Raw genomic sequence first — 139,475 nt, forward strand, 5'->3', positions numbered from 1 at the left:
TCTGTCTGGAGCGCGAGGCGTGGGACTCACCTGAGAAGTCGATGGTGCAGCAGTTGTTCCCGCGACGAAGGTTTTGCTGGTTCCTCACACACTGGGCTTTTATACACCTCACCCCGTGTCTCCCCCCCGTGTCTCCCCCTCCCCCCCATGTCTCCCCCTCCTCCCTGTGTCTCCCCCGCCTCCCCCCATGTCTCCCGGCCCTCCGTCCAGACGAGCAGCATGAGCTCACTCTCTCCTCCGCCGCTGAAAAATAAAGACGATGCCAACAGGCGAGAAAAACAAGTGAAAAATGTGCCGTGAAAACAAGCGTCTGCCAGCAGGAGGCGCCACTTCAGACACGGAATAGAAGGGTCAAACTGACCCACGGGGTCACGTGATCGACTCTCGACGATCTGAGGTCAACCCGAGCTCGATCATCTTGGAGAGACTCGGAAAGAAGCGGCATCTTGTCTCAGTGCTGAGCTGTTCAGAGCATATTTGACTGGGTGGAGGCCTCGGGTCAGACCCAGGACACTGAGAACCCTTGTGATAGTGTTGTGACAGGTATATATGTGTAGTATTGTCCAGTACTTGACTCTGGCGTTGTGATAGTGTAGTAACAAGTATATATGTGTAGTATTGTCCAGTACTTGACTCTGGTGTTGTGATAGTGTAGTAACAAGTATATATGTGTAGTATTGTCCAGTACTTGACTCTGGTGTTGTGATAGTGTAGTAACAAGTATGTATGTGTAGTATTGTCCAGTACCTGACTCTGGTGTTGTGATAGTGTAGTAACAAGTATATATGTGTAGTATTGTCCAGTACTTGACTCTGGTGTTGTGATAGTGTAGTAACAAGAATATATGTGTAGTATTGTCCAGTACTTGACTCTGGTGTTGTGATAGTGTAGTAACAAGTATATATGTGTAGTATTGTCCAGTACTTGACTCTGGTGTTGTGATAGTGTAGTAACAAGTATGTATGTGTAGTATTGTCCAGTACCTGACTCTGGTGTTGTGATAGTGTAGTAACAAGTATATATGTGTAGTATTGTCCAGTACTTGACTCTGGTGTTGTGATAGTGTAGTAACAAGAATATATGTGTAGTATTGTCCAGTACTTGACTCTGGTGTTGTGATAGTGTAGTAACAAGTATATATGTGTTGTATTGTCCAGTACTTGACTCTGGTGTTGTGATAGTGTAGTAACAAGAATATATGTGTAGTATTGTCCAGTACTTGACTCTGGTGTTGTGATAGTGTAGTAACAAGTATATATGTGTTGTATTGTCCAGTACTTGACTATGGTGTTGTGATAGTGTAGTAACAAGTATATATGTGTAGTATTGTCCAGTACTTGACTCTGGTGTTGTGATAGTGTAGTAACAAGTATATATGTGTTGTATTGTCCAGTACTTGACTCTGGTGTTGTGATAGTGTAGTAACAAGTATATATGTGTAGTATTGTCCAGTACTTGACTCTGGTGTCGTGATAGTGTAGTAACAAGTATATATGTGTAGTATTGTCCAGTACTTGACTCTGGTGTTGTGATAGTGTAGTAACAAGTATATATGTGTAGTATTGTCCAGTACTTGACTCTGGTGTTGTGATAGTGTAGTAACAAGTATATATGTGTAGTATTGTCCAGTACTTGACTCTGGTGTTGTGATAGTGTAGTAACAAGTATATATGTGTAGTATTGTCCAGTACTTGACTCTGGTGTCGTGATAGTGTAGTAACAAGTATATATGTGTAGTATTGTCCAGTACTTGACTCTGGTGTTGTGATAGTGTAGTAACAAGTATATATGTGTAGTATTGTCCAGTACTTGACTCTGGTGTTGTGATAGTATAGTAACAAGTATGTATGTGTAGTATTGTCCAGTACTTGACTCTGGTGTAGTAGTATTTACAGACCACATGACTCAAAAAGCTTCTGGACTCACTGTATCCTCTCATCCTCAGTCATCATTCCTACTTAAGCTGTGGAGGACGTAACGACTGCTGCCATCTAGAGGCCGGAAGCTTATTTGCAACAAAAACTTGAACAACTAGCATTAGCTCTCACGTTCCTAACAAAGTTGTTGGTGAACTATTTATTTATCATCAACCACCTCAGGAGGTCACAGAGGTTTTCTCTCAAGTGTTCAAACCGACGCCCCCTGCTGTCAGGAGTGACTGCTGCGTCCCACAATCCTTTGCTGCTGCTGAATAGAAGCAGTCAGTACCCGCAGGCCCGACTTGTCGGAACTGCAGTTATTTAGTCTCCAAACACGTTCTGGATCAGCGGCGCTGGTTCAGATCTAGAGTGCGAGTGTTCAGCAGCCAGAGTGGCGTCTGAACAGAACCGGGTCTGTGCTGGTATCTGATGTTGCGTAACTCAGCACCAGAACACTGCGGCGCTGTCGGGCCACCAAAACCAGCCCAGTCAGCACAGGCCGGACCCGATCCAGAGATAAACAGCCTGGAGGGGACATGCGGGTCAGGTTAGCTCCCCCTGCAGGTGAGACGGATCATTACACTAGTGATTCATGATAGAAGTGAAGGATTATGGGAGTTTATTATGATGAGGAAACAAGATTTACACTCACAGAGGATAATAATGATGATGAAAGATGGTGAAGAAGATGATGATGAAGAAGATGATGAAGAAGATGATGATGGAGATGATGAAGATGAAGAAGATGATGAAGAAGATGATGATGAAGAAGATGATGAAGAAGATGATGATGGAGATGATGAAGATGAAGAAGATGAAGATGAAGAAGATGATAAAGAAGATGATGATGAAGAAGATAAAGATGATGATGATGAAGATGATGATGAAGTTGATGATGAAGAAGATGATGATGAAGAAGATGATGAAGATGAAGAAGATGAAGAAGATGAAGGTGATGAAGATGAGGATGAAGATGAAGATGAAGATGATGATGATGATGATGAAGATGATGAAGATGAAGAAGATGAAGAAGATGATGATGATGATGAAGATGAAGATGAAGATGAAGATGAAGATGATGATGAAGATGAAGATGAAGATGATGAAGAAGATGATGATGATGATGATGAAGATGATGATGATGATGATGATGATGATGATGATGATGATGAAGATGAAGATGAAGATGATGATGATGATGATGATGATGAAGATGATGATGAAGATGATGATGATGAAGATGAAGATGAAGATGAAGATGATGATGAAGATGAAGATGAAGATGAAGATGAAGATGAAGATGTAATTCTTCAGCTTTTTGACCGAGACAGAAGCTGGAGGAGCTGAAGATGTTCTCAAACAGAGTTCTCCTGTGATGTTCCCTCAGTCGGAGCAGGTTCCTCGTCAGCCTCTGATCCACGTGAGGAACAATTGGAAACATCACGTCTGCTGGACTCTCTTGAGTCGGGCGTGTGTGTGAAGTCTTGTTGACGCGACCTCGACAGAATTCACATCAGAGTCTCGGCAGCCTTGACTCATGTCTCTGGCTGAGACCCACACACTCCCACTGACTCACGCCTCTGAGTGACAGCCCTACACTCTTCAGAACAAAACAGCTTCTCAAGCTCAGAGAGGTCGAAGTTCGAAGTTAGCTTCCATGCTAACACAGGAAGTATTGATGGTATTAATACTGATGTTGACCAGTAGAGCTGAGAGAAGATGTGATACTTAAACATTGATCTGTTTGAACAAAATATATATTTTATTATTTTTTTCTTTTAAAAAATTGTATTTGTTTGATGGTTTAAACTGCAATAACGTTTGTATACATTTTTAAATTTCAATTTTCAACAAATATTAAAGGAATGTTTGTGTTGCAGTTAAACCTCCGGCCTCTAGATGGCAGCAGTCAATACGTCCTCTCAGCTCTACTGGTCAACATCAGTATTAATACCATCAATACTTCCTGTGTTAGCATGGAAGCTAGCTTTGAACTTCGACCTCTCTGAGCTTGAGAAGCTGTTTTTAGATGGCAGCAGTCGTTACGTCCTCCGCAGCTAAAGGAAGAATGATGACTGAGGACGAGAGGATACAGTGAGTCCAGCAGCTTTTAAAGTTGATGTTTGGACATAACAAGGACAATTCTACACAAATATACTTACTACACTAACACTATATATGGTTGTACTGTGATACGTGTCGTTCCTCCAGGACCTCGACGACACAAACTACTCACAGGTTGAAGATTAGATCCATTGTGTGATTAGAAAAGAGAGAAGATCAAAGATTTCATCTCAGCAGCAAAACATCCGGTCATGAATCAGATCTTTCATGTGTGTTGTGTCTGAACATGATGAGTGTGTGTGTGTGTGTGTGTCTGCACATGATGAGTGTGTGTGTGTGTGTGTGTGTGTCTGAACATGATGAGTGTGTGTGTGTGTGTGTGTCTGCACATGATGAGTGTGTTTGTGTGTGTGTGCGTGTGTGTGTCTGCACATGATGAGTGTGTGTGTGTGTGTGTGTCTGCACATGATGAGTGTGTGTGTGTGTGTGTGTCTGAACATGATGAGTGTGTGTGTGTGTGTGTGTGTGTCTGAACATGATGAGTGTGTGTGTGTGTGTGTGTCTGCACATGATGAGTGTGTGTGTGTGTGTGTCTGAACATGATGAGTGTGTGTGTGTGTGTGTGTGTCTGCACATGATGAGTGTGTTTGTGTGTGTGTGCGTGTGTGTGTCTGCACATGATGAGTGTGTGTGTGTGTGTGTGTGTCTGCACATGATGAGTGTGTTTGTGTGTGTGTGCGTGTGTGTGTGTGTGTGTCTGAACATGATGAGTGTGTGTGTGTGTGTGTCTGAACATGATGAGTGTGTGTGTGTGTGTCTGAACATGATGAGTGTGTGTGTGTGTGTCTGAACATGATGAGTGAGTGTGTGTGTGCGTGTGTGTGTCTGAACATGATGAGTGTGTGTGTGTGTGTGTGTGTGTCTGCACATGATGAGTGTGTGTGTCTGCACATGATGAGTGAGTGTGTGTGTGTGTGCGTGTGCGTGTCTGAACATGATGAGTGTGTGTGTGAGTGTGTGTGTGTGTGTGTGTGTGTGTGTCTGCACATGATGAGTGTGTGTGTGTGTGCGTGTGTGTGTCTGCACATGATGAGTGAGTGTGTGTGTGCGTGTGTGTGTCTGCACATGATGAGTGAGTGTGTGTGTGTCTGCACATGATGAGTGTGTGTGTGTGTGTGTGTGTGAGTGTGTGTGTGTGTGTCTGCACATGATGAGTGTGTGTGTGTGTGTCTGCACATGATGAGTGTGTGTGTGTGTGTCTGCACATGATGAGTGTGTGTGTGTGTGTGTGTGTGTGTCTGCACATGATGAGTGTGTGTGTGTGTGTGTCTGCACATGATGAGTGTGTGTGTGTGTGTGTGTCTGCACATGATGAGTGTGTGTGTGTGTGTCTGCACATGATGAGTGTGTGTGTGTGTGTGTGTGTGTGTCTGCACATGATGAGTGTGTGTGTGTGTGTGTGTGTGCGAGAGATTCCTGAGCGAGTAGGAGGCGGCTGGTGGTGTCCCTGCAGGTCGGTGGACCCTCAGGGGCCCAGGACTCACAACAGGGTTTAGATTGCGGTCCTGGATTAACCCCAGTCATCAACACGCTGAAGTCACTCCGGAACAATCCTCGTGTGGCGGGACGTTAACGACGTCACTCTGAGGAACATTCCTGCTGGAGACACGAGCCTGACGCAGGATCTCACGCCAGACTCTAGACCGGCTTCTGATAATCCAGAGACGTCCACGCCCGACTGGCCCGGTTCATCATGAAGCTCCAGGAGGGGGCGCCGGAGAGCGAAGGTGGATGACACGAGGGTCACATGACCGTCCAGCGGCTCCTTCCTCGACCCCCGACTGACCCCGAAGGCGCAAACGTGCCGAGGGTTGTTGACAAGCAGCAGAACTAGACCTTTGGTTTCGGGGGTTGCTGGACCCGGACCACCGGCACCTCGGTGCGGCCCAGGCCCGCCAGAGTGTCGGGTAAACACTGTGGGAATGTGACGTGGACGTGGTCTTGGCAGAGTCTGGACGCACCTTCAGGGAACATGAAGGAGAAGGTTTGATACTTCAGATGTTTCCAGGACCAGAGCCAGGAGGGGGGGGGTCTTGAGAGGGTTCAGAGGGAGGGGTGGGGGGGGGGGTCTTGAGAGGGTTCAGAGGGAGGGGTGGGGGGGGGGTCTTGAGAGGGTTCAGAGGGAGGGGTGGGGGGGGGGTCTTGAGAGGGTTCAGATGGAGGGGGGGGGGGGTCTTGAGAGGGTTCAGATGGAGGGGGGGGGGGTCTTGAGAGGGTTCAAAGGGGGGGGGGGGTCTTGAGAGGGTTCAAAGGGGGGGGGATGATGGGTCACTTTCAACTTCCCTGGACGCTCCTGCTCTGACTTAACAACTGATGAGCTCAGTTCTGCCCCCTACAGGACAACACAGGTAGAACCCCAGATGTATTTAAAATGTAACTTTATAATAAAAATACAGATAAACATTCATTAAACCAACGTTGATCTTCAATATTGAAACGTATTTTAAGAAAAACCAGAAAGAATAAAGTGGTTAAATAAGAATGATTTAAAAATAAACAAAATAAAGTAAAATAAACTAGACAATTGATATTTTAAAATACATAAATCAGATCTAGAGATGACTTTTTTTTTCACACTACTGTATCAATTTTCTTTTTAATAAAAAAAACAAACAAACAACGTTTTTGAAATTATATATATTTTTATATATATGTTTATTTAGTTTATGGTTTAGTTTCAATAAAGTGTGTGTAAAATAAAAGAATATAATCTTTAACAATAACAAGCTAATATTCACAGCAGCTTTGTGTTGCGCTAGAGGACTGAGGATGAGAGGATACAGTGGACTCCAGCAGCCGTTAGAGCTGACGTTTGGATTTGTGTTTTCAGTTCTAATAATTCAACAAAAGAGACTTGAACAATCACAGTATTACACATAAAAGCATCTCAAAAAAATATTCAAGAGTATGAAAATATACATGGAATTGTATGGTGGGATTAGTGTATTAGCTACAGCTCTAGGAAGTACTGCTGTGAGTAACGAGTAACCACAACCAGACCAGTCTCCGACTGATGCTAGCTGCTAGATGCTAGCTGCTAGATGTTAGCTGCTAGATGCTAGCTGCTAGATGCTAGCTGCTAGATGCTAGCTGCTAGCTGGAGCTAACATCTTCAACGTCCACAACACAAACTGGCCAGCAGGGGTTGGATGACTCTGTATCGACCAATCAGAGTCCAGTTTTTAAAAGACGATTACAATGAGCCGACCAATGAGGGTCAGCGACGGCCGGGTAGCATCACTGTGCTAATGGCTACGCTCCGGTGACATATTCCAAGTGAAGGAGATGTTTAAAAAGGTTTTAACGTGGGAAGAGTTTGCGAACTTTGTCGTTGCCGCCAAGGTAACTGCGACCTTTCGCAATAATGGTAACACAATTGTCTGCAGCTGGTCGCACTCACGCACACCTTCGTCTGTGAGAGACTCGAGCTTCACTACACACTCAACCGGCGCTTCACTGCGAGATGGAAACAAGGACCAGCCGCAGGACACACACACACACACACACACAATTGCATTAATGAGAACAGACGCACACATTCTTGTGGTTGTGTGGTCGACGCTTTAAACGTGTTGTGTTGTCATGTTGTGCGCAGCTGGAAGGAAGCTGAGCTAAAAATAGGCGTTTTCTCCATTAAACGCCGACGCAGCAGGAATACAAACGCACAACACAACAGGAAGTCAGGATGGTGGTCTCTCGACAATCGGGGTCCGCGGATCCAGGAGAAGGTGAGAGAAACCGAGCCGATCCTCGGGGTCCCGCAGAAACCACGAGCCCAAGTCCAGACCCCGCGTGAGTGTCGCCTGTGTCAGGCGTTCAGACTTAGCAACATCCCATTAGCCTCTTCCTCCGTGAAGACCGGCGCTGATCCCATCAATCCAGCAAGGGTCATCTTCCACCGCCGGCCAAAGCTCTAAAGCCCAGATTACAGCTGCGCTCCAGCGCCTCCCGTGGTCACGCCCGGAACCGCCTCTGGGGTCTGGGACCCAGCAGGGACCCAGAGTCGTGGAACCTGCCAACGCTGACCAGTTTGACCAGGTGTGGTGAGTCGGCGGCTGCTCACGGCTTAGTGGTCGGATCAGTCCAGACCATCCTGGACATTCTTCTGTGACCTCTGGCAGCTCCGAGGTACAGTATTTTAAGAAGTGGACGTTCACACCATCACTTACAGAACTGCTGGGTCAGCAGTCTGACCTTCAACCCTTCGTCCAAGATCCTGGATCTTGACACGTTTCTGACGAGCACACAAACATAGAGCAGATTCACCTGCAGCACAGCCACTCCTGAACCGACACTGAGATTTCATCAACTTCTCGAGGTAGAAAACAAGGATGTCTGACCGTTAAAATATTAGGAAGCACACATGAGTTCACTGAGAGGGAGTGAGACGAAGAGAGGACAGGGATTTCATCTTAGTTTAAGGGTTTATTTAAGTCTCACTGTTTAAGTATCAAAGTCCAAGAGAGAGAGAGTCTGTTACGAGGTCCAGATGTTCTGAGGTTGTTGTTACACAGTAAACATTTTGATAAACCAGCTGAAGTACATTCACAAGATATTTATAAGATACGAAACCGTGACAAATATTTCCAATTGAAATACAATTAAAATACAAAGACATTATTGTTCCTTTAAGATGCTGGCATTATTAAGAGCTTATTTAAGAACTTACTTGTTTAAGAACTTCCTTGTTTAAGAACCTCCTTGCTTAAGAACTTCTTGTTTAAGAACTTCTTGTTTAAGAACTTCTTGTTTAAGAACTTCCTTGTTTAAGAACCTCCTTGTTTAAGAACTTCTTGTTTAAGAACCTCCTTGTTTAAGAACTTCTTGTTTAAGAACTTCTTGTTTAAGAACTTCCTTGTTTAAGAACCTCCTTGTTTAAGAACTTCTTGTTTAAGAACCTCCTTGTTTAAGAACTTCTTGTTTAAGAACCTCCTTGTTTAAGAACTTCTTGTTTAAGAACTTCTTGTTTAAGAACGTCCTTGTTTAAGAACCTCCTTGTTTAAGAACTTCCTTGTTTAAGAACCTCCTTGTTTAAGAACTTATTGTTTAAGAACCTCCTTGTTTAAGAACTTCTTGTTTAAGAACGTCCTTGTTTAAGAACTTCCTTGTTTAAGAACCTCCTTGTTTAAGAACTTCCTTGTTTAAGAACCTCCTTGTTTAAGAACTTCTTGTTTAAGAACCTCCTTGTTTAAGAACTTCTTGTTTAAGAACGTCCTTGTTTAAGAACTTCCTTGTTTAAGAACCTCCTTGTTTAAGAACTTCCTTGTTTAAGAACCTCCTTGTTTAAGAACTTCTTGTTTAAGAACCTCCTTGTTTAAGAACTTCTTGTTTAAGAACGTCCTTGTTTAAGAACTTCCTTGTTTAAGAACCTCCTTGTTTAAGAACTTCCTTGTTTAAGAACCTCCTTGTTTAAGAACTTCTTGTTTAAGAACCTCCTTGTTTAAGAACTTCTTGTTTAAGAACTTCTTGTTTAAGAACTTCCTTGTTTAAGAACGTCCTTGTTTAAGAACTTCCTTGTTTAAGAACCTCCTTGTTTAAGAACTTCCTTGTTTAAGAACGTCCTTGTTTAAGAACGTCCTTGTTTAAGAACTTCCTTGTTTAAGAACCTCCTTGTTTAAGAACCTCCTTGTTTAAGAACCTTCTTGTTTAAGAACCTTCTTGTTTAAGAACCTGCTTGTTTAAGAACGTCCTTGTTTAAGAACCTCCTTGTTTAAGAACCTTCTTGTTTAAGAACCTGCTTGTTTAAGAACGTCCTTGTTTAAGAACTTATAGTTTAAGAACGTCCTTGTTTAAGAACGTCCTTGTTTAAGAACTTCCTTGTTTAAGAACTTCCTTGTTTAAGAACGTCCTTGTTTAAGAACCTGCTTGTTTAAGAACTTATTGTTTAAGAACGTCCTTGTTTAAGAACCTCCTTGTTTAAGAACCTGCTTGTTTAAAAACCTCCTTGTTTAAGAACCTCCTTGTTTAAGAATGTCCTTATTTAAGAACATCCTTGTTTAAGAACTTCTTGTTTAAGAACCTCCTTGTGTAAGAACCTCCTTGTTTAAGAACCTCCTTGTTTAAGAGCTTCTTCTTTAAGAACCTCCTTGTTAAAGAACCTCCTTGTCTAAGAACTTCCTTGTTTAAGAACCTCTTGTTTAAAAACGTCCTTGTTTAAGAACCTGCTTGTTTAAGAACTTCTTGTTTAAGAACCTCCTTGTTTAAGAGCTTCTTCTTTAAGAACCTCCTTTTTAAAGAACCTCCTTGTTTAAAAACGTCCTTGTTTAAGAACCTCCTTGTTTTAGAACCTCCTTGTTTAAGAACTTCTAGTTTAAGAATTTCTTGTTTAAGAACCTCCTTGTTTAAGAACTTCTAGTTTAAGAATTTCTTGTTTAAAAACGTCCTTGTTTAAGAACCTCCTTGTTTAAAAACGTCCTTGTTTAAGAACCTGCTTGTTTAAGAACGTCCTTGTTTAAGAACTTCTAGTTTAAGAATTTCTTGTTTAAGAACTTCTTGTTTAAGAACCTCCTTGTTTAAGAACCTCCTTGTTTAAGAACTTCTAGTTTAAGAATTTCTTGTTTAAGAACCTGCTTGTTTAAGAACTTAAGAACATTCTTGGAATGAGACGAAGCTACACTCCTAGCTTTAATAATAACGGAGTAGTTAGCACACGATACTTCGTGGACGAATAAGGCGAAGGAAAGAAGGAAAGAATAAAAGGAGTAAAAGGAGGAAAAGTAAGAAAAAGAGGAAAAGGAGGAAAAGGAGGAAAAGGAGGGTGAAAGTAAAAACCATCTCAGACAGACCAGTTCATGGAGGTCATGTTGGCTCAGTGTCTTCACAGATATAGAAGATAACTGATATTGCGAAGAAAAACACAAGATCTCAGACTCAACACATTCCTCAACAACTCTGCAGCTATAAAGTCCAAAATAAATGAAAAATAAACAGGTGACTGTATTTAATTTTAGCACTGAGAGGGTTCAGATCTCAAAGTAGTCTGTGGTCCGTCGGGAGACCAGCTTACACAACAGCAGCCTCAGGACTACTTTGATTGTTCAGACTCTCTGCTCCGTGTTTGGGTTCCTTCTGCCAGACCCTTAAAATAGTGGACGTGGTAAAGAATCCGTTACTGCGTGAGAATCGACTTCACGAGCAACACTCTCTACGGCGCTCATGTAGACGGACAAGTGGAAGTCTGTTGTCCGCAGCGGTCAGTACCTATCAAGAGTGTGACCAGAGGTATCTTGGGACTGAGGTTTTGTCTGGGAAGTTTGTCTGCAGAGTTTGGTTTTGCAAGCGAGAAAAATGCACTTTAACTAGTACGCGGGCGCGACTTCAGAAACACCTAAATATACAACCATAAACGTATACAATACGAATCAAACAAAGTATTAATCGTCAGGGACAAAGGGAAGGTTGCGTTGAAGATTTTTTTCGTACAATTGTGTCGCCAAGAATCTGTTGAAACGATACAGGACTGACGATACGATATATAGTATGTAAGTCTGCACGATATTGGAAATAAGTGCGATATTCCATATTGCTGTCTTGAATTGTAAAACGTTCAAAACAGGAGTCCGTTCCGGTCGCTCCAACGTCACTTCCTGTTCCGGTTCTTAATGCTTCGCTTCGTGGAGAAAGATGGTCAATTATTGAGAGAGTGTAACGGGTCGTTTATTCGCCGCTTCAAGTCAAAAAAAATACAAGCTTCACGAACGATCGGACGCACTTTCTCCCGGCGACTGTACAGGTCAATAGTCCCGGGAGAAAAGGTCCCGAACTGTAGAAACATCACTATATTTAAGGCAAATTTCCCGTCCGGGAGGTCGTCCCTTTCCGGCCAAATGTTTTTTTCAAGTTCCCTGTGCCAACGATCCCCCATTGAGAGACATCCTGATGTGTTTTCTTGTAATCGAATCATTAAAATCTTCTCTTCTGTCTTTAGCCCCCCTTTCCCGGGTTGTGCTTCGTTCTTTGATCCACGATTTAAGGTGTGATTTGCAGATAAACAGATGTTTTAAATAAGGTGTCGTATCTAATTCTGATCCAAGCTTGTCTTGAACCAGTGAGTCAGTCTGAGTGGAATGTTGATGGTGAATGTGAAGTCAAACGAGTAATTTATATTTTATATTTTGATTATCTTTTAGCATTAATTTAAGTATGTCGTGTACGTATATAATAATTTTTAATCTAACAATTGCGATGTCAATATTTGCAATATTTATTTCCTTTTTACCCCACAAACTAGCCGCGTGCACGAGCAGCCGTGGATACACTGAGCCAAGTCAGTGCCTGCAAGACGCGTCGCCATAGCAACCGAGCCTAGCGACCTGCGCCGCACAGCTCGCAGACGGACGGAGACGTAAACGACAACTAAACATAGAAGTAGAAAATCACAAAAGAACGTGACACTGATCGATCGAAGTGCACATTTAAGAAATGCTTGATTTAAACAATAAAATATGATAAATTATCACATATTTTTCATATGCACATGGAAGGTGCTAATACTGCAATATTTTTTTTACATATCGTGCAGCCCTCATAGTGGTATATAGTGACATTGTAGGAACAAGTATGTATTTTCAGTATTCTTAAGTACTTGAGGAACCAAAATATCTCCAAAAATCAGCTTCAAAAAAGCTGCTGGAGTCACTGTATCCTCTTGTCCTCAGTCATCGCCAGGGCCTCTTACTTCAGATGAGTGCTGCCATCTAGAGGCTGGAAGTTTAATTACAACACAAGAATGAACAAACGCAGTGAATATTTGCATGTTAATCGTAGATACATTTTTTTATTTTATTTCATACACAATTCATTGAAATATAAACCCTTAAACGACTATGATTAAAAAAAAAATTATGATTTAAAAATAATATTTATATTTGAGTATTTTTTTAATGGATACAGATCTGTATTGAATAGTATATTGACATTACTTTATACACCACAACAATACACACAGTAGGCCTGATAAACTTTTTTTTTTTTAAATAATTAGACAAACGCCGTCACGTGACCTCCTTGGCAGGGGTGATGACAGCGCGGCGGTCTGAAGACGGTGAAAGTGTTTTCCACGAAGACAGCGACGTCACGGAGGTCATGTGATCACAGGCGAGCGGAAGCGAGCGCGAGCCTGACGACGCTAAGCTTCCGTGATGAGATTCGGGTCAATCTAGCTTCGGAGAAACAAGTAGATCAACCTCAGACTCTTACGCAACAGCGGCAGGAGAAACACAGCGTCAAGAGTTCCCTGAAGATCCAGAGATGTTTCGATCACATGACCCTCACCTGCCCCACGACACCGGACCAGAAGTCCACGCCGCCCTCGAGAGGTCACGGCGTCTGGGCCGGGATCAGGAGCGTCTGAGACCCCCGCGCCTCAGACGACGTCAGACGGCCCGAGACGACCTCGTGTTTTCGGAAGAAACACATCTTCTCTAGTAAACCCCGAGCGTCACTGCAGCCTCTTTGCTGCCTGAAGATGAAAAAAACCCACTTTGTTTAATTGCTGTTGATGTCGTTCGCAGGCCGGGCGGCTTAACGGCTTTTTATGGCCGGAGTTTTGGTCTCTTTTGCCGAGAAGAACCCGGTGCAGACGAGGACTTGGGTGCAGGATCTTGAAGATCTTGAAGTCTCGCACACACACCCGTCCATCCCAGCAGCTCCTGAAACATTGAGTCGAACACGACTCCGTGAGGTGAAGCCTTCATACCACGAATACTTGCTGTGGTCGAGTGTTGACACGACGACACAAACGCACACTCTCGACAAACAACAACAATACACAACCCGGATCGACTCGTCCTCCTTCAGTGAGGTTTGCACTGTGAAGGACCCGCATTAGCCACAGCAAGTACACAACTGGTTGTACTGACGTACACAACAGCGCTGGTACACGCAACTCTTGTGTCACCGACTGAAATACTTCAGTAGTACCGAGTATCAAGTTTACGCCATTTTATTTTCTTAGAATTGATCTTGAAAACTAGGTTTTTACCTGAAGTATGGTATCGAAGTGAAGGTATCAGTATTGACGTTTACACATTGAACTATTACTACACAATCATGTCTGCTGCAGGTACAACACGACCAGGTAATACTTGTAATTATCGAAGTGTTGTGTCTCAAGGAAGTATTACCATCGTCGCTGCTCTTTGAGATGATTGTTTCATAAAGTTGTGTACTTGACAGTGAAGAGTTGTATCGTAGTATTAAAAAGGTATCAAACGATCTCATATATGTACTGGAGTTTACTACACAACTGTGGAAATCATGACAAGATACTTCCACAATAAAGTGAACAATGAAGCAGTTCCTGTAGTATGTTTGAAAGTACTTGTTTAGGTTGTACTATGAAAACCTACATCGTGGTATATTGTTGTCGTGATACAACACACATACTATAGACACAAACAAATGCACAGCGATACACAAACATGCTAATACTAGCACGATCTACACACTCAAACACACGACTGGATCATCTTGTGACCTTTAACCTCTGATGTAAACAACAAGATGCTCCATCTTTAATGAGGTTCTGAGGAACCTTCTTCCTGGGCTTGTCGTCACGTCACACACTCACCGCCGCAGATGTGTGTCGTCACACACTCACCGCCGCAGATGTGTGTCGTCAGGAGGGAAGATGGACGAGCTGTCGCTCAGTTGACAGGACGTCAGAAGCTCTGGTCTCAGAGTTAATCTGATCAGCATGAGCGACACACTGACACACACTCCAGGACTGACCCGGCACTCGCTCCTGGTGTCGCACGGATCACTTCAACCCCATGTTCTCGTAATGAGGTCGACCGGTTCCGACCCAAAGCCCAGATACCAGCAAAGAAGCTTAATCACAGGAACGTGCTAATGTGGGATCATCATGTTCCGAGTGAGACTCACCAGTGACAAACATGGATCTTGCAAAGATTAATACAATCCAACAATTTTCAACTGAAATCAAACAATTTTCAACTATAATCAAACAATTTTCAACTATAATCAAACAATTTTCAACTGTAATCAAACAATTTTTAACTATAATCAAACAATTTTCAACTATAATCAAACAATTTTCAACTATAATCAAACAATTTTCAACTATAATCAAACAATTTTTAACTATAATCAAACAATTTTCAACTTTAATCAAACAATTTTCAACTATAATCAAACAATTTTCAACTATAATCAAACAATTTTCAACTTTAATCAAACAATTTTCAACTTTAATCAAACAATTTTCAACTTTAATCAAACAATTTTCAACTTAAATCAAACAATTTTCAACTTTAATCAAACAATTTTCAACTTTAATCTAACAATTTTCAACTATAATCAAACAATTTTCAACTTTAATCAAACAATTTTCAACTGTAATCAAACAATTTTCAACTATAATCAAACAATTTTCAACTATAATCAAACAATTTTCAACTTTAATCAAACAATTTTCAACTTTAATCTAACAATTTTCAACTATAATCAAACAATTTTCAACTTTAATCAAACAATTTTCAACTGTAATCTAACAATTTTCATCTATAATCAAACAATTTTCAACTATAATCAAACAATTTTCAACTATAATCAAACAATTTTCAACTTTAATCAAACAATTTTCAACTATAATCAAACAATTTTCAACTATAATCAAACAATTTTCAACTTTAATCAAACAATTTTCAACTTTAATCAAACAATTTTCAACTTAAATCAAACAATTTTCAACTTTAATCAAACAATTTTCAACTTTAATCTAACAATTTTCAACTATAATCAAACAATTTTCAACTTTAATCAAACAATTTTCAACTTTAATCAAACAATTTTCAACTATAATCAAACAATTTTCAACTATAATCAAACAATTTTCAACTATAATCAAACAATTTTTAACTATAATCAAACAATTTTCAACTTTAATCAAACAATTTTCAACTATAATCAAACAATTTTCAACTATAATCAAACAATTTTCAACTTTAATCAAACAATTTTCAACTTTAATCAAACATTTTCAACTTTAATCAAACAATTTTCAACTTAAATCAAACAATTTTCAACTATAATCAAACAATTTTCAACTATAATCAAACAATTTTCAACTGTAATCAAACAATTTTTAACTATAATCAAACAATTTTCAACTATAATCAAACAATTTTCAACTATAATCAAACAATTTTCAACTATAATCAAACAATTTTTAACTATAATCAAACAATTTTCAACTTTAATCAAACAATTTTCAACTATAATCAAACAATTTTCAACTATAATCAAACAATTTTCAACTTTAATCAAACAATTTTCAACTTTAATCAAACAATTTTCAACTTTAATCAAACAATTTTCAACTTTAATCAAACAATTTTCAACTTAAATCAAACAATTTTCAACTTTAATCAAACAATTTTCAACTTTAATCTAACAATTTTCAACTATAATCAAACAATTTTTAACTATAATCAAACAATTTTCAACTTTAATCAAACAATTTTCAACTATAATCAAACAATTTTCAACTATAATCAAACAATTTTCAACTTTAATCAAACAATTTTCAACTTTAATCAAACAATTTTCAACTTTAATCAAACAATTTTCAACTTTAATCTAACAATTTTCAACTATAATCAAACAATTTTCAACTTTAATCAAACAATTTTCAACTTTAATCAAACAATTTTCAACTTTAATCAAACAATTTTCAACTTTAATCAAACAATTTTCAACTGTAATCAAACAATTTTCAACTAGAATCAAACAATTTTCAACTATAATCAAACAATTTTCAACTATAATCAAACAATTTTCAACTATAATCAAACAATTTTCAACTATAATCCAACAATTTTCAACTGTAATCAAACAATTTTCAACTATAATCCAACAATTTTCAACTATAATCAAACAATTTTCAACTATAATCAAACAATTTTCAACTATAATCTAACAATTTTCAACTATAATCAAACAATTTTCAACTATAATCCAACAATTTTCAACTATAATCAAACAATTTTTAACTATAATCTAACAATTTTCAACTATAATCAAACAATTTTCAACTATAATCACACAATTTTCAACTATAATCAAACAATTTTAAAATATTATCAAACAATTTTCAACTATAATCTCCAAAGTGATGCACAGCTATTAAAGAAGGCGAAGAAGAAACTGCAAGCAGGGTGGAATGTTTTAGATGAGGCTGGAGAAGTGTGGAGACCACTCTGGAGGTCAGAAGGTCACGTGAAGGACAAAGAAAGGAACCACAATACATCACATGGACCACAAACGCGACACGTTGTCGCACTTGAGCCACGGATTGACAGCGCGCTGCAGATTAGCAGGTTAATCCAGATAACGTCTTTCCAGAAGGATCTCTGACTCGGTCTACCTCGGAGGATCTGGTCTTATCCTCCTGCCGGGCTGGTAAAACAAAGAGCGAAGGAGGGAGGGGGGGTAGCTGACCTCCTTCGGGGACCATGTGACTGGAAATCAGAGGTTGAGACGATTAGAGCGGGGGGGTATAAAGGCCCGATCCTGGATCTGGATCACAGATCCAACAGGAGGAGGACCAGGGAGCCGGGACGAGAGCCACTCACCAGGGACATCTGTGAGCACAGGTGAGGACTGGGACTGTCGGGGGGTAGTTCAGAAGGAAGTTCACCATGAGATGCTAGACCTGTTGATGGACGACTGGCTTGAGGTACATGACGCGACTAGTGGATCCAAACTGACTCGGAACATTTAGTTCAGGAACTTCTGGGTTCAGGGTTTAAAGGCGACGGTAGAACTGGAGCAGGTGCCAGGAAAGAGGATTGTCTCCTCAGCAGATGGTTGATAAGTTGCTCTAGTTAAGATCGACCGACAGCCACTGACTCGTTCAACGGTTAACGGCACTTTCACCCGCGCACACCATCACACTCTGATGGCAGTAGGCCGCAACGCAACATCTCAACCATCAGGAACACAATCTGGAGCCGGGATTGAACTCACAGCCTCCGACCGTCGGAGCGATGACGTCCTCGGTGACATCCGGTCTCCAAGGCGACTATCATCTCGGTGGGATTAGAGCTGAGCTAAAGTGATGCGGGACACGAGGACTAACCGGATCAGAGCCGGGATGACGACTAATCTGGCCATTTACACGCCGCGCTAATCCTGCCCCGGGTCCAGGTGGACGCAGCGATGTCTGACGGTTGACGCTCTTCTTCCAGAGACCCTCGCAGGCATGAACGCCAACCCCCCCGCCGGGAGCGCTCTGTCCAACACCGGAGTCAACGGGCCCACCACGCCCAAGAAGGGTCCGCCCAAGTTCAAGCAGAGGCAGACCCGTACCTTCAAGAGCAAGGCCCCCAAGCCCGGCCAGAAGGGGTACGGAGAGTAGACCCTGCCGCTGACCGGTAGTAACCGGTTCACTCACTCGTCCTTGTCTCCCCCCACAGGTTCGGCGACGACATCCCGGGCATGGAGGGTCTCGGCACCGACATCACGGTGGTCTGCCCGTGGGAGGCCTTCGGGGACATGGAGCTCAGCGACTTGGCCAAATACGGCATCATCTAGACGTCGTCCCGTCCTGCCTTCTCCTGCTCCTCGCCGTGGCCCGCCGAGATAAGACTGGCCACGCCCCCTAACACCCCTAAAGACCCCTAAGACCCCTAAAGACCCCCTCGTCGCACTACCTCGTCTCCACCGCGTGGATGAATCATGTCTTAATTTATTATCATATTATTATCATATCTTCTATATTATACGCTTGAAAATGACGAGACTCCTCCCCCCTCACCCGTCTCACCCGTCTCACCCGTCTCTCACCTGTCTCACCCGTCTCTTACCCGTCTCACCCGTCTCTCGCCCCCCCCCCCCCCCGCCCGCGGCAACTTTAGCTTCGCTTCTAGCTGTCGTGTAAAGTGTAAATACTTCTTTTTTTTCCTTTTTTTTACTCCGGCTCTGTAACGGCTGCTCCGGTCCACGAGTCGACGTCTGCTGCGACTCGGGTCGACGGAGGACGATCGTCCTGAAGTGTCTCTAGTGCTGCGTCGCTGGTAGAGGCCGAGCTGCAGCTACTCTGCACTCGCAGCTGCTTCTTCCTCTTTAGCTGCAATAAAACCTCTTGATTTTATCTTCCGTCGTCTCGTTCTTTCATAGACGACTTCGTGTTTGGATTCAAGTGTCAATAAAGGTTTGACGCGTCAACGTTCGTGCAAACAATGATTAGATGTCAAGTTAAATATATCGAGACTAACCAGTTCGACATGTTACACACACACACACACACACATGCACACAACCACACACAACCACACACACATGCGCACACACACACACACGTGCACACACAGACACACACACACACAGACAAACACACACACACAGACACGCAAACACACACACATGCACACTCACACACACGTGCACACACACACACACACACATGCGCACACACACACACACCACACATGCGCACATACACACACGCACACACACACACCACACATGCGCTCACACACACACACACCCCCACACACACAGACATAGACACGCAAACACACACACATGCACACTCACACACATGTGCACACACACACACACACGCACACATGTGTGCACACACACACACACGCACGCGTACACACACACACATGCACACAGACACACAACACACACAGACACACACACACACACAGACAAACACACACACACAGACACGCAAACACACACACATGCACACTCACACACACGTGCACACACACACACACACCACACACGCGTACACACACACACACAGACACGCAAACACACACACATGCACACTCACACACACATGCACACACACACACATGTGTGCACACACACACACACCACACATGCGTACACACACACACGTGCACACACACACACATGTGTGCACACACACACACCACACATGCGTACACACACACACATGCACACAGACACACAACACACACGTAACACACAAACTCACACACACGCGCAAACACACACAGAAACACACACACACACACATACCACACACGCGCACACACACACCCCCACACACCACAAACACACACACACACAGATATAAGATTCAATCTGATGTTCCAAACCCTTATGCCATCAGCTAATAAATCATACTTTATAAATAGTGAATCTAGAGCATCTGAAAACATCTTAAAACATCTGAAAACATCTGAAAACGTCCTTAAAGATCACTTCCTCCTTCACCTGTCAATCATCACGCCTGGCTTCTGAAGTCACAAACGTGAGCTCACACCGCCCCCTATAGGTGGAGGTTAGAAGCTCAGACGCCAAAACTTACGGTGCAATAACGTTAAACAGCGCCCTCTGGAGGTTGTGTTGACGAGTTCGCTTGTCTTGTCCCAGTGTTGTGAAGGTAAACTCTTTATTATAACGTTTGGAGTTTTTAGTCAAAATAAAAAAAAAACATTAAAAAAAGTTCAATAAAAGAAACAAAAACTTTTAGTTTTCTAAAAAACCGATATAAAATCCTTTTACACTTTTTTTTCTGATTGAAAATATTGGATGGAAATATATATATGTATATATATATATTTTTAAAACAACTTATTTGTCGGGAAATATTTTTTTCTTTTCAAGCAACTTTAAAAAATTGAAAATATCTTGTGAATAAAATAATTTAAGAAAATTGATATACTAAAATCGCAATAATATCAAATACCACAATTATTTATATATATAAATGTACATGTATTATTGAATATTCAAGGATTTTGTTCATTTTTGTGTTGCAATTTAACTTACAGCCGCTAGTCATGATGTCCTACACAACTAAAGACACAATCAAACCCTGCAAGATCGTGCTGACGACTGAGGACAGGAGGATACAGTTGACTCTGATGCTTGGACATAGTTTAAATAACTTTTTTGGGATGGAAAATATATTTTTGTGATTGAAGCAACTTCTTTCTACAGAATAATAAAGAAAGTTCAGCTTGTTGTGCAGTAAGTAAGTAAGTAAGTAAGTAATTTTTATTTGTATAGATCTTTTCCAGACCAGGGTCACAAAGCGCTTAAACAATCAAAACAATATTCAATAAAGTATATATTTTAAAGATCAAGATAAAACTGATAACACAACAGGAGTTCCAGAAAATCAAGGAAAAGCCTGAACAAATAAAAACGTCTTAAGGTGTTTCTTAAAGGAGTCAGTAGATCATCAAGAGCAAAGAGAGAGAAGATCGTTCCAAAGCTTAGGAGCAACAGTCTGGAAGGATTTCTCTCCTCTGGTCCTGAACCGTGTGCGTGGAACCATAAGTAGATTCTGATCCACAGACCTCAGAGCCCGAGCTGGGGTGTAAGGCTGGATCAGATCAGTGATGTAAGGAGGAGCCTGACCATGAATAGATCTGAAAGTAAGAACCAGAATTTTGAAGTTGATCCTTAAAGCAACTGGAAGCCAGTGAAGAGTTTTATGGATCGGAGAAATGTGAGTTCTTCTACTAGAGCGGCTCAGAATTCTCGCTGCAGAGTTTTGTATCAACTGCAGGCGAGACGATCCTTCTTGTTAAGACATGAAAACAAACTGTTACAATATAAGCATGGATTATAAGATCCAGATCATGTTGTGACAACATTTTACAATTTTAGAGATTTTTCTCAGTTGAAGGAAACAGTTTCTGGTCAGTTTTCTACAGTGTTGAACATGACATGTCTTTATCAAATACAACACCCAGGTTCCTCAGGCTCAGTTTGACAGACTGACCTAAGTCACCCAGGTACTGACTCAACCCTGGAATCTTATCATCATCATCAATCAGAGTTTCAGTTTTGTCCACATTTAGCTGCAAAGCGTTTTCACGCATTGTTTGATTTCTAGCAAACAATTGACTAAGTTCAGCCTTTGGGGCTCAGTTGGATCAACAGAGCAGTAGAGCTGGATGTCATCAGCAAAAATGTGATAAGAAACATCAGGAAATCTCTGAATGATTTTACCGAGGGGAATCAAGTACAGCAAAAACAATAAAGGACCCAGAACAGAACCTTGAGGGACTCCACACAACAGATCTGCCGATTCAGAATCATTTGATTGGCAGATACACTAAAACTGCGCCCAGAAAGGTAAAATGAGAACCCTTCTAACACAGACCCAGACAGTCTTCATCCCTCAGTCTACTTAGCAGGATCTGGTGATCAACTGTGTCAAAGGCTGAGGACAGATCCAAGAAACCAGAACAGTGAATTTACCAGAGTCAGCCGACGTCATGATGTCACTGGACACTTTCAATAAAGCTGTCTCCGTAGAGTGATGTTTACGGAAGCCAGACTGAAACTTCTAATGGATGTCGCTCTGATCCAGGAACAGCTGCTCAGACACAACCTTCTCCAAGATCTTGGACAAGAAGGGAAGCTTAGAAATAGGCCTGAAATTACTGAGGTCAGTTGGGTCTAAGCCTGTTTTTTTGAGCAGAGGCTCCACAATGGCATGTTCACCATATTCGTAACCCAGGGGCCAATTACATCAAGTACTTTGATAAAAAGCTTACAAAGAAGGACGTCATCTGAGCAGGAGGAGGGTTTCATCTTGTTCACTAGTGCTGAAATACCACCGAAAGATACAGCAGTGAAGGAGGACCAAGAGGAGGAGAGGGGCTCAGAGACAGTAGGGGTTCCAAACAAAGGGGGAGAGATTTTCTCTTTGATCAATTTAATTTTGTCAATGAAACATCTCAACAATGCATTGCTGTCAGCTTCACAGAAGACAGGCGTGATTTGAGGAGCAGGAGACATGAGTGAATTAATTGTGTCAAACAACGTTTTTCTTATTTGGCGCTACCAGTTTTCTGATGTAATCAGATCTATCAGTTTCTACCATCTCATTGTAAGAAGACATCAGATCCCTGAGGTGAAGTCAAGTTGTGCACCTCAAGTTTAGTGGACTTCCAGAGACGCTCAGTCTTTCGACAAAGTCTCTTCAGACTCAGGAGATCTTCATTTGTCCAAGGGCACCGTTTTTTATGAATTTTCAAGTTCAATTTAACAGGTGCCACTTGATCCAGTATTTCAACACAATGATCAGTGAAACAGTGAATCAAACTGTCCACGTCTGGGCAGTCATCAAAGGAAAGAGCGTCCAGGTTAAACAAGACAAGAGAATGATCACTCAGATGGACATCATGTACAGATCCATTAGAAATGTCCAGGCCAAGTGTCTCCTGCTCCTATTGTGTGTGTGCAGAGTGCCGTGGGTGTGTGTAGCTCCAGTTCCGAGCGGGATGTTGAATCCACGTTGTGCTAACAAACTCACATGCTGCACCTTCTAACACAGAGCGATCACGAGTGTGTGTCGTAACGGTCAGACACACACACACACACCCTGATGAACCGGTACACACTGTGACGTGTCGCGTCAGGTAAGAGTAGCGAGTCGGGGCTCAGGTGTCAACAAATCGTCGCACAAAACTTCCTGAATCAGTGAAACGATCGACTCCACGATTGTGTGTTTGTGTTCATCAACGTGTGTGTGTGTGTTTGATGACACGCCCGTACGGCCTGTACAGACACGAGTGGATGTGTCGCGCAGGAACTTGCTCAACACACAGAACCACTGTTATGATTTTAACGGTCGCCATGGCAACCTGTATAACAGGGTCGGTTCCCCTCGCCCCGGAATCCTCTCCCGGCGACAGGCGCGGCGTGCGACACACCGTTGAGTCCGCCTGACGCTCGTGTCGTCTGGGAATTCAACTTTCGCTGGAAAAGGGAGGAGAGCAGGGAGTGTGTTCTGGATGTATCATCAGCCTCAGGTGTGTGTGAGCCTCACCCACACACACACACAGGTGTTGACTTCCAGACAGTCTCAAAGTTTCCTGACAGCGACATGGATCGTCGTGTGGAGCCGCCGAGGACTTGACGACTCCGGAGCGCGACGACGGGTGAGAGCTCGCAGTGTGCGTCGTTGAAATGATTGTGTGCGTCAGTACAGTTGTGTTGTGATGAAAGAACAGACACAAGATGATACACAAGAGCAACGTTTGCTACAACAGCGTAGAGACTCTTTCCTGAAGCTGTGGTCAGGGTTGAGTACGAGAACTTGAGAACCTCGTCTTCTATTCAGACTCTGGAGGTTCTCAGGTACCCATCTTCCTCCCAGACTCTGGAGGTTCTCAGGGTCTCGTCTTCTACTCAGACTCTGGAGGTTCTCAAGGTCTCGTCTTCCTATCAGACCCTGGAGGGTCTCAGGGTCTCGTCTTCTACTCAGACTCTGGAGGTTCTCAGGGTCCCGTCTTCCTCTCAGACTCTGAAGGTTCTTTAAGGTCTCGTCTCCCTCTCAGACTCTGGAGGTTCTTTAAGGTCTCGTCTTCTTGTCAGACCCTGGAGGTTCTCAGGGCTTCGTCTTCCTCTCAGACCCTGGAGGTTGTCAGGGTCCCGTCTTCCTCTCAGACCCTGGAGGTTCTTTAAGGTCCCGTCTTCCTCTCAGACTCTGGAGGTTCTTTAAGGTCTCGTCTTCTTGTCAGACCCTGGAGGTTCACAGGGTCTCGTCTTCCTCTCAGACTCTGGTTCTCCCGCACGTGTGCAGAACCATGATTCAGAAGTCACGTTTGAGGAGCAACAGTAATTACTGTGGCAAGCTCGGCACAGGGCGAGGTGTGGATCGCCCGGATTAACTTTAAGTCGTGGGACACGCCTAGAGTGGATTTTCAAGAAACTTGTGATCACGTGAAGACGTGGAAATGATTCTCCAACGACCGAACCGTTGTTAACCCATGACACTCCCTGGAGACACTCGCTGGTGTGACTCATCACTGGAACTGAACCAGAGAAGTGACTCAAAAATATCTTCGATGACCTCGTCTTGACCCACATTTTGATGAACTACAAAATCATCTGAACATCTTCACCAATAATCAAAGACACAGCAAGTTATCTGCAAAATATAATGACTCACAATTCTGTCGCACACAATTTATCCCCAGAACAAAACTAGTTCAGAAACATATTCTTGGTGTAGTTTGTCGAAATTTTATAAAACGTAATTTTTGAAAGTAAAAGCAACCACAATAATTATTTGTACTATTACCTTTTGTACAAGTTTTGTGTATTTTTTTTTCTATTTCTTCAACAGAGCTTGACAGTTGAATACAGATCGTCTTCTGACTAGAGATTCTGACACTTTCAAGACTCTCAGTCTGGTGGACTTAAGGTCCTGGATATGAGGTCCTGGACTGGTCGAGATCTGCGGCCACATGTGGATCTTTGACTCCATGTTTGTGATGCTTGTAAAAACCACAGATTTCCGATATCAATTTACAATTTGATGCACGACTTTCCTTTTTTGACAAGGACTTTCTATTTCAGATGAAAGTTGTTCAGGTTAGGTTTGTCCCTGAAACAATAATATATATTCATTTTAATGTGTCTAAACGTGATCTGGTCTCAGTGTTGCTTCATGACTGGCATGTTTGTGTCTCTGCTGTGTTTTGATGGAGACAAAAGCTTCCGTCATGTCGTCTCCACTAATCCTCTGACGTTATTATCTTGTTCGGACACGTCTGCTCTTGTGCTGCGTCTAAATCTCATGAATGTGTTTCAGGAGAAACTTCACTGAACCTCTGACTGGACCCCAAGAGGGAGGACTTGTGGACCACCACCATGGCCGTCTTCCCTTTGCTCCTGGTCCTCTTGGCCCCCCTGAGCTGCCTCGGTCGGTCAACGAACGTCAGCTCGACAAACACTTCCTCGAACGCCTCCTCGCTGAGGGTGCCGGGCTGCGGCAGGAACTTGGATCCCATCTACAGGTACCTGTGCGACCGCAGGGCCGTCTGGGGGATCGTGCTGGAGACTCTGGCCACCTCGGGGTTCCTCTTCAGCATGGTCCTCCTCCTGGGCCTGCTGGTCTGGTCGCTCCTGCGGTGCGTCTCCTCCAAGCGCCAGCGCAGCGGCATCGGCGGGACCGTGGCGTCCATGTGCATGTTCTTGTTCGCCACCGCCGGGATATTCGCCATCACCTTCGCCTTCATCGTGCGCCTCACGCCGCAGACCTGCCCCACCAGACTCTTCCTCTTCGGGGTCTTGTTCTCGCTGGCCTTCTCCTGCCTGCTGGCCCGCTGCCTGGCGCTGCTGGGGTTCGCCGCCGCCCGAGGCTGGGGGGAGCCGGCCGTGGCGCTGGGACTGTTCGTGGTGCAGGTGATCATCGGCGTGGAGTGGCTGATGCTGGTGCTGCTCCGGGACAAGAAGCCCTGCTCGTACACCCCGGAGGAGTTCGTCATGCTGCAGATCTACGTGATGTGTCTCCTGGCGGTGGGTCTGGTCCTGTCGCTCCACTTCTGCCGCCGCGCCTGCTGCACCTACAGCTACAGCTACAACGGCAACACGCACCAGCAGAGCCGGCAGCAGGCGGGGCTGCTGTTCCTCACCCTCTTCCTGTCCGTCTGCGTCTGGGTGGTCTGGATCACCATGATGACCTGGGGCAACCCCGAGGTGCGACGACGCCCGCAGTGGGACGACCCCGTTCTCGGCGTCGCCCTGGTGGCCAACGGCTGGGTGCTGCTGCTGGGCCACGGGCTGATCCAGGTCGCCTTCCTCTGCAGGGGCGAGGCCAACGCCAAAGACGTCCCCCTCAGCTTCGCCGGGTGGACCAGTCCCAGCGCAGACGTCTCTGGACTGGAGAGTCCTAGAGAGGGCAAGGAGAACGGAAGCTTCGAGAACGAGGGTGAAAACTTGAGAAGTGAGATGGAGTTTACGATGATGTCTCAAAACTTTATTGACAACCCTGCTGATGGACAAACGATAACTTGTTTTGTCAAGAGTTTGGGGATAAAATCTGTATCACAACATATTGTGATATATAGCAATAGTGTAGTAACAAGTATATATGTGTAGTATTGTCCAGTACTTGACTCTGGTGTTGTGATTGTGTAGTAACAAGTATATATGTGTAGTATTGTCCAGTACTTGACTCTGGTGTTGTGATAGTGTAGTAACAAGTATATATGTGTAGTATTGTCCAGTACTTGACTCTGGTGTTGTGATAGTGTAGTAACAAGTATATATGTGTAGTATTGTCCAGTACTTGACTCTGGTGTTGTGATAGTGTAGTAACAAGTATATATGTGTAGTATTGTCCAGTACTTGACTCTGGTGTTGTGATAGTGTAGTAACAAGTATATATGTGTAGTATTGTCCAGTACTTGACTCTCTTGTTGTGATAGTGTAGTAACAAGTATATATGTGTAGTATTGTCCAGTACTTGACTCTGGTGTTGTGATAGTGTAGTATTGTCCAGTACTTGACTCTGGTGTTTTGATAGTGTAGTAACAAGTATATATGTGTAGTATTGTCCAGTACTTGACTCTCTTGTTGTGATAGTTTAGTAACAAGTACATATCTGTAGTATTTACAGACCACATGACTCTTGACGAAGTCGTAACTGCTTTCATTTGTTTTCAAACCAAAATATGTCCAAACATCAGCTTTAAAAGCTTCTGGACTCACTGTATCCTCTTGTCCTCAGTCATCATTCTCCCTTTAGCTGTGGAGGATATAACGTACTGCCATCTAAAGTTTACAAATTCATTGTAAATAAAATTTAATAAAATTAAATTAAATAATTTAAACAAAAAATCTCTACATTTTAGTTGAATACAGATACAGTATTGTGAAAATATTGGTCCTGATCTTCAGGTGTATCGATATCTTCTTACACACCTAACGATAAGTGTCTTCTCTCAGGCCGAGGACCCGAGCAGTCGTTGAGGTCTCCATACGAGCCTGGACTCTCCATGACAGTGAGTAAGGACATTATTCATCTTCTCCCCTCAGTCTCCGCTGCTTCTGGTGCTGGAATAACTGATTGTGTTGCAGGAGCTTGACCCCGACAGGGACTACACCATCCCCCGACCCCAGACCACCAACTACCGAGAGCCTTACGACGACTACTACGGACCAATTTAAGAACCACGTCCCAGATTTCAAACACGTCCTGATGACATCAGAACCAACTTGAATTCAGGCCAAAGGTTCATCGAACACGGAGCTGATGCCAAAACTTCTCTTCTGTCTGGACTGTCGGACACTTTTTCTTCGGTCGGGACGTTTTCTTTCACCTTTTTTCAGAATCGAGAACAAAAGAGCAAAAATTCACAAACACTTAATGAGAGAACAGCAGGAAAGAGTGAGCAAGTGCAACAAAGAAGGCGAGAGACAAGTAGGCAAAAGAGACAAAGTGAGGGTTTAAGAAAGGGAGAGAAACCTGGAAACTATGTGGAGCTAGAGACGGTAGACTGAGTGTCTATGACAGGTTGAGCGTGCAGTTGTACAACAATTGAGGCACACTCGCTTACACCGGTGGCAGTAATATCACTCCATAGACGTCCGCCATGACGTGACGCGGCCGTTAATCCCACCCCGTGATGACGCAATGCTGTAACGGCGTGTTGGCTCAGTCGGAGTCATGAAAGTGTTTGTAAACAAGTCACCCACCAGGTAATGTTCATATATAAGGCGCTCCGGATTATAAGGCGCACTGTCGTTTTTTTGAGAAATTTAAAGGCTTTTAGGTGCGCCTTATAGTGCGGAAAATACGGTGGGCAAAAGAGATAAAGGGAGGGTTTGAAAAAGGGAGAGATAAGAGGAAAATAAGTGGAGCTAGAGACGTTAAGCTAAAGAGAAGAGGACAGAGCAAGAGTCGAAGCAGATTTGAATACTCAGATGTCCCAAACACTGAGCCTTGTGGAACTCCCCGTGACTCAACCACCTCCTGGGACTTGTAGCGATGTCTGTCACCATCCAAAGACTTTTTTTAAAGCAAGCCGAAGAAAAAAAAAAGAAACGCATTAACTGTTCGATAATTTGATCTTCATCGTAAAAAACGACACTATTTAACTACAGGGAAGCAGAGGATTCCGAGGAAAACTGTCCAAACTATCGTTTACATTTCACTTCAATAGTCAAAACTAATCATATCTCAATGTGTTTTTGTATGTATCTTTTCATTAAATCTCATTAAAAGTACGCGTCAGTAGAATATTAAGGCTTTTTTTTATGTTTTTGTTTTTAGACCAAACAGGTCATTTAAACGTACTTTTCAATATCAAAATCAGAACGTATTCCCATCAACAGTCGAGCTCAGTTGGAGTCAAGACAGTTTTTTATCCAGGAAAAACACGAAGATTAAGTTTTCGTTCGAGGTTCAACTGTGGTGTGGATGGATTATAAATGAATGAAATAAAATAGTTACTTGCTAATTAAAGATGGCGGATTTTTTTAAATTTATAATTAAATAAAGAATGAAAATGAAATCATTACATGAACAAAGTTTTTAAGATCCGGATTTTAATAGGTTTATTCATAAACTTGAAAGTGAAAAGTTGTCAATGTGCGGAAGGAAACCCAGGAGCAGAAAGTGTCTGATCGTCAAACCTGACAGATTTATTATGAGCAGGCAGAGGATCGTCACAGTAGTCCAGGAATAAACAGCAAACAGGTACGATAACTGAAAAAGAACACAAGACAGGTGAAGACAATAACTAATCAGCAGGAGAACACAAGACATGTGAAGACAATAACTAATCAGCAGGAGAACACAAGACAGGTGAAGACAATAACAATCAGCAGGAGAACACAAGACAGGTGAAGACAATAACTAATCAGCAGGAGAACACAAGACAGGTGAAGACAATAACAATCAGCAGGAGAACACAAGACAGGTGAAGACAATAACTAATCAGCAGGAGAACACAAGACAGGTGAAGACAATAACCAATCAGCAGGAGAACACAAGACAGGTGAAGACAATAACCAATCAGCAGGAGAACACAAGACAGGTGAAGACAATAACTAATCAGCAGGAGAACACAAGACAGGTGAAGACAATAACAATCAGCAGGAGAACACAAGACAGGTGAAGACAATAACTAATCAGCAGGAGAACACATGACAGGTGAAGACAATAACAATCAGCAGGAGAACACAAGACAGGTGAAGACAATAACTAATCAGCAGGAGAACACAAGACAGGTAAAGACAATAACAATCAGCAGGAGAACACAAGACAGGTGAAGACAATAACTAATCAGCAGGAGAACACAAGACAGGTGAAGACAATAACAATCAGCAGGAGAACACAAGACAGGTGAAGACAATAACTAATCAGCAGGAGAACACAAGACAGGTGAAGACAATAACAATCAGCAGGACAACACAAGACAGGTGAAGACAATAACTAATCAGCAGGAGAACACAAGACAGGTGAAGACAATAACAATCAGCAGGAGAACACAAGACAGGTGAAGACAATAACAATCAGCAGGAGAACACAAGACAGGTGAAGACAATAACTAATCAGCAGGAGAACACAAGACAGGTAAAGACAATAACAATCAGCAGGAGAACACAAGACAGGTGAAGACAATAACTAATCAGCAGGAGAACACAAGACAGGTGAAGACAATAACAATCAGCAGGAGAACACAAGACAGGTGAAGACAATAACTAATCAGCAGGAGAACACAAGACAGGTAAAGACAATAACAATCAGCAGGAGAACACAAGACAGGTGAAGACATTAACTAATCAGCAGGTTAAGGGACCAGAAAGGAAACTCACAGACACAGAAGGGAGCAGGTTTCAAAATAAAGACAGGAAACACCAAGAAAGACACACGAGACATAACAAATGTCATCGACATTAATAACAATTTTATTTTTATTTTTTTTAATCCGACGTAAAGGAAAACCTCATTTATGTGAACATGTATTGAAATAAACATTTAACCCATTATTATTATTGCCTTCATAGGTCATAGTTAAGCGATTACCTCAATCAGACAGTAGGTGGCAGAGACAGTAACGCCTACAACTCACTGTAGATGCAGTTATTTTGAATTTGAAGACTCAGATGAGTCAGAGGTCAACTGTGAACACTCATGACGACCACTGTCCACTGCGCTCGCTCGACTCTCTCCTCCTCCTTATAATCCGGCTTCATTAGTCCTGCCGTCATCAGATCCACAACGAGCCTCTGGTGAAGGATTAGCCGGGAGATGAGTTTTCCTGCCACTTCGGAGCCATTAACTCCAGATGCAATTAGAGATTCCTGCACATGTTCCCTCTAATGATGAGAAGCTTCATCCATCCATCCATCCATCCATCCATCCATCCATCCATCCATCCCACTCACCCTCATCCACCCTCTGACCTTGAACTCTGAGGATAAACCCTCTGAACACAACGATCATCTACCGTCTTCCTTCAGTCGCTCTCCAGACCAGGCTGCGGATCCTGTTCAGTGAGTTCAGGCCCAGAGAGAATCCGGGACATTCCCAGGATGGATTTCATTTCTCCGGTTCTGCCCTCCAGGTGTTCTCACGGCAGCAACACCTGTGATGAAGACCATGATGTCACTCGTGAAACAGCAGGTGATGAAAAACTGAGCTCTGTTTACAAGGTTATTTTAAAAGAATATGTCATTTTATTGTTTAACTGTTTTAGTCTTATTACAACTTTGGATATTTGTACATTAACTCGCACAAATATTATCCAGAGAACAGGTTATTATAACTTAACTTTTTTAATTTATTATAAAACGGTTTAATAAAAATGTATAGCCGAGTAAATATGCAACATTACGCACATCATTTTCATTACATTACATATTTTTTACATCTGACCTAATAAAATATATTATAATAAATCAGAGACGATGTTTTTAAATACATCCGTTAAAACAAAAAGTCATGTCAAAGTTTGTTGTTGTTGTTTAGAGTTAGCACAGTTGCTACGGGTTTAGCCGTTAGCATAGCGGCTACGAGTTTAGCGGTTAGCTTAGCGGCTACTAGCTTACGATTAGCAAAGTTGCAAAACAGAAACAGCTCGAATCACCAGTAAAAGTTCTACAGAGACAATAAATAATGTCGTTAGAAGACTCACACGAAAGATAGCGACATTATTGTCAGTTAGCTTCAGTAACTTGTGAGCTAGTTAGCTTCATCCTGACCTCAGTGACGTCACAGCACCGTTTGTCAAGCGCGTCTTTTTAAATAAAGTTGTGCGTGTAGAAAATGAAATATGACAATATAGTAGTTTTATATATATTTTTAAAATCCGTCAATGGAGGTTCAGTGTTCCCCTGAAGAGATTTCATAATTTAAAATGTCGTTTTTTTTTTATTTTTATAACTGCAACATTTGAACATTTTTTCGTACGTAAAATCAAAACAAAAGATCGTTAAACTGTCGAGAAACGAGACTCACGAGTCCACGGACGAGTATAAAAACCAAATGTTTATTATATACATTCAATAATAATGAGTAAACAGAAGCAGACACGAGGATGCAAAACAAAAACATGGAAATAATAATAATAATAATAATATCACTTCATAAATGGAGCATGTGATCCTCATCATGCACTTTACACGTGTTCTCTGTCGCTGTACAAAACACATCCACGTCCTCTCGGACGGAGACGTGGAGCCGACGATTCCCCGACACGCTGTAGAAAAGGGACATTTTCCCAGAAATTCATCATCGGAGAAAACGTTTCTTCATTTTTTTTCAAAATGTCCGTCGCTCTGAACCTCCAGCACTGTGATTCGAAACATGCACGTATTTAAAAAGAAACTCATCAAGCTCGCACGAACGCATGCATAGCAACACTTGGGGTAATACTCGTAGTGAAAAGAACGAAACGAGAGCTTTAACTCTCGCCGGAGAAAATACTTGTCAGAGCTCGGAGTGTCGCCCCCTAGTGTCCGCCTTTTTTTTTTTTTTTTTTACAATTTGGCTTCTTTTTATTGCCAGACGCTCCAGCAGCTACAAATTAGTGAAAAAGTCCAAAAGTGCAGGAGCCGCTTCCTGTCGGCGTCCATGTCCGAGCGGCTTCTCACGACGACATGATTGTGCGCTTGACTCAGGGGTTGGGCTTTAGTGTTATGATGACACACACACACACACGCACACACACACACACACTTCATGTTTCGTCATCTGCTGAACCTTCACTCGGGTCCAGCAGACGTTTGTTTGGGGCCTCAGAAGGTTCTGAAGGTGGAGCGGGACAGACGTTCCTGAACGGACGAGGTTGCAGAAAGTTTCTTTTTTTTCTTTGTCTGAAATGTTTGGACGCTGAGACCGGTTGGGACGGAGGTTCTGACCCGTTGAGAACCTTCGGAGGAACATGCAGCCGTGGGGGGGGGGGGGTTATGATCGATCTGAAGGAATGTCCCGGCAGTTTCGGCGCCACCGTGTGGGCGTGAAGATCCTCGGTGGGTATATAAAAAAAAAGGAGTCACTTCTGTCTCCAGCAGAAGGATGCAGGGTGTGCGGGGGGTTCCTCCGTCGGACGAGGATCAGAGGAAGGGAGACCCTGGAACCCCTCCACCCGGCCCGGGGTCTAGTACGGAGCGAAGCGGCTGTAGCCGGCCCGGTATAGACTGGCCTGAGGAGAGAGATTCAGTTGGTGGGTTGTGTAGATGTGTGTTAGGGGGTCACATTAACTGATTATATAACAGATAGTTTATCGAAGTCATACAGGCATTAAAATGTTCCTAAATTACAACATAAATATACTGAGGCTTCGTACTTTTACTGTGTGAGGTGTGTTACTACGGAGACTCGCAGTATGGCTACATAGTAACTACTGGAAGAGCTTCGATGTAATGGGATTAGAACCTGAATGAAGAGAGATCCCTCTAGTGGTTAGGTAGCGCAACTGTGTGTAACCAGTAACAGGACAGTTGAACGATCGACTACATGTGTAGAGAAACATTGACACTCCTAGTGTGTGTGTGTGCGTGCGTGCGTGCGTGCGTGCGTGCGTGTGTGTGTGTGTGTGTGCTCACCATGGCTCCGACTCCATACGCCGCAGCAGCCGGAGTTAAAGCGTGATACGGATCTGTTGTGTAGACGCGACCATAGCTGGAGACATGAAGGTTGACATTTAGAGAGAGTCAAACACACAACAATATTATTTTCATGTGTGTGTGTGTGTTCGTGTGTGCGAATGTTGATGTGTGTGTGCCTTTGTGTGTATGCGTGTGTGTGTTTACCTGTGTATTCTTGGGATTGTATATGTGTGTGTGTATGTACATATATATGTGTATGTGAACATATGTGTGTGTGTGTATGTACATATATATGTGTATGTGAATATATGTGTATGTGAGTGTGTCTGTATATGTGTGTATGCATTTATATGTATGTATACTTATATATATATATATATATACTTACACACACACATATATACATATATATGTGTGTGTACATATATATGTATATATATGTGTGCGTATACATATGTGTGTGTATGTGTATTCATGTGTGTGTGTATAAATATGTGTGTATGTGTATACATGTGTGTGTATATATATGTGTGTGTGTACATATGTATGTGTGTGTATATATATGTGTGTGTGTGTGAATGTGTGTATGTTCATATGTGTGTGTGTATGCATCTACATATGTGGGAGTGTGTATACTTATGTATATGTGTGTATGTACATATGTGCGTGTGTATATGTGTGTGTACATATGTGTGTGTGTGTATATATGTGTGTGTGTACATATGTGTGTGTGTGTGCACATGTGTGTGTATATGTGTGTGTGTGTGTATATGTGTGTGTGTGCACATGTGTGTGTATATGTGTGTGTGTCCTCACCTGTCACTGTAAGCAGCAGCTGCAGCAGTGGCTCCTGTCACAGCAGCTGGTTGTGCGTAACGATATGCGGCGGCAGCAGCAGCAGCGGCAGGATATCCTCCCTACACACACACACACACACACACACACAATGATAGACACACAACAACACGCGTCTGAACATCCAGCAGTGTGAAGGTTTCTACATTTTGTCGTCGTTATTGACGCAACAAAGTCCAAACGTTCTGTCAAACACCAGAACCACAGGGAGGTTCTGATCGGACCTTGTGAAAAGGAACTGGACGAGCCAGCATGAGTGGACCCCAAGCTCAGTATTTGACAGAACTTTGAGCTTCACGGCGACACGTATCAATGTCATTAAGAACACACACAAATCAGCAGGGGGGGGGGGTGAACACACGCACAATCACATGAACACACACACCAGCCTGTGCTGACACTAACCGACTCGGATCAGAACACAGCCAAGCTGAAGGGGGGCGGGGGGTCAAAGGTGAATATTAGGAGTAGCATTTAGAAGTGTGTGTGCATGCAGCTGCTGATGAGAACATGCTGGGAGATCAACTGTGGGGGGGCAGTGAGTTAAATAGTTTGGTATCTAGAGGTGGACACACTGGTCCACGTGTGAGTCGGTGTTACGAGGACACACTGGTCCACGTGTGAGTCGGTGTTACGAGGACACACTGGTCCACATGTGAGTCGGTGTGTTAGGAGGACACACTGGTCCACGTGTGAGTCGGTGTGTTAGGAGGACACACTGGTCCATGTGTGAGTCGGTGTGTTAGGAGGACACACTGGTCCACGTGTGAGTCGGTGTTACGAGGACACACTGGTCCACCTGTGAGTCGGTGTTAGGAGGACACACTGGTCCACGTGTGAGTCGGTGTTAGGAGGACACACTGGTCCACCTGTGAGTCGGTGTTACGAGGACACACTGGTCCACCTGTGAGTCGGTGTTAGGAGGACACACTGGTCCACCTGTGAGTCGGTGTTACGAGGACACACTGGTCCACGTGTGAGTCGGTGTTACGAGGACACACTGGTCCACCTGTGAGTCGGTGTTACGAGGACACACTGGTCCACCTGTGAGTCGGTGTTACGAGGACACACTGGTCCACATGTGAGTCGGTGTTACGAGGACACACTGGTCCACCTGTGAGTCGGTGTTACGAGGACACACTGGTCCACCTGTGAGTCGGTGTTACGAGGACACACTGGTCCACATGTGAGTCGGTGTGTTAGGAGGACACACTGGTCCACCTGTGAGTCGGTGTTACGAGGACACACTGGTCCACCTGTGAGTCGGTGTTACGAGGACACACTGGTCCACATGTGAGTCGGTGTTACGAGGACACACTGGTCCACCTGTGAGTCGGTGTTACGAGGACACACTGGTCCACCTGTGAGTCGGTGTTAGGAGGACACACTGGTCCACCTGTGAGTAGGTGTTACGAGGAAACACTGGTCCACGTGTGATTCGGTGTTATGAGGACACACTGGTCCACCTGTGAGTCGGTGTTACGAGGAAACACTGGTCCACGTGTGATTCGGTGTTATGAGGACACACTGGTCCACATGTGAGTCGGTGTTACGAGGACACACTGGTCCACGTGTGAGTTGGTGTTACGAGGACACACTGGTCCACGTGTGAGTTGGTGTTACGAGGACACACTGGTCCACGTGTGAGTCGGTATTAGGAGGACACACTGGTCCACCTGTGAGTCAGTGTTACGAGGACACACTGGTCCACGTGTGAGTTGGTGTTACAAGGACACACTGGTCCACGTGTGAGTCGGTGTTTTACGAGGACACACTGGTGCACCTGTGAGTCTGTGTTTTACGAGGACACACTGTTCCACGTGTGAGTCGGTGTTACGAGGACACACTGGTCCACCTGTGAGTCAGTGTTACGAGGACACACTGGTCCACGTGTGAGTCAGTGTTTTACGAGGACACACTGGTCCACCTGTGAGTCAGTGTTACGAGGACACACTGGTCCACGTGTGAGTCAGTGTTTTACAAGGACACACTGGTCCACGTGTGAATCGGTGTTACGAGGACACACTGGTCCACGTGTGAGTCGGTGTTTTACGAGGACACACTGGTCCACGTGTGAATCGGTGTTACGAGGACACACTGGTCCACGTGTGAATCGGTGTTACGAGGACACACTGGTCCACGTGTGAATCGGTGTTACGAGGACACACTGTTCCACGTGTGAGTCGGTGTTATGAGGACATACTGGTCCACCTGTGAGTCGGTGTCTTACGAGGACACACTGGTCCACCTGTGAGTCTGTGTTTTACGAGGACACACTGGTCCACCTGTGAGTCGGTGTTACGAGGACACACTGGTCCACCTGTGAGTCAGTGTTACGAGGACACACTGGTCCACGTGTGAGTCAGTGTTTTACGAGGACACACTGGTCGACGTGTGAATCGGTGTTACGAGGACACACTGGTCCACGTGTGAGTCGGTATTACGAGGACAAACTGGTCCACGTGTGAGTCGGTGTTAGGAGGACACACTGGTCCACCTGTGAGTCGGTGTTTTACGAGGACACACTGTTCCACGTGTGAGTCGGTGTGACGAGGACACACTGGTCCACCTGTGAGTCTGTGTTTTACGAGGCCACACTGGTCATACTGTGAGTCGGTGTTTTACGAGGACACACTGCTCCACGTGTGAGTCTGTGTTACGAGGACAAACTGGTCCACGTGTGAGTCGGTGTTTTACGAGGACACACTGGTCCACGTGTGAATCGGTGTTACGAGGACACACTGGTCCACGTGTGAATCGGTGTTACGAGGACACACTGGTCCACCTGTGAGTCTGTGTTTTACGAGGACACACTGCTCCACGTGTGAGTCTGTGTTACGAGGACACACTGGTCCACCTGTAAGTTGGTGTTACGAGGACACACTGGTCCACCTGTGAGTCAGTGTTACGAGGACACACTGGTCCACGTGTGAGTCGGTGTTATGAGGACAAACTGGTCCACGTGTGAGTCGGTGTTTTACGAGGACACACTGGTCCACGTGTGAATCGGTGTTACGAGGACACACTGGTCCACGTGTGAATCGGTGTTACGAGGACACACTGGTCCACCTGTGAGTCTGTGTTTTACGAGGACACACTGCTCCACGTGTGAGTCTGTGTTACGAGGACACACTGGTCCACCTGTAAGTTGGTGTTACGAGGACACACTGGTCCACCTGTGAGTCAGTGTTACGAGGACACACTGGTCCACGTGTGAGTCGGTGTTATGAGGACACACTGGTCCACGTGTGAGTCAGTGTTACGAGGACACACTGGTCCACCTGTGAGTCAGTGTTATGAGGACACACTGGTACACGTGTGAGTCGGTGTTATGAGGACACACTGGTCCACCTGTGAGTCAGTGTTACGAGGACACACTGGTCCACGTGTGAGTTGGTGTTACGAGGACACACTGGTCCAACTGTGAGTCGGTGTTTTACGAGGACACACTGCTCCACGTGTGAGTCGGTGTTACGAGGACACACTGGTCCACGTGTGAGTCGGTATTACGAGGACAAACTGGTCCACGTGTGAGTCGGTGTTAGGAGGACACACTGGTCCACCTGTGAGTCGGTGTTTTACGAGGACACACTGGTCATACTGTGAGTCGGTGTTTTACGAGGACACACTGCTCCACGTGTGAGTCTGTGTTACGAGGACACACTGGTCCACCTGTAAGTCGGTGTTACGAGGACACACTGGTCCACCTGTGAGTCAGTGTTACGAGGACACACTGGTCCACGTGTGAGTCGGTGTTATGAGGACACACTGGTCCACGTGTGAGTCAGTGTTACGAGGACACACTGGTCCACGTGTGAGTCGGTGTTATGAAGACACACTGGTCCACCTGTGAGTCAGTGTTACGAGGACACACTGGTCCACGTGTGAGTCGGTGTTACGAGGACACACTGGTCCAACTGTGAGTCGGTGTTTTACGAGGACACACTGCTCCACGTGTGAGTCGGTGTTACGAGGACACACTGGTCCACCTGTGAGTCAGTGTTACGAGGACACACTGGTCCACGTGTGAGTCGGTGTTACGAGGACACACTGGTCCACGTGTGAATCGGTGTTACGAGGACACACTGGTCCACGTGTGAGTCGGTGTTACGAGGACACACTGGTCCACGTGTGAGTCTGTGTTACGAGGACACACTGGTCCACGTGTGAGTCAGTGTTACGAGGACACACTCAAGTTAGTAGAAACACCAAAGCAAGTGCATCTGGTATGAACCGCTCTCGTGATTGTCGAGAGCAGGAACACACGCGGTGGCGAAGAGGAGGAAGCGACCCTACCTGAAGATACCTGGGACTACTGACTGAGTCCTGAAACACTAGTCTATAGAGAGAACAGACACAGGTGTGGTCAGGCTGACTACACAACAACACACACACACACACACACGCGCCTCAGAGTAGCCTGTGTGCAAAGAGAGACTTCCTGCGTTTCTACACAACTTCCTGTTTCACACATCATCACGGAGGAAGACAGGGGTCATCAGGTGTCTGACCTTTGACCCTAAACACAGATTCATTTATTTCTGCGGTCACATGATCTGTTGTTAGTGTGTTTCGAATGCTGCCATGAGCACAAGGGTGGATGGAACAGACCATGTGCCCCCCCACAGATATAAGAAGCATCAGCCCCCCCCTCACAGAATCAATCGTGCACGTCTGAAGAGTCTCCGTGCACACAGGCTGCCTGCAGGGGGCGTGAGAGGACTCATGCAGAATCACACCAGGGGGAGCAGAAGAGTGATGGGGGACAGGGGGGTGTGCTGGAGGGCTGGGGGGTGAGTTTACTTACATACAAGTCGGCAGCTCCGTAAAACCCATCTTGATACACCACACTGAGAGAGAGGAGGGGGTGTAGTGGGGGGTGCAGTCAGAGCAGTGCACAGTCCCAGAACCACAGTGAGAGAGAGACAGAGAGAGAGAGAGAGGTAGAGAGCGAGAGAGAGAGACAGGTAGAGAGCGAGAGAGAGAGACAGGTAGAGAGAGAGAGAGAGAGAGAGAGAGAGAGACAGGTAGAGAGAGACAGGTAGAGAGCGAGAGAGAGGGTGAGGTAGAGAGACAGGTAGAGAGAGACAGGTAGAGAGAGAGAGACAGGTAGAGAGAGAGGTAGAGAGACAGGTAGAGAGAGACAGGTAGAGAGCGAGAGAGAGAGACAGGTAGAGAGAGAGGTAGAGAGAGACAGGTAGAGAGAGAGGTAGAGAGACAGGTAGAGAGAGAGGTAGAGAGACAGGTAGAGAAAGACAGTAGTTATTTCACACCCATGCACATGCAGCCAGACTCCATGTGAGCTCAGTAGCTGACCTCTGACCCTCCTCACTCCCGACCTGAGAGGTCAGAGGTCGTAGGAGGACAAGAGTCAAATTGGACAGGAAGTGATGTCAGCGGAGCAGCTGCAGAGCAGACATGGAGGCGGGACTTCTTGTAATTGACACAGCAACGTGCACAGACAGACATGGCAGAGTGATCAGTGTGTGTGTGTGTGTGTTATTTATATCTAATAGTGTGTATGAAATCAAGTAACTCTTATTTATAATTATCAAATTAATTAAAAGTTACTTCTAGTCACATCAAAATATACTTCTACTACTACTTGTGTGTGCGTGTGTGTTTGTACATGTGTATGTGTTTACGTGTGTGTGTTTGTGTTAGTACATGTGTATGTGATTATGTGTGTACTATTCGTACGCGTGTGTGTATGTACATGTTTATGTGTGTACATGTGTGTTTGTACGCCTTTGTGTGTGTATGTGTGTTTATGTGTGTACGTGTGTGTGTGTTTATGTGTGTGTGCGTGTGTGTGTGTTTGCGTGTGTGTGTGTACGTGTGTGTGTATTTGTGTGTGTGTGGGGGTGTGTGTGTGTACGTGTGTGTGTATTTGTGTGTATTTGTGTGTGTGTGCGTGTGTGTGTGTTTGTACGTGTGTGTGTGTGTGCGTGTGTGTGTGTGTGTTTGTACGTGTGTGTGCGTGTGTGTGTGTGTGTGTGGGGGTGCGTGTGTGTGTTTGTTCGTGTGTGTGTGTGGGTGCGTGTGTGTGTTTGTACGTGTGTGTGTGTGCGTGTGTGTGTGTGTACGTGTGTGTGTGTGTGTGTTTGTACGTGTGTGTGCGTGTGTGTGTGTGCGTGTGTGTGTGTTTGTACGTGTGTGTGCGTGCGTGCGTGTGTGTGCGTGCGTGTGTGTGTTTGCGTGTGTGCATGTGTGTGTGCGTGTGTGCGTGTGTGTGTGTGTACGTGTGTGTGCGTGTGTACGTGTGTGTGCGTGTGTGTGTGTGTGTGCGTGTGCACGCGTGGACGCGTCTCTTACCCGGGGTAAGCGGGGATGGCGGCCTGAGGCACAGCCGCCCTCACGGCGCTGTAGACGGGTCGTCCTCGCCCTCGTAAGTGAGCGCCGCGGAAGGCGGCGGCGGCGGCTGCAGTGGCTGCAGTGGTGGCGGCTGAGGGGTACGGGAACCCTGGAACTGAAGAGGCGGCGTTAGAATCCACGAGTGACACACACACACACACACACGGTCTCCTCACCGGCGTAGATCTCCGGGCCGTACACGGCGCCCACCATCGGACTCAACTTCCACCCTGCTGAGAAGACAAGCCTTTGTTGAGACACTGTTTCTTTGAGCGGCGGTGGAGGCGTGTCGTTACCGTAGGGCAGCGCGCTCAGAGCCTCGCCGTTAGGATACGGACTCACGATCTTCTTGTTGGTCATCACTCGGGCCGTGGCGTTGTTCACCTGTGTGTGTGGGACACACCGTCACACACAGACACACAAACACACACTTGTGCGACGCTCCGTGAATGTGTGTGTGTGTGTGAGGATCTGTGTGGTAGTGTAGTAACACTACAAATAATAGTCATAGCAATAACAGTAAGTGTACTATCAGAGGTTCATGTTAGTAGAAAATAATGTCATGGTCATTGTTATGGTTGTAGCAGCTGCACTAGTACTCATCGTAGTACTTGTTGCAGTAGTTGCATAAGTAAAAGTAGTTGTAGTAAATAGTAGAAGCATGAGTAAAACATGTATTCGTAGTTCAAGTCTTAATCATATACTACAGTATACAGTTCATCTAATAGTTATATTTGTAGCAGCAGTAGTGGTAGTAAAAGTACTTGATGTGATAGTAGTAGTAGTAGTAAAAAGTGTCTTAAGTATTAATCATACTATTAGTAGTAAAAAAATAATGTCTGAGATTGAATAAAAGCCGTAATATCAGCAGAAATACTAGTACTTGTTTTGATAGTAATGGTGGTAAAAGTATTCTTTAGTAATCTTAGTAGTAGTATGCGCAGTAGAGGTGGTGAAAGTGAAGTAGAACTCATTGACCGATTAGCAAGAGTAGTTCAGTACCACGGACCTGTGGTGATATTGCAATAATACTTGTATATTCTTCTTATACTTGTGTGTAGTAAGTTGTATATTTTAATTTCTCATATCAGACGGTTGCCGTGACGACAACCTCTTCCTCCCGGTTACGTGTTGAGGTGAGCTGTTTCGTGTTTGACCTTTTGACCCTTGTGTGGCGGCTCATGCAGCATGGCGACCAGACGATCACATGCACGTGGAAACACGACATCGAACCGGGGTCAGCGGGCGGTCGGCGCGACCTCCGCCGACACGCACGACCTCCGACCTAAAACAAATCTGCCCCGAAAAAACAACCAAACCAGGAGAAAAAACGAGTGCAGACACGAGCATCACATGACCAAGTGCGTCTACGACAGCCAATCAGCAAGACTCGCTCAGACCCCGAGGATGGAGGGATGCAGGTGAAGACGCCACGGAAATCAAACACACAACTGAAGTGAATCATTCGGGTGACGCCTGAGTGACGGGAGGATGGAGGGAGTGAAGAGAGAGAGAGAGAGAGAGAGTCCTGGTTCCTTCAGGCAGTAAGACCACGACACTACGACTACTGCTGCAGACACACAAACACCAGTCAGAGAAACACAACAGCATAGACCCCCCCGACCCGCTGGACCCCCCAAAAAACAAGACATCAGGGGGCGATGAGTGATGATGACACACAGGTAGTTGGTCCAGTTTTCTATGATGCTGCATGGAGTCCTACAAGTCCCAGCGAGTCCTACAAGTCCCACTGAGTCCTACAACCCTAGTATCAGATATAATGTTGTGTTCGTGCGACTTTCTTAAGACTTGTGCAGTCAATGAATCCAGTTGTTGGACTCGGCGTGTTTGGAGTGAGTCCTACAGACCTGGGTGAGTCTCTAAAGACATCTTTATATTGGAGGGAATCACTCAAAACTGTTTGACTCACATGTGTCTGTATGTGTGTGTTGTGAGACTCGTTTAAAGGGCCGTTTCCTTAAGGTGATTGACAGATGTTGGACTCCCGTGTGTGTGTGTGTGAGTGTTGTGAGACTCGTTTGAAGGGCCGTTTCCTTAAGGTGATTGACAGATGTTGGACTCACATGTGTGTGTGTGTGTGTGTTGTGAGACTCGTTTGAAGGGCCGTTTCCTTAAGGTGATTGACAGATGTTGGACTCACATGTGTGTGTGTGTGTGTGTGTGTGTGTGTGTTGTGAGACTCATTTGAAGGGGCGTCTACTTGAAGGTGATTGACAGATGTTGGACTCACATGTGTGTGTGTTGTGAGACTCGTTTGAAGGGGCGTCTACGTGAAGGATGATTGACAGATGTTGGACTCACATGTGTGTGTGTGTGTTGTGAGACTCGTTTGAAGGGGCGTGTACTTGAAGGATGATTGACAGATGTTGGACTCACATGTGTGTGTGTGTGTTGTGAGACTCGTTTGAAGGGGCGTCTACGTGAAGGATGATTGACAGATGTTGGACTCACATGTGTGTGTGTGTGTTGTGAGACTCGTTTGAAGGGGCGTCTACGTGAAGGATGATTGACAGATGTTGGACTCACATGTGTGTGTGTGTGTTGTGAGACTCGTTTGAGGGGCGTCTACGTAAAGGATGATTGACAGATGTTGGACTCACGTGTGTGTGTGTGTGTTGTGAGACTCGTTTGAGGGGGCGTCTACGTAAAGGATGATTGACAGATGTTGGACTCACGTGTGTGTGTGTGTTGTGAGACTCGTTTGAAGGGGCGTCTACGTGAAGGATGATTGACAGATGTTGGACTCACGTGTGTGTGTGTGTTGTGAGACTCGTTTGAAGGGGTGTCTAAGTGAAGGATGATTGACAGATGTTGGACTCACGACAACATGAGAGAAGGATCAGGCTGCAGAGGTGAGAACAGTCACTCATTCACAGTGTTGATGATCAGTTGTTTTTGTTGGGGGGGGGTTGTGTGTGTGGGGGGGAGGGGGTGTCAGATGTACACAACTTACCATCGGAGGTGGAACAGCGAGCGGTTACCATGGAGACTGACGACAACACACAGAGGTCGTCAGGGAAACAGAAAAAATATAATAAATAAAAGGACAAACAATCCTAGAAACAAAAATGAAGACTACAGAAGAGCCCCCCCGACATGTTACACACATGTACACACACAGACAGTTACACACGTGTACACACTCACGCAGTTACACACATGTACACAACTGTACACACACACAGAGATACATGAATCACAAGCCTGAGCGAGTTCAGAGTCTCGTTACTTTGATCAGAGCTGTGAGTGTTGACGACAGACACACACACACACACACACACACACACACACACACACACACACACACACACACACACACACACACACACACACACACACACACACACACACACACACACACACACACACACACACACACACACACTTCCTTCAGTCAAGAAAACATTATGTCATCAGCGCTGACATGAATGCAAAAGTGAAGAAGGCTAAAAGAAAGAATGTTTTGTCGTCACTTGTACGACAACCACGACAATTATTTCTTCTTGTTTTCAAAGCAACAGATGAAGAACCAAAAATATATTTTCGCGAACGTAGCCATTAGCTCAGAGAGCGGGGTTAGCCTTAGCGGTTGCTAACTAGCGCGGTCCTTACGACTATAGAGACGACAGGTGTGAGAATGGAGGACACACACTCGCACAATTACACACACTCACAGTCGTTAGCTAAGCTAACACCAAACATCTTATTTGATTTGATTGTTTTCTGTAACTTTCGACTTTACAACTGTTCAAATGTCTTAATTGTTTCAATCTGTTGTGATGCTAGTAATGCTAACGGTTAGCTAATGTTATGATGCTCTTCGAAGCCGTTTTTAAATACATTTAAAACCAACTTTATGAAATTTCAATGTCATAATTGTTTCAATCTTTTGCTAGAGATAAAATTAAAAATATATTTAAAGTTACTTTGTGATGTTTTTTCATGTCATAATTGCGTCGATCTGTTGCGTTGCTAGTGACGCTAACAATAAGCTAATGCTAATATGCGCTTCACAGCTGTATTTTCTTTCATTTTAAAACTAACTTTGTTATTGTTTTTTGTTTATTCATTTTAAACTGACTTTGTAACTTTTCAAATGTCATAATTGCTTCGGTCTGTTGCGATGCTAGCCATGCTAACGGTAAGCTAATGCTATGATGCTCGTCACCGCTGTCTTTAAATTAATTGTAAAACAAACTTTGTGACATTTTAAATGTTATCGTTTTTTTGTTTATTCATTTTAAACTGACTTTGTAACTTTTCAAATGTCATAGTTGCGACGCTAGCAATGCTAACAGTTAGCTGATGCTAAGATGCTCTTCACAGCTGTTATGATAGTTTTATGATAGTATCGTGGAGACAATCTAACGACAACAGTTTTTTAAGAGCGAGTCTGGACCAATGACTACCAACGGACGAGTGAAGGTTCAAGTCTTTGGTCACACACATCCCTTCACTCCCCCTCACACAGGTCCGAGGTCCGACCCGGTCATGCTAAAGAACCCGGTGCTGAAGACATGCGTCCAGGTCCGACCATGCTGTCTACAGCTACTCATGCTGGACCCGGTCCAGTCCCGCGTCCCTCACACCACAACACATTTCAGAGTTCCCGCCCCGTTGGGAAGACTCTGAAATGAAAGCGGGTCGTACTGCGACACCACCTGGTCACGTCATGCAACCCAGACTTGGACACCAGAACCACAGAACATGCAGGTGACACAGACCACTTGTGCGACTCATGCAGAACCAGATGAGGAACCGTCGGCTTGCTGACTGACTGACGCAGAGTCTCGCACACATACAGGGTCCCGGGAGGACTGGTCGCTCCACACGGGTCCACACGGGTCCACCGGGCCTCGGTTCTGCTTCAGCGCTCACTCAGACTCACACTCGCCGCTAACAAGCTCCTGCGGCAACACGAGTGGAACGTGACACGTGGATGAAGCACAAACATTAATAGCTCAGACTTGGTTTTTGATTCCGGGGGCAGAGAAGTGAGCTGAGCTAAGACACAGAAGCTTCACATGCTGCCACTAGACTTGTATTTGGAACCTTCATGCGTTTCCCAGCATGCATCTGTGAACACAAGTGCCGCCACGACAAGTTAAAAAAAAAAAAAAAAGGAGGTCACGAAACAGCCCGAACTCAAACGCTACAGCAGGAGGAAGAACATGCTGGTGTCGCTGCCCCCCGAGGACCTGCGGGGAGGTCTTGCAGCAGAGGACCAGGCAGTGATTCTACCACAGGATCTACAGTGACCAGGCAGGAGTTACCTCGATCTTACGACCTTCCACCAGCGTGCCGTGGAGCTTCTCGCGGGCCTTCTCCGCGTCGGCGCTGGCCTCGAAGGTCACGAAGCCGAAGCCCTGAGGTCAGAGAGGGGTCAGGGTTCATGTCGCACAGAACCACACCAACCGATCAAGAGGTCAAAAGGTCAGATCAACTCACCTTGGAGCCGCGCTCGTTGAAAATGATTTCTACGTCAAGAATCTTCCCAAATTGCTGCAAGAAAATGAGACGAATGAATCAATCTTAACTATATGTGTTGTTTATATATATATATATATATATATATATATATATATTCATTTGTTACAAACACAAGAGAAACTAAACATAAATATGGATCATTTGAAAGAAACAGATCAACACGACACACTTTATATCTTGAAAAGATGAAGTAACTTAATATAAATACATATATTAAAATATAATAATAAAGTAATGACCACAATAAAAATAGCATTTATTTAACATATCAACAAATAAAAATAAAAGGAATAAATCAATATATAACGTTAAAAACAGATGGAAGACGAACGACTGACTCAAGAGAAACTCAAGTAGATAAATGGAAAAGATGTGTTCATTATTTTTTATATTTTAGTTTATTCTAATTTAAGGAGAGATTTGTATGAAGAACATCCAGCAAAGATGTTCAAACTAGTTGGTGGAACAAGTTTGATACTTGTACCGGCCACCAGGAGTCGCTCTCACACCATTTTACACTACTTTGTTTTGGAAGCTCAGGTTAGTCTTTAGAGCACCACACACACGTATACACACACGCATGCACACACACATTATTTTGGAACATTAATATGCACAGACACACGCACAATCATACACACACACCCACATATACACACACACACACTCATAGGCAAGTGTACACACATAATCACTCTTACAAATGTACACACACTCACACACCCATGTATACACACACAAACAAACACGCATACACACACTCACAAATGTACACACACACACACACTCACACACACACTTACACACACACTCACTCACATACACACAATCACACACTTAAAAATGTACACACTGACATATACACACACACACTCACCCCAAACATCTGCCTCAGGTCGGGGTCTCTGAAGCGGAAGGGGATGTTGGACACGTGCAGTCGTTTGGGCGTCCCCTTGGCTTCGGAGGAGTCCTCGGGGGACCCCACCGATGACCCCCCAGCACTGCACTGCACCCCCGCCTCGCCCTGGGACCCCTCCTCTGACTTGGCCTGCAGACCAGAGAGTGGGTCAGTCACGCATCATCGGTGATGACATCACCACATGAGAACACAAGTTAAAGAGTGAACGATGCACCGCCAGCAGGGGGCGCCGACCTGCTCCAATAAATGTCATGATGTAAACCACATGTCGGGCGTTGGAACTCACGCTCGTGCTGGCGTTGCCGGCGGCGACTCCGTTGGCGGCCCCCAGCTCCGCCGCGCTCTGGCCCGCGGCGCCAAACATGGCCGCCGCTACGAACTCCGCCCCCGGCAGCCCGTTTTGAGGAGGGGGAGGGGGCGGGAAGGGCGAGAAGGGCTGGGCCACCAGACCGTCGGGTCCTCCTGAGGAGTCCTGGGAGCCCTGAGGGAGGAGAAGATGGGGGGTCACCGTCAGAGGGTCACCGTGAACCGGTGGATGATGCGCTCAACACGACCATATAAGGAGAGGTTAGCCGCGCTAGCAACTTAGCATCAGTAGAAGAAGAGTTAAAACAGAGGGTCCTCCTGATCATGATTCAACCTCTAGCCAATCACGCGACTCACGGACGATCACATGACTGTTTCGGTCCAGTAGCTCTGTGCTCTGTTGGTGATGTCTGGTGTCACTATTACACCAACGTTTATATAGTGAATTTAAAAGACTATTGATTAAAACATATTCATTTAACTCATTTTAATTGTTGGAATTAAAACGTAAATACTTTTAAGTCCATGAGGAGGTTCAAGCGATGAACCGTTGCCACGGCAACCAAGACTTGATCCATCAAAACAACAACAAGTCCCGATGCACATCTGTCAATCAAAGCTTCCTCGTTAAGAACCATCAGAGATTCCTGCGCCAGAGCAGAACTGCCCTACAAGGCTGCTCATCTGGTCGGGGGGGGAGGAAGGGGGGAGGAAGGGGGGAGGAAGGGGGGTGATAGGAAAAAAGTAATAACGGAAAAAGAAGAGGAGGGGGAAGACGGTGAAAGGGATTATGGGAAAACCGTTACGCTCTACTAACAATCGAGGAGACACAAACTTTCCACGAGGGTCCGGATTAGAGACGGTCACATGACTCGTGCAGACGGTACCTGCAGCGACCTGTCAATCATCCGTGCCACTCTTTATATGGTCGAAGAATCCAGAAGCTCCCTGAGAACCAATCAGAGTCTTTTTTTTTCTTCTAGTCCAACCTTTTTTCCAGATGTAGCAACACATCTGTAAGTGTGTTTGTTTCTTAGTGTACTGAGGCATTGTAGTATTACCCATAATACACTTGGATGGTCTTCCTTTCCTCAAGATAATTACGTATTATTGTCATCATTATTGTCGTATCATGTCATTTTTATAATGCACGTCGTTTTTAACTATTAAAGTAATAATTAAATATATATATATATATATATATATATATTTATAATCCATAAGATCTGTGAGAAACTGAAGAAGATTTCTTGCTTCAACTATTCAAAGGCAGAGAACGGTCGACTCCCTCCGTGAAAATATTTCTGTCCATGCGAAGCTCATCTGTCGACAAGATGTTGGACCAGGACTTTACTGAAGGAGGCGAACTTCAGAAGTCAACTGGTCCTTGATGTGTTGTTCATTTGCAAACAGTGACCCGGGTTATCTGATGTTTGGCTTCTGGATTCTGCTAGTGCTAGCATGTTAGCACATGCTTTTGCCACTAGCCTGTAAAGTTGGTAATGGTATGTAAGGTGAATACGTTAGCACTAGCAGGAACTGTGAGCATGTTAGCACTAGCAAGTAGTAAAAAAAATAGCGCTAGCATGTAGTAAAATCCTGTTAGCTCTAGCAGCAAGCTAGTGCTAGCAGGAACCATGAGCAAGTTAAGGCAGGCATGCAATATAAACATGTTAGCACTAGCAGCAACTGAAAGAATATCAGCACTGACAGGAGTCATAAGCATGATAGCATTAGCATTTAGTAAAAACATGTTAGCATGAGTATGTACTAAAAAAATGCTAGCACTAGCATGTAGCAAAAAACACAATAGGACTAGCAGGAACCCTAGCATTTTAGCACTACCATGTAGTATAAATATGTTGTACTAGCAGAAACCATAAGCATGTAGTATAAATATGTTTTACTAGAAGAAACCATGAGCATGGTAGCACTAGCATGTAGTATAAATATGTTGCACTAGCAGAAACCATGAACATGTTAGCACTAGCATGCAGTGTAAATATGTTGCACTAGCAGAAACCATGAGCATGTTAGCAATAGCATGTAGTATAACTATGTTGCACAAGTAGGAACCATGAACATGTTAGCATTAGCATGTAGTACAACATGCTAGCACAAGCAGGAACCATGCACATGTTAGCATTAGCATGTAGAATAAATATGTTGCACTAGCAGAAACCATGAGCATGTTAGCACTAGCGTTTATAAAAAAAACAGTAGCACTAGGTGGAACCGCCAGCATATCAGCGCCGAACAGACCTGAGCAGGTAAAAACTAGCAGGAGCCGCGAGCATGTTAGCACAGGCGTGTTGTGCGAAGATGCTAGCACTGGCAAGAGTAACATGTTAGCATTAGCACTTGTAAAAGGTTTCCCATAGTGTGGTGAAGATGGAGGCTCACAGTCCTGAGCTGGACTTGGTTTGGACCACCACACCGCGAAGTCCACCTGTCGCACACGTGTGCTCGCTCGCACATCACACACGTGTGCTCGCTCGCACATCACACACGTGTGCTCGCGTCCTCGTAAACGTAAATCCAGCGACACAAGGACAGGTGAGGGAGACGTTTGTCTTCAGGACATGACGACACTCGTCCTACACCTTGTGCACACAACACACACACACCCACACACACACACACACAACGAGGCGCCTGCAGGTGTTTGTTGACGACCAACAGAAGACGCCGTCCTGTGATATCATCAACGCGGGTCCACGGGAACCCTCGTCAAGTCCCTGAAAATCCTGGCTCTTCTTAGTGAGGTCGAGGGGGCAGCAGCCCCGGCTCAGACGCCCAGTCTAGACTCTGAGACGCGTCTTGACGGCGCCGTTCGTGGCGACACAAGCTGAGAGACGCAGCGCCTCCGATGATTGACAGGTATCCTTGTGGGACGCAGAGCTGACGCTGCAACCCTGGAAAGCTGGGAGAAGCGTCGTCGGGACTCACCGGCAGCAGAGCTGGGTAATAAAGTCCCATCATTCTCTGACCCGGCGAGAAGAACTGCGACCAGTCCGAGCGTCTCCCGTCTTCTGCCGGACCATGAGTCAGTCCTGGTCCACCCTGCGAGTCTCCCTCCTCATGCCCTGGTCCCCGTCACTCTGGTCCCCCCGGGTCCTCCCTGACGGGTCCTCCCTGACAGCTCGTCTCAGCTTCTGTCCGAGGTCTGGTCCTCCTGCTCCCTCATGTCCCGCCTCTCGCTAACTCTCCCTCCCTCTGTTCCTCCTCCGTTCATTTGTCAAAGAAAAGGTGGATTTTCTCCGGGTCCGGTTCCAGCGGCGTCGCCAGGCGTCTTCGGAGACGACAGGACGCTGCCGCAGTTTCCACTCGGGCGAGGCCGGAACTCTGCGCAAAATAAAAAAAATCCCTGATGCCGAGCTTTTGGTGGAGTTTGTGCTGAGTCGGGCTCGGAGGCCGGTCCGGAGGGAAGGAGGGCGGGATAAGTGGCTGGTGGGGGGACGGGGGGGGGGGAGCGTGGCGGCCAGAGATAACAGGATGAGCAGATAAGTGGATGACGGCGGGTGAGAAAGAGGCAGGGATGGTGGGATTAGGCCTGTGAGTGAGGAGGATGAACGGATGATCGCGGGATTAGACTGGACGCTGTGATAACACTAGTGACTGGACACACACTAGTGACTGGACACACACTGTTGTGATAACACTAGTGACTGGACACACACTAGTGACTGGACACACACTGTTGTGATAACACCAGTGACTGGACACACACTAGTGACTGGACACACACTGTTGTGATAACACCAGTGACTGGACACACACTAGTGACTGGACACACACTGTTGTGATAACATCACACCGGTGACTGGACACACACTAGTGACTGGACACACACTTTTGTGATCACACCGGTGACTGGACACACACTAGTGACTGGACACACACTGTTGTGATCACACCAGTCACTGGACACACACTAGTGACTGGACACACACTTTTGTGATCACACCGGTGACTGGACACACACTAGTGACTGGACACACACTTTTGTGATCACACCGGTGACTGGACACACACCAGTGACTGGACACACACTAGTGACAGGACACACACTGTTGTGATAACATCACACCGGTGACTGGACACACACTAGTGACAGGACACACACTGTTGTGATAACATCACACCGGTGACTGGACACACACTAGTGACTGGACACACACTGTTGTGATAACATCACACCGGTGACTGGACACACACTAGTGACTGGACACACACTAGTGACTGGACACACACTAGTGACTGGACACACACTGTTGTGATAACATCACACCGGTGACTGGACACACACTAGTGACTGGACACACACTTTTGTGATCACACCGGTGACTGGACACACACTAGTGACTGGACACACACTTTTGTGATCACACCGGTGACTGGACACACACTAGTGACTGGACACACACTTTTGTGATCACACCGGTGACTGGACACACACCAGTGACTGGACACACACTAGTGACAGGACACACACTGTTGTGATAACATCACACCGGTGACACACTGTTGTGATCACACCGGTGACTGGACACACACTAGTGACTGGACACACACTGTTGTGATCACACCAGTCACTGGACACACACTAGTGACTGGACACACACTTTTGTGATAACATCACACCGGTGACTGGACACACACTAGTGACTGGACACACACTTTTGTGACACTGTTGTGATCACACCGGTGACTGGACACACACTAGTGACTGGACACACACTGTTGTGATCACACCAGTCACTGGACACACACTAGTGACTGGACACACACTTTTGTGATAACATCACACCGGTGACTGGACACACACTAGTGACTGGACACACACTTTTGTGATCACACCGGTGACTGGACACACACTTTTGTGATCACACCGGTGACTGGACACACACTAGTGACTGGACACACACTTTTGTGATCACACCGGTGACTGGACACACACCAGTGACTGGACACACACTAGTGACAGGACACACACTGTTGTGATAACATCACACCGGTGACTGGACACACACTGTTGTGATCACACCAGTCACTGGACACACACTAGTGACTAGACACACACTAGTGACTGGACACACACTAGTGACAGGACACACACTGTTGTGATAACATCACACCGGTGACTGGACACACACTGTTGTGATCACACCAGTCACTGGACACACACCGGTGACTGGACACACACCAGTGACTGGACACACACTAGTGACAGGACACACACTGTTGTGATAACATCACACCGGTGACTGGACACACACTAGTGACTGGACACACACTGTTGTGATCACACCGGTGACTGGACGCACACTGGACTTACAGTAGAAAGGAATAAAAAACAACACAATATAAATGTGTGCGACTGTTGGAATTAAATCCTAGTTTACTTGTATGTTTTTGTTTTTTGTTTACATTTGACAAAAACACAAACTGAAGCTAAAATAAAGAAACAAAATAGTCGATTCTTTATAATGAAAATAAATCAGTGGCATAAGAATATTATGTATTGATATAAATGTTAAAACTGTTTTAAGCATCGAGTTTTTTAATAATTAAATTTAATAATTAGTTTCACATCCAAATTTTTGCCAATAATATTTTCCGAAATTATTTTTCTTTACACAGAGTTTTATATTTTAATTCCAATAATTCAAAATTTAAATGTTCTAAATTCAATATTTTTGAATTCATAGTCTTTTAAATTCAATATATAAATGTTGGTATAATAGAGTCACCAGACTAAACCAACAGAGCTCAGAGCTACTGGATCAATGAGTTTATCGTCGTCATGTGATCGCACGGCATCACACGATTGGCTGAAAGTTTGATCCAGTAGCTCTGTGCTCCGTTACTTTTGTCTGGTGATTATACCAACATGAATTAATTATTACATTTCATTTAGAGAATATTTGAACGCTTTCATTTACAAATCAATCCATATTCAAATAATTGAATTGAATTATTGAAAAAAATAATTAAATGCTTTTAAAAAAACAGAAACATCTGAATAAATAGCGAAAAATGATTTTAAACAAGAGGTTGATGTCGAGGTTTAACAAAAAAAACCACTAATATTTTCGGGGTGTTTGGATCTTGGCAGTGATGACGTCACGAGTCGTAGCTACTGATCACTGTTTCCACTCAGTGTTAACTATAACAATAACGAAGGTCTTTAAAAACCATATTTCTCCTCCGTCGTCAACGACGACTCGTCACAGCTCCACCAATCAGGAGGCAGCGTCCGTGGCCTCGCGAGCAGCCATTGAAAGTCAGAAGCACCGCTGGACGTGTCACTCCGAGGTCTGTGGTCGACACTCTCTCACTCCTCAGCAGCAGAAGAAGAAGAAGCTGTGGGTGAGGCGAGGTGAGGAGGGGGGAGGAGGGCGGTCTCTCAGCGCCCTCCTGCGGTGCTGCGGAGTACTGCACCTCTCCGTAAGACGTAAACATTTGAGCTTCTTTTCAACAAACTGAGCTATTTAAGGCGAGGGAACACACACACACACACACACACACACACGCACGCACACACACGCACACACACACACAGCTGCTGTTTGTGTAACCGTCGAGGTCGAGCCTTTGAAAGCCGCCGCCAGAATCTTTCATCACTTCTCTCAGACTCATTTAGAAGAGAAGACCTCAGATGTTCCTTCAACGACGAAGACGAGCAGCCGTTAAACCCGGCCAAGAGTCGGAGACGCGCCCCCTGCGGCCCCGGACGACACTCGTGATCACAGGAGTCACGCGACGGCGAAGGAGGCGTGAGAAGCAGGTTCTCGCCTCAGGAGACCTTCGCTGCTCAAACATCTCCAGACCTGCAAACATTTGCTCTTCTTCTCATCTCAGGTGATCGTCGTCCTCGCCAGCCTTACCTGCGTGAGAGCGGCGTATCCATGGAAACCGGGGTTGAGCGGCTCGTTGTTCTGCGAGAAACCAGAGGGAGAGACGTCAGGAACCCTCACTCGAGAACCAACACCAGGAGGTGGACATTTTAATGATGATAATAATAGTGAGACTCGTTTACATTTAAAGCAAATTAAAACATGTTAAAATGTAAAAACAGAAGCAATGAAAAGTGGATAAAATACCAGAAAATGTTTATATGTTTTATATATATGTTGGGATGGTTAACTATCCTAGTTTACTAGGTTTACTATCCTAGTAAAGAAGGTTTACTGACCTAGTAAGGTAGGTTTACTATCCTAGTAAAGTAGGTTTACTATCCTAGTAAAGTAGGTTTACTATCCTAGTAAAGTAGGTTTACTAACCTAGTAAAGTAGGTTTACTATCCTAGTAAAGTAAAGTAGGTTTACTAACCTAGTAAAGTAGGTTTACTATCCTAGTAAAGTAGGTTTACTATCCTAGTAAAGTAGGTTTACTATACTAGAAAGTAGGTTTACTATCCTAGTAAAGTAGGTATACTAACCTAGTAAAGTAGGTTTACTATCCTAGTAAAGTAGGTTTACTATACTAGAAAGTAGGTTTACTAACCTAGTAAAGTAGGTTTACTATCCTAGTAAAGTAGGTTTACTATACTAGAAAGTAGGTTTACTAACCTAGTAAAGTAGGTTTACTAACCTAGTAAAGTAGGTTAACTATCCTAGTAAAGTAGGTTTACTAACCTAGTAAAGTAGGTTTACTATCCTAGTAAAGTAGGTTTACTATCCTGGTAAAGTAGGTATACTAACCTAGTTTACAACATATAAAAGTGTGTAAAGTATAATTAACATGACGTCAAGAGCTTCAACACTGAAGACACTGATGTGTTAAATGTTGTTTTCAAAAGTCTGTTTATTGATTTATTTTATTGATTTATTTTAATTCTTTACGTACATTAATGTAGTGTTCAGTAGATCATTGAAGAAACATGTTATTTTAATTCTTTACGTACATTAATGTAGTGTTTAGTACATCATTGAAGAAACATGTTATTTTAATTCTTTACGTACATTAATGTAGTGTTTAGTACATCATTGAAGAAACGTGTTATTTTAATTCTTTACGTACATTAATGTAGTGTTTAGTACATCATTGAAGAAACATGTTATTTTAATTCTTTACATACATTAATGTAGTGTTTAGTACATCATTGAAGAAACGTGTTATTTTAATTCTTTACGTACATTAATGTAGTGTTTAGTACATCATTGAAGAAACGTGTTATTTTAATTCTTTACGTACATTAATGTAGTGTTTAGTACATCATTGAAGAAACATGTTATTTTAATTCTTTACATACATTAATGTAGTGTTTAGTACATCATTGAAGAAACGTGTTATTTTAATTCTTTACGTACATTAATGTAGTGTTTAGTACATCATTGAAGAAACGTGTTATTTTAATTCTTTACGTACATTAATGTAGTGTTTAGTACATCATTGAAGAAACATGTTATTTTAATTCTTTACGTACATTAATGTAGTGTTTAGTACATCATTGAAGAAACATGTTATTTTAATTCTTTACGTACATTAATGTAGTGTTTAGTACATCATTGAAGAAACATGTTATTTTAATTCTTTACGTACATTAATGTAGTGTTCAGTACATCATTGAAGAAACATGTTATTTTAATTCTTTACGTACATTAATGTAGTGTTTAGTAGATCATTGAAGAAACATGTTATTTTAATTCTTTACGTACATTAATGTAGTGTTTAGTAGATCATTGAAGAAACGTGTTATTTTAAACCTCAATGTTGTCTTTATCTGCTTGTTTTGGATGAACGTTGTTATTCATTAGTTAATTATTCACATGAATTAATCACATTTATATTCAAGTTATTTACATTAAAATAACAGTTCTGGTCGAGACAAATCAAACAGACAGCGACAGAAAAACTATTTCTAAAAAAGGAAATCAATGAAAGAAAAAGAAAAAGATATTGTTTCTGTTGGAGCGTCACTGACTGATGATCGTGTTGCTGCGAGACTCTGATCTACTGATGATGAAACTCTCGCTCTGACCCGTGGCTCGCCTCGCAGGGACAACAAGACCTCCTGATGGACCCGGGCGAGGAGAGGGAGGAACAGCTTGAGCGTTGGCGAGCGCTGAAGAGTCAACGGACGCGACCCGGTGTTCTGACCCGGAGCTGGCCCGGACCCACTTCCTGCAGCCATTCATTCGGCTGATGAAGGAGGCGTGTGTGAGGAGGAGGCTGGTGCTGACCGGACTGAGGACCAGACTGAGGACCAGACTGAGGACCGGACTGAGGACCAGACTGAGGACCGGACTGAGGACCGGACTGAGGACCAGACTGAGGACCAGACTGAGGACCGGACTGAGGACCAGACTGAGGACCGGACTGAGGACCGGACTGAGGACCGGACTAAGGACCGGACTGAGGACCGGACTGAGGACCAGACTGAGGACCAGACTGAGGACCAGACTGAGGACCGGATTGAGGACCGGACTGAGGACCAGACTGAGGACCAGACTGAGGACCAGACTGAGGACCAGACTGAGGACCAGACTGAGGACCGGACTCAGGACCGGATTGAGGACCGGACTAAGGACCGGACTAAGGACCGGACTGAGGACCGGACTAGGGACCGGACTAAGGACCGGCCTAAGGACCGGAATAAGGACTGGAATGAGGACCGGACTAGGGACCGGACTAAGGACCGGAATAAGGACCAGAATGAGGACTGGAATGAGGACCGGACTAGGGACCGGACTAGGGACCGGCCTAAGGACCGGAATAAGGACTGGAATGAGGACCGGACTAGGGACCGGCCTAAGGACCGGAATAAGGACTGGAATGAGGACCGGACTAGGGACCGGACTAAGGACCGGAATAAGGACCGGAATGAGGACCAGAATGAGGACCTGACTGGGGACCGGACTCAGGACCGGAATCAGGACCAGACTAGGGACCGGACTTAGGACCGGACTAAGGACCGGACTAAGGACCGGACTGAGGACCAGACGGTGGCAGCTCTGGACCAGGACTTCCCCAGACTTGGATGGAAGGACAGGGACGCAGATGTGTTGGAAAACGTGGCGAATGCTACTTTTCAACGAACATGTGACCAAACTTTACCCTGAAGGAAGAATGTTTTACCAGCGGGATCCAAGTGTCGACTGAGGACGAGAGGATACAGTGAGTCCAGCAGCTTTTAAAGCTGATGTTAAGCTGTAGTTACGACTTTGTCAAGAGTCAGGTAGTCTGTAAATACTACAACACCAGAGTCAAGTACTGGACAATACTACACATGTATACTTGTTACTACACTATCACAACACCAGAGTCAAGTACTGGACAATACTACACATATATACTTGTTACTACACTATCACAACAACAGAGTCAAGTACTGTTCAATACTACACATATATATACTTGTTACTACACTATCACAACACCAGAGTCAAGTACTGGACAATACTACACATATATACTTGTTACTACACTATCACAACACCAGAGTCAAGTACTGGACAATACTACACATATATACTTGTTACTACACTATCACAACAACAGAGTCAAGTACTGTTCAATACTACACATATATATACTTGTTACTACACTATCACAACACCAAAGTCAAGTACTCGACAATACTACACATATATACTTGTTACTACACTATCACAACACCAGAGTCAAGTACTGGACAATACTACACATATATATACTTGTTACTACACTATCACAACACCAAAGTCAAGTACTGGACAATACTACACATATATACTTGTTACTACACTATCACAACACCAGAGTCAAGTACTGGACAATACTACACATATATACTTGTTACTACACTATCACAACACCAGAGTCAAGTACTGGACAATACTACACATATATATATACTTGTTACTACACTATCACAACACCAGAGTCAAGTACTGGACAATACTACACATATATATATACTTGTTACTACACTATCACAATACCAGAGTCAAGTACTGGACAATACTACACATATATACTTGTTACTACACTATCACAACACCAAAGTCAAGGCCTCGACAATACTACACATATATACTTGTTACTACACTATCACAACACCAAAGTCAAGGCCTCGACAATACTACACATATATACTTGTTACTACACTATCACAACACCAGAGTCAAGTACTGTACAATACTACACATATATCCTTGTTACTACACTATGAAAATGTATTTTTGAGCCTGTATCGTGATACATTTCAGTAGATTCGTGACAATAAAACACATTCATGTACTTCCTTCAGACTAAAACTCTACAGCAGGTCGATGAAGTAAATCAGGAACAGCTTCACGTCCAAGAGGCTCAGAAACCACTGGTGAGTTCATGGACCAGAGTGTTCAGGGTCCAGTACAGTCTCAGTACAACCAACGCTTCGGTAAATCCCGAAAAGACTTCAGTACAAGAGAGAAAGCGAGTCACGGAGACACAACAGTCGCACACGTGTGAGTCGTCCAGACATCTGTGGTGTGTTTCTGAAGATGAAAGGTTTTCGATGAAGTTTCACGACGAAGCATCAGAAGCAGCGACACATGTGTGGAGAGAACATGAATCTCACGTCTCAACATCTGATGGAGGTCGACGAGCGACGACTTCTGATGACGAGCGTTTACGTTCATCTACGTTTTTAATTAAACGACAGAAATCCGACTCTCCTCCGACACGTGGAACAGTTCTTTCTTTGTCTCCACTCTCCACTTCCTGTTTTATCTGGAACCAATTTCCCCCTCGTGCCTCGTCCCCGGGGGGATCACTCTCCTCGCTGAGGGAGGGGGGGTCACTCTCCTCGCTGAGGGAGGGGGGATCACTCTCCTCGCTGAGGGAGGGGGGTCACTCTCCTCGCTGAGGGAGGGGGGGTCACTCTCCTCGCTGAGGGAGGGGGGTCACTCTCCTCGCTGAGGGAGGGGGGGTCACTCTCCTCGCTGAGGGAGGGGGGATCACTCTCCTCGCTGAGGGAGGGGGGGTCACTCTCCTCGCTGAGGGAGGGGGGGTCACTCTCCTCGCTGAGGCGGCGGCGGGGGGAGGAGAGTCGGAGAGAGAGGGGGGGCGGCGGCGTGCTGACTCTGTAGAAGCTGCTGGAGCTAGCACGCTAACATGGATGGAAATTGGGCGCAAGAGTCAGAACGGAGGCGCCCGTGGCAGTGAAGAGGAGGAGCAGAGGAGGAGCAGAAGAGGAGCAAAGGGGGAGTAGAGGAGGACGGAGGAGGAGCAAAGGGGGAGCAGAGGACGAGCAGAGGAGGAGCAGAAGAGGAGCAGGGGGAGCAGAGGAGGAGCAGAGGAGGAGCAGAAGAGGAGCAAAGGGGGAGCAGAGGAGGAGCAGAGGAGGAGCAGAAGAGGAGCAGGGGGAGCAGAGGAGGAGCAGAGGAGGAGGAGCAGAGGAGGAGCAGGGGGGGAGCAGAGGAGGAGCAGGGGGGGAGCGGGGGGGAGCAGAGGAGGAGCAGAGGGGGAGCAGAAGAGGAGCAGAGGGGAAGCAGAGGAGGAGCGGGGGGGAGCAGAGGAGGAGCAGAGGAGGAGCAGAAGAGGAGCAGAGGGGAAGCAGAGGAGCATCAGAGGAGGAGCAGAGGAGGAGAAGAAGAGGAGCAGAGGAGGAGGAGGGGAGGAGCAGAGGAGGAAGAGAGAAGGAGCAGAGGAGGAGCAGAGGAGGAGCAGAGGAGGAAGAGAGAAGGAGCAGAGGAGGAGCAGAAGAGGAGCAGAGGGGAAGCAGAGGAGGAGCGGGGGGAGCAGAGGAGGAGCAGAGGAGGAGCAGAGGGGAAGCAGAGGAGCAGCAGAGGAGGAGCAGAGGAGGAGAAGAAGAGGAGCAGAGGAGGAAGAGAGAAGGAGCAGAGGAGGAGCAGAGGAGGAGCAGAGGAGGAGCAGAGGAGGAGCAGAGGAGGAGCAGAGGAGGAGCAGAGGAGGAGCAGAGGAGGAGCAGAGGGGTCACGGGAAGCGTGAACACCGTGAATCTAAACAGCCATTATCCCGAAACACCAAATTACAGAGTGACTTTTTTGGTTGGAGGAGGAGGAGGAGCAGGAGAGCGGGAGGAGGAGGAGGAGGGTAGACTTCAGAAAACATCTGGAATCAATCCGTCGGCTCCGGAGCGGGGAGGGACGGGAACGATGGATGGGGGGATGGAAAAAGTCAAAGGGAGAACAGGACGAGAAGGAGGGCAGACGCGAGCAGGAGGAGGAATGTTGGGCCAGAAGAAATATCGAGCGTCGAGGAGACAATGAGTCAGAAGCGAAGAATGCCATGTGATTTTATTTTCTTAGGGAGGAGGGGGCGGAGGAGAACTTGATACCTTCTGTGTACACACACACACACACACACACACACACACACACACACACACACACACACACACACACACACACACACACACACACACACACACACACACACACACACACACACACACACACACACACACGCGCAAACACACACACGCACACACACATGGTTCAGCTTCAACACAAATCTGATCCAAACTGTCGCTCTGAAGGTTCAGAGTTCGCTTCAACCAGTTCAGTTGAAGCCCCGACACCAGGACCAGGACCAGGACCCGCTGGTCTCACCTGGTCCACATGTGTCGGTGGGTCATGACATCATCATTTCCAGCGAGAATGGAAAACACAACAACGGCTCAGAAACTCCAGATGAGTTTGAACTTCATCATCCAACAGAGCAAATAAACCTACATTTTTGAAGTGTAGCCATTAGAGCGAGAGAGCTAAACGACAGCTGTCGGAGGCTCATCAATGAACTGGTCTGACCACGGGACAGAAGCCAGGCTCACTGAAGGACTGTGTGAGGGGTGTTGGGTGTAGTTTGAAGAACGTTCTTGATTCTGGTTCTGATAAGAGGAGAGAGAACGTTGAGGATATTCAGTCTTTCTGGTCGTACAAGGTCAAGAATCCATCGCTGGACGGCACCACGAGACCATCTCGAGAGGTCCAGAAGTGGACCTAAAGCCACAAAAATGACACAAGTGTGGCACCATCAGGAGAGACCTCATGAACACCATCAGGAGGGACCTCGTGAACACCATCAAGAGGGACCTCGTGAACACCATCAGGAGGGACCTCGTGAACACCATCAGGAGGCACCCCGTGAACACCATCAGGAGGGACCTCGTGAACACCATCAGGAGGCACCCCGTGAACACCATCAGGAGGGACCTCGTGAACACCATCAGGAGGGACCTCGTGAACACCATCAGGAGGGACCTCGTGAACACCATCAGGAGGCACCCCGTGAACACCATCAGGAGGGACCTCGTGAACACCATCAGGAGGGACCCCGTGAACACCATCAGGAGGGACCTCGTGAACACCATCAAGAGGGACCTCGTGAACACCATCAGGAGGGACCTCGTGAACACCATCAGGAGGGACCTCGTGAACACCATCATGAGGGACCTCGTGAACACCATCAGGAGGGACCTCGTGAACACCATCAGGAGGGACCTCGTGAACACCATCAGGAGGGACCTCGTGAACACCATCAGGAGGGACCTCGTGAACACCATCAGGAGGGACCTCGTGAACACCATCAGGAGGCACCCCGTGAACACCATCAGGAGGGACCTCGTGAACACCATCAGGAGGCACCCCGTGAACACCATCAGGAGGGACCTCGTGAACACCATCAGGAGGGACCTCGTGAACACCATCAGGAGGCACCCCGTGAACACCATCAGGAGGGACCTCGTGAACACCATCAGGAGGGACCTCGTGAACACCATCAGGAGGGACCTCGTGAACACCATCAGGAGGGACCTCGTGAACACATCCATCCTGACGGTGTTTTTACAATCGTTTCATTTATGCAGTTAAAGCCAAAAGAGTTTTGACGCAAATGTTCCAGTGGAGCTTGTGAGACTCTGAGACGTCCTGAGGTTCCTGGTCTGGTTCAGGAGACAAACACACCAGATGTGTTCCACGGCGTCTTTTTTTGGTCTCTCAGGCTTGTTCTTAGGAGGAGGAGGAAGAGCGATGGAGCGGGAACAAACCAGGAGGAAGAAGAGAAGGAAGAGGTGGAGGAGGGGGAGGAAGAGAAGGAAGAGGAGGTAGAGGAGGAGCAGGAGCAGGAGGACGGCAGCAGCTGAGGACTGACACCAGGTCAGCAGTTGCCAAAACAAGAACAGACGTTCAGGTGATTAAAGTGCGTCTCAGAGCTGCTGACGCTCGAGCTCAGGTGCGTTCACACCAGACCTGATGATGAGATTCCATCAGGTGTGACGGTGTGTGTGTGACGGGTGTGTGACGGTAGTGTGTGACGGTGGTGTGTGACGTGTGTTTGACGGTGTGTGTGTGACGCGTGTGTGACGGTGGTGTGTGACGTGTTTTTGTCGGTGTGTGTGTGTGACGCGTGTGGGACGGTGGTGTGTGACGGTGTGTGGCGGTGTGTGTGACGGTGGTGTGTGACGTGTGTGTGACGTGTGTTTAACGTGTGTGTGTGACGCGTGTGTGACGGTGGTGTGTGACGTGTTTTTGTCGGTGTGTGTGTGTGACACGTATGGGACGGTGGTGTGTGACGGTGTGTGGCGGTGTGTGTGACGGTGGTGTGTGACGTGTGTTTGACGGTGTGTGTGTGACGGTAGTGTGTTACGGTGTGTGTGACGGTGTGTGTGGCGGTGTGTATGTGACGGTGGTGTGTGACGGTGTGTGTGTGACGGTGTGTGTGACGGTGGTGTCTGACGGTGTGTGTGTGTGTGACGGTGTGTGTGTGTGTGACGGTGTGTGTGTGACGGTGGTGTGTGACAGTGTCTGTGACGGTGTGTGTGTGACGGTGGTGTGTGACGGTGTTGGTGACGTGTGTGTGACGGTGTGTGTGTGACGGTGGTGTGTGACGGTGTGTGTGTGACGGTGTGTGTGTGATGTGTGTGTGACGGTGTGTGTGTGGCGGTGTGTATGTGACGGTGGTGTGTGACGGTGTGTGTGTGACGTGTGTGTGACGGTGTGTGTGTGATGTGTGTGTGACGGTGTGTGTGTGGCGGTGTGTATGTGACGGTGGTGTGTGGCGGTGTGTGACGGTGTGTGTGTGACGTGTGTGTGACGGTGTGTGTGTGACGTGTGTGTGTGACGGTGTGTGTGTGTGACGTGTGTGTGACGGTGTGTGTGTGACGTGTGTGTGTGACGGTGTGTGTGAGGCGCTACAGTCTGGGAGCGACACATTTGGAACGGCGGTGTTGCTACGTCAGGGAGAAGAATTAAAAAACATGAAGAAGAAGAAGAAGCACGAAACTAATATATTCTCATCCACCATTTTGATTATCCACTGACTTTCGACCCCCCAGCACTTTGACCTCCATCTGTGAGAGACTGGAGGGACCTCAGGAAGTGGTTCTGTAGCAAGAAAGTAGCAAGCGTCTCCAGATGGCACCACAACAGTCATGCAAGTGCTTCATGGAGGTCGCGGCGACACCAGGAGGACCAGGAATGTTCTGGAGATGTGATCGTATGTCGCCTGTGGGGGTCGCACATGTGCCGGGGTCACTTTCACAGTAGTTTTCATAGTTTGTCCGGGGGGGCGACTTATACTCTGGAGCGACTTATGTGTGAAATCATTACCACGTTATTACCGGTATATCATTTCACATGTTATTTTCACACTAAACCGCCAGAGGGCGCTCTAGGCCTGTGTTGATAGTTTCGACGTAGAAGAGGAAGCATCTTCTACCTCCGGAGTTAGTTAGTTGTTTAAAAGTGACACGAGGACGAAGATTTCATGTGATTTGAGTTATTTTCAGTTACACGGATGGTTTGGTAAACTTGTTAGAGTGTTAGTTATGCTCTAGTTATGTGAATAACTCTTCATATGTTATGTTAACATACCAGTCATGTTCATAGTCGTGTCATGTAACGTACAATTATTCAGCCTGTTCTCTATTCTAGTTTTATTTTAAACTGCCTTCAAGATCACATGTCCGTTCTTGGTGTTGGATTTTATCAAATAAATTTCCCCCAAAAATGCGACTTATACTCCAGTGCGACTTATATATGTTTTTTCCTTCTGTATCATTCATGTTATGGCTGGAGCGACTTGTACTCCGGAGACACTTATAGTCCGGAAAATACGGTAATTTAGGCCCAAGAACCCGACGGGAGTCGAGGATATATAGAGACTGAGGGTTGATTCTTCATGACAGCGTGTTTTTCTTCAGGCGGACCAGAGTGTTCTGAGGAGCTTCACCGCAAACTCCTAGAGAGGGAGTCGAGAGGCTGAAGACCCACAACCAAACAAGAACCAAACAAGAACCAAACAAGAACCAAACAAGAACCAAACAAGAACCAAACAAGGCCGAGGACGGAAGAACAAAGATCAGAGAGTAAAACTGAGATTAAACTTCACAACAACACACACACACTGATGATACAATAGAGTCACACAACAACAACACACTCACACTGATGATACAATAGAGTCATACTTCACAACAGACACACACACTGATGATACAATAGAGTCACACAACAACAACACACTCACACTGATGATACAATAGAGTCATACATCACAACAACAACACACACTGATGATACAATAGAGTCATACATCACAACAACAACACACACTGATGATACAATAGAGACACACAACACAACAACACACACACACTGATGATACAATAGAGTCACACATCACAACAACACACACACTGATGATACAATAGAGTCACACATCACAACAACACACACACTGATGATACAATAGAGACACACATCACAACAACACACACACTGACGATACAATAGAGACACACATCACAACAACACACACACTGATGATACAATAGAGACACACATCACAACAACACACTCAAACTGATGATACAATAGAGTCACACATCACAACAACACACTCACACTGATGATACAATAGAGTCACACATCACAACAACACACACACTGATGATACAATAGAGTCACACATCACAACAACACACACACACTGATGATACAATAGAGTCACACAACAACACACACTGATGATACAATAGAGACACACATCACAACAACACACACACTGATGATACAATAGAGACACACATCACAACAACACACACTGACGATACAATAGAGACACACATCACAACAACACACTCAAACTGATGATACAATAGAGTCACACATCACAACAACACACTCACACTGATGATACAATAGAGTCACACATCACAACAACACACTCACACTGATGATACAATAGAGTCACACATCACAACAACACACACACTGATGATACAATAGAGTCACACATCACAACAACACACACACTGATGATACAATAGAGTCAGTAAAACTTCAGACACTAACACTCGTACACACACACACGTCGCTGGCCTCTAATCGAGGTGATCATCATGTTATTGGTGTGAGAAGAATAAAGTTCATGATCAAACTGTTAATGGTTAATGTTGGAGTCTCTGGTTCTGTGTCAGCGACTCTGTTTGTTTACTGTCACGTCCGATTACTCTGGTGTGTGAGGAGTCCAGTCCCGCGGGACCCGGTCCAGCAAAAGGACGAGCTCGACACCGATATCATGGAGCCGCGGCGAGGGACCCGAGCGCGGCGTCTCGGGGCGCGAGCGGCGAGTCGTGTCACGAGCACATGTGACAGTTTGGGGGCAGCGAGGCTGGGGGGGGGGGCGACCATCTCGCCGAGCGAATGAAAGAGGAGAACGAAGGCCCGTCAGAACCGGGGCGGTGCGAGTAAAGCAACTTGAGTGGTTGGCTTATCGCTGCCGGGTCAAAGGTCAAGAGAGCGGCGGCTCAAAGTGTAGCGTTGCGCAACAGGCGGAGACGCCGTGCGCTCCGGTGCCGAGGAGTTCTGGACTCGTGGACCGTTTGGACCAGATTTAAGAGACAGTTTGAAACATCACGACAGACTACACTCTGGGGCCAAATATGGTCTTATGAAGGTATTTATGAGGTTCAAGAGAGGTCGGAGGTTAAACTTTAAGACTAAAGATGTAGATTATTTTCATCATTCGTTACTAGCTTGTTACTAAAACAACACACACACACTGGTGATACAATAGAGTCACACATCACAACAACACACTCACACTGGTGATACAATAGAGTCACACATCACAACAACACACTCACACTGATGATACAATAGAGTCACACATCACAACAACACACTCACACTGATGATACAATAGAGTCAAACATCACAACAACACACACACTGATGATACAATAGAGTCAAACATCACAACAACCCACACACACACTGATGATACAATATAGTCAAACATCACAACAACACACACACTGATGATACAATAGAGTCAAACATCACAACAACACACACACACACTGATGATACAATATAGTCAAACATCACAACAACACACACACTGATGATACAATAGAGTCAAACATCACAACAACAACACACACACTGATGATACAATATAGTCAAACATCACAACAACACACACACTGATGATACAATAGAGTCAAACATCACAACAACACACACACACACTGATGATACAATATAGTCAAACATCACAACAACACACACACTGATGATACAATAGAGTCAAACATCACAACAACACACACTAATGATACAATAGAGTCAAACATCACAACAACACACACACACACTGATGATACAATAGAGTCAAACATCACAACAACACACACACACACTGATGATACAATATAGTCAAACATCACAACAACACACACACTGATGATACAATAGAGTCAAACATCACAACAACACACACTAATGATACAATAGAGTCAAACATCACAACAACACACACACACTGATGATACAATAGAGTCAAACATCACAACAACACACACACACACTGATGATACAATATAGTCAAACATCACAACAACACACACACTGATGATACAATAGAGTCAAACATCACAACAACACACACTAATGATACAATAGAGTCAAACATCACAACAACACACACACACACTGATGATACAATAGAGTCAAACATCACAACAACACACACACACACTGATGATACAATATAGTCAAACATCACAACAACACACACACTGATGATACAATAGAGTCAAACATCACAACAACACACACTAATGATACAATAGAGTCAAACATCACAACAACACACACACACTGATGATACAATAGAGTCAAACATCACAACACACACACACACACTTTAAGTATTTCTTGTCCCTAAAAACTATTTCAAACACTAAAGTCAAACTGAAAGTGTTAAGAAAGTGACCCCTGACCCCCTGGTGTTATGGCTCCAATGATCCGTCTGCTTAACTCTAAACGAGCTCTGATCTCATTAGCGCCACATAAACCTCTTTACTGACACCGATCGCACAAATCGGCTCTAGAGCTGGACCGCGAGCGCTGCCCGGCGGGGGGCCGCAGGGGGGCGACATGGACGGGAACCGAGAGCGACAGAGCGAGGGGGTCACATGAGGAGGACGAGAGAGGGTCATCATCTGGACACATCGTCCCGCTACGACCGGTCCGCCCCGCCACGAGATCGGACCGGTCCGCCTCAGAACCCGTCCCGGCTGCGAGTGCCACTCACGCTCCCCGAGGGATCCCAGGTGTTCCCTGTGCCAGAGTGCACAACAGAAATCTAAAAGAGTCCCTATAGTCTTGTCCTCGTGGTTCTGGGTGTTGTGATGTTGACAAGAACCATCTTGTTGGGGGGCGTGTAAACTGGGGGACCCCAACATTTAGCCTTAGAGAACAGCCTGTGAACCAGGAGTCAATTAGCAATCTGGACTTCAGCCCGAGGGTCTGTCGGGCGGGGGGGAGATCAGAGGACAGATAAAGGGGGTGCGGGGGGACATCACAGGACAGATAAAAGGGGGGGTAATGAAGGCGTCTATATGGGAAGAGGGGGGGGCAACAATAGGTGGGGGCGAGAGAGTGGGGGTGCTAACCCTCATTTGTAATGACAGTCGGGATAAGACAGGAAGTGCTGAGAAGGAAAACCCATTATTTACCTCTGATTCACGCCCCCTTTTACCCTTGACTCCCCTATACGTTGGATTCTGATGCCCCCCTCTTTTTCTAAAGGTCATCTTTCACGAGGAACATCAACAAGAACCAAAGCAACGTCCACTTGGGTTTAATGTCCATCGACACGTCAGGTTAGCATTGACGTTAGCGACGAAGCCAGAGTTAGCATGAACGAGGTCAGATCTTAAGAGTCTTCTTAAGAACGTTCTTAGCCGTTGGTCCTTGAGTGGATCACTGGAGTCTTAACACCGTGTCGCTTAGACGACGACAAACATCTGTGCAAACGAGCCTTGAAAAAACACAACTTTGACCAAAAACATCAACGTTTCCTGTCGTCACGACACACGTGTGAAGGTCGCGAGTGAATCTAAAGGGTCGTGAGGTCGAGGCCTTTGTCCTCCCCGTGGGTGACCCCAGCGATCGATCCTCATCGTATTCGCCGGGACAGACTTCAAGCTTCCCAGGGGCCGTCCCGGCTCCACGAGGGGTTAGGGTTAGGGGGGGGTTCGTCGATGGGGGGGTCGCGGGGGGTTCTAGGCGCCCCCAGGACTCGCGGCAGCTGAGATGTTCCTGGATCATAGGCGGCGTGTGCGTGGAGAGCGTGACTTTTAATGATATTTGAAAAGCAGCTGAGGAAGTGTCTCTGAGGGGACCCCCCCCCAACACACACACACACACACACACTCGAGCCCCCTCTGTCTCCTTCCACACCAAAAGGGTCTGTTCTTTGTCTTTCACAGCAGTGACCCCCTCCCCCAACCCGTCTGACTCTCCCCTCTAACACCTAGTGTAAATATGGGGGGGGGGGGGTCTCCATTAAATCACTCCTGCTAATTAAAGTTATCAAAATAACCCTGGTTCTAGGCAGGCTGCGGGTCTCCAGTGCGGGGTCCCTCAGGGATGCTGACGCGCGGCCTGTCACAACACTCGCTGCGCACCTGGATCTTTTGTTCGGAACACAAAGGTGGGTCTTACCTGTCCCACGTCCCCGTCGATCCGGGCTCTCTTGCACTCCGCCCCGGGCAGCTCCAGCAGCGGCGCCGCGGTCTGCGCGTCCGGCTCCGGGTCTCCTCGCTTCATCCCCCGCACGGCTCCCGGGTGAGAGCCGGCGGTGTCGAGCTCCCGGTCCAACATCCCCCGGCTGACGGGCAGCATGATCGCGGCGACGTCGGTCGACATTAACATCCGCGGACGAATCTTCTCTCGGAACCTTTTTTTTTTTTCTCCCCCCTTTTTTTTTTTCTCCCCCTCTTGCAAGATGATTCGGAACCGACTCTAGCGACTCATCCAAAGCCCAGCTCCGCTAGTGGGAGCGACACATGCCGGCCGAGCGGCACCGGAACAATGGATGGAGGAGAAAGTGAAGCTAATTTGATGAGCTAGTAATTAGCCTGCTAATGGTAGCTAGCCGTTAGCATTCCATTCCGCTGGTTCGGTCCGGACGAGAAGCTCCGAGCTCAGGCGGCGCGAGAACCGCGGACGCTTCGGGAAGACTCGGCTCTGCTGGGGGGAAGTCCGGTGGTTCTGGGTCTGGGTTCTGTGGCTCCCGGTCCTGCCGCGTCTGCTGCTCCGTCCTCGCTCCTCACTGGATGTGACCTGACGGTGGGAGAGGGAAGAGCTGATCCGCGGTCGGATTCGTGCGCCGACGCCGGGGAGGGAGCGCGAAGACGGGGGGCTGATGCAACTGATCCGAGGTCTGCTCTCCTCCGCGTCTCCCCCTGGACCCTCCTCCTCCTCCTCCTCCTGCTCCTCCTCCTCCTCCTGCTCCTCGTTCCATCCTCGACGATGTTGACGCTGAAAAACCACAACAAACACTCGCGTTTCTCTCGTGCACGCGTGCGTGTGTAGAAGCTGTTTGTTGCCACATTTTCATTGTTTGGGAATAAATGTAACTTTTGACTCGTTCTTTTCTTCCGAATTGTATTTATTTGCATTTAAATGCAGTATTTAGTCGCATTATATGTGTTTTTTAAAAGGTGTTACTAAATAAGTGAGCGTTTCTTTCTATTTAAATTAAAAAACAAACAAGATAAGCTCCTTAATTCTTCCATTTAACGCTTTAACACTCGCGTGGCAATATATATTTTAATCCATAACGTTTACTCGTTTTACTTTTTTAACTCCATCACGTATGTATTTAGGAATGTCTGTGTTTTCATGTAGCAGATACACGTTTAAACGCTTTCCTATTAAAGTGACTCTTTTATTTGAACACAATAAAAACAGATTCGAGTTCATGAGGTTATTTGTTCACGTAATAACGTAAAAAAAAAGTCAAACATCTTTTAAAAGAAACACATCAATAAACAGCGAAAGAAAACCATAAATACCGTCGATTAATGGGAAACACATTTGGGAAGAAGGATGTTGAGGTTCTCGGTGTGTTGGCGCTCTCATGTGGTCGAGGAACGTCTCGGCAGCCGCGGGTTCTACACATGAAAACTATAAAGTGGGTTTAAAAGTGAGGACTTGATAGACTTGTTGAGGAGGAATAGACATAGGAACAGTTGTTATAGGTGATACAAACCGTTATATTTAAACAGTAGAAACATTACATATAAACTTTATTTGCATCAAATTATTATTAAATAGTTAAAGAGCTTGAAATACATCAATAAAAGACAATTTCCATGTATTTTTCTCAGATATGTTCGTACTAATAGACGTTTTTACACAACAACAGAATTGTACTTTATAAAAAAAAAATACAGTAAAAATATGAAATATAGTAAAATTCTTTACATTATTATTACCAAACAGTTTCAAAGCAAATCTTGAAATACAACAAGATTTGCTTTGAGTTCAGAAAATCAGAATCAGAAAACCTTTATTAGTCCCGCGAGGGGAAATTCGGTTTAACAACAGCAAGAGAAATAAAAACACCCAGAAATAAAAACGAGAAAGAAAATCTAAATAGAATAAAAGATAAATCTGCGCTATATAATATATACACAATCATATTTACATAAATAACAAGAAAGGTGCAGTTAAATAGTTATCTTGGTGTGTTCTTGTTGTGGAGTCTGATGGCAGCAGGAGGAAGGACCTGCAGTACCTCTCCCTCACACACCGGGGATGGAGCATCCTATCACTGATGGAGCTCCTCAATGCCCTCAGTGTGTGCTGGAGAGGGTGAGACAAGTTCCTCCTCATGGAGCCCAGCTTGCTCCGCATCCTCCCTCCAGTCACTTCCTCCACAGGATCCAGGGGGCGCCCTAGGACGTAACCGGCCTTCTTAATAAGGCTGTCCAGTTTAGCCCTATCCTTTGCTGTCATGCTGCTCCCCCAGCAGACCACACCGTTGAAGATGGCAGAGGCCACTACTGAGTCATAGACTCAGACTTCAGGAGTGGCCCCCGGACACCAAACGACCTCAACCTCCGGAGCAGGTAGAGTCTACTCCGCCCTTTTTTATAAAGAGCAGCAGTGTTATCCACCCAGTCCAGGCGGTTGTTGAGGTGAACACCCAGGAACTTGTAAGACGTGACAATCTCAATGTCCTGTCCCTGGATGTTCAGTGGTGAGGGGGAGATGGAGGGACACCGCCGGAAATCCACAATCAACTCCTTAGTTTTGCTGGAGTTGATCTGAAGGTGGTTTTCCAGGCACCAGTCAACAAAGTCCTGGACAAGTCCCCGGTACGACCCATCATCCCCGTCCCTAATGAGGCCGACGATGGCGGAGTCGTCCGAGAACTTCTGCAGGTGACAGGTGGGAGACAGGTGTTGGAAGTCTGCAGTGTACAGTGAAAAGAGGAACGGTGCTAACACTGTTCCCTGGGGGACCCCTACACTGCACAGTACAGTCCTCGAAACACCATCCCGGGTCCTCACGAACTGTGGACGGTTGGTGAGGTAGTCCACAATCCAGTCCGTGAGGTGAGTGTCCGCTCCAGACAGCTCCAGCTTGTCCCTCAGGATGTTTGACCTGATGGTATTGAAAGCACTGCTTAGATCCAGGAAAAGGATCCTCACAGTGCTTCCAGGCGACTCCAGGTGAGAAAGTGCTCGGTGGAGAAGGAAGATGATGGCGTCCTCCACGCCGATGTCAGGTGGGTTGGCAAACTGCAACGGATCCATGGAGGAGCGCACCAGAGGACTCAGGTAACTAAGGACCAGCCGCTCCATGCAAGTTGGGGTGTTTTTTTCCCGCCATAAATACACATTCAAGATTAACCAGCAACATAATTATGATGTAAATTATATTTAAAAAAAATACTATACATATTAAATATAATAAAGTACCAGTTGATCTTATTTTAAATAAATAAATAAAAAATCCCCTATTCAAAATATTCATATTAATAATAATAAAACCAATAATAATAAAAGATAATTTGGGTGTATTTTTTCCAGAAATATTCGTAAGAATAGACGCTTCTTCACAAAAACATAAATGTACTTTAAGTATATTTACTTAAACAAACTAGTATATGTTAAAAATATAATGAAGTATTCGTTGTATTTGTATACATATAATTACTATTAAATAAGCAAATGTGCCTCTTAAAAATAACTGGGTGTATTTTATTCATAATTTTTTTCAAATAAATACAATCTCATTTTATTCTTGTTTGAATAATAATAATAAAAAAATAATAAATATATAAATATATATATGAGGTTAGGTTAGGTAGAACTTTATTGTTTTTTCCAATTAGCCACAGCAAATACAGCAATAATTCATAAAAATAAAATCAGAACAACAAAGAGAAGTAAAGAGAGAGAACAAGATGATACAATCTAAATCTATAATCTAATATATATATAATGTATATATAATCTAACATAATATAAGTCTATAATATAAGTAATATATGATCGTTAAAATATCTGTGTTGAATCTGGTTGGTTTTATTGATTTCCTTAGATCATTTCGTGATAACAAAAGTCTTAACTTTCCTTTTATGTGTCATCATTTCAGAAGAACCAACTTTGGTTTCTATTTCCAAAACTTTCCCTCAGTCACCGCCCCGTAGGTGTGATTGGTCGCGTCTTCTGTCAAACACCACATTCAACCAATCGGGTGAGCGAGATCTCTGAGTGGGCGGGGCTTAGCTCTCACTTCTGCTGCGCCGAGAGCCACGAGCCTCAGACGAGCACCTGCCGCGCGTGTCGACGCTTCTCACCTGATCTGTCCTCGAAGATCAACTTGTTTTTCATCCCAGCGTTGATCAGAACTCAGCTCGAGCCTCACCATGGCAGTGGACGGATGCGGCATCGCCTGCAAATACGTCATCATCGTCTTCAACATCATCTTCGCGGTGAGTGCGTCGCACACACACAGACGTGACGTCACTGGTGTCATTGCTTTCATCGATCCGATCGTCTGATCGTCTGATCGTCTGATCGTCTGATCGCCACGTCGGGGTTTTTGATCGATAAATCAGAGCGGAAGGCGTTTTCCGGCCTAAGTTTCGTTTTCGCTGAAAGTCAATCCCACTTGGCGCGAGCTCCTCCAGAGCGCAGAACCACACCTGTGGAGGTGTTTCAGGTGTGAGTCACCTGACTCTGAGGGAGATGACGCTGTGGTTTCCATCAGTGTTTGTTCCAACATATACGTCATCATCATCACTTTCATCTTCATCATCATCATCATCACTTTCTTCTTCATCATCATCACTTTCATCTTCATCATCATCATCACTTTCTTCTTCATCATCATCATCATCATCATCTTCATCATCATCATCATCTTCATCATCATCACTTTCTTCATCATCATCACTTTCATCTTCATCTTCATCATCTTCATCATCATCATCACTTTCTTCTTCATCATCATCATCATCATCATCATCATCATCATCATCATCATCATCACTTTCTTCTTCATCTTCATCATCATCATCTTCATCATCATCATCACTTTCTTCTTCATCATCATCATCTTCATCATCATCATCACTTTCTTCTTCATCATCATCATCATCATCATCATCATCACTTTCTTCTTCATCTTCATCATCATCATCTTCATCATCATCATCACTTTCTTCTTCATCATCATCATCATCATCATCATCATCACTTTCATCTTCATCTTCATCTTCATCATCATCATCATCTTCATCATCATCACTTTCTTCATCATCATCACTTTCATCTTCATCTTCATCTTCATCTTCATCATCATCATCATCATCATCATAACTTTCTTCTTCATCATCATCATCACTTTCTTCTTCATCATCATCATCATCATCATCACTTTCTTCTTCATCATCATCATCTTCATTATCATCACTTTCTTCTTCATCATCATAATCATCTTCTTCATCATCTTCTTCATCTTCTTCATCTTCTTCATCATCGTCATCTTCATCATCTTCATCATCTTCATCATCTTCATCATCTTCTTCATCTTCTTCATCATCGTCATCTTCATCATCTTCATCATCTTCATCATCTTCATCATCTTCTTCATCTTCATCATCTTCTTCATCTTCTTCATCTTCTTCATCATCGTCATCTTCATCATCTTCATCATCTTCATCATCTTCATCTTAATCATCTTAATCATCTTCATCTTCATCATTTTCATTATCTTCATCTTCATCATCATCATCTTCATCATCTTCATCATCGTCATCATCATAATAAATCCATTTGATTCTAGTTCAGATTCTGACCTTCTGTCCTGCAGGTTCTGGGTCTGGCCTTCCTGGGCTTCGGCCTGTGGCTCCGGTTCAGCAACAACACCAGACCGATCTTCCAGGTGGAGGAGCTCAACGCCAGCGCGTTCGTCACAGGTGAGTCGGCGCCCGAGACGCTTTCGTTCTGACGCCGAGGCGGTACCGTCGCTCACAGCCGCTTGTTCCTCCAGCCGTCACCCTGCTGATCGTGATCGGCGCCGTGATGCTGGTCCTGGTGTCCTTCGGCGACCACGGGGCCTGCAACGAGAAGAGGTGCTCGCTGGTCGTGGTGGGTTCTTCACTTCCTGTTTCTAACGTTCTCGAGCGACGCATGTGACCAACCAACGTCTGGTTCTCTCGCCAGTTCTCGGTTCTTCTGTTCCTCGTGGCGGCCACGGAGCTGCTGGTGGGAATCCTGTGCTACGCCAACAAAGACAAGGTGAGTCCAGGCCCTCACGGCGCCACGGGACTTTTTTAACGCCAGCGTTTTGGGGCGCCGCAGGTGGGCCGGTACCTGTCGGAGTTCTACGGCAGCTTGTACACGCTGTACGTGGGCACGGGCGACCCGGCCATCGGGGTGGTCCTGACCTTCATCCACGAGCTGGTGAGACCCCGAGACGACCCGCCCGCGGAGACGTGAATCCTCACCTGCGTGTCCTGGTCTTACAGGTGCACTGCTGCGGCATGACCGGCATCACGGTGCTGGAGCTGGTGAAGAAGACCTGTCCCAGTCCAGAGAGCTTCCTGGACCACTTCATGCCTGTCAGTCAAAGTCTTTATGATGTTGTTTACGTGCGAAAAAAGTCAGAATTAGAACTGGATTAATTTGATTTAATTGATTTATTTTAATTATTGAATTCAATACTTAGAAGTTTAAAGTCATTAATGAATAAATTATTTAAAAAATATATTAAAAAAAACATTTTACAGAGTTCAATAATCTTAGTCTAGTCATTTAAAAAATAAAATGTTCTAAATTCAATATTTATTAATTTACAGTGTTTTAAATTCAATATAAAAATGTTGCTATAATAGTCACCAGACAAAACCAACAGAGCACCGAGCTACTGGATCATGTGATTCTATGTCGTCACGTGATTGGCTGAAAGTTCGATGAAGTAAGTAAGTAAGTAATTAAGTAATATTTATTTATATAGCGCTTTTCCAGACCAGGGTCACAAAGCGCTTAAACAATCAAAACAATACTCAAAAAAGTATATACTTTAAAGATCAAGATAAAACTGAGAACAACACAGGAGTTCGAGAAATTCAAGGAAAAGCCTGAACAAATAGAAACGTCTTAAGATGTTTCTAGTACAACCTAAATAATTAGAACAAACTTTGTGTAAAAAAATGAATAAATTAAACTTTAAAAATATAAAACCAAAATAAATTGAACCTTTAATTCAAGAAATAAAATGAAATTATTACCCAAAAACCATTCTGTGCTGAAGAAAAACCGTTAGATTCAATATTGTGATGAACGTCTACGGCGTACGATGAGTCTGCATCTAAACTCTCCGATGTGTTCCTCCGCCAGAGTTGTCCCGGCGTCATCGGCAACGTGTTCGACAGGAAAGCGTCGCTCGTGATGGGCTGCTTCGTCGGAACCGGAACCCTTCTGGTGAGCAGAACCTTCTCCAGAACCTCCACGAGTCCAAGCGTTAATAACGACTCCAGAGACGGGAAAACACATCTCAGATCGAATAAAGCTTTATTTGTATAACGGCGGCGACATCTGTGAAGTAGCAGTAGCTAGTTAGCATCTAGTTAGCATGCTAGCTAGCATCAGGAGTCGCGAGAACATTCCGGGTCTTTCTTTACAGACTCTTTAATAAAGAGCAATGAAGTAAAAGCAGGAGAAGAAAAGGTGAATATGGCGCCCCCTGTCTGAGAACATGCACATGACACTGAGGTGGAATGAAGTACTAAAAACTACCATTACTCTGATTATTTACTTCAATTTCATAAACAAGACGGAGAAGAAAAAAGAAAGAATTCAAAAGTATTTTAATGTAGTTGATCTCAGGCCAGAGTTGTGGATTCAATTCCCTGAGAAGCCCAGTTATCTTCTGGGACCGTTGTCAGGGTTTTAATGTTGGAACAGTTTTTTTTAAATGTAGGTAGAACTTCATTGATCCCTCAGGAGGTCTTCTTCGGGAATTTTTTTTCTTCCAATTAGACACAGCAATAATTCATAAAAATAAAAACAAAGAGAAATAAAAGAAAGAACAAGATGATACATTCTAGGTCTTAAGATAAAGAACATCATTTTGATAAATGTACATCAAAATATTATGAAGAAAGTCCTGATACTTAGTGAGTATTGTTTTGATTGACCCTGGTCTGGAAAATAAATACACTATATAAATTACTTACTTATCCAAGTACTACTAATTTAAGACATTAAAGCGGCAAAAAATAAATAAATCTTATTTTAACTTATTTAAGTATCCGATTTAAATTCTGTCGAAAGTACACAAGATAAAAGTACGTAGTTAATCTTATCTACTAACCCCCCCCCCCCCCCTCCACCCCCCGCTTGCTTCTGCCTCCTTGTGTCACCTGACCCCCCCCCCCCCTCTCACCTGTGAAGGTGGTCGCTCTGGTCTGCAGCTGTACTCTGAGCAAGAAGATCCTCCAGGCCGCCTCCGCCCCCCAATACATCATCCTGACCCAGACCACCACGGTTCTGCCCGAGCGCCCCCTGGTCTACACCTCGGGTCCCGACCCGGGCCCGGTGGTCTTCACCCCCCTCACTGACGCCCGCCTGCCCCCGTCCGCCCGTCTCGCCGACTTATAACCTTTTCTCCTGTCTGTCAATGTGGTTTCCTGACCTCTGACCTCTGGATCATCAATAGCCAATCAGAAGCTTCTCCCCCCTCCCCCTCCTGTGTTGGACAGGTGGTTGCCCTGGCGTGCACCGTCGTCCTGCTGGTCAAACTCAAGAAGCGCGGCGTCTACTGAAGCGCCTCCTCCGGGATTCTAACCGGCAACTGTTGCTCAAGGGTTCCTCACCGTTTCCACGCGTTTTTATAGTCGTCAGTCAATGTCACGACTCGTCAGTTCAAAAGTGTTTTATTTCTTCTTGAAATAAAGAGTGTCCACCGTGTCTGTGTCGCCTCACTCGCGCCCCCTTCAGGCGGGAGGTCGTCAGCCGCCGCTCGACCGACCCGTGGAGCAGACGAGCGAGCAGCCGCCGCCGCCGCACACCTCGGCCAGACACAGGAAGTAGATCTAGACCAGGGGGGACACGTGGTCGGATCAGACCTGGAGGATGAGGATCAGCTCCTCCAGGTTTGTAGAAGAAGGTTCTGACGCGTGCTTTACCTCTGGGTCCACGAGGAGAGAAGATCCTTCAGACGGGAAGTTCAGGGTGACGATCCTGCGGGTGTGAGGAGGAGAAGAGGAAGAGGAGGAGGAAGAGGAGGAGTCTCTGCAGCTGCAGACACCAGTGTCATGTTATTATACAAGTTACTTTTAAATTCATTCCATATATTCTGATAAACTTCCGAAGACTAAACCTGTGTTCGTCGGAGACTCACCTGTCGTAGTCCAGCGTCCAGCTGAGGACAGGAGGAGACATGGACGCCGCGCAGGAGTGGACTCGCAGGACCAGGTCCGGGTCGGGGTCGGGGGGGCGGAGCAGCTGCAGCTCCAGGTGAACGGGGCGACCTCGCAGGTGACTGAGAGGCAGGTGAGTCCGCGGGTAGAAGCTGCCGAAGGAGTCGTCTGAGGAGAACCAGAGCTCAGAACGTGTGGTCGGCCTCAGAGGATCTGTGGAGTCACCTGTGGCCAGCCTCAGCTGGACTCCATGAGAGGGGGTGGGGAACGAGTTCAACGAGGCACAGTCCACCGTCAACCTGACGAGTCGGTTATCATCATCATCTTCATCTTCATCACCATATCATCCTCTTGATCTTCATCATCATCATCCTCCTCTTGATCTTCATCATCTTCATCATCACCATCTTCATCATCATCACCATCTTCATCTTCATCACCATATCATCCTCTTGATCTTCATCATCATCATCATCTTCATCACCATCTTCATCATCACCTTCATCACCACCATCTTCATCATCACCATCACCATAATCATCTTCATCATCTTCACCTTCACCATCACCATCATCACCTTCATCACCATCATCTTCATCATCTTCATCACCATCATCACCTTCACCATCTTCATCATCACCATCTTCATCATTATCACCATCTTCATCATCACCATCATCTTCATCACCATCATCACCTTCACCATCACCATCTTCATCATCACCATCTTCATCATCACCATCTTCATCATTATCACCATCTTCATCATCACCATCATCTTCATCACCATCATCACCTTCACCATCACCATCTTCATCATCACCATCTTCATCATCACCATCTTCATCATCACCATCTTCACCATCATCACCATCTTCATCATCATCATCATCATCACCATCATCATCATCATCACCATCATCTTCATCATCACCATCTTCATCACCACCATCTTCATCATCACCATCTTCATCATCACCATCTTCATCATCACCATCTTCATCATCACCATCTTCATCATCATCTTCATCATCACCATCACCATCATCACCTTCATCACCATCATCTTCATCATCACCATCTTCATCATCACCATCTTCATCATCACCATCTTCATCATCACCATCTTCATCATCACCATCATCACCATCATCTTCATCTTCACTCACATGAAGTCGTCGTCCTGCATCAGACCCTCGTGAGGAACCTTCACCACGTGGAACGCCGGCAGCCGAAGGACCTGCTGAGAAGGAAGTGATGTCACCGTCAGTAGCAACAGTGGTACCGCAGGTCTTGCACTCTCTGAGTCTCTCACAGGGTCGACCCCCCCACAGCGGGTCAGCGGCGACCCTCGGACGCCCGGACCGAGGACCCGTCCCTGCAGGGAGCAGTTGGGAGGAGGTCGGGGTTCAGGAGTCCCATCGAACTCTGGTGGAAAAACACTTGTGAGAAACACCAGGAAAACCACATCGAACCCAGACACGTCTCACCCTCATCGTCGCCCTCTTCGGTGCCGAGAGACCCCCTACCCGAGGGACTCACCCCCAGCATGATCCCGTCAGACTCGGGACCAGGGTCGGACTCTTCAGCGGGCTGGAGGTGAGGATGATACCAAGTCTGAGGAGGGTCTGGAGGAGACCACTGCTGTCCCCGAGCACTCCTGGGCTCAACGTTGTCGTTGCTGGAGTCGGGTCCGAGCGGGTCCTGGTGCTGGTCGAGGTAAGGGTGTTGGTAGAACTGGTCCGGGGGCAGGTACGCTGGAGGACCCGGGTTGTAGTCCACGTAGTTACTTGATTGGAATGATGTCGGGATGCTTTCTCTGGCATAGTCGGCCGACAAGTCCGCCTCGGGGTTCTGGAGGTGTCGGCTGTGGTCCGGGTCTTCAGGAGGACCAGGTCCGTACGGATCCGGGTGCAGAGTTTCAGGGGTAACTTCAGAGATCTGGGTTTCTTGTTGGTCTTCCTCCACCTGTTCCACATTCATGACTTCATGAGGAGAGTTGGAGAAGATCGGTCCGGAGGGTCCCGGGTCGGGGGCGGGGGGGTTGTAGGATTGTTGGGAGGGGGGGGTCCCGGGGGTCCCGGGTATCTTGGGGTGATGGTAGTAGTGGTAGAAGGGGTTGAAGGTGTGACTGGGAGAGGGAACCAGAGGAGCTTCAGCGAAGAGAGAAGAATCAGGAGAATCTGGCATCTCTCTCCGGGACGAGTCGTCGACGAGAGGGGGGTCAGAGGTCGTGGGGTCAGAGGTCGTGGGGTCGGGGGGCGCAGCGGTGCGCCGCCGCGTCGGGTGCGGGTAATAGGGGGGCGCCAGGTAGAAAGGCGGAGCCCACAGAGGCGTGCCCTCTGAGGTGGACTGCTCCGGTCCCGAGGAGTCTGGGGCGTCAGGGGCGTCGTAGGCGGGTGTCTGGGTCGAGTCCGCCGGGCACGACAACTCAAACTCCTCCTGCTGCTGCGTCTGGAGGTCGAGGGTGAACCGTCCGTGCTGAGGGAGGAGGTCAGAGGTCACACAAACCATTCTGGTGGGAAAACGTTTGTTTTTTAACCTTCTCTGTGACGCCGCATGATACGAACGGAGCTCGGATCAGAACCGAGTCGCCGCGGCGGTCCAGAGTGTAGCCGCACAGCCGGGCCAGCGACAGCAGCGGAGTCCACTCGCCCCGGACTACAACCAGAAGAAGAAGAACCACATGATCCAGTAGCTCGGTGCTCTGTTGCTCATGTCTGCTGACGATTATAGAACATTTAGATTGAATTTAAAGAGACTATGAAGTTAAAAATACTGAATATAGAACATTTATGTTATAATTATTAGATTTATAATATCAAACTATGTGTGGAAAAAAAAAAAAAGGTAGAATTGAAAACTTAAAAATTATTAAATAATAAAAATAAATTCAACGTTTAAGTTAGTAAAGAGATGCTGGCGTCGTTCCGACCTTTCACCCTCGTCTCCTCCGCGGTCCATCGCCGCGGCAACCGCATCGTCATCCCGGAGGCGGAGCAGCAGAGGGAGGGGCGGGCGGGGGGGCGGAGGTGACGCCCGGCGACGGGGCACGACATGGTGACGGGGGTCTCCATCCACAGCAGAGGCAGCACGTAGCTGCCGCCCTGAGACACAGCAGAGTCAGCGGCGGGTCAACCTGACCCGGACCCGGGGTACCTGTCGGGTGACGTCGCAGGCGTCGTAGCGGACCCGCAGGGAGAGCTCCCTCCAGCCGGTGTGCAGGGTGTAGCCGCAGTCGGGCGGCAGTCGGGTCAGAGGAACCGCCGACGCGTTCGCTGCAACACAAATCGAGAGTCACGCCACCGTGTGGTGATGTCGTGAACCGCGACAGGGTCACCGGGGTCAGCGGGGGTCACCGTGGTTCAGCTGCAGCTGCGCGGCGCGTCTCTTCCGGACGCTCAGGGTCATGGAGTCGTCCTCGCACCTCACCAGGGGCTGCAGCCGCCGCCACGGCTCCTCGGGGGGGGCGTGACCTTTGACCCCGCCCTGGCCCGACGCCGTCACGTCGACTGCACGTTCGTTCGTTCAAACACAAAAACATGATTAAGTTATAATTAAATCATCGTTCACGTTCGAGCGCGTCGTGGACTCGGACACGGAAACCCACCCGACGGATCAGAGTCCGACTGGAACCCGGGGTTGGGCCGGTTGGTCTGGATCTGACCCGCCACGAAGAACTTTCCCTGGACTTTGGGCTTCAGACTTCCCGACCTGCAGTCCTGGTCCTTGATCCTCCTCTGCGGGGGCTTCAGGACCAGACTCCCTCCGAAGAGTTCCCTCCCGTGCTCCGGGTCTCCTGGGGGGCCGGCAGGCTGACAGAAGGCTCCCCGGGTCAGAGCGGAGACCAGGACGAGGAGCACGACGTGTTTTAATGTCAAGAACATTGTTTTCTCTTTCGTGCATCACAACACGAAGGCCGAGCCGAGACTCAGGTGCTTTAAGTAGACGAGCACCTGTCCGCTGATTGGTCACATGACCCGAGAGAACCAATCACAGCCAAGATATGTTGTGTCTGACACCGAGCTGTGTCTCAAACACACTTCTCTTAGTGCACTAGAAGTTAGTGTACATACTAACTAGTAACTAGTTCTCCACAGATAGTATGTCTCAAATCAAGCTCTGCTGCTACACACTAACAGGAAATGACGCGACAGCTTCTTCTTCTACTACTATTTAACGATGTTGCAACCAGCTGTTTGAACGCTATCGACACCTGCTGGCAGCACGTTTTGCAACTTTGGAAAAAGAAAAAATATGAGAATCTAAATATTCACAAGATATTTCAGCTGGTATCAGCAGCGAAGACGTGTTTATCCTCGTACTGCTGCTGAAAATACACCTGTAAGTATATGAATATATATGCATTTATATATGACGTAAAACGTCACTAAGATGGCGGACGTTTAGTGTGTTTAGTGTCCATCAAACCATGCTCAGTTTTGTGGGCGTGTTAGTACGACAATTTAGTGTGCATGGCGCACTAAATTTCGCATACTAAGAATTGAGACGCACTAACGCACTAAAAATACTAACTTTTAGTACGCTAGTATGCGATTTGAGACACAGCATATATATATATACTGCTGCTGAAAATACACATGTGAGTATATGAATATATATATATATATATATATATATATATATATATATATATATACTGTATATACGAAGTAACTTCTGTTTACAACGTCACTAAAATGGAGTCGTTTAGTGTAGAAAGTGTCCATCGATCTATACTCAGTTTTGTGTGATTTAGTGTCAATCTAGTGTGTACGGAGCACTACATTAATTACACTAAGAATTGAGACGCACTTATGCACTAAAAATACTAACTTTAATAATTAAAAGGTTGAAAAAAGAGAAATACATACAAAAGCATTTTCAAATAGTTTATTTTAATTCAATAAAATATTTTTCAACTAAATTTAAACTAAATTAAACTAAAGAAATATCTTGAAAAAAAAAACTATTTCACAAAATATATGTTTTTTTTTAGAAAATACAATATTTCGAAATAAAACAAAATGAAAGAAATAAAACGTGTTTAATTATAAAAAAAAAAAAACTTTTAATATTTGGAATGTTTTTAAATACAAAAGAAAATGTTTAAAAAAAATGTAATTAATTATTTTATTTAGTAAATTATTTACATTTTTTTTAAATAAATACAATGTTTTTAAATAAATTAAATATATATATAAAAAAGAAAAAGCAATTCAAATAATATTTCAAATGAATACAATATTTTAATAAATAAAATGTTTTAAAATAAAAAATAATCTTAACTTGAAAAAACCTATTTAATAAAAAGTGACGTAGATGAAAACCTTGCATAACACACAACTATAACTATAATGTCAAACATTTATTATAAGAAGCTTGTTGTAATTCTGCTGCTGACAAAGTGCTTTTGGGCAAAACTTCCTCACAGAGACACGGTTGAATTCCCTGGATTCAGGCGAGATTGAAACAAGTGTCTCGTAGATAAAGTAGAAAATAAAAGTATTTAACGAGACAAAAGTTAACTATCCAGACTTGAGAGCCAGTTCTTCAAGTGTCCACTAGAGGGAGCCGCTTTGTTGCTAAACCACTGGAGGATCAACTGGTCGGTCGAGAATAATGGATTTGACCTCTGACCTTTGTAGAGAACACAAAAGTGAGGAAGTTTTAAAAGCTGGTTTGTTCGGAGGAGTCGAGGACACTGTGGCGGCTCTCACGGAGCCTCGAGTCACGACTCGTTCCTGCAGAGAAAGCGCGGTTCTTCAGGACAATCGGAGCCGGGTGTGGGTGTGGGGGGTGTGGGGTGGTGCTGGGGGGTGTGGGGTGTGGGGGGGCAATCAGTCGACGATGGGTGCGGCAGTGCGATGACTCATAGTTGGCGTTGCCTAGCTACAGACCCGAGTTGTTTTCTTTGAGCCTCGTCTGGATCTCGTTGAGAGGAGAGCGAGAGGGCGAGCAGGAAAGGGGCGGAGCCAGAGGACATGTTTCCACTCCAGATCACGCGAGGAGAAAGTGGACCGAGGTGTCGACATGTCAGAGGAAACTCTCAAGAACCTCTGGTTGCCACGGCAACAGCTGGGCTCACCAGTCCAAGGAAGTCTCGGAGACACACACACACACACACACACACACACATTCTCTCGTGGTCGACCTGGCTCGACCCCCGACATGTTCCTCCGTCAGTTTGCAGCTCAAACAGAATCTTCGGTGCGTTGGTTCAAGTCCGTCGCAGACGCTCACACGTCACCGACTGTTTGTGGTTCAAGTGTGCAGTTGTGTGTTTGTGTTGATCCGCTGACGCGCCAGAAAACGTTTGTTATCGCCGCGGCTGGCGCTACGCTAACGACCGCTTGTGTTCGTCTATTTTTAAATAAAGTTGCTTCCTCGGCTCTTGTTGCTACGAGACCGAAGGTTGGGTGCAGGGCCGACCCTCCAATTAGGCGAGCTGAGTGGTTGCTTGGCTTCGTCTTGTATTCGTTTATCGACAGATTAGAAATACACAAAACCTTTATTTATGTTTCAACAAATTATTTAAAAACAATTATAATATGATGCGATGTTTATATTGTGATCGTTTTTAAGCTACATTTATATCAAGTTGTATTAGCTAATATGTTATATGTTATTTGAAATGTTTTTAAACACCAACAGAGGCTAAAGGCTAACAGCTAACCGCATAACCTGACACAAAAGTTAAAGACTAAGAGTTAGCATCGAGATCTGAAACAGAAGCTAAAGGCTAGATGTTAGCTATAAATGCTAAAGACCAACAGCCTCACAATGGAGGGGAATATGTGACAACAAAGGTAAAAAAAAAAAGTTTTGTTTTAATAAATAAATAATCTGACACTATATCTTAAAAGCTACAGTTAGCCACAAAAGCTAAAGGCTAATAGATAGCTTCATATCGGTGGAGAATAAATGACACAGATGCCAAAGATTTAAAGTAATATACAAAAGTGAAATGCTAACAGTTAGCCATGAAGATATAATCTGACATTGATGCTAAAGAAAATATTATAGGCTAATGCTAATGGCTAACAGCTAGATGTGTAAATAATCTGACGTAGAAGCCAAATGCTTAAGGCTACCCACAAAAGCTAAGGGCTATCACAGCCGTATAATAAAGACAGACGCAAAGAACTATACATTAGGCACACAAGGTAAAGGCTAAAAAATGTAGCCTTTAAATGAATAAGTAATCAGGCTAATGATGCTAAAGACTTAAAGATAACAGCTAACCTGATAAGGAGGAAGTAAACTGACACAAAAGCTAAAGACTAAGGATTAGCCACAAAAGCCAAAGGCTAACAGTTAGCCTTGAAATTTAGAAACAATCTGGCACAGACGTTAGCAACAGAAGCTTAAGGCTAACAGCTAGCTAGCTAGCTTTGTAATGAAGAAAAATCTGATGTAGAAGCTAAAGACTAGAAGTTAGCCTTCATTATGGAGGATTTCATGTTTGATACAAAGGCTAAATGCTAAATAATAAATGCTAAAGGCTAAAGAGTATTAATTGTTAGCAAAACTAAAATGATGACGTAACAATAGTTGTGAGTAAAGGACAGATTTATATGTTCGTCACAAAAATAAGTTGAAGTAAGTTTTTTTCTAAATGAAATGCATGTCAGAGCAACACAACCTCAAAGAATAGAAACATTTCTCACCACAAATATTTCAGTGCAGACACACAAACACACACAAACACACACAAACACACAAACATTTTCTTTGAAAAATGTTGGACTTATTCTGTAGAAAAATGTTTCTTTCGACTCAAGCTCGAGGTTTCGACGCCTCTTCTGTCAAACCTGTCGCAGGTATTGAGCAAGTCAGGGTGTGACGGTGTGTGTGTGTGTGTGTGTGTGTGTGTGTGTGTGTGTGTGTGTGTGTGTGTGTGTGTGTGTGTGTGTGTGTGTGTGTGTGTGTGTGTGTGTGTGTGTGTGTCATCCACCACAGACTGTTGTGTAAAGCGGCTGTGGTCAGTCGTGTCGTTCCCACAAAAGCACAAACAGAATTTGTGGATTTATTGTCTCAGTTTCTCAGGAACATGTGAGCGAGTGAGTCACAGGAGACTTGTGCGAGTCGTGTGAGTCACAGGAGACTTGTGCGAGTCGTGTGAGTCACAGGAGACTTGTGCGAGTCGTGTGAGTCACAGGAGACTTGTGCGAGTCGTGTGAGTCACAGGAGACTTGTGCGAGTCGTGTGAGTCACAGGAGACTTGTGCGAGTCGTGTGAGTCACAGGAGACTTGTGCGAGTCGTGTGAGTCACAGGAGACTCGTGTGAGTCAGAGGAGACTTGTGCGAGTCGTGTGAGTCACAGGAGACTTGTGCGAGTCGTGTGAGTCACAGGAGACTTGTGCGAGTCGTGTGAGTCACAGGAGACTTGTGCGAGTCGTGTGAGTCACAGGAGACTCGTGTGAGTCAGAGGAGACTTGTGCGAGTCGTGTGAGTCACAGGAGACTTGTGCGAGTCGTGTGAGTCACAGGAGACTCGTGTGAGTCACAGGAGACTTGTGCGAGTCGTGTGAGTCACAGGAGACTTGTGCGAGTCGTGTGAGTCACAGGAGACTCGTGTGAGTCAGAGGAGACTTGTGCGAGTCGTGTGAGTCACAGGAGACTTGTGCGAGTCGTGTGAGTCACAGGAGACTTGTGCGAGTCGTGTGAGTCACAGGAGACTCGTGTGAGTCAGAGGAGACTTGTGCGAGTCGTGTGAGTCACAGGAGACTTGTGCGAGTCGTGTGAGTCACAGGAGACTCGTGTGAGTCAGAGGAGACTTGTGCGAGTCGTGTGAGTCACAGGAGACTTGTGCGAGTCACAGGAGACTTGTGCGAGTCACAGGAGACTTGTGCGAGTCGTGTGAGTCACAGGAGACTTGTGCGAGTCGTGTGAGTCACAGGAGACTCGTGTGAGTCAGAGGAGACTTGTGCGAGTCGTGTGAGTCACAGGAGACTTGTGCGAGTCGTGTGAGTCACAGGAGACTTGTGCGAGTCGTGTGAGTCACAGGAGACTCGTGTGAGTCAGAGGAGACTTGTGCGAGTCGTGTGAGTCACAGGAGACTCGTGTGAGTCAGAGGAGACTTGTGCGAGTCGTGTGAGTCACAGGAGACTTGTGCGAGTCGTGTGAGTCACAGGAGACTTGTGCGAGTCGTGTGAGTCACAGGAGACTCGTGTGAGTCAGAGGAGACTTGTGCGAGTCGTGTGAGTCACAGGAGACTTGTGCGAGTCGTGTGAGTCACAGGAGACTCGTGTGAGTCAGAGGAGACTTGTGCGACTCGTGTGAGTCACAGGAGACTTGTGCGAGTCGTGTGAGTCACAGGAGACTCGTGTGAGTCAGAGGAGACTTGTGCGAGTCGTGTGAGTCACAGGAGACTTGTGCGAGTCGTGTGAGTCACAGGAGACTTGTGCGAGTCGTGTGAGTCACAGGAGACTCGTGTGAGTCAGAGGAGACTTGTGCGAGTCGTGTGAGTCACAGGAGACTTGTGCGAGTCGTGTGAGTCACAGGAGACTCGTGTGAGTCAGAGGAGACTTGTGCGAGTCGTGTGAGTCACAGGAGACTTGTGCGAGTCGTGTGAGTCACAGGAGACTCGTGTGAGTCAGAGGAGACTTGTGCGACTCGTGTGAGTCACAGGAGACTTGTGCGAGTCGTGTGAGTCACAGGAGACTCGTGTGAGTCAGAGGAGACTTGTGCGAGTCGTGTGAGTCACAGGAGACTTGTGCGAGTCGTGTGAGTCACAGGAGACTTGTGCGAGTCGTGTGAGTCACAGGAGACTCGTGTGAGTCAGAGGAGACTTGTGCGAGTCGTGTGAGTCACAGGAGACTTGTGCGAGTCGTGTGAGTCACAGGAGACTTGTGCGAGTCGTGTGAGTCACAGGAGACTCGTGTGAGTCAGAGGAGACTTGTGCGAGTCGTGTGAGTCACAGGAGACTCGTGTGAGTCAGAGGAGACTTGTGCGAGTCGTGTGAGTCACAGGAGACTTGTGCGAGTCGTGTGAGTCACAGGAGACTTGTGCGAGTCGTGTGAGTCACAGGAGACTCGTGTGAGTCAGAGGAGACTTGTGCGAGTCGTGTGAGTCACAGGAGACTTGTGCGAGTCGTGTGAGTCACAGGAGACTCGTGTGAGTCAGAGGAGACTTGTGCGACTCGTGTGAGTCACAGGAGACTTGTGCGAGTCGTGTGAGTCACAGGAGACTCGTGTGAGTCAGAGGAGACTTGTGCGAGTCGTGTGAGTCACAGGAGACTTGTGCGAGTCGTGTGAGTCACAGGAGACTTGTGCGAGTCGTGTGAGTCACAGGAGACTCGTGTGAGTCAGAGGAGACTTGTGCGAGTCGTGTGAGTCACAGGAGACTTGTGCGAGTCGTGTGAGTCACAGGAGACTCGTGTGAGTCAGAGGAGACTTGTGCGAGTCGTGTGAGTCACAGGAGACTTGTGCGAGTCGTGTGAGTCACAGGAGACTCGTGTGAGTCAGAGGAGACTTGTGCGACTCGTGTGAGTCACAGGAGACTTGTGCGAGTCGTGTGAGTCACAGGAGACTCGTGTGAGTCAGAGGAGACTTGTGCGAGTCGTGTGAGTCACAGGAGACTTGTGCGAGTCGTGTGAGTCACAGGAGACTTGTGCGAGTCGTGTGAGTCACAGGAGACTCGTGTGAGTCAGAGGAGACTTGTGCGAGTCGTGTGAGTCACAGGAGACTTGTGCGAGTCGTGTGAGTCACAGGAGACTCGTGTGAGTCAGAGGAGACTTGTGCGAGTCGTGTGAGTCACAGGAGACTTGTGCGAATCACAGGAGACTCGTGTGAGTCACAGGAGACTCGTGTGAGTCAGAGGAGACTCGTGTGAGTCACAGGAGACTCGTGTGAGTCAGAGGAGACTCGTGTGAGTCACAGGAGACTTGTGCGAGTCACAGGAGACTCGTGCGAGTCAGAGGAGACTCGTGCGAGTCACAGGAGACTCGTGTGAGTCAGAGGAGACTCGTGTGAGTCACAGGAGACTTGTGCGAGTCACAGGAGACTCGTGTGAGTCACAGGAGACTCGTGTGAGTCACAGGAGACTCGTTCAGATCCTCTCTGAGTCACAGTCGTGAGCGTCAACAACACGTGGTTTGTGCAGAAATGAAAGTTAACTTTGTCTGAAACTAGTTCCTGATAACAAACCTGAACCTGAATAATTTAAAGCTCGAGTCGAGTCAGAATGTTGAATCGTCGATCAAACAGGTTCTGACCCGGGAGTTCCTCCGTCAGGGCGCGGCTGTTTCCTCGCCAGCCATGTCAAGTGTTGTTGGGTTTAAAAGAAATCCAGCTTTTATGTTTCCTGTCCGGGGGTCTCAGTGATCAGGGTGTCGTCATGGCAACCAGTGGCGACACTGATGGAGCGATGTCTTGATAACAAACTTCTGCAGGTGACATTTTAGCAGGAAGAACAAGTACGGCTACGTCTGTTACAGGAGAATATTTGGGTCATTGAAGTGAGCGGTCGAGGGCGGGACAAGTTTGACAACTAATTTTTTGTTAGCCTTTAGCTTTCATGGCTAACATTTAGCCTTTAGCTGCCGTGTCAAATTATTTCTTTATTTCAACGCCAACGGTTAGACTTTAGCTATTGTGGCAAATGTTTATCCTTGAGCTTCTGTGTTTAACATTCTTTAGATTGTACGTCAGATTTTTTTTCTAGCTAGCTAAACACGCGTTAGCTTAATGACCTTTTTTGTGATGTGTGATTGGATCGCGAGTATTGTACAACGTGAGAATTTTCACAAATGTTAATCCTCATATCACAACAACCAATAGAATAGTTAGCCTTCATAATTATAACTGCTAGTTCTAAGCTTCTATATCCAATAACTTCTTCATTACGAAGCTAGCTTTTAGCCTTTAGCTTTTGTCGCTAACTTTTAGTTTTTAGCTTTTGTTGTTAACTTTTAGTTTTTACATTTTGTTCCTATCTTTTAGTTTTTAGCTTCTTTGTCTAACTTTTAGTTTTAGGCTTTTGTTGCTAACTTTTAGTTTTTAGCTTCTGTTGCTAACTTTTAGTTTTTAGCTTTTGTTGCTAACTTTTAGTTTTTAGCTTCTGTGTCTAACTTTTAGTTTTATGCTTTTGTTGCTAACTTTTAGTTTTTAGCTTCTGTTGCTAACTTTTAGTTTTTAGCTTCTGTGTCTAACTTTTAGTTTTTAGCTTTTGTTGCTAACTTTTAGTTTTTAGCTTCTGTGTCTAACTTTTAGTTTTAAGATTTTGTTGCTAACTTTTAGTTTTTAGCTTCTGTTGCTAACTTTAAGTTTTTTGCTTTTGTTGCTAACTTTTAGTTTTTAGCTTCTGTTGCTAACTTCTAGTTTTCAGCTTATATATCAGATCATTTCTTGATTACGAAGCTAGCTGTTAGCCTTGAGCTTTTGTTGCTAACTTTTAGTTTTTAGCTTATATATCAGATCATTTCTTGATTACGAAGCTAGCTGTTAGCCTTGAGCTTTTGTTGCTAACTTTTCGTTTTTAGCTTATATATCAGATCATTTCTTGATTACGAAGCTAGTTGTTGGCCTTTAGCTTCTGTGGCTAACATTTAGTCTTTAGCATCATCGCAGATTACTTCTTCATTTCAAGGCTAACTGTTAGCATTCAGCTTTTATCCTTAAGCTTATGTGTCTAACGTTCTTTAGACTATGGCAGATTATTTCCCGTTAGCCAAACACACGTTAGCGTCATGACCTTTTCTCGATGTGTCATTGAGTATCGGACGACGTGAGAATTTTCACAACCGTTAATCCTCGGATCAAAACAACCACCGTTGACTCACGACTGGTTTTTCCAGAACTGGTTTGGGATCGAGCGACGCCATTGGTTGCTGCAGACACGTGACCTCTAGTTCGGGATTTAAAAAAAAATAAAAAATGAACTCCGACCCGTCTGGGTCGTCCCGTGCGACTGACGGACAAGTTGCCGCTCGTCAAAAACGCCAAAATGTGAACAACGTCTCCTGTATTCCTGGAGTTGCGACAGGAAGCCGCGGACGCGCCCAAGAATCCCGCCCGACCACATTCAACGTCCGACCTGTGAGTGACGGCTGCAGGTGTGCCACGTTTTTAACCATTTATTTCTTTAGTAAAATCAGGTCAAAATAAAATAACGAGACACTTTTTTACTCAAAACCGACACGCGAGTCATGATTTCACCCGAAATTAGTGTCAAAATAAAAGTTGTCAACGTGTTTCTTGAAGATCCAGTTCAACCACTCGTTCATTGGTGCATCAAATACTGATACTTTGTGTACTTTTGTTCAGTTGTAGTGAAAGTTAAAACTCTTGAGTATAACATGAGAAAAAGTAAATACAACAAGTACAAGGAGTACAAAGACTTTTATAGCATTTAAACATAAATAAATCACATTAACAGACGATATGATTCAAATGTTTGTCTTGATATTTGAAACATTAATTCATCAAAATGTGAAAAAAAAACAATTATATATTTTTTAATAATAGTTTCAAAATAAAACATTACAAATAATGAATAATTCGTCACAAAAATAAAAGTACTTTAGACTCATTTAAATGTTGAGTATTTCTCGTGACCTGAAGCTTAAATTCACACAAAATAACATCAAACTTCACAAAAAAAACTATCAAACAGTAGAAATACTTCTGTCGCTGAACTGTTACTTCTGTTTCCACGGCAACCAAACCAGAAATATCACTTGATTTGAAATGTTAGTAATAGTGTTTAATTTTCTCTCTTTTCATTTGTGTCTTCCTGTCATGTTGCTGGAACAATGTGTGTCTGTGAGTTTGAGTGACGGTTCCTGCTGCGCTCGTCACATGTCACCTGTCACATGTCACATGTCACATGTCACCTGTCACATGTCACATGTCACATGACTCATTTGCTTTTCTTCTTATGTCTCTCTCTGTTCACAGCGTCTCACCTGCACCTCGTGCTGTCGTCATAGGAACCGGTTCTCAGAGCCCAGGATGAAGAACGTCGTCCCCTGCTGAGCGGCTGCTTGGCTGCCTCCGCCATTCATACATGTTTAGGACCCTTTTCCTTGTTGGCGAAAAATGTGAGATATTTCAAAAATGTTCTCTTGTACAATCCGAAGAATTACCTTCGTTGTAAAAACATGTGTTGGTCGAACAGAATATAAAAATGAAATATAAAGATTCATCAAATAATTTTATTAAAAGTTACATCGACATTTGTGTTTATTTTATTCTTTTTTTTCTTCTTTTTAAAAAATGTTTTGTGTGACGGTCCCTAACAACGGTTGCACCTGCGGCCCCTGAGTTAAGAACCTTCTTGAGTGACTGACCCGATCCGACCCGATCCGACCCGATCCGACCCGACACGAACCGACGCCGGTCACAGTTCTGCTGAGTTACAGCCACACACACACTCGCTTGTTCACTGCGGCGTCTCTGACGCAGGAACCTCTCGGCGCTCCACGGATCCGTGAAACATCAGTTTTGACCGTTTTTTTACGTCGAGTTCAGATCAACACGTGAATAAATCAGTTAGTTTTTCACTAGTTTTAAGTTATCGTTGAGTCACATGAGGAAGTTACTGCAGAGAAAACATCAGACAGTAATAACCAATAGATAATCAATAGATTATGACCCCCCCACCCCCTCACACTGGACCTCTTTGCCCCGACTGCTGCCCCCTCGACCCTCAGGTGAGCGGTCTACCACGGTGTTGTTCCTTCATGCATCCGACTCTACTTCTTCTTCGCCATGGCAACCATCAGCATTCCTGCAGTTTAGGAAACAAGAGTGTGTGTTTGTGTGTGTGTGTGGGGGGGGGGGGGGGGGCACTGATCTGTCAGTCTGTCGCCGTGGCAACCATCTTCAAACAGCGTCCAGCCAGAGGGACTTCCTGTGAGTCACCGTGGAAAACCCTGACGCCAGACCAGAGGGAGGGGCCCGGAGGAGGAGGAGGAGCCACGGGATAGGTGTTGACGGGCCGGGGGGGGCGTGGCCAAAGTGGGCGTGGGGTGTGTGTGTGTGTGTGTGTGTGGGGGGTTAGTTCTTGTGATGTTTGACTTCAGAGTGTGAGTCCAAACTTTGCGTCCGTGAGAGCGGGAGAGGATCCACCTGACGAGACCTTCACACAGTAAGTCCTGCATTCCTGCTCCTCGGGTGTTCTGGTTCTGGTTCTGGAGGGGAGGACGGTAGCAGCTGTCTCACTCTCGTCTCTCGTCTCACTCTCGTCTCACTCTCGTCTCACTCTCGTCTCACTGAGGAAACTTCTCTCAAGCTGAAGCTTCAGAAACTTTCTAGAAAACTTTTACAGAAGTTTGTTCTCTCTGCGCTCCAGAGTGTGTGGGTGAGTGTGTGTGTAGTGTTTGTGTGAGAGTGTGTGTGTGTGTGTGTGTGTGTGTGTGTGTGTGTGTGTGTGTGTGTGTGTGTGTGTGTGTGTGTGAGTGTGTGTGTGAGAGAGTGCGTGTGTGTGTGTGTGTGTGTGTGTGTGTGTGTGTGTGTGAGTGTGTGTGTGAGAGAGTGCGTGTGAGCTGGTCTCGAGCCACTCCTTCACCACCGAGGCAACATTCCAGATGTGCCTGTTCCTCGTCTCTCGCCCTCCAAAGTCTTCCTGGATTTTAAAAACAAACCTGTTCAAAAAGCCAGGACAGAAGTCTGGACCAGAACCGGACCGGGTCGAGAGGCTCCGGGGCGTGTGCCAGCGAGCCTGAAGCTCTGCAGTTATTTTAAGGAGTGGCTTCACTCCTTCAGGTTTTTCGCGCTCAGACAAGTCCAGACCAGAGAACACACTCGTCTGGTTCTGTTGGGTCCACACAGGTGTCCGGCTCACCTGAGACCCGCCGGGACACCAGCGTCCAGAACCCTCGGAACCGTTCAGAAGAAATGATCAGAACCAAAGAAACGTGTTTCAAAACTAAACTAAAATATGAGTCGTTTTGATGAAGAATCGGTTTAATGCAGATAAAAAAACAATAATAAACTAAAACTTTTATTTTAATTTAGAAATATTTCATTTAATATTTGAAATACTGCACAAAAAACATAATGACTTTAATATAAATGTAGTGGAGTTTTGTTTAAAAGTATTGTATATGTATATGTATGTATATTTTTTTATTAATTTTAACATAAACTTGTGTATTTGAGTTATTTTTCAAAATATAATTCCACATGAAAATGAATAAACCTTAAACGAAAACTGCTGATTCAACTTCTTCTCGGGGGTCACGCCCGCTCACTGGGCGTCGCCCCGGGAGACGCCATCTTTCATTATTAGAGTCGAGTTGATTCATCGTATTTATGAATGACAAACGAATCAAGTAAACGAGCGACGACTCGACCACGAGTCACTGTTTCAGACGTTATTTCCAGCGAGTCCGACAAACGTGTGAGTCCGACAAACGTGTGAGTCCGACAAACGTGTGAGTCCGACAAACGTGTGAGTCCGACAAACGTGTTGCTCGACCTCGAGCGACTCCTGGTTTGTCGTCTGGTCACATGAAAAAGTTGGCCACGCCCACTTTTCTCGACTCACGACCTTTAAAACATCATTAAACCGGGCGTCAGATCTCTGAACACGAGGGTAGCTGATCCTCATCTTTCCCCAACATCTCGTGACCGGAGTAAGCAATTGGTCACGTGACCCCAGGAACTGAAACTATTTCATTCAAAAACGTCTGTCCTCCTTGAAGAGTTTTTATTAGCTTTTTAAAATAAAGTTTTAAACATTATTTTGATTCATTCTTAAAGTACTTAATAATATATTTAAAATATATATATTAAACAGAATGTTGCTCAATAATCTGAACTTTCTGAACCTGATTTAATTCAACTTTATCTCATGTTAGCTCTTAGCATCGTTAGCTCGTGGCTAGCGCGGCTAATGCTAGCTTGACGCTCTTCCTCGATTGTTCGCTCAGAGATTTAAAAGCTAATGTTTGACTCTAGATTTAGCTCCGGCTGCGTCGCTAGCACAGGGTTGTCGCTTCAGCGACGACACAAGATGGCCGCCTCCGTCACTTGACACACAAGCCACTTCCTGTCATCAGACGCTAAATATCTCCTGGTCCTCAGCCGAGGCCGCGCCCGAGAAACCCGGTGCTGACCCGGGGCGAGTGTGTTCATGCAGATGAGTGTGTGCACGTCGGTTAGCTTCGGGTGTGACGCCGCGTGATTCCTCTCAAGTGCTAATGCGGCGCCGCGGGCGAAAACAGGAAGTGACCCGACGGGTTTGTGTCTCCGCAGAGCGACATCATGCTGGTTCTTCTGGGCGCCATCGTCGTGCTGCACATCATCGGCATCATCCTCCTGCTGGTCGCCACCATCGACAACGTGAGACCCCGACGCACACACACACACACACACACACACGCCGCTCGGGCTTGTCCCAGCTTGCCGGGGCGTAGCACACACACCTGTCGTCACGTCGCAGACACACTGGTCGTAGTTAAAGTGACGAGTCGTTCGTACTGAATGTCAGGGTCGACCCAGGACACGCCCCAGTGGTGTGTGTGTGTGTGTGTGTCGTCACCTGAGTTTGTCAGACGCACAAATATTAGAGATTCCAGTGAGTTGTGTAACTGTCGAAACACAATATGTGGAATGTTACACTGAGACGCACATTCCTAAGAATGAAGCTCCAGATGTCAGAACACGCACACAAACTGACTCACAAAGTTGCATCTCTATTTATACACAATTAAAACGCACACAAACTGACTCACAAAGTTGCATCTCTATTTATACACAATTAAAACGCACACAAATCGACTCACAAAGTTGCATCTCTTTTTATACACAATTAAAACACACACAAATCGACTCACAAAGTTGCATCTCTTTTTATACACAATTAAAACACACACAAATCGACTCACAAAGTTGCATCTCTTTTTATACACAATTAAAACACACACAAATCGACTCACAAAGTTGCATCTCTTTTTATACACAATTAAAACACACACAAATCGACTCACAAAGTTGCATCTCTTTTTAAACACAATTAAAACACACATAAACTGACTCACAAAGTTGCATCTCTTTTTATACACAATTAAAACACACACACATTGACTCACAAAGTTGCATCTCTTTTTATACACAATTAAAACACACACAAACTGACTCACAAAGTTGCATCTCTTTTTATACACAATTAAAACGCACACAAATCGACTCACAAAGTTGCATCTCTTTTTAAACACAATTAAAACACACACACATTGACTCACATAGTTGTATCTGTTTTATACAATTAAAACACACACACAAACGACACACAAAGTTTGATATGTTTTATACACAATGAAAAAACACACAAACTCACAAAGGTTAATCTGTTTTTATACAATTAAAACACACCTGCGCACAAAAATACACAAATGGACTCACGACGTTTAATATGCATTTATACACAATAAACACACACAAAAAACGACACACAGTTTAATCTGTTTTTATACACAATAAACACACACTAGTACACTCACGTGGTGGCAAAACCAATTTAGAGACACTTATTAAAACTAACACACAACTGTGTGTAAGAAAAGATACACAACATCAAAAACAGATGTTCAAAGGAAACACACACACAATAGACACACAATAACAAACCATAGCTAGTGTAGACACACACTCACACACACACTCACAATCACACACACTCACACAATAGTGTACAGAACAACACCAGACATGGTAACACACGTGTGTGCGTCACAGACTCACAAGTGTCTCCACAGGCCTGGTGGTTCACGGAGAACATCTCCACTGACATCTGGTTCCGATGGGTCAAGGTCGGCCAAGTGTGGAACTCAACTGACCTGCCGTCCACGTACCCTGAGAGTAAGAAACACACACATTTACACACATCTACACACACGAAGAATGTGAGACACACCTGCACAACAAGAACCAACACGTCAACTGTTTCTTGTTCAGTGTGTTGATGAGGATCAGCTCCTCTCAATGTGACTCTCTGCTGCCCCCGCAGGTTACCTCCAGGCGGTGCAGGCCAGTGCAGTGCTGGCTTGTATCTTCTCCATCATCGGCATCTTCGTGTTCGTGGCTCAACTCTTCACTCTGGCCAAAGGTCAAAGGTTCAGCATCTCTGGGATCTTCCAGCTGCTGTCCTGTGAGTCACCTGTCAATCAAACACACACACACACACACGTGTGTACGCACACACCTCATCAAACAACACACACCTCGTCAAACACACACACCTGGTCTAGAAAAGCGCTTTACAAATATTACTGACTTACATCAACACACACACACATCAAAGAAACACACACACATCAACAAACACACACACATCAAAGAAACACACACACATCAACAAACAAACACACACACATCAAAGAAACACACACACACATCAAAGAAACACACCCACATCAACACACACCCACATCAAAGAAACACACACACATCAACAAACACACACACATCAACAAACACACACACATCAAAGAAACACAGACACACATCAACAAACACACACACATCAAAGAAACACAGACACACATCAACAAACAAACACTCACACACGTATCTGTATGCACACACACACCTCATCAAACACACACACATCAAACACATACACACACACATATATGTCTGTACACACATACACAAACAATTAAACACACACACAAAATCAAACAAACACACACACACGTGTCTGTACGCACACACACACACCTCATCAAAGACACACGTATAATCAAACGCACACACATCAACAAACACTCACACAATAAAACACACACATCATCAAAGAAACACACACAATCAAACACATGTCTATATAAACAAACACACAACACACTACAAACATACAAAGAATTCTCTATAGACACAAAAACATGCACTACATGCACACTTTTACACTCACAATTACAACAGAAACATTTATTATGGACACACAAACACACAAATCTTAATACGCACACACACATATACACTAGACAAAAACACATATTTTAAATATGCACACACACAGATAAACACACACAAACACAGATACACACATGTACAACACAAACATTTTCTAATGCACACACAAACAATCATGTCTCAATACACACACCCACACACATGTACTTCATGTTTTTTATATGCACACACACACACACAAACACGTGTCTTATAAAGACACAATACAACTTTCAAAGACACACACACACACTGTGGTCACAATGAAAGATAAAGACACAAACAAACACACACATTTATATATGCACATAATGGCACTCACTACACTACAAAAATGTACACACATTTCTATATGCACACAAACCCCCGTGAACTACACAACAACACACAAATGTCTTTATATTCACACAAAAGCTTGACACAACCACACAAGCACTACAACAACACACATTAAAATGTCCACACACACCCTCTGACCTCTGCTGACCTCTGCTGACCTCTGACCCCGCAGGTCTGTGCATCATGATCGCCGCCTCCATCTACACGGATCGCTTCCACCTGGACGAGAAGTCGGGCTGGTACGGCCACAGCTTCATCCTGGCCTGGATCTCCTTCGCCATCACCTTCATCTCCTCCATCACCTACTTCGTGCTGCGCAAGAAGACGGCCTAAGATGGCCGCAGGCGCGCCCGCCCCGCGACCCCCCCTGACCCCTCCGACCCCCCCGACCCGGACTTTCTTCCTCCACGACCGTTCATCCTTCCACGTCCGGCTCGACCAGTTCCACCGGCCGCCGGTTCCCCCCGTCGATCACGCCAGTCCACGCTAGCATCCGCAGGCTAGTTCGTCATTAGCCGACGCGAGCTAACATCACGCTAACAAGTTATTTGGACACAAACAAAATAAATGAACGTATTTATTACATTTTCAACTGTCATGCTAGCTGTTTCCAAACCTAGCATGCTAACGTAGCTAAGCTAACTCCACCACGCTAGAAGATCAACAGTAATATGATTCTGAGCAGTAAATTTAGCGGATGCTAGCTAGCATGAGTCAGCTATCATGCTAACATGCTAAGAGACGGGGGTCACATGTTTGGCATCTCCGTGACGTCGAGGCGTGAGACGCCGCGATGAGGTTTGGAACCAACAACCCATTGAAGACAAAACCTTTTGTTAACGTATATTTACGTATAAAGTGTCGGTGATTTTTATTTTCTTTCAGTTTATTTCCAGGAGATCATGTGACAGATCACGTGACCTCATCACTATCCCAGCGGTTAAAACTGCTGAGTCATGGGTTCGTGTGGCCACAGAAGGAAACGCAGATGAAAGTGTAAATAATTCTGTTTCCTGTTTGTTTGTTTGTCGTTGATGTTTATTTTGAGATTTTTGCAACAATAAAAACTTGATGTAAAAGCGAAAACTCGGGAAGACTTTCCTGGACGCGGATCACGACGGGAACACGTTTGTCAAACTTGTCAACGAAGATCAATCAATAAAGATTCAAATCTTTCAGTTGGTCCGGGTCGATCTGAAGGTCAAAGGGCAGGGGTCAGATATGCAGGGTAGAGAATACTTCTGTCATTTTACTACTTTATTTGATCTATTTTACTTCAGTATTTCCACTTCAGTACATTTCATTTATTACCTTTTTGAGGACTTTTAATCAAGTACTTTAACTTTTGTACTTTTACTTCAGTATTTTTACTCGAGTACTTTTAATTTAGTACCTTTACTTCAGTACTTTTAACTTCTTAACTGTGTACTTTTAATTAAATACTTTTAATTGAGTACTATGACTGAAGTATCTCTAATTGAGTTATTTTTATTGAGCGCTTTTACTAAAGTACTTTTCCCTCTGTGATTTTTCTTGACTAGTTTTGCTTCAGCACTTTTAATTCATGACTTTTACTCGACTACCCTTAATTGGGTACTTTGACTTGAGTAATTCTACTTCAGTATTTTAACTTAAACTTAAACAAGAGGTACTTCCATTGAGTACTTTAACTTCATTCATTTAATTGAGTACTTTTAATGAAGTACCTTTACTTCAATACTTCTAACTTCTTAGATAGATAGATAACTGTGTACTTTTAATTAAAAACTTTTAATCTATTACTGAAGTATCTTTACTTGAGTGCTTTTACTAAAGTACTTTTACCTCTGTAATTTTACTTGACTAGTTTTGCTTCAGTACTTTTAATTGAGTACTTTAACTTCAATACTTTTACATGACTCGATTATCGTTAATTGGGTACTTTGACTTGAGTACTTTAGTATTTTTACTTGCAGACTTAAACATAGGTACTTTCATTGAGTACTTTTCTTCATTCCTTTAATTGAGGACTTTCAATGAAGTACCTTTACTTCCGTTCTCCTACTTGGAAACCTTTTAACCGAATACTTTTAATGAAGTACTTCTAACAAGGAAATTTTACTTAAGAGTAATTTTAATTAAGTACTTTTACTTGAGTACTAAGTTTGCTTCAGTGATGTCAAGGTCAGTCCTGGGGGGTCACAGGGGACTGTAGAGGTCCTCAGTGTGGAACTGTGACTCCAGGTCTAAGGGAGGGGGGGAGACGCAGTAGGGGGGAGAAGGGAAGGTGTCGGTGTGGGGGGGCGGAGCCTTCTGCAGGGGGGCGGGGCGGTAGTAGGGGGACAGGTGTGAGATACGGGGGGTGGAGCGGGGGAAGGAGAAGATGAAGGCGGTGTTGCTGGAGGCGTAGTACGGCGCCGGTGGGAGGAAGCCCACCAGGTTGAGGTTCCAGGGGTTCAGGCTGGAGCCGAGTCGGGGTCCCACCATCAGAACCTTCTTGGTGTAGTTGTTGAGGGTGGAGACCCCCGCGGACATGCAGATGGTGAAGGCGAACCAGGCCATGCTAGGGGAGGATGAGGGAGAGACCAGAGGGTCTTAATCTGGTCCTTCATGTTTACTTTTGTCAACTCGTAAGGAATTAGAGGGTCCAGGGCAACATGTGGTCCAGAGCAACATGTGGTCCAGGGCAACATGTAGACCAGAGCAACATGTAGTCCAGAGCAACATGCAGACCAGAGAAACATGTAGTCCAGAGCAACATGTAGTCCAGAGCAACATGTAGTCCAGAGCAACATGTAGACCAGAGCAACATGTAGTCCAGAGCAACATGTAGTCCAGAGCAACATGCAGACCAGAGAAACATGTAGTCCAGAGCAACATGTAGTCCAGAGCAACATGTAGTCCAGAGCAACATGTAGTCCAGAGCAACATGTAGACCAGAGCAACATGTAGACCAGAGCAACATGTAGTCCAGAGCAACATGTAGTCCAGAGCAACATGTAGACCAGAGCAACATGTAGTCCAGGGCAACATGTGGTCCAGAGCAACATGTGGTCCAGAGCAACATGTAGTCCAGAGCAACATGTAGACTAGAGCAACATGTAGTCCAGAGCAACATGTAGTCCAGAGCAACATGTAGACCAGAGCAACATGTAGTCCAGAGCAACATGTAGTCCAGAGCAACATGTGGTCCAGAGCAACATGTGGTCCAGAGCAAAATGTAGTCCAGAGCAACATGTAGACCAGAGCAACATGTAGTCCAGAGCAACATGTAGTCCAGAGCAACATGTAGACCAGGGCAACATGTAGTCCAGAGCAACATGTAGTCCAGGGCAACATGTGGTCCAGAGCAACATGTGGTCCAGAGCAACATGTAGTCCAGAGCAACATGTAGTCCAGAGCAACATGTAGACCAGAGCAACATGTAGTCTAGAGCAACATGTGGTCCAGAGTAACATATAGACCAGAGCAACATGTAGACCAGGGCAACATGTGGTCCAGAGCAACATGTAGTCCAGAGCAACATGTAGACCAGAGCAACATGTGGTCCAGAGCAACATGTGGTCCAGAGCAACATGTAGTCCAGAGCAACATGTAGACCAGAGCAACATGTAGTCCAGAGCAACATGTAGACCAGAGCAACATGTAGTCCAGGGCAACATGTAGTCCAGAGCAACATGTAGTCCAGAGCAACATGTAGACCAGAGCAACATGTAGTCCAGAGCAACATGTAGTCCAGAGCAACATGTGGTCCAGAGCAACATGTGGTCCAGAGCAACATGTAGTCCAGAGCAACATGTAGACCAGAGCAACATGTAGTCCAGAGCAACATGTAGACCAGAGCAACATGTAGTCCAGAGCAACATGTAGACCAGAGCAACATGTAGTCCAGAGCAACATGTAGTCCAGAGCAACATGTGGTCCAGAGCAACATGTGGTCCAGAGCAACATGTAGTCCAGAGCAACATGTAGACCAGAGCAACATGTAGTCCAGAGCAACATGTAGACCAGAGCAACATGTAGTCCAGAGCGACATGTAGTCCAGAACGACAGAGCGAGGAGGGTCAGAACTCACTAGAAGGCCCAGGAGTAGCCGAAGCTGTGCGGCTTGAAGTCCTCTGGTCCCATGGAGGCGATGGTCTGGAAGACCTGCATGTACATCATGTGACCCACCATCCCGAGCAAACCTGACACAAACACAGATCCTTCTCTGAGTCTCTCGACTCACGACATGATTCCATCACTGACTGGAGTCTGTACCTCCCAGGACGGTGAAGACGGAGGCGAAGGCGTTGAGCAGTTGACCACAGCGCTGAGTGGACGGACACCAGTGTCTGAGGAGCAGCTGCAGCAGCAGAAGGACGCAGCTGACGGCCAGAAGACCCACGTACAGGAGCTCCAGAGACAGAGACAACCACATCATGGCTGCAGGACACAAGTCACATGACGCTTAAGATGACCTTACAAGTCACATGACTCTTAAGATGACCCGACAACTCACATGACTCTTAAGATGACTCGACAAGTCATATGACTCTTAAGATGACCCGACAACTCACATGACTCTTAAGATGACTCGACAAGTCACATGACTCTTAAGATGACCCGACAAGTCATATGACTCTTAAGATGACCCGACAAGTCACATGACTCTTAAGATGACTCTACAAGTAATATGACTCTTAAGATGACTCGACATGTCACATGACTCTTAAGATGACTCGACATGTCACATGACTCTTAAGATGACCCGACAAGTCACATGACTCTTAAGATGACTCTACAAGTAATATGACTCTTAAGATGACCCGACAAGTCACATGACTCTTAAGATGACTCGACAAGTCATATGACTCTTAAGATGACCCGACAAGTCACATGACTCTTAAGATGACTCTACAAGTAATATGACTCTTAAGATGACCCGACAAGTCACATGACTCTTAAGATGACCTGACACGTCACATGACTCTTAAGATGACCTGACATGTCACATGACTTGACAAGTCACATGACTCTTAAGATGACCTGACATGTCACATGACTTGACATGTCACATGACTCTTAAGATGACCTGACATGTCACATGACTTGACAAGTCACATGACTCTTATGGTGACCTGACAAGTCACATGACTCTTAAGATGACCCGACAAGTCACATGACTCTTAAGATGACTCGACAAGTCATATGACTCTTAAGATGACCTGACAAGTCACATGACTCTTAAGATGACTCGACAAGTCATATGACTCTTAAGATGACCCGACAAGTCACATGACTCTTAAGATGACCTGACACGTCACATGACTCTTAAGATGACCTGACATGTCACATGACTTGACAAGTCACATGACTCTTAAGATGACCTGACATGTCACATGACTTGACATGTCACATGACTTGACATGTCACATGACTCTTAAGATGACCTGACAAGTCACATGACTCTTAAAATGACTTGACGAGTCACATGACTCAACATGACCCGACAAGTCACATGACTCTTAAGATGACCCGACAAGTCACATGACTCTTAAGATGACTCGACATGTCACATGACTCTTAAGATGACCCGACAAGTCACATGACTCTTAAAATGACTTGACGAGTCACATGACTCAACATGACCCGACAAGTCACATGACTCTTAAGATGACCCGACAAGTCACATGATTCTTAAGATGGCCCGACAAGTCACATGACTCTTAAGATGACTCGACATGTCACATGACTCTTAAGATGACCCGACAAGTCACATGACTCTTAAAATGACTTGACGAGTCACATGACTCAACATGACCCGACAAGTCACATGACTCTTAAGATGACCCGACAAGTCACATGATTCTTAAGATGGCCCGACAAGTCACATGATTCTTAAGATGGCCCGACAAGTCACATGATTCTTAAGATGACCCGACAAGTCAAATGATTCTTAAGATGACCCGACATGTCACATGACTCTTAAGATGAGGATGTCATATTAGACGAATTAAAAAAAGAAATAAAACAAATTATTGCCTTAATAATAAAAATATAATTTTTCAAAGATAATAAAAGTATTAATTGTATTAAAAACAGTTAAAATAAACTTAAAATAAAACACGTTAATTTAATTTTACAATTAAAAAATGTTATTTCTTATATTCGGACATGAATGAGTTAAAAATTCAGAAGAGATTTTTACCTGTTTCAGAATCTGGAGTCAGAGTGTAGAAGTCTCGACACTTTTCCTCTGTCAGGCAGACACACACACACACACACACACACACACACACACACACACACACACACACACACACACACACACACACACACACACACACACACACGCACAAATAAATAAAACCAACAGATTATTGAATGAAAGGATGAAAAAATAAACAAATGAAGGAATTTACGTACAAAATAACGAACAAACAAATGAATGAAGAAACAATGCAGTGTAGTTGTGATAGTGTAGTTGTGATAGTGTAGTTGTGAGAGAGTAGTTGTGAGAGTGTAGTTGTGATAGTGTAGTTGTGAGAGGGTAGTTGTGATAATGTATTTGTGAGAGTGTAGTTGTGATAGTGTAGTTGTGATAGTGTAGTTGTGATAGGGTAGTTGTGATAATGTATTTGTGAGAGTGTAGTTGTGATAGTGTAGTTGTGATAGTGTAGTTGTGAGAGGGTAGTTGTGATAATGTATTTGTGAGAGTGTAGTTGTGATAGGGTAGTTGTGATAATGTATTTGTGAGAGAGTAGTTGTGAGAGTGTAGTTGTGAGAGGGTAGTTGTGATAATGTATTTGTGAGAGTGTAGTTGTGATAGTGTAGTTGTGAGAGTGTAGTTATGATAGTGAGGTTGTAATAGTGTAGTTGTGATAGTGTAGTTGTGATAGGGTAGTTGTGGTAGTGTAGTTGTGAGAGTGTAGTTGTGATAGTGTAGTTGTGAGAGGGTAGTTGTGAGAGTGTAGTTGTGAGAGTGTAGTTGTGAGAGGGTAGTTGTGAGAGTGTAGTTGTGATAGTGTAGTTGTGAGAGTGTATTTGTGATAGTGTAGTTGTGATAGTGAGGTTGTAATAGTGTAGTTGTGATAGTGTAGTTGTGAAAGCGTAGTTGTGATAGTGTAGTTGTGAGAGTGTAGTTGTGATAGTTTAATTGTGATAGTGTAGTTGTGAGAGTGTAGTTGTGATAGTGTAGTTGTGAGAGTCTAGTTGTGAGAGTCTAGTTGTGATAGTGTAGTTATGATGAGGAAGTTGTGATAGTGTAATTGTGATAGTGTGGTTGTGAGAGAGTAGTTGTGAGAGTGTAGTTGTGAGAGGGTAGTTGTGATAGTGTAGTTGTGAGAGTGTAGTTGTGAGAGTGTAGTTGTGAGAGTGTAGTTGTGATAGTGAGGTTGTGATAGTGTAGTTGTGAGAGTGTAGTTGTGATAGTGTAGTTGTGATAGTGTAGTTGTGAGAGTGTAGTTGTGATAGTGAGGTTGTGATAATGTAGTTGTGAGAGTGTAGTTGTGAGAGTGTAGTTGTGATAGTGTAGTTGTGAGAGTGTAGTTGTGAGAGTGTAGTTGTGATAGTGTAGTTGTGATAGTGTAGTTGTGAGAGTGTAGTTGTGATAGTGTAGTTGTGATAGTGTAGTTGTGATAGTGTAGTTGTGATAGTGTAGTTGTGAGAGTGTAGTTGTGAGAGTGTAGTTGTGATAGTGTAGTTGTGATAGTGTAGTTGTGAGAGTGTAGTTGTGATAGTGTAGTTGTGAGAGTGTAGTTGTGAGAGTGTAGTTGTGATAGTGTAGTTGTGAGAGTGTAGTTGTGATAGTGTAGTTGTGAGAGTGTAGTTGTGATAGTGTAGTTGTGAGAGTGTAGTTGTGATAACCAAGTGATTGACAGCAGATCATAAAACTGATCAAACTCTCCGAGGACCAGGAGCAGGATGATGATGTCATAATTAGTCGTCGTGTCGGCAGCTGTGCAGCACAATCGTCCACAATAATGTCCATGAATCCTATTAACCTTCTTTTCCGGATCTAATCCATAATTGAGTCGAGCTGTTGAGCCTCAATCTGTGTGTGAGGAACACACACTCTCTAATCCTCTTACACACACACACACACACTCATAGATACACACACACACAAAAATAGATACACGCACAGACACACAAAAATAGATACACGCACTGACACACAAAAATAGATACACGCACAGACACACAAAAATAGATACATGCACAGACACATACAGATATACACACATGCAGGCACACACATACCTAGTCACACATACACAAATATATACAAGTACACACACACACACACATATATATACACACACACACACACACACACATATAGATACACACAGACACAAATATATACAAATACACATGCACACATACACACATGCATGCACACACTTGCAGTACATACACACATACCTATACACATATATATATATACACACATACACAAATAACATATTAACACACACAGTTAGATATATACAAATATATGACACACACACCTACTCACAAATATTTATACACACATGAATTATTCACACACACACCTACTCACAAATACACAGACACACAACTATAAACAAATATACTGTATACACACACACAAGCACACACACCTTTATACAGAAATAAATACACACATATGTATATGTTTATATATATTCATCACAGTACACACACACACACATGCACACACACACACACACACTCACACAGTCTCTGGACGACAAAATCACAGACAAACACAAACACAACAAAGACAGTAGAGATCATGTGACCAGTTCTTCTTCTCACGATCTGTTCTTGACATTTGACCTCTAGAACTTCTCTGTGATGTCACTTTCACAGTCCGGGATCTCAGCACACACACACACACACAACACAACACAACACAACACAACACAACACAACACAACACAACACAACACAACACAACACAACACAAAGACCCGGTCTGGCCCCCCGAGCCACGGGTCCTGACAGAAGGTCAGAGGTCAGGGGTCAGAGGTCGGCTCACCCCACTCCTCCACGTAGATGTTCTCCTCGCAGACCAGGAAGAGGCCGGTGTGGAAGGTTGGGAAGACGAAGCGGTCGTCTCCGGTCTCCCAGGAGAACTGGATGCTGGACGAGTTGGACACGCCCGGCACCGGGATGCAGTTGCTGTGCTTGACGGCCGAGCACAGCGGCTTGGGGACCTTCTGGCGGCCCACGCACCAGTGCGAGGACGTGAGCACCAGCGCGCCGAGCAGCAGCGACGCCACCGTCTGGATGAAGGACAGTCGCGGCGAGCGCAGCCGATGCAGGAGGTCCATGGAGTCGCAGGTGTGTCCGGACCCGGGGAGCTGTCGTCATGACGACCCGGAGCGACCGACTGACCAGTGTGTCAACACACACACACTCTCACACACTCTCACACACACTCACACACGCGTCTTTAATCCACATAAATCCAAAACAGGCCACTCTGTTCCATCTGTCTGCCCGTCAATTTAACACACACACACACACACACACTCTCACACACACACACACTCTCTCACACACATCCGTCCGTTGATCCTGCTCTGACCTTCACAATATTGCTGCAGCGCGACAGGTCGACGACCTCGCGGGGTCACGACCTCTTTCATCACAACACAAACTGAATTGGTTTGATATTAAAAACATGTTTTTAAACGTGTGTGTGTTTAGTGTGTGATGGACATTGTGTTGCTTTTGAGATTTTCACTTCCTGGTTTGACATCTTTTTAGTGATTGTGTGTTTTGTGTGTTTTGTGTGCGACGAAAACGGAAGAGATTTATTAACTTGTGTTAAATTTAATTCTCCTTCATTTGGATCCATTAGTTCTTTCTTTGGTATTATTTATAAAATATGTTCGACATCTTGATTGACATGAAATGTTTAAATGAATGAACATTATGATTCATTTTTACTTCATTTATTATTTTTCATCCATTATTGATATATTTTTTTGTTACTTTGATCATCTTTTTATATTGAGATGTTTATTCACATGTAATTGATTTTTAAATAGTTATAACTTTGATGTTTCTTGGTTACATTTATTTTGTGTTTTCTTTAAAAAAAAAAAAAAAAGATGATTTTAAACATTTAAAAATACATTTTTAATATATCATTGACTTCTTGAAATTTATGTTTTTATTCATTTTTAAATATAGTTACATTTTTAATTTAGTAATGAGCAAATTCTACGAAAATCTTAATTTCTAATACAAACTTTATTATGTATAATATAATTTTACATGAAAATCTGTCTTTGTTACTTCGACAATTGTAATTTGAATAAATGAAAATGACTTAAAATTAAAGGATTTATTTTTTATTTATTAATTAAACTAATGATTGACGTTTTGTTTTCGTTATATTTTAAAAAAAACATGATTTTTAAGGGATATAAATATTTGAATGAGGACTTTTTCTACATCTTAAACATTTTTTTTCCTAAAACTAAAATTGCGTTTGTTCTTATTATATATCTATATATCTATATATAGATATATAGATATATCTATATATCTATAGATATATATAGATATATCTATAGATATATATTTTTACACACACACACACACACAGTATATGCAGCGCCTATGTGAACAAAGCATCGTTGTGGATGACGTGGCTCCCCCTGCAGGAGGCAAGTGGTACTGAGCACTTCTGCTCCACTTTCCTGATCTGCCTCCTTCACATGAGACCGACAACATCCCATAATAACCAGAGGATGAAAAAGGCACAGAGATGGAATAACAAGTGAAGCACATTGGAGTGTATTTGTATTCATGTACACATCGACAGGTTGATGACACGCGTGTCTGACGCCGTGTTTTTTTGTTTTTTTTGTTGTTTTTTTTTAAAGTCTCCGGACGGACGCGTCGCAGGTCACATGACTTCAGTCTCTTGAAAAATAAGGTGATATCGTGACCTGTAGAAACCTGCTGATGAAAAATAAGAACACTTCTTTGAAGAATGAGTCAGGAAGCTTCTCTCACACACTCACGCGCGCACACACACACACTCGCACACGCGGCGTCTGGAAAAGGCAACACGTCGTCCTCCGCGAGCGTCCGACAGTTTCTCCGAGAACGACGAGACCCTCGGTCTCCGTGAGTAAATACTGAGGCGGATACGTAAGAATGACGACTAACATAAGTGATCCTGCAGATATGACTAAATACTGGTCTCTCGGGTCCGTCCCGGGACACCCGCCGCGCTCTGGGGGGGCGACACTGTGACGGGTCCTCGAGTCCAAGAGTCGCTCCTGCTGCGTGAAAACAAAGGTTTCTCTCGACGTCGGGTCCAGAAGAGAAACTGTACATTCACTGTTGGAGTCTGAGCCCGAAGTCTTCCCCGAACATCTCCAGGCAGAACCCACCTGAGGAGCAACAGAGACCACGTCAGACAACCAGGTGCTACACTTCGGGTGCTACACTTCGGGGTGCTACATTTCGGGGTGCTACACTTCGGGGGCTACCTTCGGGTGATACCTTCGGGTGATACCTTCGGGTGATACCTTCGGGTGCTACACTTCGGGTGATACCTTCGGGGGCTACCTTCGGGTGATACCTTCGGGTGATACCTTCGGGTGATACCTTCGGGTGCTACCTTCGGGTGATACCTTCGGGTGCTACACTTCGGGTGATACCTTCGGGGGCTACCTTCGGGTGATACCTTCGGGTGCTACACTTCGGGTGATACCTTCGGGGGCTACCTTCGGGTGATACCTTCGGGTGCTACACTTCGGGTGATACCTTCGGGGGCTACCTTCGGGTGATACCTTCGGGGGCTACCTTCGGGTGATACCTTCGGGGGCTACCTTCGGGGGCTACCTTTGGGGGCTACCTTCCGGGGTTACCTTAGGGGGCTACCTTCGGGTGATACCTTCGGGGGTTACCTTCGGGGGCTACCTTAGGGGGCTACCTTCGGGGGCTACCTTCGGATGATACCTTAGGGGGCTACCTTCGGGTGATACCTTTGGGTGAAAACTTCGGGTGATACCTTCAGGTGCTGCCACAAGTGTAGGACAATTGTGAGTTAATCATAAAATAATTTTCATATGAAAAGTATAAACTTCATTAACTGTTTCCAACGTTTCTAACAGGTCCCTGAACGCATCGTATCCCAGCAACAGCTGTTCAGATTTTCGTCCCTTCCTCACCCTGAACCTCTGACCCTTTCATCTGGATTTAAAAAAAAAAATGTTGAACACTTTTGAACACTTGTGTGGGGAGGGGGTCAGGAGTCTATCCCGCCTACTCGGGGTGGGAGGCGGGAGTCATCCGTCCGCTTGGGAGGAAACCGGAGCGACCATTTAAGAAACTCCGAGCCTCACGTGTGGCGGCAGAAGGCGTGCGATGAAAATCAATGCTGCATGTTTCCATGGCGACGACTATAAAAGGAAATAAAAGGACATTGACGTGCGAGCCAGGAGAAGAAGAAGAAGAAGCCTCTGTGTTTCCACGTGCAGAACACTTGTTGAAGGCCACCAGGGGAGGTCCGGTTCTGGTCATCCACATGTTGTGGGACTGATCTGAGCTCACGTGTCCACATCAACATAGTGACAAACACTTTCCACAAGATAAGACCCTTAAAACACGTAAAACCTAGATATGTTTTTGTCATGTCCGTGGTCATGGTGACAGCGAGACCCATGAGGACCCGAGACAGAGGTGCGAGTGTGAGGCAGAACTCACTGCTGGGCGGGGGGTCCTCAGCCTCTCTCCGACTGCTCCAAGTACTGGGACTTTGCTGTCCGGGCGTTCTGGGAAAACTGCAGGAGAGAAGAGTCATGATCATGGGATGGATGTCACTCAAACTGGAAATCATCGTTCTAGCTAGCTAGCATAATCTGCTGAAACGCTAACGGAAGAATCGCGGAGAACCAACCTCTCTCTCTTTACCTTGTGCTTCGGGCAGCGCAGCGAGTAGTTGTCTTCGTTCAGAGAGCATTCTGGGGCAGAGAGAAGGTTGTGAGATCACGACAGGATCTAGTGTCCTGGCGTCCGACTCACCTGCTTCGATGGCGCACAGGTAGTGGTAGCGGAGTGTGCAGCCTTTGGTGTAGCAGCCCAGCGTGGAACCCACCATCTCGCAGTAGGAGCAGCTCTGCAACGGGAACCATCAGCGATGTGTCGGACACAAGCGAGGAAGGTCTTGAGGACTCACCGTTTCTCTCGCACCATCCAGCGCCTCCTGCAGGCCGTACAGCCTCCCGCTCACCAGGTACACTCCACTGGTCCACACGATGCAACCTTCGTGGACCCACAGCTCCTCTGGGTCCATGGGCATCTGAGGCAGCTGGGCCAGTTGAGCCAGGGGTCCTAAGGAGTCCAGGGCCGGTGGAGGGGGCTGGAAGGGCAGCGAAGCCTTACTGTTGGACGGAACCATTCTGGGGGATTTCTCGCTCGATTTCTGCCGACGTTTGAAGCGGGGGTGAGAGGTCAGCTTCCTGTGCTGGGGTCGCTGGGCTTCTTCCGACGGCTGCGGCATGTAATTTGGTTGCAGGTTGAACTCCGTTTCCAACTCCCGCTTGAGCTCCGGGGCTGGTCTGTTGTCCTGCATATCCCAGTACATTTGAGCGTGAGTGTGGGGGAAGCCTGGCCCGAACATGGGCTCCTCTTTTATGGCTGGCGGGGCGTGTCTGGCAGACACGGGGAAAGATAGTGAAGTTGAAACCAAACTGTTTGTGAAGTCGTTGCCAGCGAGGAGTCTGCTGAACGGAGCATAATCCGTCGGTGTTTCTGTGATTACACTCGGAGGATTCATTTCGAGATGTGATCCCGTTTTGTTCACGCCCGTTGAATGACTTTGTCTAACCTGGGGAGGGTTTTTGGGAAGCTTTGACGCATACTCCGCCGGATAGAAGGGCCCGTAGAGATCACCGAGGTGTTTGTAATTTGCCCATTTCTGACAAAGGCAGCAAAGCAGTCTGCCGGAGTGGTTTGTCTCCGTGAGCACAGGACCAGATACGATGTAACCAGATGAAGGAACTGCTTTTCCTGACAGGGGTGAGGTTTCCACCTCCTCACTCTCCATCTCCCTCTCTCTTCTTGACGACTGGGAAGAAAAGGCTGAGGTCAGGAGAGAATCAATTCCACACCCGCTTGATTTCCCAGCGACGGCGCTGCCTTTCATCTTGTCCTCTTGAGCGTTCACAATGGTGCACACAGCCCCGATCTCTGGGATCTTGTTCTCGACGTGGATGTGAGGAATAAATGGGCCTTTTCTCGTTGCGTCCGGGAATGTTTTGCTCGAGCCTAGAGTCCCTCTTGGACCCACGGACGCTTCAAGATCTGCGCTGGTCTCCAACTGTGTCAGTGCCACTCCTACCCTCCTCCTCGCTCGGCCTTTACCTTCACCTTGTTTGTCATTTTTCAAACCTCTCCGTCTCTGACGTGCAGGTTTGGCTTCTGTCTCTGGCTGTGAACCTTCCCTCTCAACATCCATTTTCTCTTCCTGTGTTAGAATTGGTGGAGCTAAGAGTGGGTCACTGGCTTCATCAGGCAGGGGTGGCACGACAGAGGGTTCGCTAATGTCCGCCGGCTGCTCAGTTTCGAAGGATTGAGTTGACTCTGCAGCTGAAGTAGGATGGTCTTCTGGAGCGCTACCAGTTGCGTTTTCACTCTGACCTGTCATTTGGCCTTGGTTTTGTGCCTTTTTCTGTTTATTGACACTCCCAACAGGCCTGCCCTTCTTCTTGCCAGAAGGGAAATAGCCTTTAGGCACATTGCTATCCGAGGATTTGTCCTGTGGGGACATACCTGACCTAGCTGAGGACATATGGTGCTGCCGATTCAGCATGTGTCCTTGGGCCGGGCTAGTTCCAAAGTAGTCACTACCTGGATAATCATTAAATCCCAGGCCAGGTTCTTGTAGTTTTTGTCGCAGGAGGTTGGCAGCAGACTGTTCCCCTCTCCTGGTCTCAAGTTGTTGGTATGTGTTTGTAAAGTTTTGAATGTCGGAGAGGGCGGATGAAGACGGAGGAGGAGAACACTGGACCGGGCGAGGCAGCGGTGGTGCGGGGGGCAAAGGTCCAAGTAAAGTAAAGTCATCCTTGTCCCCTGTGACGGACTCCACAGCTGATCCTAACCCAAAATCAAAGTCCTGTTTTTTTGGCTGAGTTGCTTGCGGGGCACATGGGAAGGCAGACAGGCTTTCATCGACGCCTCGGAAAGGAATCAAATCATTTAATGAATTACTTTCATCCATATACGAGTCGTCACCTACAGAAGCTCTTGCTAGTTTGCTAAAGTCCTGGTCCTGGGAGTCACTGAACGGCTCAGAGTGGGCATAGCCCAGAAATTGACCGGATCCATCTTCTACCTGACCAGCTGGCTTCTTAAAATTTGGTGTTATCTTCTGCACTATTGCCTCCAGTTTCAAACCTCTCCCTTTCTTGTGAGGCACTGCCTTGGTGTTTCCACCAGACGGAGATAACGGTTGTGAAAAGGAATCTCTCGGCAAAGGCGAAGACAAGCGGTTGAAATCTGAATTAGTGTAGTCGTCGTCGTGGTGACGAGCCGGCTGAGGAGAGGGTTGAGAGTTTGTGGCTCGCTGCTGGGCCAGATCCTGTAGCTGCCTTTTGGCAGGGATGGGGGAGATAAAAGAACGGACTCGTCTCCTCAACATTAAGGGGTTTGTGTCACCGCTACTGCCGGTTTTGGACTGTCGCTGAACCGAAAGAGTGGATTTCATTTCAGGAGGAGACTTAACGGCGGCAGCTGCAGGAGGAGCACTGGGGGGTTTGACGTCTTCTGCCGCGACCCTGGAGAGGTCGGGTTCAGCCGGATTCGGGACAGGAATCTTTTGTGAAAGAGCAGAGTTGTGTGAAGCGATGGGTACAGCAGAAGGTGCAGGCACTTGTGCTTTGAAATACGGCTCCCCTTCCATCATCCTGGGTCCCTCTCTCCCGGGTCGAGTGGACTCCCACATTTTCATGTCAAAGTAAGAGCTTTGCTGTTGGAGCAACTTGTTGGCTTGAAGGTCAGCGACGGCCTCCGGTTGAGCGATCATACACTGCCGCTGATCAATCTGGCTGATCTTGTGTCGACCCGGGGGAGAGCCGGGGTGAAGCATCATCTCCTTGGACGGTCTGTTCATCGCCTTCACCCATTCGTTCATGTTGAGAGGGTGATGTGGAGGCCCTCTGGGGTGAGGGAACATCTGAAGCTTATTCACCGACTGTAACTGAGAGGACATGTTGTGATACTGATGGGGGGGGAAATGTGAGCCACTCCGAGGCAACACACTCACATCTCTTGCATCTCCATAGCGATAGGCGGGGAAATTGCTGGCGTTACTCGTAGATAAATCTACACCGTGGAGGTAGGACTGATGGCGTGATGGTGATGCTAAAGGATTAGTGCTGTGAGGATGAGAAGGCAGGGCCCTGTAGTGTTCGGCATTCATCACGACGGAGGAGTAAGTGGACTTGGATTGAAACTCCTGCTCGGCCTCGTTTGCACCATCGTGCTCGGTTTTTAAACTGGTCTGAGGCATTTTCAACATGATTTCCGTTCTCTTTTCTACTCGCTCTTTCTTGCTCAAATGACCGACTTCTGATTTGGAGGAAAATGGCTGCTGAATGACTGTTGCTCCGCTCTGACTTTTCTCCCTTTCGCTTTCCTTCTCTGGCGTATTGTGTCGGTTTGGAGACACATCACAGATGACGGAGCGGCGCTCTGACGGGGCTAATGCAGAGGATTTCTGAGCCTCGGCTTGACTGACGCCGCCTGTGAGAGGCTCTGGCTCTTGTAAAAGCAGCTCCTGCACAGCGGAGGATTGAGTGGGAACAGTAGATGTAGCTTTTCTCTGTGGAAGAGAATAGTCAGCCAAGTTTATATGTTTTGGCGGCGGCTGCTGGGCCTCTACAGTCTGTGGTAAAAGGCTCTGTGACACACCCACTTCCACTTTCTCTGCCTTTTGAAAGACCTTCGTGTCCGACTGCTCCGACTTAGTCGGGGCCTGGAGATCTGTGCTGAAAGCTGGATCACTACGATGTCTCTGGTTTGCATGAGGGGGCTTTCCAGAGCTGCTCATTTGTCCCGGAGCCTCTAGGACCCCACCGTGAATTCTCATGCTCTCATTAATGCCATAAGAATGTCTCGTTGGAAACTGAGCGTGTGCAGGGAAGGCCTGTTCTGGTCTTCCATACCGTTTATCCAAGTTGTAGCCTTGAAGAACTTCTTGCAAGAGACTTGGAAACTGCTGCATCTGAGAACTATCTTCGTGACCTCTGGCCCCCGACCCCTGCACTCTTTTGGCCAAAGCCTCGGCTACGGAACCGATGTCTTTCGGGTGCATAGGACCATAACCAGGATGTGATTGTTGGTAGTATTTGGAATTGGATTCAATCGCAGCCCCCGCGTCTTCCCTCCCCCTGTTTTTCATCGACAAATTTGAGCCATATGTCGATTCTGGATAGCCGTATTTATTGGATCCAGACTGGGGAGAATTCTGAAGCCGACCAAAGAAGGGTTTCTGCTGGGCCTGCTGATGGGAAGAATACAGACTGAGGTCCATGCCCTCGTCTCCATTGTGACTGCTGGAATCTTTTGTTGAAAAAGCTTGTGAATGTTTTTCCAGCAAAGAGATTTCCTGAACATTGTTGCTCTTGTCATTGCGACCTCCCTCCCCACGGGCGGACACGATCACGCCGACGCCGCTCGCACTCTGTGGCTCGTCAGGTGTGTGTTTGTCGTCACGCTCGTCGTCACGCGAGCGGTTCTCTTTGTTTTGTGTGTCTTTGTGTTGATGCATCTGACAAGTGCTTTTCTCATGTTTTACATCTTCGTTTTCTCTCTTGATGGCTTCTCTTTTCACGTTGCTCGCGTGTTTCTCTGCAGCCCGGCGATCATTGGACACCCGCTCCGGCTCCGGTACGTGGTTGAGTCGAGGCGGAACGCTCGCGGCTGTGGATGGAGATATCGTGGCGTCGCGGCCGAAAGAAGACGGCGCCGGAGGAATGTTGACTTCATTAGCTTTTGGGTCCTTCGATGGCGAAGGACATGATTTGACCTTCGGTTGCTGAAGGGACTGACTGCTCGACATATGAACCGGATCAGAACCGCTGCTCGTTCCACTCGTCTGCCTCATTCTCACATGCTCGCCCTCGAAATGATCTTCCCGTTCGGTCTTCGTGCCGGACAACCCTCCGACCGACAACGAATCTTCGTCCACGCCGGTGTCAAACCCCGCACCGTCTCCCAGGTTCCCCCCTTCTTTGACCGTGCTGGTGCTAGAGGCGGCGCTAGCGTTTCGACTCCTCGGTTGCAAACCATGAGTCACCGGTTGCCCGCCATCCCTGCCCCTCCTCTGCGAAAGCACCGTGTCGGTGAGAGCCATGTGTTGAACCGTGTTTGGTAGATTGGCTACTTGGGAGCTCAGAGCGTTCAAGCTGTTTAAACCTGCGTCGTGGATTTTGTCTCCAGGAGTGGAATAGACGGAACAACCTTCCTCTCGGGAACTCATCACCACTTTGCTGCGACACGGATCCCTCGCTCCGCCGATATTCTGAATCCTATGACTACTGCTGCTACCGCAACTGCTGATGCTGCTGTTGGAGTTTGGGGTGGGGCTCAACTGAGGCATGGTGTGCAGTGATCTCCCGTGACCATGGCTGCTACGGTTCGACGTGAGGGGGTGCGAGGGGGCGTGAGCGCCGGAGACCGCGTGGGCGTCGGTGACGCCCATCAGGGGGGAAGGCGAGGAGCTACAGCTGGGGGAGTGGGCAGCGGGAGAAGGATTGGAAATGGGGCTAAAGTTCTGATTCATTTGTTGAGCGTTGGGGTGCATCGGGGATTTGGTCATTTCGTGAGAAACTGTTTGAGGTATACTGTGATTTGAGGCCGGGTGATGTTTAGCATATACAGCGCCTGGAGATGGACCCTGGACACCCTGGTGTTGCATCTTGTTAGAGTTGTCATAACCCACCGCGGAATTGTTCAGAGAGCCGCGCTGCTGCGCTCCGGCTAGCTTGTTAGCCGCGGCCGTCTGCGCTGGAAATCCGGGGTAATTTGAAACGTGGTAATTCTGTTGGGCGCCCTCGACCGGCGCCATGTTGTTGGCGCCCGCTGGGACGGGGACCGAGTTTGCGCTCGGGTTGACCGAGGGAGAACTGTTGACTTTGGAGTCGAACCCACCGTCGATGTATCTCTGTGGAGGAGGGGGGCTGTACATTCCAGATGACCCTGTAGAAGCTCCACTCTGTGGGGAGTACTGTGTGTAGTGTGGGGTCATCCTGTGACTGGGTTGAGGATAGTTTTTATGATGCTGACCGTGATGGGCCGGGAGAAAGGTTTGTCCCAGTTGCCGGGGCGGCACCTGGGAGCCCGCCACTGTCTGCATCGCGGGATTTAAAGTGTACTGATGAGAAGGAGAAAACGCTCCCGGTGCTGAACCCGAGGCAGCACTGGAACCATAGTCCACGGGATACGGTGACATCATACCGGACGGGGGTCCAGAGCCAGAACCGGTATGTCTGTATTGAGTCAAGTGTCCATCAATACTGGGGTATCCTAGCCCACCACCGTAACCCAAAGTCCCTCTTCTGTGCCGGTCCTTCCCGCCCATTGAAAAGTAAAAGTCCATGGCGTCCTTCCTGTAAGGGTTGTTGCTGCCGCCGTGCACGTTACCCTGCGTCAGCTGCGGGTCCACGGCTGCTCGGTTGCGAGCGCCGTACGCCAGCATGTGGCCGGATTGACTCGGGTGGTGGTGGGCACGGGACAGACTCTGTTGTTGCATCCCCGCAAAATCATCCGCCATCCTCGGAGAAATCTGGGGATCTGCTGGTTGTGGGGGGTACGTGGGGCCTCCACCGCCCCGCCCACTGAACCCCGGGAGCGAGTGCGGCGCAGGACTGTTAGAAAAATTCTGCATTTTTTTTTTCCTGTTTAAAGTTCGTAAAAAAAATGAGAATGTTTTATATTCCAGGAATAATGAAAGGCTTAACGTTAAGTACAAGACGATGAAAAGAACGCGCAACAGTTCCACCGCAGGAGAAGAAAGTCGACTCTCTCGGGTCCAAACCTCGTCTGTGCGTTCAGGCGGACTTGCATTGAAAAAAGATGCACTTCCTCTTCAGGAATTCATTAAAAACCAGTCCGTACGAAAGAAGTAAAACTGGGCTCAACAGTCTGTTCCCGAAGAAGTCGGGACGTTTGGCACTGAGCGGGCGGCGGTGACTGGCACTGCAACATGAGGTGTCCGACCTCAAGTGTCTTCGAGCGGTACCGGATCACAGCCGGGTCAGATCATACTGTGTGGTAATCCAAGTGTGCAAAATAAAATCTCATTCGAACCCCGGAGACGACTTCGCGTACGCCGACTCCCTCGGTTCCTTCAAGAAGCTTCTCCTCCCGGCGCCCGGCTGGCGGAGGTGTCGGGTGAAAACGGCGAAGTCCGATCGCGGGTCTTGGCTCGTCGCGGTCGCGGGCCAACGCTCCATCGATGCCTCCGGCGGAGAGCGGCTCTCGGCGGGAAGTCGGGTCGTTCCCTTTGTGCTCGTCCTCGTTTATAAACCCGACGACTTCAGTCCTGGTCCAGGTACAGGTGAGTCCGCATCACGTGTGCGTCCGGATCCAGACACGGCTGCTCCGCCCACTTCAGAACCTGCAAACAAAGAGTGGAGGTGAGACACGACAGTTGAATGTTTTGGTACCAAAATAATAAATCGAAGTTCATTATTAAATGTATTATATCGAGATAGTATTCGTTGTACGTTGACTGTATTAAAGCACTTTGTATTTATTTTAAGTACATTTTATTTCTAACGGGATATTAAAGGTTAACATTTTCTCTTCATTTTAAACTTTATTTATAAATATTTTGACTTTATATTGAGCAAAATACAAGGAAATTCTGAGAACTTTTCCACCACCAGGTTAAAACACTCTCGGTCGGGTCGTGGGGGCAGCTGCCGCGGTAAAAGACACCCAGACTCCCCCTCGCCCGGGAAAGTTCCAGAAACACAGAGTGAACACCGGAGTCTTCCAAGGGTCTAAGAAGCCTCTACCGTGTCCTGGGTCCGCCCCGGGGTCTCCACCCTCGCGGTCCAAACACCTAACGACCCGTGTCACACACACACACGTGTTACACATGTTCATCAATGACATCATCACTTTTAGATTCTTAAGAAGGAAAACCTTGAGTTTTTAGGACTCGATGATGTCATCAAAGTCATCATTTTATGATCCTTGTGTTACTGGATCAATGGATCTTCACGAGCTTCACGTTCATCACGTTCTTTCAAACAATGAACGTGAGACGCCTGAACGTCACAAACACGCGTGACGTCAGAGTCGAGCATCTCCAGTCCTTCGAACCTTCAACCCTCCGAGCCTACGTGGCTGACGGACGCACTTATCGATCAGAAGGTTGATCGATCATGAGTCACACGCACGACCACACGCACAGTGCGTCCATAAAGACCCGCTCACACACACATGTGTTTGTTGTATTGAGCTCTTGTCAACACTAGCTTTAGCTTTAGCATCGAAGGCTACGCATCACAATTAGCTTTGAGCTAAAGCAGCCTTTTATAAGAAGCTACGCTGCAGCCAGTTAGCATCCCAGCTAGCATGGAGGGTCTGGGGGTCCGCGGGGGAGACCGGGGGGGTTCGGCGGAATCAAAGCTGATCGTGTGCAGATGTTGCGGGGCTCGGGGGTCCACACACGGGCTAACTAGTTAGCATTCGGAACCAGCCGCGGGACGCTGGTACCGCATCCGAAACCTGAGCTAGCGTTAGCAGCTAGCCGCACATACCTGGAGGCCCGCGGAGGCTGCTGGTGCGAATCCCGCGGCGGTGGCAGGAATTCCTCGAGCGGCTCCGACGCGTCTCCCCGTCCGCCTTGTTCCAGCCGAGCCGGGCCAGTGACGGCGGAGTCTGGGGGGGTGGGGGGGGCGTCACGACAACCCCGTGGCCTCTCCTCCACGATCCCCCCTTTTTCTTCTTCTTTTGTCCTCACCTCCAGATATGATGAGGACCCCCGCCCCCTCCCCGGCCGCCCTCGCGAGGTGAGTCCAGACTAGCGCGCGCGCCCCCCCACAGACCCGATCACCCGCGCGCCTTCATCCGCGGATCGATTCGTCTTCCCTGTTGGACCGAGAGGTTCTTCTAGAGAGAGACCGCCTTGAAACTGCATCCACACTCAGATCCCCCTCCCTCCCTCACCCCTCCATCACTCCCTCCCTCACCCCTCCATCACTCCCTCCCTCACCCCTCCATCACTCCCTCCCTCACCCCTCCATCACTCCCCCCCTCACCCCTCATCCCACCTATTCTGAGGTTAAGATGTGAACTTGTGACAAAAGCTTCTCTTTGTTCATGGACCTGAGGAGGCCTCGGCGTGTCCCAGCCAGCCAGGGTGTGAGGGGGCCAGTATGGAGCAGTATCTGCTTCATCAGAACCTTGAAGACCCTGTTGCTGTTCTCTGGTCCCAACGGCGGATCCGTTGGACTCGACGGGTCACTCCGGGCCGTCGCTCTATCAACACCCGGTGGAGCCCACATTAAGACCCCCCCCCCCCCCCACACACACACACACACACACACACACACACAAGGTTCCATACATCTCACTCGTCTATTTCCATCATGGTTACCATAGCAACTGCATCACAGCGATGACGGAGCGTCATTCTGGTTCTTCTCCACAGAAGGTCCGTCACCTGTGGGTGTGTGGACGCCAGCGTTGAAGAGATGATCCGGAACATTGACGAGCAGAACCAGGCACGGAACTGCGGCCGCCAATCAGCAGCAAGGCATGCTGGGAGAAGGTTCTGTTCATTAGCGACAAGGTCAGAGACGCAGAGATGTTGAACACGTGAAGAAAGAGATGGAGATACACATGTACACACGTGTACACACACACATGTACACACGTGTACACACACACATGTACACACGTGTACACACACACATGTACACACACTCATGGACACACACATGGACACACATTTACACACACATATGTTCACACACTCATGGACACACACACACACATGTACACACACACATGGACACACATTTACACACACATATGTTCACACACTCATGGACACACACACACATGCACACACACACATGGACACACATATGTTCACACACTCATGTACACACACACACATGTACACACACACGTGGACACACACACAGGTACACACACTCATGGACATACACACGTACACATACATACATACACACACATGTACACACACACATGAATACACACACACACACATGTAGACACCCATGGACACACACACATGGACACACATACAGACACATGTACACACATGCACATACACGCACACACGCACACATTGACACACACGTACACATACACGCACACACACACATGGACACACACATGTACACACACACACACACACATGGACCCACATGGACAAACACACACACATGTACACATACATACAAACACACACACATGGACACACACACATGTACACATACATACACACACACATGGACCCACATGGACAAACACACACATATGCACACACACATGTACACGTACATACACACACATGGACACAAACGCACATACACACACACACATATATACATACATACACACACAAATGGTCACACACGTACACATACTTACACATATGGGCACACACACATTTACACATGGACAGACACACACAGTTCTTTTTCATAAAAATGTCTGAAAAAAACAATTAACTTTATTATGATCAAAGCATTTCAACAAATACATTTCAGCCATTTTTCACATCAATTATTTAAGATCCTTTATCTTGTATATATTCTGTAATTTACACTGTAATTTGAATTATTTGAACTTTGTTCCTCACATTAAAAGTAAAAGTGCAACAACAAGAAGCATCACTTTGTAAAACACATTTATTAAATGTTCATTATATTCAGACTTCTGAACGTCTATTTAACACCTTCATTGGTTTAAACTTATTTGGACTTTTAATGCATTTTTAATCCATTCATTCATATAAAACTTCATTACTAAGTATATAAATGATGTTTTAACGTAAATAAGACTCGTAAATGAGTGAATAAAAGATCTTCAGTGTCATCTTGATAAACAATAACATCAATGTTTCCTGAGGTTCAAAGTCTCTCGTAGTTCCTTCGACGACCACACGGGGTCAGCGCGAGACAGGACGTGTCTTCTTCGCGTCCCCTGCCTTTGATGTGACTCGTCGGCTCTTTCATCTCCCACCTCGTCCCGACCGTTCCCGCCACCGTGACGCGCGCATCGCGAGTCCACGCACGTCCGGACCCGGATCACCCGAGGACAGAGTCGCGTCTGCCCGCGGCTCGGATCAAAGGCTCGGCGGCCATCTTGGAAAAAACGACGTGATTCTCGCTGCCACAGGTTTGTGACCCGAGCGCGTGCGTGTGCGGGTCCGTCGTGACACACGCGGGCCAGCAGGGCGCGCTCTCGCCCCACAACACGCGCAGAACCCTCTCAGCTCCGCGTGAGTGACACGCGCTGCCACACTCTCGCCGTCGCCTAGCAACCGCGCATCCCTGCCTCCATCACTACGGATACCGGGAAGGAAGCGGGAGGAGTGGGAGGAGGCTCGTGCGCGTGTGGGCGGCGGGAGTCGTTCCAAGACCAACTGAGGGTGTGTGCGTGCGTGTGCGTGTGTGTGTGTGTGTGTGGGGGGGGGTTTCAGTGATTTAAACATCTTCATCAAATCTGATCTTCCTGGTCGTGACTCCAACATTCCACTGTCACATGACGTCACATGACTGTCACATGACGTCACATGACCCGTGAGCAACACCTGGCCGCTCACCTGTCGCTTTCAGGAATGAAAAAACAGTTGTTTTTTTTATTCAAAAATGATTTTTTTTCCCTGAATATTTCCGGTGATAACTGGACGTAGATGTACTTGTTCTTCCTGCTAAAATCCTCGACTATAGCTCAGACCGCATCACCAGAATATCGTCGTCGTGACAAACGGTCCATGAGCGTTACCATGACGACCCCGTCATCGCCGGCGGAGGTGCCGAGAGTACTCCAAACTCCCACTATCTCTGAGACGTGACCTCCGACCCCCGACCCCCCGAACACGGGAACGCGCCGGACTGGAGGAGCCTCGAAACTTCCTCTCCGAGGAGCCTGGAGTGCGAGATGATGTGTTCGCGAGATGGTTTCGATAAAAGGGGAAACGGCGGCTGCAGTTGCCACGGCAACCACTTCTCTCTTCTTTAACGCTCGGTCTCCCGCGCTCGCCGTCACATGACACTGTGTTCTCTGGAGACGGATCTTCATGACGGTTCTGATGCTGGTCCAGCTCTGAGGAACGTTTACTTGAAGGTTTCAAGATGTTTATGTTACGAACCGTTTCTGCTGCACAAATACATTCAGAAAAGAATGAAAGATTTAAATTCTAAAGGTTTGTTTTTTTCAAATAAAATGCAAAAATCTTAACAAATGTTTCGGCCACAAAATAAATACAATTATAAAAAAATCACCTGAAATACATTAAGTTGCAAATACAACGTTTTGAATCTTAACGATATTAAAACAATGGCTTCGGATCCAAACAATAAAAGAAGAAGAAATAAAATAATTAAATGTTTAATTTTTAGGATGAAATTCTTCCTCCTGTCGTCATGTGAGATCATGTGACCATAAATCTGACCTTCAATGAATCAAAACCATCTCAAGGTCAGATTAATGGAGCGTCTGAGTCGTCTTTTCTCAACCTCACCTGCTGTCACTCCACATCATTACTCCTCTATAACTCACTCTCTCATCGTCGCTCGTCCATAACTCACTCTCTCATCGTCGCTCGTCCATAACTCACTCTCTCATCGTCGCTCGTCCATAACTCACTCTCTCATATTCACTCTTCCATAACTCACTCTCTCATATTCACTCGTCCATAACTCACTCTCTCATCATCGCTCGTCCATAACTCACTCTCTCATATTCACTCGTCCATAACTCACTCTCTCATATTCACTTGTCCATAACTCACTCTCTCATATTCACTCGTCCATAACTCACTCTCTCATATTCACTCGTCCATAACTCACTCTCTCATCTTCACTCGTCCATAACTCACTCTCATCGTCGCTCGTCCATAACTCACTCTCTCATATTCACTCGTCCATAACTCACTCTCTCATATTCACTCGTCCATAACTCACTCTCTCATATTCACTCGTCCATAACTCACTCTCTCATCGTCGCTCGTCCATAACTCACTCTCTCATATTCACTCGTCCATAACTCACTCTCTCATATTGACTCGTCCATAACTCACTCTCTCATCTTCACTCGTCCATAACTCACTCTCTCATCGTCGCTCGTCCATAACTCACTCTCTCATATTCACTCGTCCATAACTCACTCTCTCATAGTCACTCGTCCATAACTCACTCTCTCATATTCACTCGTCCATAACTCACTCTCTCATATTCACTCGTCCATAACTCACTCTCTCATATTCACTCGTCCATAACTCACTCTCTCATCTTCACTCGTCCATAACTCACTCTCTCATATTCACTCGTCCATAACTCACTCTCTCATCGTCGCTCGTCCATAACTCACTCTCTCATATTCACTCGTCCATAACTCACTCTCTCATATTCACTCGTCCATAACTCACTCTCTCATCGTCGCTCGTCCATAACTCACTCTCTCATCACCACTCGTCCATAACTCACTCTCTCATCTTCACTCGTCCATAACTCACTCTCATCTTCACTCGTCCATAACTCACTCTCTCATATTCACTCGTCCATAACTCACTCTCTCATATTCACTCGTCCATAACTCACTCTCTCATCGTCGCTCGTCCATAACTCACTCTCTCATCACCACTCGTCCATAACTCACTCTCTCATCTTCACTCGTCCATAACTCACTCTCATCTTCACTCGTCCATAACTCACTCTCTCATCTTCACTCGTCCATAACTCACTCTCATCTTCACTCGTCCATAACTCACTCTCTCATCACCACTCGTCCATAACTCACTCTCTCATCATCACTCGTCCATAACTCATTCTCTCATATTCACTCGTCCATAACTCACTCTCTCATCTTCACTCGTCCATAACTCACTCTCTCATCGTCGCTCGTCCATAACTCACTCTCTCATCTTCGCTCGTCCATAACTCACTCTCTCATCGTCACTCGTCCATAACTCACTCTCTCATCTTCACTCGTCCATAACTCACTCTCTCATCATCACTCGTCCATAACTCACTCTCTCATAGTCACTCGTCCATAACTCACTCTCTCATAGTCGCTCGTCCATAACTCACTCTCTCATAGTCGCTCGTCCATAACTCACTCTCTCATCGTCACTCGTCCATAACTCACTCTCTCATCATCACTCGTCCATAACTCACTCTCTCATCATCACTCGTCCGTAACTCACTCTCTCATCATCACTCGTCCATAACTCACTCTCTCATCATCACTCGTCCATAACTCACTCTCTCATCTTATTCGTCCATAACTCACTCTCTCATCATCACTCGTCCATAACTCACTCTCTCATCTTTACTCGTCCATAACTCACTCTCAGCGTCGCTCGTCCATAGCTCACTCTCTCATCTTCACTCGTCCATAACTCACTCTCTCATAGTCACTCGTCCATAACTCACTCTCTCATCTTCACTCGCCCATAACTCACTCTCTCATCGTCGCTCGTCCATAACTCACTCTCTCATAGTCACTCGTCCATAACTCACTCTCTCATCTTCACTCGCCCATAACTCACTCTCTCATCATCACTCGTCCATAACTCACTCTCTCATAGTCACTCGTCCATAACTCACTCTCTCATCGTCGCTCGTCCATAACTCACTCTCTCATCTTCACTCGTCCATAACTCACTCTCTCATCTTCACTCGTCCATAACTCACTCTCTCATCGTCGCTTGTCCATAACTCACTCTCTCATCTTCACTCGTCCATAACTCACTCTCTCATCGTCACTCGTCCATAACTCACTCTCTCATCTTCACTCGTCCATAACTCACTCTCTCATCGTCGCTCGTCCATAACTCACTCTCTCATCATCACTCGTCCATAACTCACTCTCTTATCTTCACTCGTCCATAACTCACTCTGTCATAGTCACTCGTCCATAACTCACTCTCTCATCCTCACTCCTCCATAACTCACTCTCTCATCGTCACTCGTCCATAACTCACTCTCTCATCTTCACTCGTTCATAACTCACTCTCTCATCGTCGCTCGTCCATAACTCACTCTCTCATCATCACTCGTCCATAACTCACTCTCATCTTCACTCGTCCATAACTCACTCTCTCATCGTCGCTCGTCCATAACTCACTCTCTCATCATCACTCGTCCATAACTCACTCTCATCTTCACTCGTCCATAACTCACTCTCTCATCTTCACTCGTCCATAGCTCACTCTCTAATCTTCACTCGTCCATAACTCACTCTCTCATAGTCACTCGTCCAAAACTCACTCTCTCATCTTCACTCGTCCATAACTCACTCTCTCATAGTCACTCGTCCATAACTCACTCTCTCATCCTCACTCGTCCATAACTCACTCTCTCATAGTCACTCCTCCATAACTCACTCTCTCATCCTCACTCCTCTATAACTCACTCTCTCATCCTCACTCCTCCATAACTCACTCTCTCCCTCTTCACTGAGCATCTTACCTCAATCACTCAGGGGTGAGAAAGATAGCAGGAGGAGAGAATCAAGGCACCACTGTTGCTCACTGATTGCTAGTGGGGTTAGTTAGTTTTGTTAGTAAATACTCTTAGTTTTGTCAGTTTTATTTAATCATTTTATCTCCTAGGTTTATTAGCAAGTTTCATTAGCTGTGCTAGCTTGTTTTGTAAGTCAGATTTTACTAACCTAGTTTTGTTGTCAGGTTTGTTAGCCCGTTTTGTTTCCTAGATTTTTTAGCTAATGTCGTTAGCTAGTTTTGTTAGCTAGTGTCGTTATCTAGTTTTGTTAGCTAGTGTTGTTTACTCGTTTTGTTAGCTAATGTCATTTACTCGTATCGGTAGCTAGTTTTATTCATTAGTTTTGTTAGCTAGTGTCGTTACTCGTTTTGTAAGCTAGTTTTATTACTACTTTTGTTAGCTAATGTCAATTACTCGTTTTGTTAGCTAGTTTTATTACTAGTTTTGTTAGCTAGTGTCATTTACTCATTTTGTTAGCTAGTTGTATTACTAGTTTTGTTAACTAGTGTCAATTACTCGTTTTGTAAGCTAGTTTTATTACTAGTTTTGTTAGCTAGTGTCATTTACTCGTTTTGTAAGCTAGTTTTATTACTAGTTTTGTTAGCTAGTGTCATTTACTTGTTTTGTTAGCTAGTTTCATTTACTAGTTTTGTTAGCTAGTGTCATTTACTAGTTTTGTTAGCTAGTGTCATTTACTTGTTTTGTTAGCTTGTTTTATTAGTCATTTTTGTTATCTACTTTTGTTAGAGAATTTAGTTAGCTAGTTTTGTTAGCTATTTTTGTTAGTAATTTTTGTTATCTACTTTTGTTAGATAATTTAGTTTGCTAGTTTTGTTAGCTAGTGTCATTTACTCGTTTTGTTAGCTAGTTTTATTACTAGTTTTGTCAGCTAGTTTTATTTACTAATTGTGTTAGCTAGTGTCATTTACTCGTTTCATTAGCTAGTTTTATTTACTAGTTTTGTTAGCTAGTGTCATTTACTCGTTTTGTTAGCTAGTTTTATTACTAGTTTTGTTAGCTAGTGTCATTTACTCATTTTGTTAGCTAGTTTTATTACTAGTTTTGTTAGCTAGTGTCAATTACTCGTTTTGTAATCTAGTTTTGTTACTAGTTTTTTAGCTAGTGTCATTTACTTGCATTGTTAGCTAGTTTTAGTTACTAGTTTGGTTAGCTAGTGTCATTTACTCGTTTTGTTAGCTAGTTGTATTACTAGTTTTGTTAGCTAGTGTCATTTACTCATTTTGTTGGCTAGTTTTATTACTAGCTTTGTTAGCTAGTGTCATTTACTCGTTTTGTTAGCTACTTTTATTACTAGTTTTGTTAGCTAGTGTCATTTACTCGCTTTGTTAGCTAGTTTTATTACTAGTTTTGTTAGCTAGTGTCATTTACTTATTTTATTAGCTAGTTTTATTTACTATTTTTGTTAGCTAGTGTCATTTACTTGTTTTGTTAGTTAGTTTTATTACTAGTTTTGTTAGCTAGTGTCATTTACTCGCTTTGTTAGCTAGTTTTATTACTAGTTTTGTTAGCTAGTGTCATTTACTCGTTTTGTTAGCTACTTTTATTACTAGTTTTGTTAGCTAGTGTCATTTACTCGCTTTGTTAGCTAGTTTTATTACTAGTTTTGTTAGCTAGTGTCATTTACTTATTTTATTAGCTAGTTTTATTTACTAGCTTTGTTAGCTAGTGTCATTTACTAGTTTTGTTAGCTAGTGTCATTTACTCGTTTTGTTAGCTAGTTTTATTTACTAGTTTTGTTAGCTAGTGTCTTTTACTCGTTTTGTTAGCTAGTTTTATTACTAGTTTTTTTTAGCTAGTGTCATTTACTCATTTTTATTAGCTAGTTTTATTTACTAGTTGTGTTAGCTAGTGTCATTTACTTGTTTTGTTAGCTAGTTTTATTTACTAGTTTTGTTAGCTAGTGTCTTTTACTCGTTTTGTTAGCTAGTTTTATTACTAGTTTTTTTTAGCTAGTGTCATTTACTCATTTTTATTAGCTAGTTTTATTTACTAGTTGTGTTAGCTAGTGTCATTTACTTGTTTTGTTAGCTAGTTTTATTTACTAGTTTTGTTAGCTAGTGTCTTTTACTCGTTTTGTAAGCTTGTTTTGTAAGTAATTTTTGCTATCAACTTTTGTTAGATAATTTAGTTAGCTAGTGTCGTTTTGTTAGCAAATTTTGTTAGATAATTTTGTTAGTCATTTTTGTTATCTACTTTTGTTAGATAATTTAGTTAGCTAGTTTTGTTATCTAGTTTTGTTTGCAAGCTCCATAACTACTGATGCTAGCATTAGCATAAAATTACGTTAGCGCATTAGCATGCTAATTTAAATTCTTAAGAGAAATGTTTGTTCTTCTTCATGAGTTCAGTGGAAAACCCCCCTGCTGGTCTGAAGTGAAAGGTCCAGATAATACATGTCATTAAAGAAGTTAATAAAAGTGCGACTGAGCGCGTCAGACAAACAAAGATGGCGTTCGGCGTCTCAAGAAAAACATCCGTGTAATAAATCTCATCCTTTCTCTGTGACACTTCACTCCCTCCATCAATAATTGAATAACTCGCTACAGCGGTTGAAAAATTCATGCAGGCGTTGAGGGAGGAGGACGCAGGCGGGAGGATGGATGGGAGGAGGTCAGCCGAGAGGTCACCGCGAGTCAGCTGACCCGGGACGGCATTTATTCTAATTAACCAGAGGCTTTCTGCAGAGTCATCGGGCGCCGCCGCCACCTGACCCTACCACGGTTCCTGGTGAGCTCCTGACTCGTACTGTGGTGGACAGTAGCTGAATGTAACTTAGTGAAGCTAACGATGCTACGACAGTAGTGTCCCGGATCAGAGGTGGAGGTCCAAACTAACTGAGACTCGGTTCTGGACACGAGTCCATGTGGAACGATAGACTATATGCTCTCTGGGTGTGATATTTTGCCAGAGGTGATTTGAATTTTTTTTTACAAGGAAACAGGAGCACTTGTTTGTGTGTGTGTGTGTGTGTGTGTGTGGGTCTCAATAAACGCACAATCAAGTCGACACATGCAAAAGTTGCGTGAAACTTATTTTTATTATTAATACTCAACACTTTTGTTCATCATGTACAAAGAGAAATAATCTTATCTGAGCACTTATAATAGCAGTATTATCTTATCAGAAGTACTTTTTTTACCATGAATTGTTTTTTTTTGCCATTTTGTCGTTGTGTGATTTATTCTGCGAGTGACATTACTTTGATTGTTTCCATACAAAAAAAAGAAGGTAAATGTTTCCCCCCGATGACCAGTATTTACACAACCTGTACAATTATTCGTATTTGAAGGAGTTTCCAGTTCCCACGGTGTAAAAATTTTGGCATTATCTCAACGGAAAAAGGGCCACGAGGAGAGAAAAGAACCGCCGTCAGAACGTCCTGCTCGTACGAACACGGTCCACCTCAGAGTTTGTAGAAACGTCACACGCTTCGTAACAAACCCCTTGACGTCAGCGCGAGATGGAGAGGAAAGTATCATCGGCGAAGAAAGCTCAGATAAGAAAGTAACCATATTAATACCAACACACACAAAAGTTATTCAATTTTTTTTAAAAATAAAAAGAAGCAGCAGAAGCTCCGCCCACCTTCTCAGCAAAGTAATCAGAATGTCACAGTATATTTCTCACCTGCGTGAGGTTCAAAAACACGAGTGTCGCGGGACAAAACTACGCCCTGTATGACTGTTGATCGAGGTTTGGTCCCATATGTGATGAAGATGGCGATGAAGATCCCGTTCTGCTCGACAATATGTGGGGTTATCACGGTCACGGGGTGGCATCTGTGAGTTGGACTCTATGTCAGTTATTTTATAGCGTACGATGTAATATGTCTCGGGCGTGAACACGTCTGTGACGTGGAGCCAACCCCGGGGTTTCCACCCCACGACAGTATCGTCGTGGGGTGGAAACCATTGTTCATGTCACCGTAAGGTTGGTTCTGTGGTGGAAAATCTCAACGTAGAATTAGATTCTTGTGTGTTTTTATTGTGGGGTGGAACCAAATAAAATACATTTGGGCTCTAACTAGGTCGGTCCTGGGGTGGAACCAAAATTTAAAAAATCCCATGTTGTCTGCACTGGACTTGAGACGGAATTGATTTGTCAAAGTTAGAGATGATTGTGTAGTAAAAACCTCACAAAAAATACTGGTTCACTTCATGAGGAGGAATTCAGGATCATTGGTAACGTCCGTAGTACGAGTTCGTAACTCTGGCTCAGGAACGTCTTTTAAACCTTATGTTCTATGTTTCATGACGTCTCTCTGGGCTCCGGACGTCGTGGAACAATCGGGATGTAACTTCAACAATTATTGGAATTTTGATCCACCGTTTTTTGACTCTCCACTAACATTAGACTGGTTGACGACGAGGTGGTGGCGTGCGAGCAGATACAGGAAGTTCATCCGGGAAAAAGCGACGACGAAACGGCACAAACTCGTGCGGTCGCAGCTTCTTCAGCTCGATGGCGCCGTTTATTGCGAGATGAGGAGGATGAACGAGGGATGAAGATGCGTCAGGATGAGTGTGTGCACGTGACCACATGTTTCACTTTTCAATCAACCCGCCAGACACGGAACCAGCGGAGGAGGAAAAAGGGAGAAAAAAAAAACAAAAAAACGGATGAATTCCGTCTCTCCAAAATGGAGGAGAAGATCGTCGGCGTCCGAGCGAGGAAACGACCGGCGCCGCAGAACCGTGTATGTACACAACCAATTACAAACGTGATCCTCGCGCCGAGAAACGAAGTCGCTCAAATAAACGAGTCCGAAAAAGCGTCGCACAGTGAGCGCAACAGTCCCCGGGGCCCGGAGCAGGGGTCGCTTCGGACGGACCCTCGCCGCGACTCGTGGCTGAATCTACTCTATAGCGACGTGAACCACGACCGGGTCGTCCAGAACCACAGTGATGAGGGCGCAGGGACGGCCGGGCCGACCATGGCTCTGAATTCTGTGCAATCACCGTGAGTTCGAAGAGCGAGAAAAAAACACGAGGGTTTCAAATGAAGAACCACGATATACTGCCTCTATATGCAAAGATCATCTATGTATACATGTAATAGTGTATCCCATAAATGCAGATAATTCATCAAAGCTTATCTTAAGAATCTAACACAAGGGAACTTAGCAAAGACTCCTAAACTAAACTTTCCCCGTCGAACTCACCAAACGTCTACATCTACAGAAATGATCCGGAAAGAAAAGAAAAGAAACAGAATTATCATTAAACTATCGAGTAAACATGAAAGTAAAGAGGTTCAGTTATGTCACCTATGATTAGTAATATCTGTGTCCAAGCTATATTTTGCATATTTTACGTGTTTTTGTCCTTTTTTTTGTGACTTTTTTTTCCTTTTGTTTAGTTTATTTCTTAAATTGCTGCAAAACATATCCAAAGTTACATCCTGTCTGTCTGTTAACTGTACAAAGTGAAAAGTTTTATTTACAAGGCTTCGCGTACGAAAACGCCCGACATGTCCGGACGCTTCGCTCTCGACGCCGCGCTCGCCTCCGCCGCCTCCTGATGATGGTTGACCTGAACGCTCGAGCACGCGTGGACCCGGGGTCAGGAGGGGGAGTCTGTTGGATTTAAGGCGAACCCGAACAGTCGCGCTCCGACGGCGGCGTCAGCTGGATTTACGGCGGTGGCTAGTCGGGGGGGTTGGGGGGGTGGGCTGCGATCACATGACTGAGGCAGCAAAACACTTGTAACTGAATCTTCTATTAACCTGTGAGTCACAACACACACTCAATAAAAGCCAAATATGGAGTCATCTGATCCAACTCCAGGAGATCTTGTATCGAACAATCTCCAAATGAACAAAGTGACGACCAAGGACTCAAACCCACTGCTCCTCCGAGGTTAGTTCGCATGGGCAGCAGCCAGAGCCTCCTCCAGCCCTTAAATACTTCCAACTCTCTGCTCCGACCTCCTACCCTGGCTGAGTGACCCGGCTAATCCGAAGGGACCCGGGTACGGCCTTAACAAACTAGGTGTTCTTGTGGTCTTGTGGGTTGACCTCAGTCGAGGCCCGAGGCCTTGATGGTCCGGTCCAGAATTATAAACTGGCTCTCGGGACAAGATAAACCCAAAAGTCCATGATTAAGTCCACGGGGTATCATTGTTAAGCTAATGGCTACGAGCAAAGTTGTGAGGGTAAAACAGGGAGTAATGCTGGAAAAAAGGTCAACTATACAAATTCACAGTCGTAGGTAAATATATTTTCAGTGTCGAGACCAGGACTGGATCATCAAAGTCATGTGAGCGCAGCCAGGAGTGATCGTTCAAATGTGACATTCAATGTTGGCCTAACCCGACCTTAACTGACGCACGCTCGTTTTAAAGTGGCCCATTAAGATCCGGGTCCCAGATAGAAAAACCTGCCGTCACGGGCGATTCGCTCTTCACACTCCGGCGGCCGCAATCTCGCGCCGGCACTCGAGCGCAATCTCCCTCAGCCCTTGAACTTCCGACACCGCCATCGAACCTGTAGAGAATTCCAAGAATCTTCTTTATACTGTACAGTTATACCGGGGGGCGGGGTGGAGGGGTGTGTGGTGTGTGGGGGGGGGGGTGGGATGATAAGGCATGTCTACCGAGTGCCCAAACCTACACGGAGTTTAAGGTCCTGTGCAAAATAACGAGGCTCCTGCTAATAACACCATCCGTCAAAGTAAAAAGCCGCCGTTTTGGACGTTGTGTGATGCGGCGAGAGAGGCTTCATGTCCTCCCGTGAGTTCTCGTGTCGCAGCACATCGAACCCCCCTCTCGGTGTCGTGGACCACCGTGATCTGCAAGAAACTAGTGAGAGGCCAAAAGAAGTAAGTGCCTGGTGAATGTTTCCATGTAACCTGAATACGAGAGTAAAGGCTGACGTGCTGATGAGGGAGACACATCGGTCACTCGAGGACCACCGGGGCGTCCTGAATACACCTGGTTCACATCGCGCCGCTCATACTCAAAGTATGAAACTATTTATCAAGTTATAAAACATTTTCGGGCGCGTCTTGTATCGAATACCGTCGGCGCAAGTGTCTCGTGACGGTCGTAAATCTTCCAGCAGTTTTGGCTCATAAAGGTGAGGAGAACGACGAGCGCCCGAGGGTCCGTACTGGGCGCCGCCGTCGAGGGGTGGTTTAAGGGGTTAAGGGTGCGTACTGGAGGACACATCCAACCGGAGACCTTTTAAGGCACGTCCTTCCTCGCAGTACTGTCCGAGCTCCCGATGAAACGAGTTCAAGGTAAAAACAAAGTTCAAATCAACAGGATGGAAAAATCCTTCCGATTAAATCAAGCGACAGAAGTTCGTCTTCCACCGTGAAGAGATAAAAACAGGACACACTGGATGAGTCTTTCTGGCTCGTCGGTCAAATAGAGAACGACGTCTCCGCCGCCGCCAGGGGCGGGAAAAGATAAGGTCACAGAAGAGTTTGTGAAACACGAACGGAACATAAAACAAAAAGGAGCATCTTTGTTATTCACAATGTTATTAGTATTATTGTTGTTCTTTATACCCTGTTGTTCTAGAAGAATATCTTATTATCATTCATGATTGTATTTCTTACAGCAAACAGCTCTTTTGGCTTCAGGGTTGAAGAGGACGAGGGTTGATGAGATGCCAGAAGACTCTGACAAAACCTGACAAAGTCTCGTTCTGTGATGAACGCCCTCCTCTCCTAGCTCCAGTCACAGTAGTCCTTAATGATCACGTCGCAGGAGGTCTCAGACGGCTCTCCAGCACCAGCAGAACTTCAACGGCCCGCTGAGATGAAGCGTTCATGAGCCTCGCGGACGAAGCGTGAGGTTGAGGGATGTTTAATCAACTGTGTTTTGGACATAAAAGTTGCTTTGGCCATTTCGGGGAGAGGGTCCACTGCCAACACCTCTCCAGGGAGTCCTGAAGGTAACAAAATGCTCTGGCAAAATAAATACTTTTATATCAATGGTGGATTTCCAGTCTCCTCGTGGGGGCCTCACAAAGGGGCCGCAGTGTGTGTGGACAATGTCTTAAAAAGTCATCCCTGATCACCCGACGCACCTCCGCAGCAGCAGTTCTCTCTTCCATGTCCTACACGTCCGACTCGATGCTGGACAGCTTCTCGTACACATGGCCATTGCTTCCATTGAAAGGACGTGGCGGGCCGACCCCGAGCATTGAGCCGTGGTGGTTCATCCCACCCAGGCTGAGCTCTTTTGGGAACCGAGGTGCCACGTTGGACATGACCCCCGGTGAGGCAGATGCTGGCATATAAGAAGTAACACTCATCTGGCCCCTAAAGTCACTTCGGCTGTTTTTGGCAACTTGTTGCTGCTGCTGTTGCTTTTTCATGTAATAATCCTTCGCTCCGTGCATCAGACACTGGTCGTCTCCGAAGGTAGGTATAAAGGGGTTTTGGTTCACCCGGTCTGGGTAAAGAGATTTGGATAAAGAGAAGCCTGTTCCACCTCCTCCTTCCAGCAAAGACCTGTCTCTGTCTCTCATGTCTCTCTCCCCGATGGAGCGGCGGTGGAGGCCATCGCCTCCCCTGAACAGCCCGAACGGAGAGCCGGGTCCCTTACGGCCTTCGCCTCCATAAAACAGTGGGTCTCTATCTCTCTCTCGTTCTCTCTCTGAACCTCCGTGACGCTCAAATATGTGTGCAAAGGGGCTCGTGCCCTCCATGTAGCGTTCCTTTTCTTTCAAGCTGACACTTCTAGGCGGGGGCAGCATCCCTCCCATACCTGCCATCCCGCCGAGTCCACCAATGTCCCCAATCAAGCTGCCCATCCCACCCGACTCTTCTTTCTGAAGGTCCACAAATGCATCGTATGAATGTTGACGGCGCAGAGGCTTGCCAAATCCTCCCTTTCTCCTTTGTGGAGCCTGAGATTGCGACTGAGGAACGGCACCCATTCCTCCAGTGTTTCCTCCCCCCATCTGTTCCAAGAGGTGGTTGTTGTCCTCGCTGATATCGTAGAGGTTTCCCGTCTTCTTGCAGCTCTCACAGCGCATACAAGTTGCAGAGCTAGGGCGACTGCCGCCTCCCCCCACCGAGGACCCACAGCTCATCCCACCATATCCCCCTCCTCCATGCATAGACATCTGTTTGCCGCCTCCTGCACTTGCTCGACAGTTCCTGCACTCCCACTCTCCTCCCGCCAACCCAGATCCTACCCCACTCTTTGACTCAAGCTTTTTGGGTTTGCTCTTCAGGAAATCATCCACCGGCACCAGAGAGGTGCATGTCGGTACCCCTCCCTCTCTACTACCTGGTCCTTCCGTCAGGTCCACGTGTTCCCACTGAGGAACGCCCTCTTTGGGCCGAAATTGGTCCAAATAAAAATCTCTCACACTCTCCTTTTCTCTAAAGAGATAGTTTCCATTGTTGTTTCCTCCGCCACCTCTTTTGCGTTCAGAGGGCTGAAGGGGGGGAGAGGCCGAGCGGTGGTTGTGGTAGTGATGGTGGCTGATGTGGTATGGTTTCCTCCTGTAGCCCAGCTCGATTTCGTCCAGCTCCCGTCTGGACTTGGCAGAGGCTGGCCTCTTTTTTAGGCTATCCCGGTATTGTTTACGTTTCTTGGCGTTCCCTTCCAGGTTCCCATAGGTCACCGTGTGCGTAGAAATGTCAGACACGTCTGAACGTATATTTCCCTCATCGTCATCTCTCCCGGGGCAGTACATATGACCTGGTATGTAAGTGGAACTGGATGCACCGCCTTTAAAAGAAAACTTCCCATACAAGTCAGGCAAGGCCCCTTTGAAGCTCTGTCCCGAAGGTGGTGTTTGCCCAGAGAGGAGGTCGAATTTACTCATGTTCCTGTGGGTCAACGCTGAGCATGGCTGCGTGGTGAAAATGGGGGCCACGCCACCACCCAAGCTGTCACAGTCGAACATGCCGCCCTCCAGGGAACTGGCACTGCCTAAACTGAGGGGCCTGTTCGCGGGTGGTCCGGTGAGCCCTAGTTGCGAACCGTGATGGTGCAGGTAGTGATCCTGGTAGAGGTTACTGTCCTTCATGTGCATGTTCCCAAACGTCCTTTCCACCTCGCTGATGTAGTCGCTGAACATGTTGTCTTCGGGCATGTAGGGCTGCTTGCAGTCCGAGTGGCCTGCCAGGCTGCGCCGGTGCTCGGAGATGTCGTACACGGATGATTCCCGGCGGATGAAGTCCAGGGCGCTGTGAGGCGAGCCGTTGACGCCCGACAGAGTCGCCATGTTCTTGGCCGTGCGTAGCAGGCGCATGATGTTGGAATGCGTGTTGTTCATGGTGCCGGACGGAGAGTTCATTTCCGAACTGCTCTTCTCTTCGATCTGGACCCCGTGGATGCAGCTGTAGATGCCCTGGAGAGACACGAGAAAAACACCACAGTCAGTGAAAAAGTCATTTTTCACTAGAACATTGACAAAACAAAACTCCCTGAAAAAAAAGAACCGACAGTAAAAGAAAAAGCAGTAGGAAAATCTGGCGACTAGCGGGAGTTTCCTCCAGCTGCTGCTGTCAACAGCACTTTCATTATCCAAGTATATCGCCGACATAAACTGACGCACAGGAACTGATGGACTTTGGTTTATTAGTTGAGGTGAAGCGAGACGTGTGCAGGAGGTGATAGTGTAGCTGGACCCGGGATGATTGATAAAGACAGCGGCCCATAAAAGCCCAGGGGTCCTCCTGGTCAATACCTTTCATCAATGTGATTAGAATTGGAGGAACAATATCCTTGGGCGGTTGGTAAATACCTCGGCGTCTCCGCCGCCGGCTGGAAGACGAGCTGCTCCGAGGGGGACGGCGTGCGGACACCAAGACAAACGGCTTCATTTGCCAGCGTTGATGTGCGATACAATATCCAGATCAAAGGAATCGGGAGTGCTGGGTGTGAGCGATGAGGGCGACGATAAGATCGATCCGGACGATGATCGCCGCGTGTTTTTCTGCTCGTCTCGGGCGATGCAAGGACGTGACCCCCCCACGACTACCCAGATCAAAGGTCAACGTGACTCTTCTACTCCTCTCTTATTTAACTGAAGCGACTCGTAAATAAGGGACACGTCGTCTGAATTGATGTCACTCTCAGAGGTGAAGGAGGCCATTTTCACAATGGACAGTGATGCTAAAAATAGCCTCACAGTGACACGAACAGAATAGACTCCTGTTGAACGACAAGGAGCTGGATTTGTACGAAGTTTGTGTCGTAACACGTCCGCCTCTTTTCGCCTGCAGTTGATTCAGAACTCTACAGCGAGAATTCTGAGCCGCTCAAGTAGAAGAACTCACATTTCTTCGATCCTTCAAACTCTTCACTGGCTGCCAGTTTCTTTCAGGATCAACTTTAAAATTCTGGTTCTTACTTTCAGATCTATTCATGGTCAGACCTTCCATCAGTGATCTGATCCAGCCTTACACCCCAGCTCGGGCTCTGAGGTCTGTGGATCAGAATCTACTGATGGTTCCTGAACTTCAGGACCAGAGGAGAGAAATCCTTCCAGACTGTTGCTCCTAAGCTTTGGAACCATCTCTGTGTTTGATGATCTACTGACTCCTTCAAGAAACATCTGTGTTTGAT

General features: G+C 45.8%; 10 protein-coding genes and 1 long non-coding RNA gene across 20 annotated transcripts in view; 5 read left to right on the top strand and 6 right to left on the bottom strand.

Moving 5' to 3' along the window:
* mgp (matrix Gla protein) overlaps positions 1-117 on the bottom strand; it is a 2,028-nt gene extending 1,911 nt beyond the window's left edge. Inside the window, exon 1 of the mRNA XM_087808837.1 lies at positions 31-117. The gene's annotated coding sequence lies outside the window, so the exon portion shown is untranslated. The remainder of the gene's footprint in view (positions 1-30) is intronic.
* A 17,498-nt stretch (positions 118-17,615) lies between these two features.
* pde6hb (phosphodiesterase 6H, cGMP-specific, cone, gamma, paralog b) lies at positions 17,616-18,599 on the top strand. Its single transcript, XM_087809132.1, has 3 exons — positions 17,616-17,659; positions 18,256-18,410; positions 18,482-18,599. The coding sequence occupies exons 2-3, from the start codon at positions 18,268-18,270 to the stop codon at positions 18,597-18,599; spliced, it is 261 nt and encodes an 86-aa protein (XP_087665258.1). The 5' UTR covers positions 17,616-17,659; positions 18,256-18,267.
* A 5,072-nt stretch (positions 18,600-23,671) lies between these two features.
* LOC148064606 (G protein-coupled receptor family C group 5 member B) lies at positions 23,672-29,515 on the top strand. 2 transcript variants are annotated; one of them, XM_087809568.1, is made up of 4 exons: positions 23,672-23,953; positions 25,612-26,745; positions 27,750-27,809; positions 27,882-29,515. In XM_087809568.1, the coding sequence occupies exons 2-4, from the start codon at positions 25,671-25,673 to the stop codon at positions 27,887-27,889; spliced, it is 1,143 nt and encodes a 380-aa protein (XP_087665694.1). In that variant the 5' UTR covers positions 23,672-23,953; positions 25,612-25,670; the 3' UTR covers positions 27,890-29,515. The 2 variants fall into 2 exon arrangements, with proteins under 2 accessions (XP_087665694.1, XP_087665693.1); XM_087809567.1 differs by having other exon boundaries at positions 23,675-23,953; positions 27,750-27,805; positions 27,882-29,513.
* Positions 29,516-32,277: 2,762 nt separating this feature from the next.
* LOC148064607 (RNA binding protein fox-1 homolog 2-like) lies at positions 32,278-70,482 on the bottom strand. Of its 7 annotated transcripts, none has more exons than XM_087809914.1 (13): positions 69,756-70,482; positions 54,696-54,746; positions 47,786-47,980; positions 47,458-47,628; positions 46,539-46,592; positions 46,364-46,456; positions 41,366-41,453; positions 41,246-41,302; positions 41,031-41,184; positions 39,012-39,054; positions 34,677-34,777; positions 33,858-33,933; positions 32,278-33,454 (listed from the first exon to the last, which is right to left on the bottom strand). In XM_087809914.1, exons 1-13 carry the CDS (start codon positions 69,963-69,965, stop codon positions 33,410-33,412), a joined length of 1,338 nt encoding a protein of 445 aa, XP_087666040.1. In that variant the 5' UTR covers positions 69,966-70,482; the 3' UTR covers positions 32,278-33,409. The 7 variants fall into 7 exon arrangements, 6 of the variants coding, with proteins under 6 accessions (XP_087666040.1, XP_087666041.1, XP_087666039.1 ...); XM_087809915.1 differs by lacking the exon at positions 39,012-39,054 and adding an exon at positions 39,523-39,565 and having other exon boundaries at positions 41,246-41,299; positions 69,756-70,481; XM_087809913.1 differs by lacking the exon at positions 39,012-39,054 and adding an exon at positions 39,523-39,565 and having other exon boundaries at positions 69,756-70,480.
* Positions 70,483-73,856: 3,374 nt separating this feature from the next.
* On the top strand, positions 73,857-78,526 carry cd9r (CD9 molecule related). 2 transcript variants are annotated; one of them, XM_087809840.1, is made up of 8 exons: positions 73,857-74,043; positions 75,426-75,531; positions 75,606-75,703; positions 75,779-75,853; positions 75,917-76,018; positions 76,084-76,176; positions 76,955-77,038; positions 78,319-78,526. In XM_087809840.1, the coding sequence occupies exons 1-8, from the start codon at positions 73,978-73,980 to the stop codon at positions 78,379-78,381; spliced, it is 687 nt and encodes a 228-aa protein (XP_087665966.1). In that variant the 5' UTR covers positions 73,857-73,977; the 3' UTR covers positions 78,382-78,526. The 2 variants fall into 2 exon arrangements, with proteins under 2 accessions (XP_087665966.1, XP_087665965.1); XM_087809839.1 differs by having other exon boundaries at positions 73,858-74,043; positions 78,011-78,526.
* LOC148064609 (uncharacterized) lies at positions 78,522-82,865 on the bottom strand. The gene is made up of 12 exons (XM_087809729.1): positions 82,589-82,865; positions 82,338-82,490; positions 82,138-82,256; positions 81,914-82,085; positions 81,521-81,639; positions 80,469-81,459; positions 80,264-80,406; positions 80,148-80,218; positions 79,204-79,277; positions 78,960-79,146; positions 78,745-78,856; positions 78,522-78,651 (listed from the first exon to the last, which is right to left on the bottom strand). The coding sequence occupies exons 1-12, from the start codon at positions 82,863-82,865 to the stop codon at positions 78,568-78,570; spliced, it is 2,502 nt and encodes an 833-aa protein (XP_087665855.1). The 3' UTR covers positions 78,522-78,567.
* Positions 82,866-91,193: 8,328 nt separating this feature from the next.
* On the top strand, positions 91,194-93,156 carry LOC148064610 (uncharacterized). The gene is made up of 2 exons (XR_015713421.1): positions 91,194-92,034; positions 92,879-93,156. It is a non-coding gene; the product is annotated as an uncharacterized LOC148064610 (long non-coding RNA).
* A 792-nt stretch (positions 93,157-93,948) lies between these two features.
* emp1b (epithelial membrane protein 1b) lies at positions 93,949-100,395 on the top strand. The gene is made up of 5 exons (XM_087809327.1): positions 93,949-94,070; positions 96,182-96,268; positions 97,684-97,786; positions 97,935-98,075; positions 99,393-100,395. The coding sequence occupies exons 2-5, from the start codon at positions 96,191-96,193 to the stop codon at positions 99,551-99,553; spliced, it is 483 nt and encodes a 160-aa protein (XP_087665453.1). The 5' UTR covers positions 93,949-94,070; positions 96,182-96,190; the 3' UTR covers positions 99,554-100,395.
* A 1,003-nt stretch (positions 100,396-101,398) lies between these two features.
* On the bottom strand, positions 101,399-108,700 carry gsg1 (germ cell associated 1). The gene is made up of 5 exons (XM_087809731.1): positions 108,210-108,700; positions 105,390-105,437; positions 103,460-103,624; positions 103,275-103,386; positions 101,399-101,762 (listed from the first exon to the last, which is right to left on the bottom strand). Exons 1-5 carry the CDS (start codon positions 108,502-108,504, stop codon positions 101,399-101,401), a joined length of 984 nt encoding a protein of 327 aa, XP_087665857.1. The 5' UTR covers positions 108,505-108,700.
* Positions 108,701-109,965: 1,265 nt separating this feature from the next.
* tcf20 (transcription factor 20) lies at positions 109,966-121,212 on the bottom strand. 2 transcript variants are annotated; one of them, XM_087808650.1, is made up of 6 exons: positions 120,973-121,212; positions 112,377-119,819; positions 112,223-112,316; positions 112,112-112,161; positions 111,905-111,981; positions 109,966-110,586 (listed from the first exon to the last, which is right to left on the bottom strand). In XM_087808650.1, exons 2-5 carry the CDS (start codon positions 119,085-119,087, stop codon positions 111,922-111,924), a joined length of 6,915 nt encoding a protein of 2,304 aa, XP_087664776.1. In that variant the 5' UTR covers positions 119,088-119,819; positions 120,973-121,212; the 3' UTR covers positions 109,966-110,586; positions 111,905-111,921. The 2 variants fall into 2 exon arrangements, with proteins under 2 accessions (XP_087664776.1, XP_087664775.1); XM_087808649.1 differs by having other exon boundaries at positions 112,098-112,161.
* A 9,744-nt stretch (positions 121,213-130,956) lies between these two features.
* The window catches only part of grin2ba (glutamate receptor, ionotropic, N-methyl D-aspartate 2B, genome duplicate a), a gene marked incomplete in the record, with an annotated part of 101,013 nt that continues 92,494 nt past the window's right edge, over positions 130,957-139,475 (bottom strand). The window contains 1 exon segment of the mRNA XM_087809912.1: positions 130,957-138,255. Within this exon segment, the coding sequence (XP_087666038.1) occupies positions 136,003-138,255 (2,253 nt within the window).

Source organism: Callionymus lyra, chromosome 15 (assembly GCF_982586985.1).
Source record: "Callionymus lyra chromosome 15, fCalLyr1.hap1.1, whole genome shotgun sequence".
NCBI classification, from domain to species: domain Eukaryota; kingdom Metazoa; phylum Chordata; class Actinopteri; order Syngnathiformes; family Callionymidae; genus Callionymus; species Callionymus lyra.

Excerpts from the sequence above, each read along its gene's own strand:
- LOC148064606 (XM_087809567.1), top strand. The coding sequence starts at position 25,671 with ATGGCCGTCTTCCCTTTGCTCCTGGTCCTCTTGGCCCCCCTGAGCTGC. Across the intron at positions 26,746-27,749 it reads CGAGGGTGAAAACTTGAGAA|GCCGAGGACCCGAGCAGTCG; the intron begins GTGAGATGGAGT and ends GTCTTCTCTCAG. Across the intron at positions 27,806-27,881 it reads AGCCTGGACTCTCCATGACA|GAGCTTGACCCCGACAGGGA; the intron begins GTGAGTAAGGAC and ends ATTGTGTTGCAG.
- pde6hb (XM_087809132.1), top strand. The coding sequence starts at position 18,268 with ATGAACGCCAACCCCCCCGCCGGGAGCGCTCTGTCCAACACCGGAGTC. Across the intron at positions 18,411-18,481 it reads CCCAAGCCCGGCCAGAAGGG|GTTCGGCGACGACATCCCGG; the intron begins GTACGGAGAGTA and ends CTCCCCCCACAG.
- gsg1 (XM_087809731.1), bottom strand. The coding sequence starts at position 108,504 with ATGGACCTCCTGCATCGGCTGCGCTCGCCGCGACTGTCCTTCATCCAG. Across the intron at positions 105,438-108,209 it reads CATCTACGTGGAGGAGTGGG|AGGAAAAGTGTCGAGACTTC; the intron begins GTGAGCCGACCT and ends TCTGCCTGACAG. Across the intron at positions 103,387-103,459 it reads CGTCTTCACCGTCCTGGGAG|GTTTGCTCGGGATGGTGGGT; the intron begins GTACAGACTCCA and ends TGTTTGTGTCAG.
- LOC148064607 (XM_087809914.1), bottom strand. The coding sequence starts at position 69,965 with ATGTTAATGTCGACCGACGTCGCCGCGATCATGCTGCCCGTCAGCCGG. Across the intron at positions 47,981-54,695 it reads GATACGCCGCTCTCACGCAG|GGCTCCCAGGACTCCTCAGG; the intron begins GTAAGGCTGGCG and ends CTCCTCCCTCAG. Across the intron at positions 47,629-47,785 it reads CCGGCAACGCCAGCACGAGC|GCCAAGTCAGAGGAGGGGTC; the intron begins GTGAGTTCCAAC and ends TCTGGTCTGCAG.
- emp1b (XM_087809327.1), top strand. The coding sequence starts at position 96,191 with ATGCTGGTTCTTCTGGGCGCCATCGTCGTGCTGCACATCATCGGCATC. Across the intron at positions 96,269-97,683 it reads TGGTCGCCACCATCGACAAC|GCCTGGTGGTTCACGGAGAA; the intron begins GTGAGACCCCGA and ends GTGTCTCCACAG. Across the intron at positions 98,076-99,392 it reads GATCTTCCAGCTGCTGTCCT|GTCTGTGCATCATGATCGCC; the intron begins GTGAGTCACCTG and ends CTGACCCCGCAG.
- cd9r (XM_087809839.1), top strand. The coding sequence starts at position 73,978 with ATGGCAGTGGACGGATGCGGCATCGCCTGCAAATACGTCATCATCGTC. Across the intron at positions 75,532-75,605 it reads CGCCAGCGCGTTCGTCACAG|CCGTCACCCTGCTGATCGTG; the intron begins GTGAGTCGGCGC and ends TTGTTCCTCCAG. Across the intron at positions 76,019-76,083 it reads TGACCTTCATCCACGAGCTG|GTGCACTGCTGCGGCATGAC; the intron begins GTGAGACCCCGA and ends CTGGTCTTACAG.
- tcf20 (XM_087808649.1), bottom strand. The coding sequence starts at position 119,087 with ATGCAGAATTTTTCTAACAGTCCTGCGCCGCACTCGCTCCCGGGGTTC. Across the intron at positions 111,982-112,097 it reads CACAAGGTAAAGAGAGAGAG|TTTTCCCAGAACGCCCGGAC; the intron begins GTTGGTTCTCCG and ends TCTCTCCTGCAG. Across the intron at positions 110,587-111,904 it reads TGAGGACCCCCCGCCCAGCA|GTGGGTTCTGCCTGGAGATG; the intron begins GTGAGTTCTGCC and ends GTTGCTCCTCAG.
- LOC148064609 (XM_087809729.1), bottom strand. The coding sequence starts at position 82,865 with ATGTTCTTGACATTAAAACACGTCGTGCTCCTCGTCCTGGTCTCCGCT. Across the intron at positions 79,278-80,147 it reads ATGCAGGACGACGACTTCAT|GTTGACGGTGGACTGTGCCT; the intron begins GTGAGTGAAGAT and ends CCGACTCGTCAG. Across the intron at positions 78,857-78,959 it reads TGGACGCTGGACTACGACAG|CTGCAGAGACTCCTCCTCTT; the intron begins GTGAGTCTCCGA and ends TGGTGTCTGCAG.